This window comes from Nyctibius grandis, chromosome 3, assembly GCF_013368605.1.
Source record: "Nyctibius grandis isolate bNycGra1 chromosome 3, bNycGra1.pri, whole genome shotgun sequence".
Classification (NCBI taxonomy): Eukaryota; Metazoa; Chordata; class Aves; order Nyctibiiformes; family Nyctibiidae; genus Nyctibius; species Nyctibius grandis.
Genome location: NC_090660.1, coordinates 92,325,677 through 92,447,572, shown reverse-complemented (window position 1 = coordinate 92,447,572; position 121,896 = coordinate 92,325,677). Strand labels below are relative to the sequence as shown.

Genomic DNA, 121,896 nt, shown 5'->3' with positions numbered 1-121,896 from the left:
GTTAGACTGACAGCACTGTCAACTATCTGGCCTCTGGCCTTCTGGTGGAACATAGACTAGCAGGTCATGATCTCCAAAAATATAGCTATTAATAATCACTTAAGGGAGACTATGAAGGTGTTTAATAAGTGCACTCCCTCTCCTATCCAATACAAAGATAATATGTAGTCTTTGTACCTCAAATATTTCTAAGTTTTGTGTGCCCGGTTTGTCCACAGTTGCAATCTACCACAGAAGGTTGCTTCAGGTGATGATAGTTTTTAATTCTGCATAGTTTACACTTAAGTGGATGTGCACAAGTAATTTAAATACATTGAAAGTTAACTCCCTACTGCCTTGTCAGTTGGAATTCTTTATTCTCTTTCAATAAGCAATTCTTTATTCTCACTGAATCCGTGTTCGAAAGCTTTTGAAAAGTGACCTTTGGGCAATACGTATTGCAGTAGTGTCATAAGGCAAGCCAGCTGGCCTGCAGGAACCCGAGGCAGCAGGAGAGCATGGAAGAGGGAGGTTACCGGCAGAGAAACAAGGTGCTCTCGTGGCCACCTTTGTGAACTCTTGGGGACTCTGTTACGTCAAATTGTCTGTCAGGTTTCTCTTCCTTAATATAATGCTCAATGACCTTCCTGAATCTTTGTTGCAAACACAAGTAATTTGGAAGCCAGGCACTGGCACCAGAAAGACACCAGCACAGGGGAGGGACACAGTGCCTGGGAGCAGGAGGACTATCTCTGCAGGGCAGCAGTACTGTTAAAAACCACCAGTTAAAAAATCTTGTGGAACTACAGGGTTCAGCTTTTTATTTTGAAACAAGGAACATGTTTTCGAACCAATTTATAGTGCAAATCACGTAGTCAAAAGCAAAATGATGGACTCTGACAGAATATACAATAACTTTTTATTATATTTTTGTCTATCTCATCCCTCTTCTCTCTGCCTCAGCCAGCAGAGAGAGCCCAGGGACAGAGTGGACTTTAGGTTTTGATATTGAAGGTTGTACGGCGTAAGGAGTGCAGGGCCACCAGACAGCAACCACGAAGCAACGCTCCGATATTGTAGATGGGATCTGTTCCTCCTCTCTGGGCACTGAAAGCCCACATGATAGTTGGCACAACAGGGGCTGCTACAGCCAGAACATCTGTGAGGACGACTGCTGCCTCCAGAATCTCCTCTTTAGTCCTGTCTGAGAGAAAGTATTGACATGCCGAAAGGTGTCGTCATCATCATGAGATTCTATAAAATCAAGTTCTTCCATGAAACGGTTTTCATTAACCCTGTGCTCCACCTTCCTGCATGGAGAACTCCATAGGAGACAAAAGGATGGCAGAGTTTGGATCACTTGGAGTTAAATCCACCATGATGTCAGAATCACTGAAGCTCCCAACAGAAAATTCACTCATTTCCTTCAGTGAAGAAGGTGGGGCTTAGAGGAGAGGCATCTTGAGCCTCTGAAGATGTTTTGCATGAGCTGTTCCACATCTAGGCTAGATGGCACCACGTCAGTCTGGACGGCCTGTTCCATCATCATGTTGCTGCTTTCCTCCTCCTTCTGGGAAGAAAGTTAGTTCTTCATCCAGAACATTTTCAAGCATCTCTCTATTCACAGTCGAGCTGGAGGGAGCTGGATCACCCAGCTCAGAGGTTGTGGTGGTCAAACTCTCTTCATCTGAATCAGTCCTGTTATCTGTGCCCTCATTAAGAAGCAGCCCACTGCCTGCCATCTCCTCCAGAGCTTGGTCTTCTGTGATAAGGCTGTCTGGCATCGGGGCATGCACCGCCAGTGGCTTCCCCCTGAGCCATACGTGCACTCCAGGCACTGCTCACCCCTCACCGAGCTGTTCTGAGCCATCTCCATGCTCTGCAGCAAAGATTCCAGTTTCTTGTTTTGAATGTGTATGTCTACGAAGTATTTCTGCGTTTTTTTGTCTTCTGAGCCAAGCTGTTTTTCATGGTTTCAATAACCTGCTTGAGTTGTTTATTTCGCTTCTTGCTTCCTTTAAGGCCAGCTCTGCCTCCACACGATTACATTCTTCTTCAATCCAGTCTTCCTTCATCCGTCTCAGCTGAGCTTTGAGCTCTTCTATTTCTGTTTCCCTGTAGCAAAATAAAGAAGTTGTAACACTTCTGCTAACTGGTCAGTTAAAGAATAAATGTGAGACTCCACCGCATTGGGATGGCCGTGCTGCAGAGATGCTCCGAGAAGGAAGCAATTTCCTCCAGGCACCGTTTGCTGCCGCCTCAGAGAGAGCTGGCAGAGATGTAAGCTGGCTGCCCAGACACGCCAGCTGATTGCTAACTGGAGTCACCGACCTCGCCAACACAGCCAGCAGCCTCGTGGGCTACGCCACGATCCCAGACATTTTGAGGCGCAAGTGCTGACCTCTAGGTTAGGTCCAACCAGCACAGCGCTTAACATCTCATCTGCTGCCTCGCCCTGGAGGAAATGAGAAACAGCTGCCTGGGTGCATCCCATGCTGCCAGCAGCTCGTCACCTACAGCCAGAGCCAACACTGGCCTCACACAGCAGGATGGCTTGGGGCTGCAGGCACCTGGCTCACTTTGCCCAGCGTGGAGCCAGAGGCTGCCGCCTTGACTTGCAAACAAGTGGGGAGAGGGGGCCCCTGCGTGCGGCCCAGCCCTCGCTGGTGCAGAGGTCGGGCTATCCCAGCTGCTTTAGTAAAAGAGACGACATCTGTTGCTGTGTAATACACATGGTCACTTCTTTGCTCAGCACCCATACAAAGGGCTATTGTGAAAAATTCAATATCTTAGTGACAAAACACAAGCTGGCACACTGGTTTGTGTAAGAGCTTTTCTTTCATTAGGGGAGACGGGACATTTGGAGTCATGTTTCACTGAGTGAGGTAGAACAGGAGACTGAGGTAATACATGCTGGCAAGGTCTCAATGCTAAATGAGACTGGTAAAAAATTATCCTTTAAAAATATTCTACTGGGAAAGTTCAAAAAAGGGAAAAAAGACAGCCATACTCATACCTAACCTGCATGGTAGGTATTCACTGAGCGTGCTGTGAAAGCTGAAATACCTGAAAACAACCTAATCAGACTGATCATATTTCAAATTTCTTAATGAACGATTTATGTGGTCAAGAAATGAGTAAAAATGTTCAGGACTCTGTAGGGATCGGCTCCATGTTGCGCCTCCCCCCCACCCCCTCTTCCTTTCTTAGGTACTGTCTCAGAAATGGTCTTGTCCCACGTCCTCAGACACCATCTCCTGGGGGGCAAGGACGACGTTATCTCCGACTAAGCGTGAGTGACGTTCCCGCCGTGCAGCCCTCCACCCCCTCCTGAAGGAGCTGTCTGAGTCCCGGCGACAGCACGGTACTAGGACCCCAGGGACCTGCTCAGGGCACCAGCAGCAGCCAGGTGACAGGTCAGCGCCACAGTGTGGGAACCGGACCTGTCCTGTGAGCGGTGTAAACTGTGGGGGGTCCAACTGCCGACCACCAACAGAGGACCCAGGGGACGCTGCGGGATCCAGGGGCATGACGATCCTTTCTCTCTCAACTGATCTCCTTTTCCTCTCTTCCTTTTTACTTCTCTCTTTCTCTCTCCTCCTCGTTACCGCACTTGTTGGAGTTAATAAAACACAGGTTAACTTTGTCGATACCGTGCCTCGGTTGTGCTTTATCCATACTCAAGGATCACGAATCTATGTATTGATCAGGTTTTTCGGGCATTATTTACAGGTGGGTCCCTCTCGGGACCGACTGCATTGAAGTTATTTACAGGTGGGTCCTGGCAGGGACCAACTGAATTTAAGTTTTAGATTTACTAATAAGGCGGGTCCCACGCGGGGCTTGCTGTTAAGGGCCATGGGCCGGGCAATTGCCGACAGACTTAAATCCGGAACCTGACAGACTCCCACCCCTAAATGCTCCTGCAAAAATCTTTCTAACTGTGATTGCTGAAGTGAAATATACCTTTCTTTAAGTTTGCTCTCAGATTCGTTCAGCTTTGTTTCCAAATGCTGTATTGTAACTCTTTCCCGCCGCAGAGGAGTCGAATACTGCTCCGGATTTTGTGGCTTAACGCTGTGATTGTCACTACAGGAATTGTATCTCCCTGACCGCCTGAGAAGAAAAAAAACAAACCATCACATGACATCACTCCAACAGTTCTTCAGTCCTGGCAAAAACATCCTATTGACTGGTACAAAGCTGAGTCTACACTTGACTCATTTGGGGCTCCTCAGCGTCCGCACAAGTGACTCCCTCTGGCAAATCAAAGTACTTGAGGAAAAGGACGATTTGTGGCTATAGTACTTGGTTTCAGTGCCATTACATCAAAAGAGACATTTAACTTTATAATGCCTAGCCACCCCCTCACCCAAAATGGGTGGTGTGCCCAAGAGCAGGCAGCCGGGCCACCGTCGAGGGCACCCAGCTGCAGACACGGCCAGGTGAGGTAGCGTACGGACTGAGTTCAGCTCCACACACGAGTTACGACGCTGAGCACCTGAAACCTCAATTCAGCCTATCTAGCTTTAGGTGTGCGTCTGACACGCTTGGCTGCTGAGTTGCCTGACACACAGAGAGAGAGGGAAAGAGCAGCAGCGTGGCGGCAATTTCTTCTCTGCAATATGTGTCACATGCTCTGGCAGATCTCTTCTTTTCTGTACAGGAAACTGCACAGGGAGGTGCCTCAGGCTGGGCAGGGTGAATTTTCACCTGAGTGTATAAGAATGTTCTCTATACTACCCCACCCAACCCTCTCCAATGCTAAACGACCCTTATACAAAAGAAGCAGTAAATCCAGATGAGAACTGATGGCATGAAACCACATGAATGTTTTCTATACTACCCCACCAACATGAGGAGTCACACCTATGCCGAGGAGCAAGGTGACCTGCTCGGCAGCCCAGACAGCTGATCCCACGTTATAGCGCAGAGAAGGTAACTCCATGCGATGAACACCAGGATGCCGAAAAAAAGACTTGCCTCATCACTGGGCTGCTGTTGCTTTCCTTGTATGAGTCTGAGCTGCTGCTGCTGGCTGAAGAAGCCCTGTAACTCTGACAGACCTTAGCAAGTCTGAGCTGGGCTTTGCTCAGTGTTGAGAAAGGGTCCTTTTCACGGGCAGCAGGTGGGCTGGCTCCGGACTTGTAGGATATGCATCCATTATTCCGACCATAAGGGCCTCGACTGGAGGGGAAGCAACATGGTTAAAGCATATTGGATTATCCTCATCATGCAACCCACTTTGTGTCTTGTTTCACACACAAAGTTGTCTAAACACTAAACCAGATGATAGATAACTGTGAGTGTCAGGGAAGAAAGAAGGTCCTGAAGTCATCAGGCACCGCGTGTTCTTTCACTGACTGCGGGGCTCTCAGTCCGAACTATGTGATCTAGGGAAACCTCAGCCATTTTCACATTTCTCTGTGGGTAGCACAGTTCCCAGTGACTCCATCAGATCATCCACGTTCCCTGAACCTCTGATTCCATCAGCTCATCCACGTTCCCTGGACCTCTGCCTCCATTGAGTAATGAGAGGACTGCAATCTGGACTAGTGCCAGAAGAACCACACTACAGCTTTTCCTGGCCAGGCCTGCGGAGAGATGCCCAACCCTGGAGGTTAGCTGTAAGACTGATTTCATGCACCTCAGCAAGCAGCCCGAGGGATCACGGCGTGCAGTGAAAACAGATTTTGCCTGAGCCACTGTTCTTTTCTGCCTTTGGCATACTGGGTGCTTCAGCTGTCACTGCCAGCTATTCATTTGCTTAGATACAGTCTGAACCCCACCGCAGGCAGGCTGAAACGGTATTAAAACAGACAAAGGGAAGCACAGCCTTTTCCTTCTTCCTTACAGTTTCCCTCATACATATCTACCTTTCTTTTCCCACTCTTTAGTCAATAATCTGACTGTCAACTGTGTGTGCTTGAAAGCAATTCGTATCTGCACTGCCCAACAGCTGCCAAAGGGCTGGGGCGCTCTGAGGACAGCTTCTCGAGGGGCGTTACTCGCTCGCTCACTTGGTTTGCCTTCCTGCACTACTACGCTGCTACCTTCATCCTCCCATGGAAGTTGTTCTTTTGAAGTGTAATGAAAGGGCAGGTTTCAAAAAATATGGAAAAAGGCAAATCCAGGCAGCAAAAGAGAAGGCTTGAACACAAAAGTTTAAATACCACAGAATTATGAAGCAAAATCTCTTCTTGAAATTGTCCGACTTGGGAGATTTTATAATTATTTCACAATGAAGTGCAGGACTGTAGTCTGTGTCAACACTGAAATGTTTCATAGCGAGTTAAGTCAAACAGTTAAAAAAGAACATATCGCAAAGGAGACACCTCTTTGCACTAGCAACACTCGCACTGCTCAGGAAATGTTGCTTTGCTTACTTGCAAGAAAAAGAAGGTATTTTGCTGCTTCCAGCAGCAGACATACGGACTGCAGGCGCTGAAATACCGCCCATGCTGCTTGAAGGGCTAAAATCGGCTTCACTCCCTGGAAAGGAAAAGGGAAGAGTGAAAACATGGTGGAAATGATAACTCAAAGAGTGTTTTCAAAATCACAATGAAGCACAAGCATCCTTCCTTGGTCTGTCCTGTGTGATTTTTAGAAGTTGCATGAATTTTCAAACATCCCTGAGGACAAGCGCTGGATTTGTTCCAGATTTTCAACATTTCTTCAGAACTGGCACTTCAACAAGAGTTGAAGCCACCTACTTGGGAAATGCCTCCCGTCGGTCTCAGTAAGAAAAGCTTCTCAGCTGTGTGAAACTCTTGTTTCTGGGCAGGCTAGAAGCAGGTTGGTGTTAAAAGCACTGAACGGCTCAGTGCTCGGCTCCTGTCTAAAGACTGGGGTGGGTGGTTCACGCTACATCAAATACATCAGGGTCCACAGAAAAGTGGCCCATGGAAAGCCCTCTTCTGCTGTCTGCTTCACTGGGGATTCGCAGGGCCAGATTTAGTTTTGCACTGGGCAGAGGCTGCACAGCATCTGCCCGTCACACCACCTGGGATACACATCGCATCTGGCAGTAAGAACCGGATTAGGAGACAGGGTTGCTGTCCTCTCAGCTTATCATGCTTCTCTCCACCTCCTCTGTAAATCCACCCCATTTGGGATGCCTGTCAGTACCCTGTGCTACACGGGTGAGATCCAAACAGGTCTGAGTTTCCCACAGCTCCCACCTCTCTGGGGAGACTCTACCCAACCCCTTGCACCCAACAGACTTGAGAAAACAAAGCTCTGCAATCTAAAGTTTTGGTCAAAGTTGGGCAACCTCCATCTAGTTGCTCTTCTGGCTGCTGGGCTTTATTTTATGAGTTTGCTTGTGGTTTCTTTATTGGAACAGGGACTGGACGTGCATTTCTCCTTTCTCTTAGGCTCTTCCTGAGCTCAGAATCGTAACTTCAAGTGAGAACCAAAACAGAGTGAAGGCGTCTAAAACACAGCTTCACCAGGGTTTAGATATCCAGCTACATAAAAGCAAGTAAAATATCACTGCTTAAACAGCCCAAGTGTTCAAAATGCCACCGCTATCTGCAAAGACCTGCTTAGCTGTTTAAGATCGAGCTTCCACTTCTGAGCCCAGTAACCACCAGCTTTCCCAATGTCTTTTCACCACAGTGAAATCAAATAAGTGAGATTTGCACGACTGAAATACAGACATCCCCTTAGCTTTCCATGCCTACGTATAAATACAGACATACAAACAGACAGGAATAGACAGACATATCCACTCAATACTGCTCAGAAAGTAGTTAAAGTAATCCCTCTTGAGGGAAGCAAAAACTTTCAGGTAGTAATACGGTCACCGAAAAACAAAGTTCAGAGAACGCTGAAACTGTTTATGATTTGAAGTCAAACATGGCCAGAAAAGGGAAAACCAGAATTTTCTACTTTCTGTTTGAAATGATGCTTTGATTTTGACAACTGACAAATTTACTTCTTCTTTTAAAAAGGGGGTAAACACATCAACAAATCTCCCCAAACATTCTATATATTTTAGATTGAATACTGCCTTTGTTCAGTCTGAAACAAAGGTTTTCTTTAATATTTCGATTTGACAGCAAACCCCCAAATCAGCTATTTGCATAGCTCCGCTTTGAACCCAGTAAGATGTCAGACAAAAAAGAAATAGGGGATGTAAAGGAAAATAGCAAAGGAAATAATCTATCAATTCTTGAGTAAACATTGCTCAGAAAACAGTTTAAATCCCAGGATTCTCATTCAAAAGGCATTAATAACCTGGAGGAAGTCCAAAAAAGGTCAACAATAATGATAACAGGATTACAGGGCACTGTTTCTGAAGGCAGATTAAGGGAATGCTGTTTGTGTAGGCTAAGATAAAAATGAGTACTGCAACACTGTTTATCATGAGCAGGAGGAGTACAGCTGGAAAACTGAAAAGAAAACCATGTAACAGCAACACAGGATTCTGGCTGTGATGCGTGTTATTTCATGAAAAATGACGTGAAATAAAAACTGATGGTTGGTGGGAGTTGTGCGTAGTAAAATGTAGCTGGAGTAGGTTCAGAATACGTTAACCGGGGAATCAGAAAGTTCTTTCAAACATTGGCATAAATAATACAGACTGTAATTTAAAAGCAGAGCACAAAAAAAAAATCTCCTAAGGGAAGATTCATAATGTCCTCTTTCGTATGCACAGTATTTCCTTCTGTGGAGGTGAAGCCGGCTGGAAACCACAGAAAACAGCCAGAAGGAGCAGAAAATTTGCTGCAGTAAATACACAAATTGCAAAGCATGCTCTAGTTTGACCTCACACACATTTTAAAAAAATACTTAAGAGTGTGCAGTGTGCATAGCATTGGTTTCTCTTTTTTGGCTCATATTCCACCCTGGATTAGCAGAGGACAGAAAAAAAACCTGCTGGAATATACAAAAAAGGATTTTTTTGACTGAAGATCACAGCTACTGCCATCTTCCATCCCTGCCTCAACTCTGACCTCTACGCCTCCGTGCCCGCCTTACGCCAGGCACCGTACTTGGTTTCAATAAGGGCTAAGAGCAGAGTTGGCAGAGACCTGCTGAGGAACACAGGAGACAGGGGTGGGATTCATCTGACTAAACATGGATTGTCTCTAATGTAGACAGTGAGTTCAATGTACTATTTATCTTATCCTGTAGTAAATGCTTAGATATTTGGTCAGAAAGACCGCACACTAGACTCACTGATTTTATTTATTATATCTCCTTTAAAACAAAGGAGGACCTTAGTGCGCTTGTGAAAAAAATATGAATATGAAAATGAATACGATTCTGTGATTCTGAACAGCATCTGTTAATGAAAGTTCTTCTCACACAGATCACAGAATCACAGAACGGTTAGGGCTGGAAGGGACCTCTGGAGATCATCTAGTCCAACCCCCTGCCAAAGCAGGTTCCCCTAGAGCACGTTGCACAGAGTCGCATCCAGGAAGGTTTTGAATATCTCCAGAGAAGGAGACTCCACAACCTCCCTGGGCAGCCTGTTCCAGTGCTCTGACACCCTCAAGTAAAGATGTTTTTCCTCATATTTAGATGGAACTTCCCACGGTTCAGTTTGTGCCCATTGCCGCTTGTCCCGCCGCTGGGCACCACTGAGAAGAGACTGGCTCCATCGTCTTGACACCCGCCCCTTAGGTATTTGCAAGCTTTGATAAGATCCCCTCTCAGTCTTCTCTTCTCCAGGCTAAATTATTAGCAAAAATCTGTTGGAACCCACAAACTAATTGTTATGAAATTCTACACAGAATCCACACACACTATCCTTCTGGTGAGAATACTAGACTTGTTTTCACTTTTCCTGAATGCCAACCGCATAGAACACATCAGGAAAAGAAACTTTAAACTACACACTTACTTATGTTAAGGAAGAAGCCGAAATAAAGGAAAATATTATATGTGTCTGAAAATAGTCTGACACAATAAATTACGAACCATGGTATGTCCCTATCATCTAGCTTGTTAGTTCATCATTTGATGAATTAAAAGGATTGTTACACCTGTAAGCATACGCAAGGAATATACTCAGAAATATCCATTTCAAGAAAATAAGAGGTGTTGACTCCTATAACAGGACCTTTATATGCATTATTTGGTTGGTTGGTTGGTTGGTTTGTTCATTTTTCATGTTTGTTTTTAAGATCTACCTGGAAAACAGCTGCTCGTAAACTATCTGCTTTGTCAGATTCTGTACTGTTCTTCTGCACGCGTTTATCCTGCAACACCTTTCATGTTCCCAGATATTGAGATGAAACAGGTGTAGCTGATGGAACAGCTTTTGCGTTTTTCTTTAAGTGCACAGAAGACAGAGACCTGTCAGATAAAGAAGCTTTCCGGTTTTGTAAAACTCTCTCCTTTGTTTCACGTAGTTTCTTGACAGTCCTTTGTGCAGGCAGAGACGATTACAACTACATTACAGATACAGAACTGAGGCCAGATAAATTACAGGCCGCCTCTGCTCTATCCAGCTTGGCTCAAGACCGTGAATTCACAGCTCCCTCACCTCCCAAACAGCTCCCGTAACCCCCAGAAGAAGGGAAATGGCAGATTCACGGTTAAAGCTGTTCCACCTCCTGTGAGCAATGGGACCAGTCACCGTACCAGAAAAGGACAGCCAGTCCCCATCCACAGCCCACAGCTCCTGAAGGCCATCTAAGGTGACGCGTAGATTCAAATCTCACCTCTTCCGGGTCTCAAATGCCAAGGGATTTATGCAGACAGAGGAGCTCCAACAGGTCCTACTGGCTGTGCTAGGTCCGTTGACCCAACTGAGAGGGACCGTTCCAAAACTGCCATTGTGACCCAAACAATCCGGAGAGGGGCGGGGCTGGGCTCTGCAAATGAGGGACCCCCTGTCCTGGTCTGGACTAGGACAGAACCAGTTTTTCCTTTCAGTTACGTTTCTTCTAAGTAAGTAACTGCACTTTCTGAAGTTGACTACATGTTTTTCAGACAGTGTCCACTTCTAGAATTGATAACGCTTGATGTGTACAGCTGTTACTATGGTAACGGCAGGACTGGTATGCAGAAAGGCTCTTGCTTATACCTATTCCTAGAGAAACCAAGGTCACTGCTAAATCTCTCATGTTGCACAAGTGAAAGGGTGTAAAAGTGACGCACCTGTGGGCGAGTTTTCATTAACTCTGTGCTCCACCTTCCTGCATGGAGACTCCATAGGAGACAAAAGGATGGCAGAGTTTGGATCACTTGGAGTTAAATCCACCATGATGTCAGAATCACTGAAGCTCCCAACAGAAAACTCATTCATTTCCTTCAGTGAAGAAGGTGGGCTTAGAGGAGAGGCATCTTGAGCTCTGAAGATATTTTGCATGAGCTGTTCCACGTCTAGGCTAGATGACACCACGTCAGTCTGGATGGCCTGTTCCACCATCATGTTGCTGCTTTCCTCCTCCTCCTGGGAAGAAGTTAGTTCTTCATCCAGAACATTTTCAAGCATCTCTCTATTCACAGTCGAGCTGGAGGGAGCTGGATCACCCAGCTCAGAGGTTGTGGTGGTCAAACTCTCTTCATCTGAATCAGTCCTGTTATCTGTGTCCTCATTAAGAAGCAGCCCACTGCCTGCCATCTCCTCCAGAGCTTGGTCTTCTGTGATGAGGCTGTCTGGCATCGGGGCATGCACCGCCAGTGGCTTCCCCTATGAGCCATACGTGCACTCCAGGCACTGCTCACCCCTCACCGAGCTGTTCTGAGCCATCTCCATGCTCTGCAGCAAAGATTCCAGTTTCTTGTTTTGAATGTGTATGTCTACGAAGTATTTCTGCGTTTTTTTGTCTTTCTGAGCCAAGCTGTTTTTCATGGTTTCAATAACCTGCTTGAGTTGTTTAATTTCGCTTCTTGCTTCCTTTAAGGCCAGCTCTGCCTCCACACGATTACATTCTTCTTCAATCCAGTCTTCCTTCATCCGTCTCAGCTGAGCTTTGAGCTCTTCTATTTCTGTTTCCCTGTAGCAAAATAAAGAAGTTGTAACACTTCTGCTAACTGGTCAGTTAAAGAATAAATGTGAGACTCCACCGCATTGGGATGGCTGTGCTGCAGAGATGCTCCAAGAAGGAAGCAATTTCCTCCAGGCACCATTTGCTGCCGCCTCAGAGAGAGCTGGCAGAGATGTAAGCTGGCTGCCCAGACACGCCAGCTGATTGCTAACTGGAGTCACCAACCTCGCCACACAGCCAGCAGCCTCGTGGGCTACGCCACGATCCCAGACATTTTGAGGCGCAAGTGCTGACCTCTAGGTTAGGTCCAACCAGCACAGCGCTTAACATCTCATCTGCTGCCTCGCCCTGGAGGAAATGAGAAACAGCTGCCTGGGTGCATCCCCCATGCTGCCAGCAGCTCATCACCTACAGCCAGAGCCAACACTGGCCTCACACAGCAGGATGGCTTGGGGCTGCAGGCACCTGGCTCGCTTTGCCCAGCGTGGAGCCAGAGGCTGCCGCCTTGACTTGCAAACAAGTGGGGAGAGGGGGCCCCTACGTGCGGTCCAGCCCTCGCTGGTGCAGAGGTCGGGCTATCCCGGCTGCTTTAGTAAAAGAGACGACATTTGTTGCTGTGTAATACACATGGTCACTTCTTTGCTCAGCACCCATACAAAGGGCTATTGCGAAAAATTCAATATCTTAGCGACAAAAACACAAGCGGGCACACTGGTTTGTGTAAGAGCTTTTCTTTCATTAGGGGAGACAGGACATTTGGAGTCATGTTTCACTGAGTGAGGCAGAACAGGAGACTGAGGTAATCCATGCTGGCAAGGTCTCAATGCTAAATGGGACTGGTAAAAAACTATCCTTTAAAAATATTCTACTGGGAAAGTTCAAAAAAGGGAAGAAAGACAGCCATACTCATACCTAACCTGCATGGTAGGTATTCACTGAGCGTGCTGTGAAAGCTGAAATACCTGAAAACAACCTAATCAGACTGATCATATTTCAAATTTCTTAATGAACGATTTATGTGGTCAAGAAATGAGTAAAAACGTTCAGGACTCTGCAGAGATCGGCTCCGCAGTCGCCTCGCCCCCCCGCCTTTTCCTTTCTTAGGTACTGTCTCAGAAATGGTCTTGTCCCACGTCCTCAGACACCATCTCCTGGGGGGCAAGGACGACGTTATCTCCGACTAGGCGTGAGTGACGTTCCCGCCCTGCAGCCCTCCACCCCCTCCTGAGGTAGCCGTCTGAATCCCGGTGACAGCACGGTACTAGGACCCCAAGGACCTGCTCAGGGCACCAGCAGCAGCCAGGTGACAGGTCAGTGCCACAGCGTGGGAACCGGACCTGTCCTGTGAGCGGTGTAAACTGTGACTGGTGACACCACGCCAGCCTGGCTGCTCTGTAAAAGGCGCCGTCTTGCTACACCATGCGCACGCGCCCACCCCCAACTGCCGACCACCAACAGAGGACCCAGGGGACGCCGCGGGATCCAGGGGCATGACGATCCTTTCTCTCTCAACTGATCTCCTTTTCCTCTCTTCCTTTTTACTTCTCTCTCTCTCTCTCCTCCTTGTTACCACACTTGATGGAATTAATAAAACACAGGTTAACTTTGTCGATACCGTGCCTCGGTTGTGCTTTATCCGTACTCAAGGATCACGAATCTATGTTTTGATCAGGTTTTTCGGGCGTTATTTACAGGCGGGTCCCTCTCGGGACCAAGTGCATTGAAGCTATTTACAAGTGGGTCCTGGCAGGGACCGACTGCATTTAAGATTTAGATTTACTAATAAGGCGGATCCCACGTGGGGCATACTGCATTGATCAGGCGGGTCCCACTTGGACCGACTGCATTTGATTTAGTTCGGGGTTGCTGTTAATGGCCATGGGCCGGGCAATCGCCGACAGACTTAAATCCGGAACCTGACAGACTCCCACCCCTAAATGCTCCTGAAAAAATCTTTCTAACTGTGATTGCTGAAGTGAAATATACCTTTCTTTAAGTTTGCTCTCAGATTCCTTCAGCTTTGTTTCCAAATGCCGTACTTTAACTCTTTCCCGCCGCAGAGGAGTCGAATACTGCTCCGGATTTTGTGGCTTAACGCTGTGATTGTCACTACAGGAATTGTATCTCCCTGACTGCCTGAGAAGAAAAAAAACAAACCATCACATGACATCACTCCAACAGTTCTTCAGTCCTGGCAAAAACATCCTATTGACTGGTACAAAGCTGAGTCTACACTTGACTCATTTGGGGCTCCTCAGCGTCCGCACAAGTGACTCCCTCTGGCAAATCAAAGTACTTGAGGAAAAGGACGATTTGTGGCTATAGTACTTGGTTTCAGTGCCATTACATCAAAAGAGACATTTAACTTTATAATGCCTAGCCACCCCCTCACCCAAAATGGGTGGTGTGCCCAAGAGCAGGCAGCCGGGCCACCGTCGAGGGCACCCAGCTGCAGACACGGCCAGGTGAGGTAGCGTACGGACTGAGTTCAGCTCCACACACGAGTTACGACGCTGAGCACCTGAAACCTCAATTCAGCCTATCTAGCTTTAGGTGTGCGTCTGACACGCTTGGCTGCTGAGTTGCCTGACACACAGAGAGAGAGGGAAAGAGCAGCAGCGTGGCGGCAATTTCTTCTCTGCAATATGTGTCACATGCTCTGGCAGATCTCTTCTTTTCTGTACAGGAAACTGCACAGGGAGGTGCCTCAGGCTGGGCAGGGTGAATTTTCACCTGAGTGTATAAGAATGTTCTCTATACTACCCCACCCAACCCTCTCCAATGCTAAACGACCCTTATACAAAAGAAGCAGTAAATCCAGATGAGAACTGATGGCATGAAACCACATGAAGGAGCCTGCCTTGGAGTGAAAACCAACTACAAAGGCCTTTGACTAAATGTAACCTTGACTTTTACAGTGCCGAAACAATAAAGCTTTTACATGGCATGGAGCACCCTGTTGACAGGCAAGCCACCAACATGAGGAGTCACACCTGTGCTGAGGAGCAAGGTGACCTGCTCGGCAGCCCAGACAGCTGATCCCACGTTATAGCGCAGAGAAGGTAACTCCATGCGATGAACACCAGGAGGCCAAAAGAAAGACTTGCCTCATCACCGGGCTGCCGTCGCTTTCCTTGTATGAGTCTGAGCTGCTGCTGCTGGCTGAAGAAGCCCTGTAACTCTGACGGACGTTAGCAGGACTCAGCTGATTTTTGCTCGGTGTTGAGAAAGGGTCCTTTTCACGGGCAGCAGGTGGGCTGGCTCCGGACTTGTAGGATATGCATCCATTATTCCGACCGTAAGGGCCACGACTGGAGGGGAAGCAACACGGTTAAAGCATATTGGATTATCCTCATCATGCAACCCACTTTGTGTCTTTTTTCACACACAAAGTTGTCTAAACACTAAACCAGATGATAGATAACTGTGAGTGTCCGGGAAGAAAGAAGGTCCTGAAGTCATCAGGCACCGCATGTTCTTTCACTGACTGCGGGGCTCTCAGTCCGAACTATGTGATCTAGGGAAACCTCAGCCATTTTCACATTTCTCTGTGGGTAGCACAGTTCCCAGTGACTCCATCAGATCATCCACGTTCCCTGAACCTCTGATTCCATCAGCTCATCCACGTTCCCTGGACCTCTGCCTCCATTGAGTAATGAGAGGACCGCAATCTGGACTAGTGCCAGAAGAACCACACTACAGCTTTTCCTGGCCAGGCCTGCAGAGAGATGCCCAACCCTGGAGGTTAGCTGTAAGACTGATTTCATGCACCTCAGCAAGCAGCCCGAGGGATCACGGCGTGCAGTGAAAACAGATTTTGCCTGAGCCACTGTTCTTTTCTGCCTTTGGCATACTGGGTGCTTCAGCTGTCACTGCCAGCTATTCATTTGCTTAGATACAGTCTGAACCCCACCGCGGGCAGGCTGAAACGGTATTAAAACAGACAAAGGGAAGCACAGCCTTTTCCTTCTTCCTTACAGTTTCCCTCATACATATCTACCTTTCTTTTCCCACTCTTTAGTCAATAATCTGACTGTCAACTGTGTGTGCTTGAAAGCAATTCGTATCTGCACTGCCCAACAGCTGCCAAAGGGCTGGGGCGCTCTGAGGACAGCTTCTCGAGGGGCGTTACTCGCTCGCTCACTTGGTTTGCCTTCCTGCACTACTACGCTGCTACCTTCATCCTCCCATGGAAGTTGTTCTTTTGAAGTGTAATGAAAGGGCAGGTTTCAAAAAATATGGAAAAAGGCAAATCCAGGCAGCAAAAGAGAAGGCTTGAACACAAAAGTTTAAATACCACAGAATTATGAAGCAAAATCTCTTCTTGAAATTGTCCGACTTGGGAGATTTTATAATTATTTTACAATGAAGTGCAGGACTGTCGTCTGTGTCAACACTGAAATGTTTCATAGCGAGTTAAGTCAAACAGTTAAAAAAGAACATATCGCAAAGGAGACACCTCTTTGCACTAGCAACACTCGCACTGCTCAGGAAATGTTGCTTTGCTTACTTGCAAGAAAAAGAAGGTATTTTGCTGCTTCCAGCAGCAGACATACGGACTGCAGGCGCTGAAATACCGCCCATGCTGCTTGAAGGGCTAAAATCGGCTTCACTCCCTGGAAAGGAAAAGGGAAGAGTGAAAACATGGTGGAAATGATAACTCAAAGAGTGTTTTCAAAATCACAATGAAGCACAAGCATCCTTCCTTGGTCTGTCCTGTGTGATTTTTAGAAGTTGCATGAATTTTCAAACATCCCTGAGGACAAGCGCTGGATTTGTTCCAGATTTTCAACATTTCTTCAGAACTGGCACTTCAACAAGAGTTGAAGCCACCTACTTGGGAAATGCCTCCCGTCGGTCTCAGTAAGAAAAGCTGCTCAGCTGTGTGAAACTCTTGTTTCTGGGCAGGCTAGAAGCAGGTCGGTGTTAAAAGCACTGAACGGCTCAGTGCTCGGCTCCTGTCTAAAGACTGGGGTGGGTGGTTCACGCTACATCAAATACATCAGGGTCCACAGAAAAGTGGCCCATGGAAAGCCCTCTTCTGCTGTCTGCTTCACTGGGGATTCGCAGGGCCAGATTTAGTTTTGCACTGGGCAGAGGCTGCACAGCATCTGCCCGTCACACCACCTGGGATACACATCGCATCCGGCAGTAAGAACCGGATTAGGAGACAGGGTTGCTGTCCTCTCAGCTTATCATGCTTCTCTCCACCTCCTCCGTAAATCCACCCCATTTGGGATGCCTGTCAGTACCCTGTGCTACACGGGTGAGATCCAAACAGGTCTGAATTTCCCACAGCTCCCACCTCTCTGGGGAGACTCTACCCAACCCCTTGCACCCAACAGACCTGAGAAAACAAAGCTCTGCAATCTAAAGTGTTGGTCAAAGTTGGGCAACCTCCATCTAGTTGCTCTTCTGGCTGCTGGGTTTTATTTTATGAGTTTGCTTGTGGTTTCTTTATTGGAACAGGGACTGGACGTGCATTTCTCCTTTCTCCTAGGCTCTTCCTGAGCTCAGAATCGTAACTTCAAGTGAGAACCAAAACAGAGTGAAGGCGTCTAAAACACAGCTTCACCAGGGTTTAGATATCCAGCTACATAAAAGCAAGTAAAATATCACTGCTTAAACAGCCCAAGTGTTCAAAATGCCACTGCTATCTGCAAAGACCTGCTTAGCTGTTTAAGATCGAGCTTCCACTTCTGAGCCCAGTAACCACCAGCTTTCCCAACGTATTTTCACCACAGTGAAATCAAATAAGTGAGATTTGCACGACTGAAATACAGACATCCCCTTAGCTTTCCATGCCTACGTATAAATACAGATATACAAACAGACAGGAATAGACAGACATATCCACTCAATACTGCTCAGAAAGTAGTTAAAGTAATCCCTCTTGAGGGAAACAAAAACTTTCAAGTAGTAATATGGTCACCGAAAAACAAAGTTCAGAGAACGCTGAAACTGTTTATGATTTGAAGTCAAACATGGCCAGAAAAGGGAAAACCAGAATTTTCTACTTTCTGTTTGAAATGATGCTTTGATTTTGACAACTGACAAATTTACTTCTTCTTTTAAAAAGGGGTAAAAACATCAACAAATCTCCCCAAACATTCTAAATATTTTAGATTGAATACTGCCTTTGTTCAGTCTGAAACAAAGGTTTTCTTTAATATTTCGATTTGACAGCAAACCCCCAAATCAGCTATTTGCATAGCTCCGCTTTGAACCCAGTAAGATGTCAGACAAAAAAGAAATAAGGGATGTAAAGGAAAATAGCAAAGGAAATAATCTATCAATTCTTGAGTAAACATTGCTCAGAAAACAGTTTAAATCCCAGGATTCTCATTCAAAAGGCATTAATAACCTGGAGGAAGTCCAAAAAAGGTCAACAATAATGATAACAAGATTACAGGGCACTGTTTCTGAAGGCAGATTAAGGGAATGCAGTTTGTGTAGGCTAAGATAAAAATGAGTACTGGCAACACTGTTTATCATGAGCAGGAGGAGTACAGCTGGAAAACTGAAAAGAAAACCATGTAACAGCAACACAGGATTCTGGCTGTGATGCGTGTTATTTCATGAAAAATGACGTGAAATAAAAACTGATGGTTGGTGGGAGTTGTGCGTAGTAAAATGTAGCTGGAGTAGGTTCAGAATACTTTAACCGGGGAATCAGAAAGCTCTTTTAAACATTGGCATAAATAATACAGACTGTAATTTAAAAGCAGACTGTAATTCAAAAGATTTATCTTATCCTGTAGTAAATGCTTAGATATTTGGTCAGAAAGACCGCACACTAGACTCACTGATTTTATTTATTATATCTCCTTTAAAACAAAGGAGGACCTTAGTGCGCTTGTGAAAAAAATATGAATATGAAAATGAATACGATTCTGTGATTCTGAACAGCATCTGTTAATGAAAGTTCTTCTCACACAGATCACAGAATCACAGAACGGTTAGGGCTGGAAGGGACCTCTGGAGATCATCTAGTCCAACCCCCTGCCAAAGCAGGTTCCCCTAGAGCACGTTGCACAGAGTCGCATCCAGGAAGGTTTTGAATATCTCCAGAGAAGGAGACTCCACAACCTCCCTGGGCAGCCTGTTCCAGTGCTCTGACACCCTCAAGTAAAGATGTTTTTCCTCATATTTAGATGGAACTTCCCACGGTTCAGTTTGTGCCTATTGCCGCTTGTCCCGCCGCTGGGCACCACTGAGAAGAGACTGGCTCCATCGTCTTGACACCCGCCCCTTAGGTATTTGCAAGCTTTGATAAGATCCCCTCTCAGTCTTCTCTTCTCCAGGCTAAATTATTAGCAAAAATCTGTTGGAACCCACAAACTAATTGTTATGAAATTCTACACAGAATCCACACACACTATCCTTCTGGTGAGAATACTAGACTTGTTTTCACTTTTCCTGAATGCCAACCGCATAGAACACATCAGGAAAAGAAACTTTAAACTACACACTTACTTATGTTAAGGAAGAAGTCGAAAAAAATGAAAATATTATATGTGTCTGAAAATAGTCTGACACAATAAATTACGAACCATGGTATGTCCCTCTCATCTAGCTTGTTAGTTCGTCATTTGATGAATTAAAAGGATTATTACACCTGTAAGCATACGCAAGGAATATACTCAGAAATATCCATTTCAAGAAAATAAGAGGTGTTGACTCCTATAACAGGACCTTTATATGCATTTTTTGGTTGATTGGTTTGTTCATTTTTTATTTGTTTGTTTTTAAGATCTACCTGGAAAACAGCTGCTCGTAAACTATCTGCTTTGTCAAATTCTGTACTGTTCTCTACTAAGCCCCAAGACCTGGAAGTTCCCGGCAACGAATCAGGAGAGGAGGGGGCGTAGCACCACCCCCCGTGATCAGGTGATAAAGAGCCTCCTGGAGGACAGGGACCGGTCCCTGCCCAGAGGAGAGAGGGGGAGTCAGCAGTGACTGTGTGTGTCCCAGGGCGGGGGAGGCCACAGCCGTTGGCAGCTCGTTGGGGAGAGCGCTGACTCTCTCCCAGTGCACAAGGAGAGGAAGGCGCCAAGGAGCTGTGAATCTTCTGCTGTCAGTCGGTAGCAGCGGTGGCAGCGATAGCGACTGAGGTGAGTGTGGGCGAGGGTGAGACCGGGCTGTACCAGGCGGGTTCCATACTCAGGGCCACCCAAGCAGCAGCCCCTGAGTCCCGTCCCAGGAGAGGAGGGGGCGTAGCCGGAGGCACCGTGGGAGATTTGAAGAGCCCCTGGGGAGCGCGAGCGACCCAGAGCTCTCAGACAGGGGCGTGGCAGTCTGAGTAGCAGTTCGCGCAGGCAGGGCGAGCAGGGTAGGCGGGCAGGAAGGTATGGTTTCCACTCGGAGGGGCCCTAAGTCCCTTGCGGGTGCCAGAAAAGACATGGCAACCCAAACGGACCTGCCGCGGAAGCATGCGGAGGTGCAGGTGCCAGGCTGCAGGGAGTGCCAGAGCCTGGCCCTGGCACTCGAGGGTAACGGAGACCTCACCTGTGTGAGGTGCGAACAGGTCGACGACCTGATCTCCTTAGTGGCCCAACTCAAGGAGGAGGTGGAAAGGTTAAGGAGTACAAGAGCATCCCAGGAAGAGGATGGCGGGCAGTGCTGTTCCCTGCCTGTCCTGGGGAAAACGGATGGGCCTAATGCTCCCCAGGTAGTGGAGGATCCTCTTCCTCCTCCACAAGGAGCAGGAGAAGACCTAGGGGATGGGGGAGAATGGAGGCAGGTCCCTGCTCAGGGTGGCAGGCGAATCCCATCCCGACCTTCCTTCCCTCCCCACGTCCCCCTGCAGAATAGGTATGAGGTGCTGGAGCCTGAGCATCTTCCTGAGTGTCAGGAAGACACAAATCTAGGTGAAAGACCCTGTACGGGGCTACGTAAACAGAAGCAACCGAGTAAGAGGGTTGCAACCAGCTCCAAAAAGGAGAAAAGAAAAGTAATTGTTATAGGTGACTCCCTGCTAAGGGGAACGGAGGGCCCCATATGCAGGCCAGACCCGACTCACAGGGAAGTCTGCTGCCTCCCTGGGGCTCGGGTAAGGGATGTTGCCAGGAAGATTCCTCAACTGGTGAGGCCCTCTGACTACTACCCACTATTAGTATTCCAGGTGGGTAGGGATGAGATTGAAGAGAGAAGTCCCAGGGCAATCAAAAGGGACTTCAGGGCCCTGGGGCGTTTGGTAAAGAGGGTAGGTGCGCAGGTGATATTCTCTTCAATTCCTTCGGTGTTTGGTGAAAATAGGGAAAAGACTATGAAAGTACAACAGATTAATATGAGGCTAAGAGACTGGTGCTGTAGGTGGGTTTTTGGGTTTGTTGACCACGGGGCGGCTTTCATGGCACCGGGCCTGCTTATGCCTGATGGGGAACAGCTGAATCAGAAGGGGAAAAGGGTTATGGCCCAGAAGTTGGCAGGGCTGATCAAGAGGTCTTTAAACTAGGTTCGATGGGGGAGGGGGATAAGACCAGGGCAGCCACAAATGAACCTAGGGGTGACAGGCCTGCATCAGGGGCAAGACCGCTAGCCCAGCTGAAGTGTGTTTACACCAATGCACGCAGTATGGGCAACAAACAGGAAGAGCTAGAAGCTACTGTACAGCAGGAAGGTTATGATGTGGTTGCCATCACAGAAACGTGGTGGGATGACTCTCATGACTGGAGTGCAGCTATGGATGGCTATAGGCTCTTTAAGAGGGACAGGTGAAGCAGGAGAGGCGGTGGGGTAGCGCTGTATGTTAGGGAGTGCTTGGGCTGTGTTGAAATTGAGGAAGATGGTGAGGATGACAAGGTTGAATGTTTATGGGTGAAGATCAGGGGGAAGGTCGGCAGGGCGGACATTACGGTGGGAGTCTGTTATAGACCACCCAACCAGGATGAGCAGGCGGACGAGGCGTTTTACAAGCGGCTGTCAGAAGCCACCCGGTCGCTGGCCCTTGTACTCATGGGTGACTTCAACTTGCCGGATGTCTGCTGGAAATACAACATGGCAGAGAGGAAGCAATCTAGGAGATTCCTCGAATGTGTGGAGGACAACTTCCTCATGCAAGTGGTAAATGAGCCCACTAGAGGAGGGGCCCTGCTTGACCTGTTGTTTGTGAACAGAGAAGGACTAGTGGGAGATGTGAGGGTCGGTGGCTGCCTCGGGAGTAGCGACCACGAAATGTTAGAGTTTTCAATAGTGGGGGAAGTAAAGAGTGGCAAGAGTAGAACTTCTGCCTTAGATTTCCGGCGGGCTGACTTTAGCCTGTTTAAGAGGCTGGTGGACCGAGTCACTTGGGAGTCAGTCCTGAAGGGCAAAGGAGTCCAGGAAGGCTGGATATGCTTCAAAAGGGAATTGCTAAATATTCAGGAGCAGGCTGTCCCAGCCTGTAGGAAGACAAGCCATTGGGAAAAAGACCGGCCTGGTTAAACAGAGAACTTAGGCTAGGACTTAAGGAAAAAAAGAGAACCTACTTGCTCTGGAAGAAGGGTCGGGTAACTTGGGAGGTCTATAGGGACGTGGCCAGGTCGTGTAGGGAGAAGATTAGAAGGGCCAAAGCTCAATTAGAGCTTGATTTGGCTGCTACAGTCAAAGATAACAAAAAAAGCTTTTACAAATACATCAACAGCAAAAGGAGGGTCAAGGAGAGCCTCCACCACTTGCTGAATGAGGAGGGTAGTGTAGTGTCAGGGGATGAGGAAAAGGCAGAGGTGCTCAATGCCTTCTTTGCCTCGGTCTTTAATGTCAAGACCGGTTGTCCTCAGGAGACTCGGCCCCCAGAGCCTGAAGGTAGGGACGGGGGGCTGTGTGAACCTCCCGTAATCCAGGAGGAGACGGTTAGTGACCTGCTGTGCCAGTTGGACACCCACAAGGCTATGGGCCCGGATGGGATTCACGCCAGAGTAATGAAGGAACTGGCAAACGAACTTGCCAAACCACTCTCGATTATCTACCGGCAGCCCTGGTTAACTGGAGAAGTTCCAGCTGACTGGAAATTAGCAAACGTAACGCCCATCTACAAGAAGGGTCGGAAGTACGATCCAGGAAACTATAGGCCTGTCAGCCTGACCTCGGTGCCAGGAAAGGTGATGAAACAGATCATCCTGAGTGCCATTACACGGCACATGCAGGACAATCGGGGCATCGGGGCCAGCCAACATGGATTCATGAAAGGCAGGTCCTGCTCGACCAACCTGGTCTCCTTCTATGACCAAGTGACCCGCTTAGTAGATGAGGGCAGGGCTGTGGATGTAGTCTGTCTAGACTTCAGTAAGGCATTCGATACTGTCTCCCACAGCATCCTCCTGGACAAACTGTCTGCCCGGGGCTTGGATGGGTGGACTCTTCAATGGGTTAAAAAGTGGCTGGATGGCTGAGCCCAGAGAGTGGTGGTGAATGGGGCAAAGTCCAGCTGGCGGCTGGTCACTAGCGGTGTTCCCCAGGGCTCAGTTCTGGGGCCGGTGCTGTTCAATATCTTTATAGATGATCTAGACGTACGGATTGAGTTTACCCTCAGAAAATTTGCAGATGACACCAAGCTGTGTGGGAGTGTCGATCTGCTGGAGGGTAGGAAGGCCCTTCAGAGGGATCTGGACAGGTTAGATAGATGGGCCGAGACCAACGGCATGAGGTTCAACAAGGACAAGTGCCGGGTCTTACACTTGGGCCACAACAACCCCATGCAGCGCTACAGGCTGGGGGAAGAGTGGTTAGAAAGCGGCCCGGTGGAAAGAGACCTGGGGGTGCTGATCGACAGCCGGCTAAACATGAGCCAGCAGTGTGCCCAGGTGGCCAAGAAGGCCAATGGCATCCTGGCCTCTATTAGGAATAGTGTAGCCAGCCGGTCTAGGGAAGTGATCGTCCCTCTGTACTCGGCACTGGTGAGGCCGCATCTTGAGTACTGTGTTCAGTTCTGGGCCCCGCACTTCAAGAAAGATGTTGAGGTGTTGGAGCGAGTCCAGAGGAGAGCGACCAAGCTGGTGAAGGGTCTGGAGGGTCTGACCTACGAGGAACGGCTGAGGGAGCTGGGGCTGTTTAGCCTGGAGAAGAGAAGGCTCCGAGGTGACCTTATTGCAGTCTACAACTACCTGAAGGGAGATTGTAGTGAAGTGGGAGTTGGCCTCTTCTCCCGGGCAACTAGCAATAGGACAAGAGGACACAGCCTCACGCTTTGCCAGGGCAGGTTCACGTTGGACATTAGGAAGAATTTCTTTACAGAAAGGGTTATTAGACATTGGAATGGGCTGCCCAGGGAGGTGGTGGAGTCACCATCTCTGGATGTGTTTAAGAAAGACTGGCCATGGCACTTAGTGCCATGGTCTAGTTGACAGGGTGTTGTAGGGGCAATGGTTGGACTCGATGATCCCAGAGGTCTCTTCCAACCTGATTGATTCTGTGATTCTGTGATTGATTCTGTGATTCTGTTGATCCTGCAACACCTTTCATGTTCCCAGATATTGAGATGAAACAGGTGTAGCTGATGGAACAGCTTTTGCGTTTTTCTTTAAGTGCACAGAAGACAGAGACCTGTCAGATAAAGAAGCTTTCCGGTTTTGTAAAACTCTCTCCTTTGTTTCACGTAGTTTCTTGACAGAGTCTTTTGTGCAGGCAGAGACGATTACAGCTACATTACAGATACAGAACTGAGGCCAGATAAATTACAGGCTGCCTCTGCTCTATCCAGCTTGGCTCAAGACCGTGAATTCACAGCTCCCTCACCTCCCAAACAGCTCCCGTAACCCCCAGAAGAAGGGAAATGGCAGATTCCCCAGTTAAAGCTGTTCCACCTCCTGTGAGCAACGGGACCAGTCACCGTACCAGAAAAGGACAGCCAGTCCCCATCCACAGCCCACAGCTCCTGAAGGCCATCTAAGGTGACACGTAGATTCAAATCTCACCTCTTCCGGGTCTCAAATGCCAAGGGATTTATGCAGACAGAGGAGCTCCAACAGGTCCTACTGGCTGTGCCAAGTCCGTTGACCCAACTGAGAGGGACCGTTCCAAAACTGCCATTGTCACCCAAACAATCCGGAGAGGGGCGGGGCTGGGCTCTGCAAATGAGGGACCCCCTGTCCTGGTCTGGACTAGGACAGAACCAGTTTTTCCTTTCAGTTACGTTTCTTCTAAGTAAGTAACTGCACTTTCTGAAGTTGACTACATGTTTTTCAGACAGTGTCCACTTCTAGAATTGATAACGCTTGATGTGTACAGCTGTTACTATGGTAACGGCAGGACTGGTATGCAGAAAGGCTCTTGCTTATACCTATTCCTAGAGAAACCAAGGTCACTGCTAAATCTCTCATGTTGCACAAGTGAAAGGGTGTAAAAGTGACGCACCTGTGGGCGAGTTTTCATTAACTCTGTGCTCCACCTTCCTGCATGGAGACTCCATAGGAGACAAAAGGATGGCAGAGTTTGGATCACTTGGAGTTAAATCCACCATGATGTCAGAATCACTGAAGCTCCCAACAGAAAACTCATTCATTTCCTTCAGTGAAGAAGGTGGGCTTAGAGGAGAGGCATCTTGAGCTCTGAAGATGTTTTGCATGAGCTGTTCCACATCTAGGCTAGATGGCACCACGTCAATCTGGATGGCCTGTTCCACCATCATGTTGCTGCTTTCCTCCTCCTCCTGGGAAGAAGTTAGTTCTTCATCCAGAACATTTTCAAGCATCTCTCTATTCACAGTCGAGCTGGAGGGAGCTGGATCACCCAGCTCAGAGGTTGTGGTGGTCAAACTCTCTTCATCTGAATCAGTCCTGTTATCTGTGTCCTCATTAAGAAGCAGCCCACTGCCTGCCATCTCCTCCAGAGCTTGGTCTTCTGTGATGAGGCTGTCTGGCATTGGGGCATGCACCGCCAGTGGCTTCCCCTCTGAGCCATACGTGCACTCCAGGCACTGCTCACCCCTCACCGAGCTGTTCTGAGCCATCTCCATGCTCTGCAGCAAAGATTCCAGTTTCTTGTTTTGAATGTTTATGTCTACGAAGTATTTCTGCATTTTTTTGTCTTTCTGAGCCAAGCTGTTTTTCATGGTTTCAATAACCTGCTTGAGTTGTTTAATTTCGCTTCTTGCTTCCTTTAAGGCCAGCTCTGCCTCCACACGATTACATTCTTCTTCAATCCAGTCTTCCTTCATCCGTCTCAGCTGAGCTTTGAGCTCTTCTATTTCTGTTTCCCTGTAGCAAAATAAAGAAGTTGTAACACTTCTGCTAACTGGTCAGTTAAAGAATAAATGTGAGACTCCACCGCATTGGGATGGCTGTGCTGCAGAGATGCTCTGAGAAGGAAGCAATTTCCTCCAGGCACCATTTGCTGCTGCCTCAGAGAGAGCTGGCAGAGATGTAAGCTGGCTGCCCAGGCACGCCAGCTGATTGCTAACTGGAGTCACCGACCTCGCCACACAGCCAGCAGCCTCGTGGGCTACGCCACGATCCCAGACATTTTGAGGTGCAAGTGCTGACCTCTAGGTTAGGTCCAACCAGCACAGCGCTTAACATCTCATCTGCTGCCTCGCCCTGGAGGAAATGAGAAACAGCTGCCTGGGTGCATCCCCCACGCTGCCAGCAGCTCGTCACCTACAGCCAGAGCCAACACTGGCCTCACACAGCAGGATGGCTTGGGGCTGCAGGCACATGGCTCGCTTTGCCCAGCGTGGAGCCAGAGGCTGCTGCCTTGACTTGCAAACAAGTGGGGAGAGGGGGCCCCTACGTGCGGTCCAGCCCTCACTGGTGCAGAGGTCGGGCTATCCCGGCTGCTTTAGTAAAAGAGACGACATCTGTTGCTGTGTAATACACATGGTCACTTCTTTGCTCAGCACCCATACAAAGGGCTATTGCGAAAAATTCAATATCTTAGCGACAAAAACACAAGCGGGCACACTGGTTTGTGTAAGAGCTTTTCTTTCATTAGGGGAGACAGGACATTTGGAGTCATGTTTCACTGAGTGAGGCAGAACAGGAGACTGAGGTAATCCATGCTGGCAAGGTCTCAATGCTAAATGGGACTGGTAAAAAATTATCCTTTAAAAATATTCTACTGGGAAAGTTCAAAAAAGGGAAGAAAGACAGCCATACTCATACCTAACCTGCATGGTAGGTATTCACTGAGCGTGCTGTGAAAGCTGAAATACCTGAAAACAACCTAATCAGACTGATCATATTTCAAATTTCTTAATGAACGATTTATGTGGTCAAGAAATGAGTAAAAACGTTCAGGACTCTGCAGAGATCGGCTCCGCGGTCGCCTCGCCCCCCTGCCTTTTCCTTTCTTAGGTACTGTCTCAGAAATGGTCTTGTCCTGCGTCCTCAGACACCATCTCCTGGGGGGCAAGGACGACGTTATCTCCGACTAGGCGTGAGTGACGTTCCCGCCCTGCAGCCCTCCACCCCCTCCTGAGGTAGCCGTCTGAATCCCGGTGACAGCACGGTACTAGGACCCCAAGGACCTGCTCAGGGCACCAGCAGCAGCCAGGTGACAGGTCAGCGCCACAGCGTGGGAACCGGACCTGTCCTGTGAGCGGTGTAAACTGTGACTGGTGACACCACGCCAGCCTGGCTGCTCTGTAAAAGGCGCCGTATTTCTACGCCATGCGCACGCGCCCACCCCCAACTGCCGACCACCAACAGAGGACCCAGGGGACGCCGCGGGATCCAGGGGCATGACGATCCTTTCTCTCTCAACTGATCTCCTTTTCCTCTCTTCCTTTTTACTTCTCTCTCTCTCTCTCCTCCTTGTTACCACACTTGATGGAATTAATAAAACACAGGTTAACTTTGTCGATACCGTGCCTCGGTTGTGCTTTATCCGTACTCAAGGATCACGAATCTATGTTTTGATCAGGTTTTTTGGGCGTTATTTACAGGCGGGTCCCTCTCGGGACCAAGTGCATTGAAGCTATTTACAAGTGGGTCCTGGCAGGGACCGACTGCATTTAAGATTTAGATTTACTAATAAGGCGGATCCCACGTGGGGCCGACTGCATTGATCAGGCGGGTCCCACTTGGACCGACTGCATTTGATTTAGTTCGGGGTTGCTGTTAATGGCCATGGGCCGGGCAATCGCCGACAGACTTAAATCCGGAACCTGACAGACTCCCACCCCTAAATGCTCCTGAAAAAATCTTTCTAACTGTGATTGCTGAAGTGAAATATACCTTTCTTTAAGTTTGCTCTCAGATTCCTTCAGCTTTGTTTCCAAATGCCGTACTTTAACTCTTTCCCGCCGCAGAGGAGTCGAATACTGCTCCGGATTTTGTGGCTTAACGCTGTGATTGTCACTACAGGAATTGTATCTCCCTGACTGCCTGAGAAGAAAAAAAACAAACCATCACATGACATCACTCCAACAGTTCTTCAGTCCTGGCAAAAACATCCTATTGACTGGTACAAAGCTGAGTCTACACTTGACTCATTTGGGGCTCCTCAGCGTCCGCACAAGTGACTCCCTCTGGCAAATCAAAGTACTTGAGGAAAAGGACGATTTGTGGCTATAGTACTTGGTTTCAGTGCCATTACATCAAAAGAGACATTTAACTTTATAATGCTTAGCCACCCCCTCACCCAAAATGGGTGGTGTGCCCAAGAGCAGGCAGCCGGGCCACCGTCGAGGGCACCCAGCTGCAGACACGGCCAGGTGAGGTAGCGTACGGACTGAGTTCAGCTCCACACGCGAGTTACGACGCTGAGAACCCTGAAACCTCAATTCAGCCTATCTAGCTTTAGGTGTGCGTCTGACACGCTTGGCTGCTGAGTTGCCTGACACACAGAGAGAGAGGGAAAGAGCAGCAGCGTGGCGGCAATTTCTTCTCTGCAATATGTGTCACATGCTCTGGCAGATCTCTTCTTTTCTGTACAGGAAACTGCACAGGGAGGTGCCTCAGGCTGGGCAGGGTGAATTTTCACCTGAGTGTATAAGAATGTTCTCTATACTACCCCACCCAACCCTCTCCAATGCTAAACGACCCTTATACAAAAGAAGCAGTAAATCCAGATGAGAACTGATGGCATGAAACCACATGAAGGAGCCTGCCTTGGAGTGAAAACCAACTACAAAGGCCTTTGACTAAATGTAACCTTGACTTTTACAGTGCTGAAACAATAAAGCTTTTACATGGCATGGAGCACCCTGTTGACAGGCAAGCCACCAACGTGAGGAGTCACACCTATGCTGAGGAGCAAGGTGACCTGCTCGGCAGCCCGGGCAGCTGATCCCACGTTATAGCGCAGAGAAGGTAACTCCATGCGATGAACACCAGGAGGCCAAAAGAAAGACTTGCCTCATCACCGGGCTGCCGTCGCTTTCCTTGTATGAGTCTGAGCTGCTGCTGCTGGCTGAAGAAGCCCTGTAACTCTGACAGACGTTAGCAGGACTCAGCTGATTTTTGCTCGGTGTTGAGAAAGGGTCCTTTTCACGGGCAGCAGGTGGGCTGGCTCCGGACTTGTAGGATACGCATCCATTATTCCGACCGTAAGGGCCACGACTGGAGGGGAAGCAACACGGTTAAAGCATATTGGATTATCCTCATCATGCAACCCACTTTGTGTCTTTTTTCACACACAAAGTTGTCTAAACACTAAACCAGATGATAGATAACTGTGAGTGTCCGGGAAGAAAGAAGGTCCTGAAGTCATCAGCACCGCATGTTCTTTCACTGACTGCGGGGCTCTCAGTCCGAACTATGTGATCTAGGGAAACCTCAGCCATTTTCACATTTCTCTGTGGGTAGCACAGTTCCCAGTGACTCCATCAGATCATCCACGTTCCCTGAACCTCTGATTCCATCAGCTCATCCACGTTCCCTGGACCTCTGCCTCCATTGAGTAATGAGAGGACCGCAATCTGGACTAGTGCCAGAAGAACCACACTACAGCTTTTCCTGGCCAGGCCTGCAGAGAGATGCCCAACCCTGGAGGTTAGCTGTAAGACTGATTTCATGCACCTCAGCAAGCAGCCCGAGGGATCACGGCGTGCAGTGAAAACAGATTTTGCCTGAGCCACTGTTCTTTCTGCCTTTGGCATACTGGGTGCTTCAGCTGTCACTGCCAGCTATTCATTTGCTTAGATACAGTCTGAACCCCACCGCGGGCAGGCTGAAACGGTATTAAAACAGACAAAGGGAAGCACAGCCTTTTCCTTCTTCCTTACAGTTTCCCTCATACATATCTACCTTTCTTTTCCCACTCTTTAGTCAATAATCTGACTGTCAACTGTGTGTGCTTGAAAGCAATTCGTATCTGCACTGCCCAACAGCTGCCAAAGGGCTGGGGCGCTCTGAGGACAGCTTCTCGAGGGGCGTTACTCGCTCGCTCACTTGGTTTGCCTTCCTGCACTACTACGCTGCTACCTTCATCCTCCCATGGAAGTTGTTCTTTTGAAGCGTAATGAAAGGGCAGGTTTCAAAAAATATGGAAAAAGGCAAATCCAGGCAGCAAAAGAGAAGGCTTGAACACAAAAGTTTAAATACCACAGAATTATGAAGCAAAATCTCTTCTTGAAATTGTCCGACTTGGGAGATTTTATAATTATTTTACAATGAAGTGCAGGACTGTGGTCTGTGTCAACACTGAAATGTTTCATAGCGAGTTAAGTCAAACAGTTAAAAAAGAACATATCGCAAAGGAGACACCTCTTTGCACTAGCAACACTCGCACTGCTCAGGAAAAGTTGCTTTGCTTACTTGCAAGAAAAAGAAGGTATTTTGCTGCTTCCAGCAGCAGACATACGGACTGCAGGCGCTGAAATACCGCCCATGCTGCTTGAAGGGCTAAAATCGGCTTCACTCCCTGGAAAGGAAAAGGGAAGAGTGAAAACATGGTGGAAATGATAACTCAAAGAGTGTTTTCAAAATCACAATGAAGCACAAGCATCCTTCCTTGGTCTGTCCTGTGTGATTTTTAGAAGTTGCATGAATTTTCAAACATCCCTGAGGACAAGCGCTGGATTTGTTCCAGATTTTCAACATTTCTTCAGAACTGGCACTTCAACAAGAGTTGAAGCCACCTACTTGGGAAATGCCTCCCGTCGGTCTCAGTAAGAAAAGCTTCTCAGCTGTGTGAAACTCTTGTTTCTGGGCAGGCTAGAAGCAGGTCGGTGTTAAAAGCACTGAACGGCTCAGTGCTCGGCTCCTGTCTAAAGACTGGGGTGGGTGGTTCACGCTACATCAAATACATCAGGGTCCACAGAAAAGTGGCCCATGGAAAGCCCTCTTCTGCTGTCTGCTTTACTGGGGATTCGCAGGGCCAGATTTAGTTTTGCACTGGGCAGAGGCTGCACAGCATCTGCCCGTCACACCACCTGGGATACACATCGCATCTGGCAGTAAGAACCGGATTAGGAGACAGGGTTGCTGTCCTCTCAGCTTATCATGCTTCTCTCCACCTCCTCTGTAAATCCACCCCATTTGGGATGCCTGTCAGTACCCTGTGCTACACGGGTGAGATCCAAACAGGTCTGAGTTTCCCACAGCTCCCACCTCTCTGGGGAGACTCTACCCAACCCCTTGCACCCAACAGACCTGAGAAAACAAAGCTCTGCAATCTAAAGTTTTGGTCAAAGTTGGGCAACCTCCATCTAGTTGCTCTTCTGGCTGCTGGGCTTTATTTTATGAGTTTGCTTGTGGTTTCTTTATTGGAACAGGGACTGGACGTGCATTTCTCCTTTCTCCTAGGCTCTTCCTGAGCTCAGAATCGTAACTTCAAGTGAGAACCAAAACAGAGTGAAGGCGTCTAAAACACAGCTTCACCAGGGTTTAGATATCCAGCTACATAAAAGCAAGTAAAATATCACTGCTTAAACAGCCCAAGTGTTCAAAATGCCACCGCTATCTGCAAAGACCTGCTTAGCTGTTTAAGATCGAGCTTCCACTTCTGAGCCCAGTAACCACCAGCTTTCCCAATGTCTTTTCACCACAGTGAAATCAAATAAGTGAGATTTGCACGACTGAAATACAGACATCCCCTTAGCTTTCCATGCCTACGTATAAATACAGATATACAAACAGACAGGAATAGACAGACATATCCACTCAATACTGCTCAGAAAGTAGTTAAAGTAATCCCTCTTGAGGGAAGCAAAAACTTTCAGGTAGTAATACGGTCACCGAAAAACAAAGTTCAGAGAACGCTGAAACTGTTTATGATTTGAAGTCAAACATGGCCAGAAAAGGGAAAACCAGAATTTTCTACTTCCTGTTTGAAATGATGCTTTGATTTTGACAACTGACAAATTTACTTCTTCTTTTAAAAAGGGGGTAAAAACATCAACAAATCTCCCCAAACATTCTAAATATTTTAGATTGAATACTGCCTTTGTTCAGTCTGAAACAAAGGTTTTCTTTAATATTTCGATTTGACAGCAAACCCCCAAATCAGCTATTTGCATAGCTCCGCTTTGAACCCAGTAAGATGTCAGACAAAAAAGAAATAGGGGATGTAAAGGAAAATAGCAAAGGAAATAATCTATCAATTCTTGAGTAAACATTGCTCAGAAAACAGTTTAAATCCCAGGATTCTCATTCAAAAGGCATTAATAACCTGGAGGAAGTCCAAAAAAGGTCAACAATAATGATAACAAGATTACAGGGCACTGTTTCTGAAGGCAGATTAAGGGAATGTAGTTTGTGTAGGCTAAGATAAAAATGAGTACTGGCAACACTGTTTATCATGAGCAGGAGAAGTACAGCTGGAAAACTGAAAAGAAAACCATGTAACAGCAACACAGGATTCTGGCTGTGATGCGTGTTATTTCATGAAAAATGACGTGAAATAAAAACTGATGGTTGGTGGGAGTTGTGCGTAGTAAAATGTAGCTGGAGTAGGTTCAGAATACTTTAACCGGGGAATCAGAAAGCTCTTTTAAACATTGGCATAAATAATACAGACTGTAATTTAAAAGCAGAGCACAAAAAAAAAATCTCCTAAGGGAAGATTCATAATGTCCTCTTTCGTATGCACAGTATTTCCTTCTGTGGAGGTGAAGCCGGCTGGAAACCACAGAAAACAGCCAGAAGGAGCAGAAAATTTGCTGCAGTAAATACACAAATTGCAAAGCATGCTCTAGTTTGACCTCACACACATTTTAAAAAAATACTTAAGAGTGTGCAGTGTGCATAGCATTGGTTTCTCTTTTTTGGCTCATATTCCACCCTGGATTAGCAGAGGACAGAAAAAAAACCTGCTGGAATATACAAAAAAGGATTTTTTTGACTGAAGATCACAGCTACTGCCATCTTCCATCCCTGCCTCAACTCTGACCTCTATGCCCCAGTGCCCGCCTTACGCCAGGCACCGTACTTGGCTTCAATAAGGGCTAAGAGCAGAGTTGGCAGAGACCTGCTGAGGAACACAGGAGACAGGGGTGGGATTCATCTGACTAAACATGGATTGTCTCTAATGTAGACAGTGAGTTCAAGGTACTATTTATCTTATCCTGTAGTAAATGCTTAGATATTTGGTCAGAAAGACCGCACACTAGACTCACTGATTTTATTTATTATATCTCCTTTAAAACAAAGGAGGACCTTAGTGCGCTTGTGAAAAAAAATATGAATATGAAAATGAATACGATTCTGTGATTCTGAACAGCATCTGTTAATGAAAGTTCTTCTCACACAGATCACAGAATCACAGAACGGTTAGGGCTGGAAGGGACCTCTGGAGATCATCTAGTCCAACCCCTGCCAAAGCAGGTTCCCCTAGAGCACGTTGCACAGAGTCGCATCCAGGAAGGTTTTTGAATATCTCCAGAGAAGGAGACTCCACAACCTCCCTGGGCAGCCTGTTCCAGTGCTCTGTCACCCTCAAGTAAAGATGTTTTTCCTCATATTTAGATGGAACTTCCCATGGTTCAGTTTGTGCCCATTGCTGCTTGTCCCGCCGCTGGGCACCACTGAGAAGAGACTGGCTCCATCGTCTTGACACCCGCCCCTTAGGTATTTGCAAGCTTTGATAAGATCCCCTCTCAGTCTTCTCTTCTCCAGGCTAAATTATTAGCAAAAATCTGTTGGAACCCACAAACTAATTGTTATGAAATTCTACACAGAATCCACACACACTATCCTTCTGGTGAGAATACTAGACTTGTTTTCACTTTTCCTGAATGCCAACCGCATAGAACACATCAGGAAAAGAAACTTTAAACTACACACTTACTTATGTTAAGGAAGAAGTAGAAATAAAGAAAAGTATATATGTGTCTCAAAATAGTCTGACACAATAAATTACGAACCATGGTATGTCCCTCTCATCTAGCTTGTTAGTTCATCATTTGATGAATTAAAAGGATTGTTACACCTGTAAGCATACGCAAGGAATATACTCAGAAATATCCATTTCAAGAAAATAAGAGGTGTTGACTCCTATAACAGGACCTTTATATGCATTTTTTGGTTGGTTGGTTGGTTGGTTTGTTCATTTTTTATTTGTTTGTTTTTAAGATCTACCTGGAAAACAGCTGCTCGTAAACTATCTGCTTTGTCAAATTCTGTACTGTTCTTCTGCATGCGTTTATCCTGCAACACCTTTCATGTTCCCAGATATTGAGATGAAACAGGTGTAGCTGATGGAACAGCTTTTGCGTTTTTCTTTAAGTGCACAGAAGACAGAGACCTGTCAGATAAAGAAGCTTTCCGGTTTTGTAAAACTCTCTCCTTTGTTTCACGTAGTTTCTTGACAGAGTCCTTTGTGCAGGCAGAGACGATTACAACTACATTACAGATACAGAACTGAGGCCAGATAAATTACAGGCCGCCTCTGCTCTATCCAGCTTGGCTCAAGACCGTGAATTCACAGCTCCCTCACCTCCCAAACAGCTCCCGTAACCCCCAGAAGAAGGGAAATGGCAGATTCCCCGGTTAAAGCTGTTCCACCTCCTGTGAGCAACGGGACCAGTCACCGTACCAGAAAAGGACAGCCAGTCCCCATCCACAGCCCACAGCTCCTGAAGGCCATCTAAGGTGACGCGTAGATTCAAATCTCACCTCTTCTGGGTCTCAAATGCCAAGGGATTTATGCAGACAGAGGAGCTCCAACAGGTCCTACTCGCTGTGCTAGGTCTGTTGACCCAGTTCCAAAACTGCCATTGTCACCCAAACAATCCGGAGAGGGGTGGGGCTGGGCTCTGCAAATGAGGGACCCCCTGTCCTGGTCTGGACTAGGACAGAACCAGTTTTTCCTTTCAGTTACGTTTCTTCTAAGTAAGTAACTGCACTTTCTGAAGTTGACTACATGTTTTTCAGACAGTGTCCACTTCTAGAATTGATAACGCTTGATGTGTACAGCTGTTACTATGGTAACGGCAGGACTGGTATGCAGAAAGGCTCTTGCTTATACCTATTCCTAGAGAAACCAAGGTCACTGCTAAATCTCTCATGTTGCACAAGTGAAAGGGTGTAAAAGTGACGCACCTGTGGGCGAGTTTTCATTAACTCTGTGCTCCACCTTCCTGCATGGAGACTCCATAGGAGACAAAAGGATGGCAGAGTTTGGATCACTTGGAGTTAAATCCACCATGATGTCAGAATCACTGAAGCTCCCAACAGAAAATTCACTCATTTCCTTCAGTGAAGAAGGTGGGCTTAGAGGAGAGGCATCTTGAGCTCTGAAGATGTTTTGCATGAGCTGTTCCACATCTAGGCTAGATGGCACCACGTCAATCTGGATGGCCTGTTCCACCATCATGTTGCTGCTTTCCTCCTCCTCCTGGGAAGAAGTTAGTTCTTCATCCAGAACATTTTCAAGCATCTCTCTATTCACAGTCCGAGCTGGAGGGAGCTGGATCACCCAGCTCAGAGGTTGTGGTGGTCAAACTCTCTTCATCTGAATCAGTCCTGTTATCTGTGTCCTCATTAAGAAGCAGCCCACTGCCTGCCATCTCCTCCAGAGCTTGGTCTTCTGTGATGAGGCTGTCTGGCATTGGGGCATGCACCGCCAGTGGCTTCCCCTCTGAGCCATACGTGCACTCCAGGCACTGCTCTCCCCTCACCGAGCTGTTCTGAGCCATCTCCATGCTCTGCAGCAAAGATTCCAGTTTCTTGTTTTGAATGTTTATGTCTACGAAGTATTTCTGCGTTTTTTTGTCTTTCTGAGCCAAGCTGTTTTTCATGGTTTCAATAACCTGCTTGAGTTGTTTAATTTCGCTTCTTGCTTCCTTTAAGGCCAGCTCTGCCTCCACACGATTACATTCTTCTTCAATCCAGTCTTCCTTCATCCGTCTCAGCTGAGCTTTGAGCTCTTCTATTTCTGTTTCCCTGTAGCAAAATAAAGAAGTTGGAACACTTCTGCTAACTGGTCAGTTAAAGAATAAATGTGAGACTCCACCGCATTGGGATGGCCGTGCTGCAGAGATGCTCCGAGAAGGAAGCAATTTCCTCCAGGCACCATTTGCTGCTGCCTCAGAGAGAGCTGGCAGAGATGTAAGCTGGCTGCCCAGGCACGCCAGCTGATTGCTAACTGGAGTCACCGACCTCGCCACACAGCCAGCAGCCTCGTGGGCTACGCCACGATCCCAGACATTTTGAGGCGCAAGTGCTGACCTCTAGGTTAGGTCCAACCAGCACAGCGCTTAACATCTCATCTGCTGCCTCGCCCTGGAGGAAATGAGAAACAGCTGCCTGGGTGCATCCCCCACGCTGCCAGCAGCTCATCACCTACAGCCAGAGCCAACACTGGCCTCACACAGAAGGATGGCTTGGGGCTGCAGGCACATGGCTCGCTTTGCCCAGCGTGGAGCCAGAGGCTGCTGCCTTGACTTGCAAACAAGTGGGGAGAGGGGGCCCCTGCGTGCGGCCCAGCCCTCGCTGGTGCAGAGGTCGGGCTATCCCGGCTGCTTTAGTAAAAGAGACGACATTTGTTGCTGTGTAATACACATGGTCACTTCTTTGCTCAGCACCCATACAAAGGGCTATTGCGAAAAATTCAATATCTTAGCGACAAAAACACAAGCGGGCACACTGGTTTGTGTAAGAGCTTTTCTTTCATTAGGGGAGACAGGACATTTGGAGTCATGTTTCACTGAGTGAGGCAGAACAGGAGACTGAGGTAATACATGCTGGCAAGGTCTCAATGCTAAATGAGACTGGTAAAAAATTATCCTTTAAAAATATTCTACTGGGAAAGTTCAAAAAAGGGAAGAAAAACAGCCATACTCATACCTAACCTGCATGGTAGGTATTCACTGAGCGTGCTGTGAAAGCTGAAATACCTGAAAACAACCTAATCAGACTGATCATATTTCAAATTTCTTAATGAACGATTTATGTGGTCAAGAAATGAGTAAAAACTTCCAGGACTCTGCAGGGATCGGCTCCGCGGTCGCCTCGCCCCCCCGCCTTTTCCTTTCTTAGGTACTGTCTCAGAAATGGTCTTGTCCTGCGTCCTCAGACACCATCTCCTGGGGGGCAAGGACGACGTTATCTCCGACTAGGCGTGAGTGACGTTCCTGCCGTGCAGCCCTCCACCTCCTCCTGAGGGAGCCGTCTGAGTCCCGGTGACAGCACGGTACTAGGACCCCAGGGACCTGCTCAGGGCACCAGCAGCAGCCAGGTGACAGGTCAGCGCCACAGCGCGGGAACCGGACCTGTCCTGTGAGCGGTGTAAACTGTGACTGGTGACACCACGCCAGCCTGGCTGCTCTGTAAAAGGCGCCGTATTTCTACGCCATGCGCACGCGCCCACCCCCAACTGCCGACCACCAACAGAGGACCCAGGGGACGCCGCGGGATCCAGGGGCATGACGATCCTTTCTCTCTCAACTGATCTCCTTTTCCTCTCTTCCTTTTTACTTCTCTCTCTCTCTCTCCTCCTTGTTACCACACTTGATGGAATTAATAAAACACAGGTTAACTTTGTCGATACCGTGCCTCGGTTGTGCTTTATCCATTCTCAAGGATCACGAATCTATGTTTTGATCAGGTTTTTTTGGGTGTTATTTACAGGCGGGTCCCTCTCGGGACCGACTGCATTGAAGTTATTTACAGGTGGGTCCTGGCAGGGACCGACTGCATCTAAGTTTTAGATTTACTAATAAGGCGGATCCCACGTGGGGCCGACTGCATTGATCAGGCGGGTCCCACTTGGACCGACTGCATTTGATTTAGTTCGGGGTTGCTGTTAATGGCCATGGGCCGGACAATCGCCGACAAACTTAAATCTGGAACCTGACAGACTCCCACCCCTAAATGCTCCTGAAAAAATCTTTCTAACTGTGATTGCTGAAGTGAAATATACCTTTCTTTAAGTTTGCTCTCAGATTCCTTCAGCTTTGTTTCCAAATGCTGTACTGTAACTCTTTCCCGCCGCAGAGGAGTCGAATACTGCTCCGGATTTTGTGGCTTAACGCTGTGATTGTCACTACAGGAATTGTATCTCCCTGACTGCCTGAGAAGAAAAAAAACAAACCATCACGCAACATCACTCCAACAGTTCTTCAGTCCTGGCAAAAACATCCTATTGACTGGTAAAAAGCTGAGTCTACACTTGACTCATTTGGGGCTCCTCAGCGTCCGCACAAGTGACTCCCTCTGGCAAATCAAAGTACTTGAGGAAAAGTACTACCCCATACAACCCTCTCCACAGCTAAACGACCCTTATACAAAAGAAGCAGTAAATCCACATGAGAACTGATGGCATGAAACCACGTGAAGGAGCCTGCCTTGGAGTGAAAACCAACTACAAAGGCCTTGGACTAAATGTAACCTTGACTTTTACAGTGCTGAAACAATAAAGCTTTTACATGGCATGGAGCACCCTGTTGACAGGCAAGCCACCAACATGAGGAGTCACACCTATGCCGAGGAGCAAGGTGACCTGCTCGGCAGCCCAGGCAGCTGATCCCACGTTATAGCGCAGAGAAGGTAACTCCATGCGATGAACACCAGGATGCCGAAAAAAAGACTTGCCTCATCCCCGGGCTGCTGTCGCTTTCCTTGTATGAGTCTGAGCTGCTGCTGCTGGCTGAAGAAGCCCTGTAACTCTGACGGACGTTAGCAGGACTCAGCTGATTTTTGCTCGGTGTTGAGAAAGGGTCCTTTTCACAGGCAGCAGGTGGGCTGGCTCCGGACTTGTAGGATACGCATCCATTATTCCGACCGTAAGGGCCACGACTGGAGGGGAAGCAACACGGTTAAAGCATATTGGATTATCCTCATCATGCAACCCACTTTGTGTCTTGTTTCACACACAAAGTTGTCTAAACACTAAACCAGATGATAGATAACTGTGAGTGTCCGGGAAGAAAGAAGGTCCTGAAGTCATCAGCACCGCATGTTCTTTCACTGACTGCGGGGCTCTCAGTCCGAACTATGTGATCTAGGGAAACCTCAGCCATTTTCACATTTCTCTGTGGGTAGCACAGTTCCCAGTGACTCCATCAGCTCATCCACGTTCCCTGGACCTCTGCCTCCATTGAGTAATGAGAGGACCGCAATCTGGACTAGTGCCAGAAGAACCACACTACAGCTTTTCCTGGCCAGGCCTGCAGAGAGATGCCCAACCCTGGAGGTTAGCTGTAAGACTGATTTCATGCACCTCAGCAAGCAGCCCGAGGGATCACGGCGTGCAGTGAAAACAGATTTTGCCTGAGCCACTGTTTCTTTTCTGCCTTTGGCATACTGGGTGCTTCAGCTGTCACTGCCAGCTATTCATTTGCTTAGATACAGTCTGAACCCCACCGCGGGCAGGCTGAAACGGTATTAAAACAGACAAAGGGAAGCACAGCCTTTTCCTTCTTCCTTACAGTTTCCCTCATACATATCTACCTTTCTTTTCCCACTCTTTAGTCAATAATCTGACTGTCAACTGTGTGTGCTTGAAAGCAATTCGTATCTGCACTGCCCAACAGCTGCCAAAGGGCTGGGGCGCTCTGAGGACAGCTTCTCGAGGGGCGTTACTCGCTCGCTCACTTGGTTTGCCTTCCTGCACTACTACGCTGCTACCTTCATCCTCCCATGGAAGTTGTTCTTTTGAAGTGTAATGAAAGGGCAGGTTTCAAAAAATATGGAAAAAGGCAAATCCAGGCAGCAAAAGAGAAGGCTTGAACACAAAAGTTTAAATACCACAGAATTATGAAGCAAAATCTCTTCTTGAAATTGTCCGACTTGGGAGATTTTATAATTATTTTACAATGAAGTGCAGGACTGTGGTCTGTGTCAACACTGAAATGTTTCATAGCGAGTTAAGTCAAACAGTTAAAAAAGAACATATCGCAAAGGAGACACCTCTTTGCACTAGCAACACTCGCACTGCTCAGGAAAAGTTGCTTTGCTTACTTGCAAGAAAAAGAAGGTATTTTGCTGCTTCCAGCAGCAGACATACGGACTGCAGGCGCTGAAATACCGCCCGTGCTGCTTGAAGGGCTAAAATCGGCTTCACTCCCTGGAAAGGAAAAGGGAAGAGTGAAAACATGGTGGAAATGATAAACTCAAAGAGTGTTTTCAAAATCACAATGAAGCACAAGCATCCTTCCTTGGTCTGTCCTGTGTGATTTTTAGAAGTTGCATGAATTTTCAAAACATCCCTGAGGACAAGCGCTGGATTTGTTCCAGATTTTCAACATTCTTCAGAACTGGCACTTCAACAAGAGTTGAAGCCACCTACTTGGGAAATGCCTCCCGTCGGTCTCAGTAAGAAAAGCTTCTCAGCTGTGTGAAACTCTTGTTTCTGGGCAGGCTAGAAGCAGGTTGGTGTTAAAAGCACTGAACGGCTCAGTGCTCGGCTCCTGTCTAAAGACTGGGGTGGGTGGTTCACGCTACATCAAATACATCAGGGTCCACAGAAAAGTGGCCCATGGAAAGCCCTCTTCTGCTGTCTGCTTTACTGGGATTCGCAGGGCCAGATTAGTTTTGCACTGGGCAGAGGCTGCACAGCATCTGCCCGTCACACCACCTGGGATACACATCGCATCTGCAGTAAGAACCGGATAGGAGACAGGGTTGCTGTCCTCTCAGCTTATCATGCTTCTCTCCACCTCCTCTGTAAATCCACCCCATTTGGATGCCTGTCAGTACCCTGTGCTACACGGGTGAGATCCAAACAGGTCTGAGTTTCCCACAGCTCCCACCTCTCTGGGGAGACTCTACCCAACCCCTTGCACCCAACAGACCTGAGAAAACAAAGCTCTGCAATCTAAAGTGTTGGTCAAAGTTGGGCAACCTCCATCTAGTTGCTCTTCTGGCTGCTGGGCTTTATTTTATGAGTTTGCTTGTGGTTTCTTTATTGGAACAGGGACTGGACGTGCATCTCTCCTTTCTCCTAGGCTCTTCCTGAGCTACGAATCGTAACTTCAAGTGAGAACCAAAACAGAGTGAAGGCGTCTAAAACACAGCTTCACCAGGGTTTAGATATCCAGCTACATAAAAGCAAGTAAAATATCACTGCTTAAACAGCCCAAGTGTTCAAAATGCCACCGCTATCTGCAAAGACCTGCTTAGCTGTTTAAGATCGAGCTTCCACTTCTGAGCCCAGTAACCACCAGCTTTCCCAATGTCTTTTCACCACAGTGAAATCAAATAAGTGAGATTTGCACGACTGAAATACAGACATCCCCTTAGCTTTCCATGCCTACGTATAAATACAGATATACAAACAGACAGGAATAGACAGACATATCCACTCAATACTGCTCAGAAAGTAGTTAAAGTAATCCCTCTTGAGGGAAACAAAAACTTTCAGGTAGTAATACGGTCACCGAAAAACAAAGTTCAGAGAACGCTGAAACTGTTTATGATTTGAAGTCAAACATGGCCAGAAAAGGGAAAACCAGAATTTTCTACTTTCTGTTTGAAATGATGCTTTGATTTTGACAACTGACAAATTTACTTCTTCTTTTAAAAAGGGGGTAAAAACATCAACAAATCTCCCCAAACATTCTAAATATTTTAGATTGAATACTGCCTTTGTTCAGTCTGAAACAAAGGTTTTCTTTAATATTTCGATTTGACAGCAAACCCCCAAATCAGCTATTTGCATAGCTCCGCTTTGAACGCAGTAAGATGTCAGACAAAAAAGGAAATAGGGGATGTAAAGGAAATAGCAAAGGAAATAATCTATCAATTCTTGAGTAAACATTGCTCAGAAAACAGTTTTAAATCCCAGGATTCTCATTCAAAAGGCATTAATAACCTGGAGGAAGTCCAAAAAAGGTCAACAATAATGATAACAAGATTACAGGGCACTGTTTCTGAAGGCAGATTAAGGGAATGCTGTTTGTGTAGGCTAAGATAAAAATGAGTACTGGCAACACTGTTTATCATGAGCAGGAGGAGTACAGCTGGAAAACTGAAAAGAAAACCATGTAACAGCAACACAGGATTCTGGCTGTGATGCGTGTTATTTCATGAAAATGACGTGAAATAAAACTGATGGTTGGTGGGAGTTGTGCGTAGTAAAATGTAGCTGAGTAGGTTCAGAATACTTTAACCGGGGAATCAGAAAGCTCTTTTAAACATTGGCATAAATAATACAGACTGTAATTTAAAAGCAGAGCACAAAAAAAAAATCTCCTAAGGGAAGATTCATAATGTCCTCTTTCGTATGCACAGTATTTCCTTCTGTGGAGGTGAAGCCGGCTGGAACCACAGAAAACAGCCAGAAGGAGCAGAAAATTTGCTGCAGTAAATACACAAATTGCAAAGCATGCTCTAGTTTGACCTCACACACATTTTAAAAAAATACTTAAGAGTGTGCAGTGGTGCATAGCATTGGTTTCTCTTTTTTGGCTCATATTCCACCCTGGATTAGCAGAGGACAGAAAAAAAACCTGCTGGAATATACAAAAAAGGATTTTTTTGACTGAAGATCACAGCTACTGCCATCTTCCATCCCTGCCTCAACTCTGACCTCTATGCCCCAGTGCCCGCCTTACGCCAGGCACCGTACTTGGCTTCAAAAAGGGCTAAGAGCAGAGTTGGCAGAGACCTGCTGAGGAACACAGGAGACAGGGGTGGGATTCATCTGACTAAACATGGATTGTCTCTAATGTAGACAGTGAGTTCAAGGTACTATTTATCTTATCCTGTAGTAAATGCTTAGATATTTGGTCAGAAAGACCGCACACTAGACTCACTGATTTTATTTATTATATCTCCTTTAAAACAAAGGAGGACCTTAGTGCGCTTGTGAAAAAAATATGAATATGAAAATGAATACGATTCTGTGATTCTGAACAGCATCTGTTAATGAAAGTTCTTCTCACACAGATCACAGAATCACAGAACGGTTAGGGCTGGAAGGGACCTCTGGAGATCATCTAGTCCAACCCCCTGCCAAAGCAGGTTCCCCTAGAGCACGTTGCACAGAGTCGCATCCAGGAAGGTTTTGAATATCTCCAGAGAAGGAGACTCCACAACATCCCTGGGCAGCCTGTTCCAGTGCTCTGTCACCCTCAAGTAAAGATGTTTTTCCTCATATTTAGATGGAACTTCCCACGGTTCAGTTTGTGCCTATTGCCGCTTGTCCCGCCGCTGGGCACCACTGAGAAGAGACTGGCTCCATCCTCTTGACACCCGCCCCTTAGGTATTTGCAAGCTTTGATAAGATCCCCTCCCAGTCTTCTCTTCTCCAGGCTAAATTATTAGCAAAAATCTGTTGGAACCCACAAACTAATTGTTATGAAATTCTACACAGAATCCACACACACTATCCTTCTGGTGAGAATCACAGAATCAACCAGGTTGGAAGAGACCTCAGGGATCATCGAGTCCAACCGCTGCCCCTACAACACCCTGTCAACTAGACCATGGCACTAAGTGCCATGTCCAGTCTTTTCTTAAACACATCCAGAGATGGTGACTCCACCACCTCCCTGGGCAGACCATTCCAATGTCTAATAACCCCTTCTGTAAAGAAATTCTTCCTGATGTCCAACCTGAACCTCCCCTGGCGAAGCTTGAGGCTGTGCCCTCTTGTCCTATCGCTACTTGCCCAGGAGAAGAGGCCGACTCCCACTTCACTACAACCTCCCTTCAGGTAGTTGTAGACTGCAATAAGGTCACCTCGGAGCCTCCTCTTCTCCAGGCTAAACAACCCCAGCTCCCTCAGCCGTTCCTCGTAGGACAGACCCTCCAGACCCTTCACCAGCTTGGTCGCTCTCCTCTGGACTCGCTCCAACACCTCAACATCTTTCTTGAAGTGCGGGGCCCAGAACTGGACACAGTACTCAAGATGCGGCCTCACCAGTGCTGAGTGCAGAGGGACGATCACTTCCCTAGACCGGCTGGCTACACTATTCCTAATAGAGGCCAGGATGCCATTGGCCTTCTTGGCCACCTGGGCACACTGCTGGCTCATGTTTAGCCGGCTGTCGATCAGCACCCCCAGGTCTCTTTCCACCGGGCCGCTTTCTAACCACTCTTCCCCCAGCCTGCAGAGCTGCATGGGGTTGTTGTGGCCCAAGTATAAGACCCGGCACTTGTTCTGTTGACCTCATGCCGTTGGTCTCGGCCCATCTATCTAAACCTGTCCAAATCCCTCTGAAGGGCCTTCCTACCCCTCAGCAGATTGACACTCCCACCCAGCTTGGTGTCATCAGCAAATTTGCTGAGGGTGCACTCAATCCCTACGTCTAGGATCATCTATAAAGATATTGAAGAGCACCGGCCCAGAACTGAGCCCTGGGGAACACAGCTAGTGACCGGGCCGCCAGCTGGACTTTGCCCATCACCACCACTCTCTGGGCTCTGCCATCCAGCCAGTTTTAATCCATTGAAGACTCCCACCCATCTAAGCCCAGGTAGAGAGTTTGTCCAGGAGGATGCTGTGGGAGACAGTGTCGAATGCCTACTGAAGTCTAGATAGACTACATCCACAGCCCTGCCCTCATCTACTAAGCGGGTCACTTGGTCATAGAAGAGACAAGGTTGGTCGAGCAGGACCTGCCTTTCATGAATCCATGTCTGGCTGGGCCCCGATGCCCCGATTGTCCTGCATGTGCCGTGTAATGGCACTCAGGATGATCTGTTCCATCACCTTGCCTGGCAACCGAGGTCAGGCTGACAGGCCTATAGTTCCCTGGATCGTCCCTTCCGACCCTTCTTGTAGATGGGCGTTGACTTTGACTTAATTGCCAGTCGCTGGAACTTCTCCAGTTAACCAGGACTGCCGGTAGATAATAGAGAGTGGTTTGGCAAGTTCATTTGCCAGTTCCTTCATTACTCTAGGGTGAATCCCATCCGGGCCCATAGCCTTGTGGGTGTCCAATTGGCACATAGGAGCAGGTCACTAACCGTCTCCTCCTGGATTACGGAGGTTCACACGCCCCCCGTCCCTAACCTTTCAGGCTCTGGGGGCCGCAGTCTTCCTGAGGAACACCGGGTCTTGACATTAAAGACCGAGGCAAAGAAGGTATTGAGCACCTCTGCCTTTTCCTCATCCCCTGACACTACACTACCCTCCTCATTCAGCAAGTGGTGGAGGCTCTCCTTGACCCTCCTTTTGCTGTTGATGTATTTGTAAAAGCTTTTTTTGTTGTCTTTGACTGTAGCAGCCAAATCAAGCTCTAATTGAGCTTTGGCCCTTCTAATCTTCTCCCTACACGACCTGGCCATGTCCCTATAGACCTCCCAAGTTACCCGACCCTTCTTCCAGTGCAAGTAGGCTCTTTTTTTCCTTAAGTTCTAGTCTAAGTTCCCTGTTTAACCAGGCCGGTCTTTTTCCCTGACGGCTTGCCTTCCTATAGACTGGGACAGCCAGTCTAGAATACTAGACTTGTTTTCACTTTTCCTGAATGCCAACCGCATAGAACACATCAGGAAAAGAAACTTTAAACTACACACTTACTTATGTTAAGGAAGAAGTAGAAATAAAGGAAAGTATATATGTGTCTCAAAATAGTCTGACACAATAAATTACGAATCATGGTATGTCCCTCTCATCTAGCTTGTTAGTTCATCATTTGATGAATTAAAAGGATTGTTACACCTGTAAGCATACGCAAGGAATATACTCAGAAATATCCATTTCAAGAAAATAAGAGGTGTTGACTCCTATAACAGGACCTTTATATGCATTTTTTGGTTGGTTGGTTGGTTGGTTTGTTCATTTTTTATTTGTTTGTTTTTAAGATCTACCTGGAAAACAGCTGCTCGTAAACTATCTGCTTTGTCAAATTCTGTACTGTTCTTCTGCACGCGTTTATCCTGCAACACCTTTCATGTTCCCAGATATTGAGATGAAACAGGTGTAGCTGATGGAACAGCTTTTGCGTTTTTCTTTAAGTGCACAGAAGACAGAGACCTGTCAGATAAAGAAGCTTTCCGGTTTTGTAAAACTCTCTCCTTTGTTTCACGTAGTTTCTTGACAGAGTCTTTTGTGCAGGCAGAGACGATTACAGCTACATTACAGATACAGAACTGAGGCCAGATAAATTACAGGCTGCCTCTGCTCTATCCAGCTTGGCTCAAGACCGTGAATTCACAGCTCCCTCACCTCCCAAACAGCTCCCGTAACCCCCAGAAGAAGGGAAATGGCAGATTCCCCGGTTAAAGCTGTTCCACCTCCTGTGAGCAACGGGACCAGTCACCGTTCCAGAAAAGGACAGCCAGTCCCCATCCACAGCCCACAGCTCCTGAAGGCCATCTAAGGTGACGCGTAGATTCAAATCTCACCTCTTCCGGGTCTCAAATGCCAAGGGATTTATGCAGACAGAGGAGCTCCAACAGGTCCTACTAGCTGTGCTAGGTCCGTTGACCCAACTGAGAGGGACCGTTCCAAAACTGCCATTGTGACCCAAACAATCCGGAGAGGGGCGGGGCTGGGCTCTGCAAATGAGGGACCCCCTGTCCTGGTCTGGACTAGGACAGAACCAGTTTTTCCTTTCAGTTACGTTTCTTCTAAGTAAGTAACTGCACTTTCTGAAGTTGACTACATGTTTTTCAGACAGTGTCCACTTCTAGAATTGATAACGCTTGATGTGTACAGCTGTTACTATCGTAACGGCAGGACTGGTATGCAGAAAGTCTCTTGCTTATACCTATTCCTAGAGAAACCAAGGTCACTGCTAAATCTCTCATGTTGCACAAGTGAAAGGGGGTAAAGATATCGCACCTGCGGGGAGGAGCAGACAGGACAGGTGACCCAAAATTGACCAGTGAAGCATTCCCTCCCATGCATGTGTCGGGTTCTGGATTAAGGTCTGTCTTAAAAGTAAATCTAGAAATAAAATGCAGACAGCCCGCGACAGCCCTCCTAATTAGTAAAAAAGGAGTAAATCTAGAAATAAAATGCAGACAGCCCATGTGGGCCCGCCTAATTAGTAACTCCAGTGCAGCCCACGTGTGGTGTGCCTGGTTCAATGCAGACAGCCCACGTGGGGCCCGCCAAATTATAAATCAGCCGGTATGCTTAACCTGCCTGCAGGTAAAGCACCCCCCAAAATCCTGACCCGAAATAAAATAGATTCGTGTTCCCTGAGTTCGGACAAAGCACAACCGAGGAATGGTATCAATAAACTTAACTCTGACTTTATTAAGTCCAACAATGAGGCAACTCAGTGAGCAAGGAAGAGAGAGAGAGAGAGAGAGAAGTAAAGGAAAGAGAGGAAAAGAGAACAGTTGAGAGGGAAAGGATAGTCACCACCCTGAGATCCAGCGGCGTCCCGCGGAATCCTTTGTTCCTTCTCGGAAGATGGCGGTGGGGGCCCACGTGGTCAGGCATTCCAGCCTCTTTTATAGAGTTTTTTCGGCAGAGTCATGTGACATGGAGCCGCCAGTCAACAGTTCGCACCAATCACAGGTCCGAGGGCGGGACATGTCCGGTTCCTGTGCCGTAGGATTGGCCCATTGTCAGGGTGTCGCCGGAGAGACACATCCGGAGGCGGGTGGAGGGCGGAGACCTCTAGTCGGCACCTACCATATTGCGTCATAAAACGTCACCAAGGTCAGGTCGGTGCCTACCTTATTGCGTCATAAAACGTTGCCAAGGTCAGGCAGTCCGGTCCTCCACAAGATGGCGTCTGAGCACATGGCATAGGACGATTTCTGAGACAATGCTGAAACGAAAAAAAAAAAGGGGGACACGGAACAGATCCCCACAGCACATCATTCTCAGTTTAAAGCTGAGGGATCACGAGGGTCAGGTCGCAACGCAGAGGCCGTATTGCACTTTCCCTAACCCTTACCGCATTCCCTTACACGTGTTTTTAGTACAATGAAAAGAAGTACTCAAAGTTTCTGAAGCAGCGACTTGTCTTACACAAATTAGCTACTACTAATAATCTGGTGTGCGCATATGCCAGCTTATTTCTGGAGTGTAAAACTCGTGTCGTGGGTATTACCACGATGGTTAACGGTATATTGTCTGCCAATTGTGAGGCAGTTCACATTCTGGAATACTTAGTAAGAGAGATTTCTTAACATGGAGATAGCAGTGGGGTTTTCCCCCAAAGTCCGTTGTTCAAAGTGTCATCTTATTTGGTTGAAGCTCTTCTAAGTATTTCAGCCGGGCATCTTTACTATTGAAAGGCTTTAGCTCAAGTGGTTAATTTTCATAGAACTCCTCCCTGCCCCCCCTAAAGAGTGTCAAACTTTACTTGTTTTGGAAGGGTTGTGTATGTGTCCAAATATTTCATGTAAATAGAAGGAACATGATCAGAACTGTAACTGTACTACATACTGCTTGGCCAGCTGTGAATGGCCACCTCAGTACAACTGATCATCATGTAAGCTGTATCCCAGCTGTGTGATCTGGAGTCTCTTCTTAATGCTAGAAGACTGCACCTTGGTCTACAACATGATCTGAAGGTTTCAGACTGCTAAATGGGGAGCAAAGTCCACCGAACCCTCCAGAGGGTTCACGCTGGCTTTACTCCAGCAGTGCTTATTGAGAATGAAATGAGTGTTCAGAAAAAGTAAGGACGTCCCTTAGTCCCTTAGCTAGCTGTGTCTGGCTATGTGTTGGTGCTCAGTCAGTATTCAGAAGTGTCTTAGACTGGAATCATTTTTGTATAGTAATAGAGTGCTGATCAATCATGCAAAACTGGGCTGTGGCCTGCTGAATAGCAAGGAAGACTCTATCCTGTGGCCTCCTCTCTGGTGACTTAATGCATATGTGTAACAGTTGAAACAAGCATTTATAGGAAGCCAGATGCTTCCTGGAATCAAAGCATGCTGAAAGACAGTGCTCAGGAGTAGACTTCTAGTGCCTGAGAAGTTCCTCTAGTCTGTTTTTTCCCCACTCCCCAGCGGGTTCTGGACTGGGATGCACTGAAATTTTGCAGTCAGTGATGAATCAGTGTAGTGGATGATAAACTGGATTTTCAGTTAATTGAAGTTAGTTGGACCTTGGTTTCTTCTGTGAATTGTAGATACTGATCTGCACCTTTAGACTTTCTAATACCAATGAAGTCTTTTTCGCAGTGGGAATAGCTAAGCTAAACGCTGGTGCATTTTTGATTGTGTTGAAGTAAAAGACCAATGGTATGAGATCATTCTTACTACAGTTATTCAGTATGTATACAGTAAATAAAAACATGCTGGAATAAGAATGCCTGCAAACAGTGTTCTGCTTATAATTAGTGTTCTGCTGACCAATGAGAGAGGTTTAGGGTTTTTCTGGACATAATTTGTGTTAGGAATGCCAAGCAAGGTTGAGTTGAGGAATGGATACTTTCCTGGCTTAAGCATCTTACATCATTCCATCCAAACTCTGCTGAACTCCTTGCTTTGGAACCCAGAAAAAGTAAGTCAGATATGGCTGCAGTTTGTCATAGGCTCTTCCTTTATTGACAAATGAAACCCTCCTGGGACTGAAAGGTAGTTACTTTATGTTGAAGACATGCAGGAAGTTTGGAAGCAATGTTTTGAATAATGACCAAGTAAAAGAGCAGTGGAAGGGTAATCGCTTTGTGGAAAGCTACTTGTTTATATTTTTTGGTGACTTCAGTTCCTCTCTCTGAGGTGACGTTGTCATGGTTTAAAGCTGGGCTGGTTATTAAACCGGTGGCAGACGCTCTCTGTTAACCCTCCCCCCACCTCCAGAAGGGAAAGGGAAAGGGAAAAGGGAGAGAGACTTACGGGTTGGAAAGTTAAACCAGTTTTAATAAACTATAATAATGAAAAAGAGTATAATAATAATATTGGAATAACCAAATATATGCAAATACATACAAAACGAAGATCGAGCTCCCCCGATGTTGTCCACGTCACCAGCAGCCCTGCAGGGCAGGCCCCGGGAAGGCCCAGGCTGGGCCCAGCGACGGACGCGAACCGGATTCAGGGATGCAGGGATCGGGATCGGGGGCAGCAGGAACGCAGAGTCCTCTTTGGACACCGGCCATAGCAGAAGGGTGAGAAGGGAGAAGAACGGACCGAAGGCTCAAGCAGACTGAAGGCTCAAGCAGGCCCAGGCAGCAGAAGCAGGCCGAGACCCTCGTGATCCCCCCGCTTTATACTGAGACTGACGTGTATGGGATGGAATACCTTCGCTGGTCAATTTTGGGTCACCTGCCCTGTCCGTTCCTCCCTGCAGGTGCGACCCCCCTTCGGCTCTTCGCTCGTAAGCAGTGAGGAATTTAGCAGTGACCTTGGTTTCTCTAAGAATAAGTACAGCAACAGCCTTTCTGCATAACATTCCTACCGGTGCCTCAGCGATAACTACAAACTTCGAGCGTTATCAACCCTAGAAGCAGACACTGTCTGCAAAACACGCAGTTAGTTTCAGAAAGTGCAGTTACTTAGAAGAGACTTAGCTGAAAGTAAAAATCACTGAAAGGAAAATTGGCCCGGTTTAGGCCAAACCAGGACAGATGTGAAGGTCTCTTCTCTTTTGGGCACAGCTGAAGTCCAATAAAATGACTCAGCCAGTGCAGGGCATGGAAACCACTTCTCTGTGCAGAGGAGTTCTGTGTCGTGTAGTTTATAGCGGGGAGAAGAAACATGAACTGCTGTGACTTTCCTCGCTTCAGAATTGCAAATATATAGCAGCATTGCTTAACACCTCTTGTGGCTTTTTGGAACTCTGCTGTCTCTGCATGCTGGCTGGTGTACATAGAGCTTCTTCCCTTCTGCGTCAGTTCAGAGGTGTGGGAATAGAAGAAAAATCTGCTGCTGTCAAGTGGTAAATATTATTCCTCTGCATATGTTAGACTGACAGCACTGTCAACTATCTGGCCTCCTGGTGGAATATAGACTAGCAGGACATGATCTCCAAAAAATATAGCCATTAATAATCACTTAAGGGAGACTATGAAGGCGTTTAATAAGTGCACTCCCTCTCCTATCCAATACAAAGATAATATGTAGTCTTTGTACCTCAAATATTTCTAAGTTTTGTGTGCCCGGTTTGTCCACAGTTGCAATCTACCACAGAAGGTTGCTTCAGGTGATGATAGTTTTTAATTCTGTATATTTTACACTTAAGTGGATGTGCACAAGTAATTTAAATACATTGAAAGTTAACTCCCTACTGCCTTGTCAGTTGGAATTCTTTATTCTCTTTCAATAAGCAATTCTTTATTCTCACTGAATCCGTGTTCGAAAGCTTTTGAAAGTGACCTTTGGGCAATACGTATTGCAGTAGTGTCATAAGGCAAGCCAGCTGGCCTGCAGGAACCCGAGGCAGCAGGAGAGCATGGAAGAGGAGGTTACCGGCAGAGAAACAAGGTGCTCTCGTGGCCACCTTTGTGAACTCCTGGGGACTCTGTTACGTCAAATTGTCTGTCAGGTTTCTCTTCCTTAATATAATGCTCAATGAACCTTCCTGAATCTTTGTTGCAAACACAAGTAATTTGGAAGCCAGGCATTACAGGGATGTCATAGGTCTCCAAGTCTCCTTTGTAAGCATCAGTGTGCATCACCTTTGTGAGTGTTGCAAACGCTCCCACATGCTGGCCAATTATTCCTCCTTCCTTGTGGCTTACTAATAACTCCCTTCTTCCCAAAAGCTGCAGAGCAATGCATGGCACTGTCAGGCTTCACTAGATGTCTTCTGCTTTGGGTTGCACAGGAAAATACTATTCTTGCTTTGCTGGAGAGGTTTAAATGGCCAGAGGTGGTGTTGAAAGGTTGGTGGAGCGAGGCAAACCCCGCTGTGTCATCTGTTGGGTTGTGCTGCCCTCCTGTGATCTATGCACAGATCGCAAGTTTTGGACATGGAGAATTTGTGGTTTGACGGTCACAGTGGCATGTCAGTGTGCACACCCAGACTGCACGACTCTTGCCTGCGTTAAACAAGGCCCTCTGGACTTCTGTTAAATGCCAGGAAGAGTGAGTGTCTTCTGGGAGTGCAGAAATGAGAAGTGACAAGCTTCCAGACGATTGCATTGGGTTCAAGATTAGGTCACTTGCATCTGTTAATGCAGCATGGGTGCGGCAGAGCGGGTGGTGTGCATGTCCGCAGAGCGACTGGAGCCTTTTTCTCTGGCTGAGAGCTTGTGTTTGGAGCTCTAATTAGGTTTTCTCAGACTAACTCTGTTTTCTGGGTCCTGATGGTTCCGTATGCCCTGATACAGTGCCTCCTCCTGCTCTGCCTGTACCTGGTAGCTCAGCTGAGATGGGGTTATTTTTTACAGCTTTGCTGCAATAAAACACTCGCACATGTTTAACATTTCTAACATGCTTTACTGAACTTGTGGTTATAAAGGTAATTTACAATAAAGCAATTAAATAAACAATAAGTTAAAACACAATACATTTATACATACTATTTCAAAGGGCTCGAATGACTCTCAGATTTCAATACATTAAAACTGTAAAACAACATTAATATTCAAAGTGTATCCATGCCTATACTTATCATTGTAACACGTTTCAAGACTCCCAACAATGTACATTTTTCGTTACAGTCCCCGTATATGCACAAGACCGGAGAAATGCTCAAGCAATTGGATGATCGAGAATAGCACTACTCGAGACAGGCACGAACGATGTGCTGGAAGCTGCCTGGGGAATATGGGTTTTACCTCTGAATTGAATCGACACTTTGGACGGCAAATGGAAAGCGCTAGCATGCTTTCTGGTGTACATGTGGGAACGAGTCTCCATGTCACTTACTTAACACTATAGTTTAACAAATGTTTGAGGTTTAGTGCTGCCTACAGAAATACCCCAGCTTTCTCTGGCCATTTGTTCCCATGCACATCTCGCGCTGCCCCTGGGCCAGTGCAAAGTGCTTGTACATTTCCTAAGTGAACCAGACAGGGAAAGCAACAGAGCTTAACGCTAACTCAGCACACAAACACGACAGAGTGCTAGCTGTAATTCTCCTGGATTTTCCTGGTCATGCTCATTGTGCAGATGCGCTGGCACCAGAAAGACACCAGCACAGGGGAGGGACACAGTGCCTGGGAGCAGGAGGACTATCTCTGCAGGCAGCAGTACTGTTAAAAACACCAGTTAAAAACATCTTGTGGAAATACAGGGTTCAGCTATTTTATTTTGAAACAAGGAACATGTTTTCGAACCAATTTATAGTGCAAATCACGTAGTCAAAAGCAAAATGATGGACTCTGACAGAATATACAATAACTTTTTATGATCTATCTCATCCCTCTTTCTCTCTGCCTCAGCCAGCAGAGAGAGCCCAGGGACAGAGTGGACTTTAGGTTTTGATATTGAAGGTTGTACGGCGTAAGGAGTGCAGGGCCACCAGACAGCAACCACGAAGCAACGCTCCGATATTGTAGATGGGATCTGTTCCTCCTCTCTGGGTACTGAAAGCCCACATGATAGTTGGTACAACAGGGGCTGCTACAGCCAGAACATCTGTGAGGAGACTGCTGCTCCAGAATCTCCTCTTTAGTCCTGTCTGAGAGAAAGTATTGACATGCCGAAAGGTGTCGTCATCATCATGAGATTCTATAAAATCAAGTTCTTCCATGAAACGGTTTTCATTAACCCTGTGCTCCACCTTCCTGCATGGAGACTCCATAGGAGACAAAAGGATGGCAGAGTTTGGATCACTTGGAGTTAAATCCACCATGATGCCAGAATCACTGAAGCTCCCAACAGAAAATTCACTCATTTCCTTCAGTGAAGAAGGTGGGCTTAGAGGAGAGGCATCTTGAGCTCTGAAGATGTTTTGAATGAGCTGTTCCACATCTAGGCTAGATGGCACCACGTCAGTCTGGATGGCCTGTTCCACCATCATGTTGCTGCTTTCCTCCTCCTCCTGGGAAGAAGTTAGTTCTTCATCCAGAACATTTTCAAGCATCTCTTTACTCACAGGAGGGGGAGCTGGACCACTCAACTCAGAGGTTGTGGTGGTCAAACTCTCATGTGAACCAGTCCTGTTATCTGTGTCCTCATTAAGAAGCAGCCCACTACCTGCCATCTCCTCCAGAGCTTGGTCTTCTGTGATAAGGCTGTCTGGCATCGGGGCATGCACCGCCAGTGGCTTTCCCCCTGAGCCATACGTGCACTCCAGGCACTGTTCACCCCTCACCGAGCTGTTCTGAGCCATCTCCATGCTCTGCAGCAAAGATTCCAGTTTCTTGTTTTGAACGTTTATGTCTACGAAGTATTTCTGTATTTTTTTGTCTTTCTGAGCCAAGCTGTTTTTCATGGTTTCAATAACCTGCTTGAGTTGTTTAATTTCGCTTCTTGCTTCCTTTAAGGCCAGCTCTGCCTCCACACGATTACATTCTTCTTCAATCCAGTCTTCCCTCATACGTCTCAGCTGAGCTTTGAGCTCTTCTATTTCTGTTTCCCTGTAGTAAAATAAAGAAGTTGGAACACTTCTGCTAACTGGTCAGTTAAAGAATAAACGTGAGACTCCACCGCATTGGGATGGCTGTGCTGCAGAGATGCTCCGAGAAAGAAGCAATTTCCTCCAGGCACCATTTGCTGCCGCCTCAGAGAGAGCTGGCAGAGATGTAAGCTGGCTGCCCAGGCACGCCAGCTGATTGTTAACTGGAGTCACCGACCTCGCCACACAGCCAGCAGCCTCGTGGGCTACGCCATGATCCCGGACATTTTGAGGCGCAAGTGCTGACCTCTAGGTTAGGTCCAACCAGCACAGCGCTTAACATCTCATCTGCTGCCTCGCCCTGGAGGAAATGAGAAACAGCTGCCTGGGTGCATCCCCCACGCTGCCAGCAGCTCGTCACCTACAGCCAGAGCCAACACTGGCCTCACACAGAAGGATGGCTTGGGGCTGCAGGCACCTGGCTCGCTTTGCCCAGCGTGGAGCCAGAGGCTGCTGCCTTGACTTGCAAACAAGTGGGGAGAGGGGGCCCCTACGTGCGGTCCAGCCCTCGCTGGTGCAGAGGTCGGGCTATCCCGGCTGCTTTAGTAAAAGAGACGACATCTGTTGCTGTGTAATACACATGGTCACTTCTTTGCTCAGCACCCATACAAAGGGCTATTGTGAAAAATTCAATATCTTAGCGACAAAAACACAAGCGGGCACACTGGTTTGTGTAAGAGCTTTTCTTTCATTAGGGGAGACGGGACATTTGGAGTCATGTTTCACTGAGTGAGGTAGAACAGGAGACTGAGGTAATACATGCTGGCAAGGTCTCAATGCTAAATGAGACTGGTAAAAAATTATCCTTTAAAAATATTCTACTGGGAAAGTTCAAAAAAGGGAAGAAAGACAGCCATACTCATACCTAACCTGCATGGTAGGTATTCACTGAGCGTGCTGTGAAAGCTGAAATACCTGAAAACAACCTAATCAGACTGATCATATTTCAAATTTCTTAATGAACGATTTATATGGTCAAGAAATGAGTAAAAACGTTCAAGACTCCCACCCCTAAATGCTCCTGAAAAAATCTTTCTAACTGTGATTGCTGAAGTGAAATATACCTTTCTTTAAGTTTACTCTCAGATTCCTTCAGCTTTGTTTTCAAATGCCGTACTGTAACTTCTTTCTGCTGCAGAGGAGTCAAATACTGCTCCGGATTTTGTGGCTTAACGCTGTGATTGTCACTACAGGAATTGTATCTCCCTGACCGCCTGAGAAGAAAAAAACCAAACCATCACATGACATCACTCCAACAGTTCTTCAGTCCTGGCAAAAACATCCTATTGACTGGTAAAAAGCTGAGTCTACACTTGACTCATTTGGGGCTCCTCAGCGTCCGCACAAGTGACTCCCTCTGGCAAATCAAAGTACTTGAGGAAAAGGACGATTTGTGGCTATAGTACTTGGTTTCAGTGCCATTACATCAAAAGAGACATTTAACTTTATAATGCCTAGCCACCCCCTCACCCAAAATGGGTGGTGTGCCCAAGAGCAGGCAGCCGGGCCACCGTCGAGGGCACCCAGCTGCAGACACGGCCAGGTGAGGTAGCGTACGGACTGAGTTCAGCTCCACACGCGAGTTACGACGCTGAGAACCCTGAAACCTCAATTCAGCCTATCTAGCTTTGGGTGTGCGTCTGACACGCTTGGCTGCTGGGTTGCCTGACACACAGAGAGAGAGGGAAAGAGCAGCAGCGTGGCGGCAATTTCTTCTCTGCAATATGTGTCACATGCTCTGGCAGATCTCTTCTTTTCTGTACAGGAAACTGCACAGGGAGGTGCCTCAGGCTGGGCAGGGTGAATTTTCACCTGAGTGTATAAGAATGTTCTCTATACTACCCCACCCAACCCTCTCCAATGCTAAACGACCCTTATACAAAAGAAGCAGTAAATCCAGATGAGAACTGATGGCATGAAACCACATGAAGGAGCCTGCCTTGGAGTGAAAACCAACTACAAAGGCCTTTGACTAAATGTAACCTTGACTTTTACAGTGCTGAAACAATAAAGCTTTTACATGGCATGGAGCACCCTGTTGACAGGCAAGCCACCAACATGAGGAGTCACACCTATGCCGAGGAGCAAGGTGACCTGCTCGGCAGCCCAGGCAGCTGATCCCACGTTATAGCACAGAGAAGGTAACTCCATGCGATGAACACCAGGATGCCGAAAAAAAGACTTGCCTCATCACCGGGCTGCTGTCGCTTCCCTTGTATGAGCCTGAGTTGCTGCTGCTGGCTGAAGAAGCCCTGTAACTCTGACAGACGTTAGCAGGACTCAGCTGGGTTTTGCTCGGTGTTGAGAAAGGGTCCTTTTCACGGGCAGCAGGTGGGCTGGCTCCGGACTTGTAGGATACGCATCCATTATTCCGACCGTAAGGGCCACGACTGGAGGGGAAGCAACACGGTTAAAGCATATTGGATTATCCTCATCATGCAACCCACTTTGTGTCTTGTTTTATACACAAAGTTGTCTAAACACTAAACCAGATGATAGATAACTGTGAGTGTCAGGGAAGAAAGAAGGTCCTGAAGTCATCAGGCACCGCGTGTTCTTTCACTGACTGCGGGGCTCTCAGTCCGAACTATGTGATCTAGGGAAACCTCAGCCATTTTCACATTTCTCTGTGGGTAGCACAGTTCCCAGTGACTCCATCAGATCATCCACGTTCCCTGAACCTCTGATTCCATCAGCTCATCCACGTTCCCTGGACCTCTGCCTCCATTGAGTAATGAGAGGACCGCAATCTGGACTAGTGCCAGAAGAACCACACTACAGCTTTTCCTGGCCAGGCCTGCAGAGAGATGCCCAACCCTGGAGGTTAGCTGTAAGACTGATTTCATGCACCTCAGCAAGCAGCCCGAGGGATCACGGCGTGCAGTGAAAACAGATTTTGTCTGAGCCACTGTTCTTTTCTGCCTTTGGCATACTGGGTGCTTCAGCTGTCACTGCCAGCTATTCATTTGCTTAGATACAGTCTGAACCCCACCGCGGGCAGGCTGAAACGGTATTAAAACAGACAAAGGGAAGCACAGCCTTTTCCTTCTTCCTTACAGTTTCCCTCATACATATCTACCTTTCTTTTCCCACTCTTTAGTCAATAATCTGACTGTCAACTGTGTGTGCTTGAAAGCAATTCGTATCTGCACTGCCCAACAGCTGCCAAAGGGCTGGGGCGCTCTGAGGACAGCTTCTCGAGGGGCGTTACTCGCTCGCTCACTTGGTTTGCCTTCCTGCACTACTACGCTGCTACCTTCATCCTCCCATGGAAGTTGTTCTTTTGAAGTGTAATGAAAGGGCAGGTTTCAAAAAATATGGAAAAAGGCAAATCCAGGCAGCAAAAGAGAAGACTTGAACATAAAAATTTAAATACCACAGAATTATGAAGCAAAATCTCTTCTTGAAATTTTCTGACTTGGTTTCCTCCCTTCTCTGAAAATGGAACAGTTTATAAGGAACAGATGGTTGAGTGGCTGCTGCAAACCTTCATCACACTGCTGCGGTTTGGGTGATTTTATAATTATTTTACAATGAAGTGCAGGACTGCGGTCTGTGACAACACTAAAATGTTTCATAGCGAGTTAAGTCAAACAGTTAAAAAAGAACATATTGCAAAGGAGACACCTCCTTCCACTCTCTACAGTACAGCATCAACTCCGGTGTGAGGCAGAACGTGCACAGACTGTGCGTAACACAGCAATGGATTTGAAGGTGCACTATTACACAGGACTTCTGTCTAATTAAGTAGGTCAGTATGCTCTAATTTAAAGTTATATTTAAATACACAATAATATATGAAATGATACATGTTACTGAAAGTAAGGTGATTTTAGGGCTTAATATTATACTTAGTACTGTTTTTTCCCATTGCCAGTACCTTCCTAGAGAGCATTTAAGTAATGCCTATTTTTCTAGCAGTCTCACGATACAGATAGGAAACTGCTCATCAAGCATCATCATTCTGCTGATCGCTGTACACTGGGGCACACTGTGACCTTGGAGACGCCTGTGTGACTCCAGCATACGGGTATCCTGCTGCCAGTCCCAGCCTGCCTGCCATCTCTTCCACAAAAGGAGGAAACCAGTCCTGTCAATTTGAACTCTTTCCTCCTACTCCAAACAACGTAACCAGCAGGGATTGCGTGGGCAGAGCATGACGTGTGTGGCTCCATTCCAACGCCCCCGTATTCGCAAGCTGTCTGGATTTGCACTTCACACATGACAGGGAGAAAACTTACAGAAATCTTTTATGAAAGGTTCACTTAGATAGATGACTATGATAATTTTTTTTATTTCCATATAGTTTTAGTCATATAAAGGTTGGGCAAGGGTGTTTTAAGAAAAAAGTGTCAAAGGCAATATTGTCTACTTCTTCCTACAGAAAAAAAAAGGTCATGATCTGGAAAGGTACGTGCCGAGCTGATGATCTGTTACAGAGAGAAAACAAAGCTGTTAAGACCAAAAGGTTATGGTTAACGGGTTAGAAGTACTGCTTTTAACTAACATACACCCAGTTGTTTCCTCCTCCACTCCAGCTGATGCCTTTTCTGCCTTACCTGGCTGCATCTCCCATATTTGTTATGAATAAACAACAAAAAAATACCATTGAGCTGATCTGGCATATTAACGACTTTTGTGCTCCAAATACAGCATCATTTTTTTTCTTTCTCATATCACAGTTCTCATCTGTGTAAACGCTGCCCGAGAGCACAGTGTTACACAAACTGTTCTAAAACTCACAATACTGGTACTGTATGTACTAGCTGCAAGGCCTTACACAGTAGTCTATCTTTGCACTAGCAACACTTGCACTGCTCAGGAAAAGTTGCTTTGCTTACTTGCGAGAAAAAGAAGTTCTTTTGCTTCCAGCAGCAGACATATGGACTTCAGGCGCTGAAATACTGCCCGTGCTGCTTGAAGAGCTAAAATCGGCTTCACTCCCTGGAAAGGAAAAGGGAAGAGTGAAAACATGGTGGAAATTATAAGTCAAAGACTGTTTTCGAAATAACAATGGATCACAAGCATCCTTCCTTTGTCTGTCCTGTGTGATTTTTAGAAGTTGCATGAATTTTCACACATCCCTGAGGACGAGAACTGGATTTGTTCCAGATTTTCAACATTTCTTCAGAACTGGCACTTTCAAGGAGAAAAAAAAAAAATTGGACACAAAACCCTCATGCTACAGAAGCCATTTTAGGACTCGGCCAGGAACGTTTGTTGTGACAACCTGTTTGCTTTCTCACAGTCATCAATACATGAAGGAGGCAGCTCACGTGGCTCCTTCAGGAGCACAGTGATTAGGAGCGCACAACTGTAGTTGGAGATTTCTTTTGCTTTAAACCATACAAAAGCACTACTTGCTGGAAGGAAAGCTGCTTCTATTTTGGTTTCTGAGATGATGTACATGTGTCCCTGCCCGTGGCAGGGGGGTTGGAACTAGATGATTTTTAAGGTCCCTTCCAACCTAAACCATTCTATGATTCTATGACATATGTATAAATGTGTATAGGCTAACAGGGTATATGCATATATATACACGTATACACATGTATGCAGGTTTTCATGTGGCACAGAAGCATAGGAAGGCAGTAATAGCCTTAAAATAATCCAATAATCACATGTGGCTCCCAAGTGCTTCTCAAGTGCTAAGCCATCTATCTGATTACTGACCTTCTATGGATCACAGCTTTTATTTCCCAAGCTCTGTCATATACAAGGAAAACTGCTCTCATTTTGCTAAGGTCAGTAGTAGGTAGATATACTAAGAATGTCTTATCATCTGAAGAAAAAATCACTCTAAAGTTAGGATTTTTTTCAGTCTGTCACTTAAATGGCAAATGTCCAAAGCCATATCCAGGTCTCATGCTGCACAGCCACAATAATGGATGGTGACTTTATCTGAGGGGATGGAAATAGCTTTCCAACCTCCTTTAAGCAGCTTGTCAGGGCAATATCTCTCACCTGAGAATTTGTGGGTGCTGTCCCATGCACAAACACCCCTGGTCAGTGGCTGCCGACATACCACAAATCCCATTTTTGCTATCTTTTCCACGAGGGGGAGATGCAGCTGCAGCTACCTTCATCACCACTCCGGCAGATAAACCTTCGAGTGCACAATCTCTCTTAAATCCTTTGCAGATCTGATGGTGATGGGCACATCTTGCACCACTGAATACCCGGGACTGGGAAAAGGCCTTGTCAGAGCCTGTCTTCACAGCCTTAAAGAGGATGAGACATCCAGCAACCATCCTTACCATCCAGCAACTCTTAGCAACCAGCATTAGGATCAGATGTGTTCAAATTTAACCCAATACTTTCCCATCCTCAGCAGCTCTGACACCAGCCCCCATTTCTCTGTGCATCTGGTTCAGCCCAGACCAGAATATTCCTCAGCACAATTTCAAAGTGCTCAAACGCAAAGCTTAGCTCTTCAAAAGGGTATCCCAGGGACCCAGCTTTACCAACTCCATACCCAGCATAACACCCCTAATAAGCAGACCCCAGTCACCACGGCTATAACCAGATCAGAACCATGTGCAGGTTTGCAAGTGGAGGGAGGGAAAGCAGCAAAGCCGCTTTGTTTCACAGAGTTATTTATATCACGTCTACAGATGCAGATGTCAGTGACCCTCTCCCTAGGGAAGCAAAATGACCGTGGGACATGATGTCTGAAGCTGCAACAGAGTTTTCCTGATAAACAAAACATTCCCATCTACAAGACTAAAGTACACTCCGAATACTGTCTCCGTACCACACTACTCCCAAATCTATTTTTCCAAACAAGAGTCAAACAGCTAAACACTCTGCATGGATGTCATACCTCTGGTGTTCGGGCCCCCAAAACATTTGTGCCCCTGCGAGATGCCAGCATCTTTCCATAGCCAAGTCCTGGCTGCAGCACAGAGAGCAAGAGCCCTAGCCGAGGCTCATCTCTGGTTAAGTAGATCACATCATAATCAGATCTCGCTATCGAAAGCATTTCAAGGAAGCAAGGCTTTAATAATTGCCTCTCCCTGACCCGCCTGGCTTGGAGCGCAGCACTGGTAAGGGCTGCTGAGCTAGGCACTGGCAATGGCAGTCAGCAGAGCCTGCAGATGCAACCACCTCAAAGGCTGAGCTTTCCGAAAGTCTCAGCTGCATCCGAGACCAGGCACTGCGTCTGCGAAGAAAGAATTAACCTTTCTGGCTCCAACTCTGATAACAGCCACACACAAGCTTAACACTGAGTACAGGAGACTACTTATGTTTAAAATTAGGCATGCGGCTATTTATAGGATCTTTGAGAACATTTTATAAATTAAAGGGGGTCACTGCTAGTAATGGTTCCAAGTGTGTTAGTGATGTTCAAGGCAGCTTTGTGTGTAGCAAAGCTTGACAGCAATATTACTAGGAGACTTTAAAAAATATTTTCTCCCGTTTGGTAGACATCTCTAAGCAAAATAAAACAGCATCTATCCATTGTTGAGAGGGCACGGAGTAAATGCACGCAGACCAATATGATCGTTAAGCAGATCTCGTTTATTCGCATATCTGAGGGTACATTTATACTATTCTGTTTTTGTACACGCTGTGTGTACATGTCATTTCTATTATGATTGGTTAGTATGCTTTGTTCACAAGCCTCTATATTAGTTCTGATTGGCTTATGCTAAAAAGTTATATCTTGCAGGTGCAGCATTCTTTCTTATTTTTCAACTTCTCCCATATCTTGTTGGTCTCATAGCCAAGGCCCTTGTTCTGTATTATGATTGGCTAGTTCATCACCACCCCATTACCACCCCCTGGACATGCCTGGACATAGCTTGTTCAGTACTTGACTGTTGTCCCGTGGGAACCCCACAAATCCCCCTTTTTGTTTTTGAACGAGCTATGTCCTGTCTTGTCCTTTTTGTCTTTGTTTCTTACTCAAACCCGGTTCCCTGTGTCTCGCAAAGCCCGGTCAGAGAATCCCAGCCTTGGTTACCCATAAATCCTGCTCTCTGTTGTTGTGTCAAAAAGGCTGTATTGACCATTCGTTGCACAGTTTTCTGCAAACATGCAAACAAACAGGGTAACACAAGTAGGATAATGCCTATTATAAACATTCCCATAAGTAAACTCTATCTACAAAACATGCAGTTTGCTTCAGAACATACTGTTATTCTCTATTATTCTAGCTGAAAGGAAAATTACTGACAGGAAAGCTGATTCTGTATAAAGGTAACACAGAGCAGGCCTTTTAGAGCCTGATCTGAGGCCTACTCTTGCTAAACCATTGCTAAACCATCCGGTATCAATTTCCCCCTTTGGAAGTAGTTAGATTTATTATCTCACTACTTCCATATACTCTTCTCAACGATTGTCGTAACACAACCCACGAAGATCCCTATGACAACTATAATCACAACTACATAAACTATTCCCTCTAACAATGCGGCTAACTATCCTTTTAGAGACAATCCACCTAATTCTTGCAGGATTTTGTTGAGCCAATTATTTTCTGCTGCATCCCTGATTGCCCTGCTGTCTTCTGCTACTCTCTGTCGAACTGCCTCCCAATGTATTACAATTGGGGGTTGCTCCTTATCTCCTGCTAAAGTTAAATGGTTAAGTACATAAACAGCTTTTGCAAGTCTCTCAGAAGGTTCAGCCACCTCTCCCCCTTTTTGTTTTTGCAGAAGCTGTTTCAATGTACTATGAGCACGTTCCACAATTGCCTGACCTGTAGGCGAATGCGGAATCCCAGTGATATGTGTAATACCCCATAGTTGACAAAATTGACGAAAAATCTGTGAACAATATGCTGGTCCATTATCAGTCTTAAGTTGTTGTGGAACCCCAAGACTTGCAAAGCAAGCAAGTAAATGTCATTTGACATGACGACCTGTTTCCCCAGTTTGTGTTGTTGTCCATATTACATGTGAAAACATCAACAGATACATGAACATATTTGAGTCTTCCAAATTCTGTAATGTGAGTAACGTCCATTTGCCACAGTTGCAACGCACTCAGTCCTCAAGGATTTACCCCTATTCCAATTCCCATGCCAATTTTCTGACAACTAGGACAAGCACTGACCAATTCGCATGCTTGTGCCATGGTGAGGTGAAATTGTTTCGCTAGCATTTTTGCTGATTGATGAAAGAATTGATGGGATAGGCGTGCTTGTTCAAATAAATTTGGTGATATTTGCATATAGGACACAAGTGTGTCTGCTTTATTATTGCCAATGCTCAAACCTTGATCAAATTGATGACTACGAATGTGAGTGACAAAATAAGGTACCTCTCTGAGGTTTATTGCCTGATGCAACTGTAGCAAAATGGTGTAAAGTTGCATATTCTTCACTGGTCGTATAAAAGCTCTTTCAATTCGATTTACAATGCCTGTTGTATAAAGAGAGTCTGTTACAATATTTACAGGTAAGTCCTTCCATTTTATAAAGACCTGGTATATTGCAAAAAGTTCAAGTGTCTGCAATGAGTCCTCAGTTTGTCCTGAGAATTTGCAATGTTTCCATTGTCCATCCTCTTGTCAGGTAATAACTGCTGAATGTGATCGCTTTCCTGCATCAGTAAAAACAGTTAGTCCAGTCACATGTATCTCTGATCTGATAGGTTTTTCTTCCCAATCCTATTTGCAAATAAACTGTAGCTTTTTATCTTTTGGTAAATGTGTTAACAATTGTCCAGTAAAGTCCTGTAAGGCCATTTGAAAAAGAGTTGACTGATTTGTTAACCACTGTAGATATTCCTTCTTGATAGGTAAATAGATAGTATCTGAGTCTAGTCCGGTAATGTCTGTAATTCTTTTACGCACTTTGACAAGCAATTGTGCTATTGCTTCCACTCTGGAAACCAAAGAGTCCACTCGAGCATTGCCTTCTGCAATAAACCCAGGCAAATTAGTATGATTTCTTACATATAAAACATAAAACAATGCAGTTCGGATTTGAATTTCTTGTCACAAAGCTCGCAGCAATTCAAAAACACACTGATTACATGTATTGTCTATAACAGATCTATCCAATTGTTTTACAATGCCAGCTACATATGCTGAATCAGTAACCAAATTAAAGGGAATGGGAAAATTTTGAAATACTTCTAATACAGCTTGTAATTCTATCACCTGAGGTGAACCCTTTTGTTGTACTACCATAGATTCCCACTTGCCGTCAGAATACCAGACAAGGCCCGCCTTGCCTGTGTTTTAGATCCATCCGTAAAAATGGTAATTCCATCCACGGGAGTGTTTGTACGCAACACTCTCGTGGCAATTGGAAGTTCCGCACTCAATTTTATAACAGGATGGGAGGGCAAGTGGTAAACAACCTGTCCCGAGAAATTCTCCATAGCTGTTTGCAAAGCAAAGCTATTAGCCATACACCACTCAAAATATTGAGCTGCAATAGGAACGGTTAGTGATGCAGGATCTCTGGCCACAAGCTCCTGACATCGCATCCGACCTTTGATGAATAATCTGTGCCAATAGCTCTGCAATCAGGGGAACAGTTTTCTTTGTTCTTAAAGGTAGAAACAACCATTCCAATACATGTAACGAATTTGATCATTCTGAATTCCATTGACCAATTATTGCATACGGAATTTGCCTATCAAACAAAGTGATAATTTGTATTTCCTGATTCAAATCAATACGATGTACAAATTTGGAATGTAGCCTGCTTTCTATTTCTGTAATCAGTTGCTGTACCTCTGAAGTAGTCTGTTGTGGTGCTGTTAAATTTGTGTCCCCTGCTAACAATTGAAATAGAGACTGCAATTGTGACGACGTAAGCCCCAAGTACGGCCGCAGCCATAACTTGAGCCTTATGTTCCACACTTGCACTCGTTCCATAACCGCCGTTTGCCACAGATCCAAGGCTTGGCAGCCGCGCAGGTTAACCCCATGTGGAAACATCAGTCCTGCGCTCCCTGTGGTTTGGGCTGCGAGTTGACTGCTTAGGCCTGGAACTGGTTGGGAAGATTCATTTGTGTCAGCACACAGTTCCTCCCCTCGTTTTTTCTCCAGTTTCCCTGCATTCTGCAGCTGGTTGTTATCAGCTGACCTTGAGCATTATACTGAGACCTGCACAGCTTCACAAAATGCCCTAGCTTCCCACAGCAATGACACATCAAAACAGAGTTATCTCTCCCACTCAGCTTCAACTTCTTAAGGCAGTTTTTTCTTAAAGTGACCTTCTTGCTCACATGTATAACAACGATGAACTACCTTAACTGCTGCCGCAAAAATTTTTGCTAAATGCTCCATCTGAAATGTGGTGGTTCCTACTTTCCCACAAGCATCCATTAGCTCGGTTAAGGTGGGGCCACGATTCGCCATCCCTGCAATAACTTTCCTGCAGTCCTCATCTGTGTTGTCCCTCGCTAACTGTAATAACAATGCTTCTTTTACAATTTTCCAATCTAACAGTTGCCAAATATTTCTTCCCTCAGGACCCGCACCCACAATCACCGGATATGCTTGTGGAATTATAACCCCTTCTAATAACGCATCTTGAATGATCCCTTTCCATTTCACTCCTCTCCCCTCTTCCCCTGTATACGCGGGCGGACGCTGACCCTCTCCCTCACCTCCCACATTACCAGATGCACGCAGACCTTCCCCCCCGCCCTGATCTAAAGGTGGAGTAGGGAATTGCAAAGGAGGTTGAGGTGGCCCTTATACTTGTCCCGAACACAGACGGGGGTTTGGGGGAGACATAGTTACGTGTCCCGAGGCGTTGGCTGAACGGTGTTGCTGTAATTCCGTCTTTAATCCTTCCAGTCGTCTACCAAGCTCTGTCATGTCAAGTTCGTGTCCATTTCGTGATGGTAACGGTCCTTTAAATCCTTGTGACTCTGGTACTGCTGACTCTGTAAATGGAGACTTTAACTGTGGTCCTTTAGCGCCGGAATGTAAACTTTGTTCAACAGACTCAGGAAACGCCGAATCCGGTAAAGGTGGATACGAAGCAGGTTTACCCTCCTTCTTGTTCTCCTGCTCAGCCTCATCCGTAGAGAGATCAATGAGCGGAGGAGGGGGTTTAGGAGGGGGTTTCGGCCTAGTCTCCTGTTCAGCGTCTGAATCAATTAGTCCAAATCGAGTTCGTGTTTTAGGGCGCACTACCAGTTCTGATGGATCTGTATCTATGTTACTCACTCCCCGCTCCTCAGCTTTTTTCGGAGCCGCCCGTACCGACGGCGATAAAGGAGCTGTCACTGGTACAGCCACTGGGGCCGTGGGAGGTGTTGGTCCCGCAAACAGTGAAGGGGTAGTAGGCGCTTGCAGTCCTAAAGCCATAAAAGCTGTATGTGTGACTTCTCTCTCTGCTTTTATTCCTTTTAACGCTTCGCTAACCAGCCTCCATGTAGTAGACAATTTATAGGCTTCCTTATCACCACTTGACACCGCATCCCAGAGAGAGTCACCAATCTTCTTCCATAAAGGCACTTCAAAGACATCATTAAAGGTTGTAAAATGTCCTTTATCTTTTTCCCAAGACAGTAACTGCTTTAACGCAGTTTCATCATATTTAATTCCTCTCACAGAGAGTATATGTTGGAGGAGTTTCACCACTGCCACTTCTGTCTTGGTCAGGGTAGACCCCATTCCTCCCCCAGCTGCCTGGGAAGCCCTACCCAGGTTTTCCTTTGCTAGCAAAACTCAGGCTTACCGCATCCATTCCTGCCGGTGCAAAAATCCAGTGCCGGGGCAGCACTCTACAGCTGGCTTCCTCTCACCCTTTCCTTTCATGCCGTTGTCCGCTGCTTCTCCGCAGTCTCCAGCCGAAGGCCCCTGGTCCTGGGGAAAGTCCCTGTTCGGGCGCCACTTGTTGAAAGGGCACGGAGTAAATGCACGCAGACCAATATGATCGTTAAGCAGATCTCGTTTATTCGCATATCTGAGGGTACATTTATACTATTCTGTTTTTGTACATGCTGTGTGTACATGTCATTTCTATTATGATTGGTTAGTATGCTTTGTTCACAAGCCTCTATATTAGTTCTGATTGGCTTATGCTAAAAAGTTATATCTTGCAGGTGCAGCATTCTTTCTTATTTTTCAACTTCTCCCATATCTTGTTGGTCTCATAGCCAAGGCCCTTGTTCTGTATTATGATTGGCTAGTTCATCACCACCCCATTACCACCCCCTGGACATGCCTGGACATAGCTTGTTCAGTACTTGACTGTTGTCCTGTGGGAACCCCACAATCCATAAAATATAAATTGCAACATATTCTCCTGGGTAAGTGCGACTTCTGTCTTACAAATGTCTTAACAAAGAGGTGAAACTCTTTGTCAAGCAGCAATGCAGGCAGGAGCCGAACACGAACTCTCATCTCTCCTAACCCAGTCTCCAGGCTGGCAGCTCCCCAATGATGCCTCTTTGCGAGCAGCGGAGGAACAACACGCAGACAACTCATTATGAGTGATAAAGCATGCGTCACTTTATTAGCCCAGACAGCATCTATTTATACAGTGGATTTTAATTATGCCTACTAGTCAACTATTGATTGGCTGAAGCTCTACAAGTTACTTTTGCATATCCCTCCTACTTGCGGTTAGCCAGCTGTGCTTCTTTCTCATTCTCACGGCTCTCACTCCCCCTTTAGTTAGTTGTTTACAATCCCTGTCAAGGTCTCAGTATCCTTGCCGTTCTGCTATCATCAGCATGAACTGCAGTTTTGGCCAGGGCCTGAGGCCTAGTCTTGCTCGCCTCAGAATCTGCTCTGCTCATACAGTTGTTCCAATGAGCCATGACCTTTGTCATGCAGCCAATCCCCAACAATTCCCCCTTTTTCTTTTTGTATGAGCAGAGCTAGGTTCATCATTCGATCGAGATCCTTGCGAAGACATGAGAACAGGCATGAAATTAACATGATAACTATACGCATCAGTAAAAACAGTTAGTCCAGTCACAGGTATCTCTGATCTGATAGGTTGTTCTTCCCAATCCTGTTTGCAAATAAACTGTAGCTTTTATCTTTTGATAAATGTGTTAACAATTGTCCAGTAAAGTCCTGTAAGGCCATTTGAAAAAGAGTTGACTGATTTGTTAACCACTGTAGATATTCCTTCTTGATAGGTAAATAGATAGTATCTGAGTCTAGTCCGGTAATGTCTGTAATTCTTTTACGCACTTTGACAAGCAATTGTGCTATTGCTTCCACACTGGAAATCAAAGAGTTCACTCGAGCATTGCCTTCTGCAATAAACCCAGGCAAATTAGTATGATTTCTTATATGTAAAACATAAAACAATGCAGTTCGGATTTGAATTTCTTGCCACAGAGCTCGCAGCAATTCAAAAACACACTGATTACATATATGATCTATAACAGATCTATCCAATTGCTTTATAATGCCAGCTACATATGCTGAATCAGTAATCAAATTAAAGGGAATGGGAAAATTCTGAAATATTTTTAATACAGCTTGTAATTCTACCACCTGAGGTGAACCCTTTTGTTGTACTACCATAGATTCCCACTTGCCATCAGAATACTAGACAAGGCCTGTCTTGCCTGTGTTCCCAGATCCATCCGTAAAAATGGTAATTCCATCCACAGGAGTGTCTGCGCACCATACTCCTGTGGCAATTGGAAGTTCCGCACTCAATTTTATAACAGGATCGAGGGCAAGTGGTAAACAACCTGTCCCGAGAAATTCTCCATAGCTGTTTGCAAAGCAAAGCTATTAGCCACACACCACTCAAAATATTGAGCTGCAATAGGAACGGTTAGTAATGCAGGGATCTCTGGCCACAAGCTCCCGACATCGCATCCGTCCTTTGATGAATAATCTGTGCCAATAGCTCTGTAACGAAACTGATCATTCTGAATTCCATTGACCAATTATTGCATATGGAATTTGCCTATCAAACAAGGTGATAATTTGTATTTCCTGATTCAAATCAATATGATGTATAAATTTGGAACGTAGCCTGCTTTCTATTTCTGTAATCAGTTGCTGTACCTCTGAAGTAGTGTGTCGTGGCGCTGTTAAAGTTGTGTCCCCTGCTAACAATTGGAATAGAGATTGCAATTGTGACGACGTAAGCCCCAAGTACGGCCGCAGCCATAACTTGAGCCTTATGTTTCACAGTACCCACTTTTACACATGCCTTTATCATAACATTCAAATCTGTTTTTCCAGGTAAAGCTTCAACGATCTTTTGACAATCAGCATTAGCATTATCCCTGTTTGCACAGGTCCAAGGCTTGGCAGCTGCACAGGTTAACCCCGTGTGGAAACACCAGTCCTGCGCTCCCTGCGGTTTGGGCTGCGAGTTAACTGCATAGGCCTGGAACTGGTTGGGAAGATTCATTTGTGTCAGCATACAGTTCCCCCCCCGTGTTCTTTCTCCAGTTTCCCTGTATTCTGCAGCTGGTTGTTATCAGCTGACCTTGAGCATTATACTGAGACCTGCACAGCTTCACAAAATGCCCTAGCTTCCCACAGCAATGACACATCAAAACAGAGTTATCTCTCCCACTCAGCTTCAACTTCTTAAGGCAGTTTTTCTTAAAGTGACCTTCCTGTTCACATGTATAACAACGATGAACTACCTTAATTGCTGCCGCAAAAGTTTTTGCTAAATACTCCATCTGAAATGTGGTGGTTCCTACTTTCTCACAAGCATCCATTAGCTCAGTTAAGGTGGCATTACGATTTGCCATCCCTGCAACAACTTTTCTGCAGTCCTCATCTGTGTTGTCCCTCGCTAACTGTAATAACAATGCTTCTTTTACAATTTTCCAATCTAACAGTTGCCAAATATTTCTTCCCTCAGGACCCGCACCCACAATCACCGGATATGCTTGTGGAATTATAACTCCTTCTAATAACGCATCTCGAATGATCCCTTTCCATTTCACTCCTCCCTCACCTCCCCCCCCTTCCCCTGTATACGCGGGCGGACGCTGACCCTCTCCCTCACCTCCCACATTACCAGATGGATGCAAACCTCCCCGCCCCCCGCCCTGATCTAAAGGTGGAGTAGGGAGTTGTAAAGGAGGTTGAGGTGGCCCTAATACTTTTCCCGAACACAGAGCGGGGTTTTTGGGGGAGACATAGTCACGTGTCCCGAGGCGTTGGCTGAACGATGCTGCTGCAATTCCATCTTTAATTCTTCCAGTCGTCTACCAAGCTCTGTCATGTCAAGTTCGTGTCCATTTCGTGATGGTAACAGTCCTTTAAATCCTTGTGACTCTGGTACTGCTGACTCTGTAAATGGAGACTTTAACAGTGGTCCTTTAGCGCCGGAATGTAAACTTTGTTCAACAGACTCAGCAAACAGCGAATCCGGTAAAGGTGTATACGAAGCAGGTTTACCCTCCTTCTTGTTCTCCTGCTCAGCCTCATCCGTAGAGAGATCAATGAGAGGAGGGGGTTTCGGAGGGGTTTTCGGCCAAATCTCCTGTTCAGCGTCTGAATCAATTAGTCCAAATCGAGTTCGTGTTTTAGGGCGCACTATCAGTCCTGATGGATCTGTATCTATTTTACTCGCTCCCCGCTCCTCAGCTTTTTTCGGAGCCATCCGTACTGACGGCGATAAAGGAGCTGCCACCGGTACAGTCACCGGGGCCGTGGGAGGTTTTGGTCCCACAAGACATCACCGAATTTTCGCCATTCCTCTACTTCAAACAAGGAGTCGGGTTGTTGGAAACAGTCTTTAACTTTCCCATAGGCAACTATTCCTGACAAGTGTTTGATACAATCTACTCCCCGCTTTTCTAAAAAGCGCTGCAATAATTCTTGGGCTACCTCGAAATCCATATTGCCGGCGATCTCTCCGTGCTCCTTGGTTAAGGCACTCGTGCTCCTTGGTTAAGGCACTCCATTGTAGGACAAATTGTTGATGCAGCCTTCCCAGCAGCCCTCACAGACGGCGAACCCCTTTTGGACGGTTCAGGCTCTGCTGGTCGACACGCTGCGCCAGTCAGCGTTGGGTCGATCTTGGACCCCCGGTCGCTGCTACCGGTGCTTCTCTGTGTCCGCTACTCCTGCTCATTTCCTTCATGTCCCCGTTCGGGCGCCATTTGCGAGCAGCGGAGGAACAACACGCAGACAACTCATTATGAGTGATAAAGCATGCGTCACTTTATTAGCCCAGACAGCATCTATTTATACAGTGGATTTTAATTATGCCTACTAGTCAACTATTGATTGGCTGAAGCTCTACAAGTTACTTTTGCATATCCCTCCTACTTGCGGTTAGCCAGCTGTGCTTCTTTCTCATTCTCACGGCTCTCACTCCCCCTTTAGTTAGTTGTTTACAATCCCTGTCAAGGTCTCAGTATCCTTGCCGTTCTGCTATCATCAGCATGAACTGCAGTTTTGGCCAGGGCCTGAGGCCTAGTCTTGCTCGCCTCAGAATCTGCTCTGCTCATACAGTTGTTCCAATGAGCCATGACCTTTGTCATGCAGCCAATCCCCAACACCTCTTGACTATTTTTGTCGCTATGACAATGTGATTGCAAAAGCTCATGCATGTCTGCCCCAGAACAGCCCACCAATTCAGCGTGAACCATGGAAGAGGTGGACATTTCTCAAAAACATATACTTTTGTCGTAACTGGCCATAACACTTGTTTAGCTCTGATCTGAGACTTTCCTGTTAAGAAAGTCTTACCCATGCTTTCCTGCAAAAGATGCTACACACTGAGCCGCCGGCTTCAGCGGTATCTCACTTGAAATTCATTCACACGTATTCTTCCATGCTGCAGCCACTTAGTGTCACAGTAGCAACAGCCTGCCGGCAGGTGAACTGACTTGGGAATATGCTCTGATGGAAACGCTCATGCCGCATGTATGGCATCCGATGCTGGGAAGCCCATCACTCCAGCATCCCCCCGCCTCGCAGTGGGCTCCGAAAAGCAGCACACCCACTCCACAGGAGCAGAGCTGTGCACTGCTCCGTGCAATGGGAAGAGCAACACAAGGATGGCCAACAAAGTACTTGTAACATTTTCCAGGATTGCTCCTTGCCTGGAACGGGTATCTGAGAAGCCGGAGTGAAATCGTGCAGCGTCTAGTGCTGTCCCTGCACTTTGCTGCTCGATGGGCAATGGCACCGAGTTAAGAGCATGCTGCAGACAGCATCTCACTTTGTGCTGCCTTTTAGCCTCCTTGCTGCCCTGACTGCACCGCAACAGCTACCCAGCTCCAGCTGACACGGAGGGGAGGAGAAGGGAGCCTGCAACCCCACGCCTGTGTGCTGCACGGCTGGTGATGAGGAGAGCAGGCAGCATCAGAGGCACAGCCCAGGCAGAGGCAGAGGGCGGCGATGGTCCCACAGATGCATATGCTCATCTGCGCCGTGGGTTGGGGACCACAGCTCAGGGGGCTAACGCCGTCCTGCTGCAGCACTGCCATCGACTGGGAAACCTCCCACTAATGACTCAAGGGCAAACTTCCCATCCTGTATGTGATGAAAGTACAAACTTCGGGGAGGGATTGAGGAGAGGGAGAAAGAGCTGCCTGTGCAAGGGCAGGAATGCCTCCAGCGGGTACTGGCGTGTGCTCATCCCACGTGTGCGGTGCAGCCCTCACACCCACATTTTGGGTATAGAAAAGTCTCACCTTGAACTCTGCTCTCTTCACTGCCTCAGCCATACTGCAAGGACAATGACACAGGACAGTGACCATCACACATTGCACTCACAACTTTTACAGGTAAAGCAGATTAGGTATATTGGGCCTACCGCGACAGTATGCAAGCACAGAAATACCACGTCAAGTATGTATATGTGTATATAGAGACAGTATATACATTTCTTACATAGAGTCACACAATAACCCCACATGCATGCCTGGAGAATGGCATCCCAGCCTGCTACTTGTAGCTGTTACAGATGGTTGGATACCTTGTTGTATGGGTCTTCTGGCCTCAATATAAAAATTTTGCTTGCACTGTAGCATTTAATCTTTTTCCTTCTATAAGAATAAAGCTGACTTCCCTGTGTGCATTTTATTGTCAATTTGCTATCTAAATAGTAAGATTAAAATATGGAAAAAAGGAAAAAGTTCAGGTAATATCTGTGACAGGAACAGTGACAGCTGAGCAGCAGAACCGGATTCCCAAAACTCAGGATGCATATGAGCTTATTAAAATGTAGTCTTTTTGTGTAAGTCTTTCCTATTTTCAACTTCACCACTGTTTCATAGCTGCCAAAGTATATAAACCACCTATCTTCTGACTCCATAAACATAACCTCTTTATATACATGTCACTCCTGATGCTAGGTTTTGCATATAGTCACCCAGTGAAACAGGGCTATAAATAAAACAGTGCTGACAGAGACAGCTTGTCCTCGAAATGTGAAGCACTTAAATTTGCTGAGCTTCATTGCCTTCAAAAGCATCCTATTATACAGCAAAGAGACCAAATTACGCACACACGTTCGTGAGGCCCATGCAGCAACTAGAGGAGTAAGTGACATGCTGTCTCTGTAGATAGTTTTATTTAGAGACCCCAGGGGAAGAGACAGGGCCTGGATGCATAAAAAACTCCAGCAAAGCCATTAGAAGCTGCTGGAAAAGCAGAAAGAATTCAGTTGCAATGCCCGCTATTGAAAGGACCTGTATTTTTAAGATATTTGGTTTCATTTATTTTGAAAGCTTTAACTCACAGCTGCATCTGTAGTTCCAATCTTTAACAGCATAAGCAGTATATTTCCAGGAAACACTAATGCTGTTTCTTTTCTATTTAATAAGGGGTTGTTCCTGCAAGATTTTTTTGTACATCACAAACAATCTAGGAAAGAAAACTACACTGCTCACATGCACTGACAAATTTAAGAAAAAGAAGATGCAAAGAAGAGATGAAGTCTTGCTTTAGCCTTTCAGGCTTTTCTTCAGGTAACACCCTTAAAAATGACCCATTTCAAGGGCAAAGTGTCCTAGTGGGAAGTGTACTCGATCCACCGTGTCAAGCCCATAGCCAACAGTGGGTTTTGGTGCCAGTCCCTGGATTTGACATATTACTTATTTGACTTGCTATTACTATACGCGAGACTCGACTCTTGGACTCACTATTATACTTCTCACCAAACAATAACTGTGTAAAAGCAGACATAATCCTGGGAGCAAGGAACAGGACACAGGACTCCCCTCCACGTGGACTGCTCTAGTCTTTGGGTGACACAAGCAGCTCCGACATGCCCTACCTCTGTCCATGTCTCATATGCTCCACTACCATGAGGTCTAGAGTCAGTGGAGGAAGCTGATGACGACCAGTAGGTCACAGTGGTTCGGGAACTCTTATGAGAGGTGTGGATTTGAACTCCTTTGGTCTAAGGAGGGCACTGAACTCTGATCTTTTCCTCAAGCCCTAACTGCTCAGCTGTGACACACAACAGGGTGGTAGCACTAGCACTGGGCGTATTTCAAAGGAAGGAAGTGTGCTGGTTGCCTGCACTCCCAGACATGGTCTAGCTCCACTACGGAGGTTCAGAGTGAATCCGAGGCACACACATGGGCACACTCAAGACTACAAGTAGGTGACCAAGTCTGGGAGACGGGCACTCCCCTCTGGCATCTCCTGCGGACTGGTGGAGGTGTGTTCGTGTCTGGCATGCTCTCTGCTCTGAATCTTGGATTTTAATATCTAACCATCCTCTCTGATGTTATACGCAGTTCAGTCATCGAGCTCAGATTTGTGAGTTGTGCTCCCAAAATGATGGCGACAAGCTGGGAACAGCAATGCCTGGCATGGTCAATCCCAAGGGTACCAACAGGCATCCCTCCCCTATTCCACTGGCCAGTGAAGACATCACTCCCCACTCTTCAGTGGACGTCCACCAGACTGCTTGCCAGTGCTCCCTCATCAGACAGACCTGCTAATCACGTTTCAGCTGACTGCATCTCCAGTAACAGCTGGTAACTTGAGCAGCTGGCAAAGATGCAGTCAGAGGGGATGTGGAGCAAAACTTTCAGTGTGACTCTCCATAAATTGTTCAAACCTGCTGGGTGAGGAGATTTCCAGCTCAGAACCAGACAGAAGACTTTGGGGAAGAACTGCAACACAGACCCTGCTTCCCCGCATTTGGATCTGAACTTGATTTTACAAATGATCCCCTCAACTCAGACTGCTGGCTGTGTGATCTAAACTAATTACTTCTCTTGATTTTTGCTCGTCTTGCTTGCTTGCTCGTCTTGCTTGCTTACTCGTCTTCGTTTGGAAGAAGGGTTGTTATCAAATAATTAAAATTTACCTCATTAAGCAGTTTTCTGATCTCATCTAAATACTATAGTTTTGGTAGTAATCTGAGCTACATCAATGCAAATAATAAGCAGTGCAGATCTCAAAATGAATGCAGAATGTGACTTGTGTATGCTGTGAAACCACAATCAATCAAGCTCTTCTCTAAAAACACAGTCACTACAAACTAATTACTGATATTGGCTGAGAGCCATCATGTATATTCTGCATATCACTATGATCTGGGCTTGTGTTTTTCTTAATTGTTTTTAATTCATGGATTTGTAGAGCAGCCACAAGCGGATGTTGGAACAGACAAAGCGTATTACAAGTTGGCTTTTTTATCTGCTTTATATATCTTAAGGAGATTCTTCATATAGAAATCAGTCTGACCTAATTATTTTTTGTGTTTCTATACACAGTTTCAGCTGTTCTAACAACACCTTAAAAATAGCTCCCATAAATTTTCTCTTCTCAGCCTGAAATGACCTTTGTCAGGGGGAACATATGTTCACAGAGCAGAAGGGAACAGTCTGGGGAACTTATCTTCCTGTTCAAACAAAAGGCCTCTTTGGATCAGAGATAGAAGGATGATGCTTTGCTACACCAACCTCAACAGAAACATTGAGACTGGAGGTTCACAAAATACACTGAGAGTTGTATAATGTGATACTCAACTTGCATTTGACAGTTTTATAACATGTATGTGTAAATCCACGTACGGACAAGCATCTTTTATAAGCAAGCATGCAGTGTCACCTCAGGAGATTTTTTTTATGTACCTGGCGGTGCTATTTGGTCTGTTTGAAGGGAAACGGATAGGCTAGTCAGAAGTATTTTTAGGAGCTGGAAAAGGTCATCTTTGGCAGGGATGACTTAGCAGTACGGAGAAAGGGAGCGAACTCCATCACAGACTGGGAAAACATCCCAGCCCTCCCGTCATGTTGGTGGCAGCAGTTTAACAAAGAGCTTTCAAAGGCCCCTTCAACACATCTCCTAAATCTGGTTCCCATGCGCAAGGAGGAGAGAGGCTGGCTAGGGCACAGCAATTAACTGCACAGGCACATGTTTACAGCATATATGTAAATGCATGAAATCACATGCTAAACCTGATTCAGCTGAAAGCTTTTGCACAGTCACCCTTAATATAAGACATATGGTTTTCATTATAATGTGCATAAAACATTTTAAATCAGTTTGACATGTTTTCAAAAGGCAACAGAAAAACACTGGAAGGAGAAACATATCTGGGAGGTAACTAACTAAGCAACCCTGCAGTCCCACAATGAAAAGCAAAATTTGTCATGAACTAATTAAATATTTACTGTAACGCACACCTTGAAATCATTACAATAAATTAACAGAGTTCAAGTGTCATCTATTGAAAAGAACACTAAAACCCTACCCACTATATTGATTGGTTGCCTAAACTATATCTTTTACAGTAATAAAGCCAAGGTAGGTCTGAGGGCAATGCATTTCCAGTTATGACTGCTGTCATTTGCTGATTTTTTCACCCAATGGCACCCTTATCGTTAAGAAGCACGAATGACAGACATGAGGCCTGTGCTTTTTCAGCTTATTAATCCTTGTCGGTTTGTGGTCACACTGTATTCTGCCAACTCTAGCACGCAGCTGCAGCCTGCCCAGAGTTCGAAAACCAACAGTTTCCTATTCCTTACAGAATTTCAGAAGGGAGGAATAGAGACCTCAGCGTGGAAGTAAGACAAAGCTCGTAAAACTAATAAAATATGAAAAAAGCCCTGCAAAATTTTCATTTCCTTCAAATACATTTTATGTAATGTAATATACAAGATATGCTATTATAAAGTAGGTTTACCATTTTTTTATGTCACATCAAAGGTGACACATTTCAAGCTCCTTGGGGAAGCAATGTCCACGTTGCAGTGGAGGGTGGCTGGATTTATGAAAGGATGCCATGTCCCCAGCTCCTAGGGTGGAATTTTGGAACTGCCACTCTCCCTATCTGCCACCTACTCAGGAAATACCTCCCGTCGGTCTCAGTAAGAAAAGCTTCTCAGCTGTGTGAAACTCTTGTTTCTGGGCAGGCTAGAAGCAGGTCGGTGTTAAAAGCACTGAACGGCTCAGTGCTCGGCTCCTGTCTAAAGACTGGGGTGGGTGGTTCACGCTACATCAAACACATCAGGGTCCACAGAAAAGTGGCCCATGGAAAGCCCTCTTCTGCTGTCTGCTTTACTGGGGATTCGCAGGGCCAGATTTAGTTTTGCACTGGGCAGAGGCTGCACAGCATCTGCCCGTCACACCACCTGGGATACACATCGCATCTGGCAGTAAGAACCGGATTAGGAGACAGGGTTGCTGTCCTCTCAGCTTATCATGCTTCTCTCCACCTCCTCTGTAAATCCACCCCATTTGGGATGCCTGTCAGTACCCCGTGCTACACGGGTGAGATCCAAACAGGTCTGAGTTTCCCACAGCTCCTACCTCCCTGGGGAGACTCTACCCAACCCCTTGCACCCAACAGACCTGAGAAAACAAAGCTCTGCAATCTAAAGTGTTGGTCAAAGTTGGGCAACCTCCATCTAGTTGCTCTTCTGGCTGCTGGGCTTTATTTTATGAGTTTGCTTGTGGTTTCTTTACTGGAACAGGGACTGGACGTGCATCTCTCCTTTCTCCTAGGCTCTTCCTGAGCTCAGAATCGTAACTTCAAGTGAGAACCAAAACAGAGTGAAGGCGTCTAAAACACAGCTTCACCAGGGTTTAGATATCCAGCTACATAAAAGCAAGTAAAATATCACTGCTTAAACAGCCCAAGTGTTCAAAATGCCACCGCTATCTGCAAAGACCTGCTTAGCTGTTTAAGATCGAGCTTCCACTTCTGAGCCCAGTAACCACCAGCTTTCCCAATGTCTTTTCACCACAGTGAAATCAAATAAGTGAGATTTGCACGACTGAAATACAGACATCCCCTTAGCTTTCCATGCCTACGTATAAATACAGACATACAAACAGACAGGAATAGACAGACATATCCACTCAATACTGCTCAGAAAGTAGTTAAAGTAATCCCTCCTGAGGGAAGCAAAAACTTTCAGGTAGTAATACGGTCACCGAAAAACAAAGTTCAGAGAACGCTGAAACTGTTTATGATTTGAAGTCAAACATGGCCAGAAAAGGGAAAACCAGAATTTTCTACTTTCTGTTTGAAATGATGCTTTGATTTTGACAACTGACAAATTTACTTCTTCTTTTAAAAAGGGGGTAAAAACATCAACAAATCTCCCCAAACATTCTAAATATTTTAGATTGAATACTGCCTTTGTTCAGTCTGAAACAAAGGTTTTCTTTAATATTTCGATTTGACAGCAAACCCCCAAATCAGCTATTTGCATAGCTCCGCTTTGAACGCAGTAAGATGTCAGACAAAAAAGAAATAGGGGATGTAAAGGAAAATAGCAAAGGAAATAATCTATCAATTCTTGAGTAAACATTGCTCAGAAAACAGTTTAAATCCCAGGATTCTCATTCAAAAGGCATTAATAACCTGGAGGAAGTCCAAAAAAGGTCAACAATAATGATAACAAGATTACAGGGCACTGTTTCTGAAGGCAGATTAAGGGAATGCTGTTTGTGTAGGCTAAGATAAAAATGAGTACTGGCAACACTGTTTATCATGAGCAGGAGGAGTACAGCTGGAAAACTGAAAAGAAAACCATGTAACAGCAACACAGGATTCTGGCTGTGATGCGTGTTATTTCATGAAAAATGACGTGAAATAAAAACTGATGGTTGGTGGGAGTTGTGCGTAGTAAAATGTAGCTGGAGTAGGTTCAGAATACTTTAACCGGGGAATCAGAAAGTTCTTTCAAACATTGGCATAAATAATACAGACTGTAATTTAAAAGCAGAGCACAAAAAAAAAATCTCCTAAGGGAAGATTCATAATGTCCTCTTTCGTATGCACAGTATTTCCTTCTGTGGAGGTGAAGCCGGCTGGAAACCACAGAAAACAGCCAGAAGGAGCAGAAAATTTGCTGCAGTAAATACACAAATTGCAAAGCATGCTCTAGTTTGACCTCACACACATTTTAAAAAAATACTTAAGAATGTACAGTGTGCATAGCATTGGTTTCTCTTTTTTGGCTCATATTCCACCCTGGATTAGCAGAGGACAGAAAAAAAACCTGCTTGAATATACAAAAAGGATTTTTTTTGACTAAAGATCACAGCTACTGCCATCTTCCATCCCTGCCTCAACTCTGACCTCTATGCCCCAGTGCCCGCCTTACGCCAGGCACTCAGTCATCTTTTCCAGATGAAGGAGCACGTCCCCAGTATTGCCAGGAGACCCGTGTCTCTATCTAAAGGCATTTGGAGCTAAAAGATTAATTGGCTGGCACAGATCTCACCCTGTCCAGCAGCCTTGCTGCTCCCTGCAGAAGTCCCATAGCCGCATCCCCTACTCACTCTGATTTGCAGTTTGAGCCATGGCTCTCTCATGGACCAAGCACAAGGATAAGCTTGAGGCTGCAGGCATCCTCAGGTGAGAATCTCCCTTTAACAGTGGGTGTCCCACTTTCTGTGCATCTGGAGCGATATTGGAACAATTAACGGGCCAGAGAGAGAGAGAGTAAGGAGTTATGGTGTGCCTGCTGGGAACTCGGCTTCAAACCCCCAATAAAACAGTTACTAAGTTACAGAAAGTGGAACAGCTTCCCTGGGAGCAGACTCCCCGCATCCCCTCAGCCTTCCCAGCAGTCCTGTATTGCGGTGCTCTTCTTTGTGCCCAAGTCCATCCTCCAAAAAAGGTGCAAACAGACCTAAATATAAGTTTCATTTCCCTTTACAGAACTAAGTAACAGGGATCTCCTTTATTTATTTTTTTCTTTGTGAGGAAGGAGGTCAGTACCTAACTGCAGAAGATTTGTGCCCAAGACCCTGCGCTGCAGGTGGCTGTGCCACCAGCCCACAGCTGGGCAGGTTATTATCCAGGACAGGTGGGACTCAGGCTTTCACCTTTTACTTGCCAATTCCTCCTTTGCAACTCGCTGGCTTCTTTTTTGGATGCTTCATTTTTGCTGACATCGTAGTGCTTGCTGCAGCGTGAGAGTCTTCTGTATAAAAAGAGATATATGTTTTGAGAGGGCACAGCCCAACCACTAATTGCCTATGTTTCTACTAAGCAAGATCTAAAATAATTTTTTAGAAGGGAGTGGATCACAAAATTTGTGACACAGAATTAAAAGATTGTTTTTCTAGGCCACTTTAATTTAACAGGAACTTGTAGATTTGGGTTCAAAAATATTAAACACTTTAAAGCTGAAACACTCTTTGTAGCTGCTACTTTGCTTATTCTCATTTGAAATACTTGGCTATTTGACCATGTTTTCCACATCAATTCAAGCAAATTTTTTTAAATTCGAAGTTTAAAAACTAAAAAAATAGCATTATGCTAATAATTTTTACCTAACTTTCTAAGCATCTTTTGCTCAAAATATTTGTATTTTGTTTATATTCCAATATTATCTGTCGGAACTTACAGAGCACTTTTTTCACTTCAGTGTGATTTAGTTAGCTTATGTCCTAAACACACCTCATTCCTGCGAATTCACAGTGTGAAATGAGATACAGAATGTCCCTTTGCAATGCTAGGCACCTTGGGCAGCGGTCCTCAGAAACAGGACAAACAGAGAGTGCCTAAGCTTCTCAGGGATGAACAGAGGAGGAAAAGGCATCTAATTAGACCTACTTGAAGAACCATGCATGATCTTCAAACACACGCTTTCTTCTGCAACTGAATGTCTATGATTGACTTTCTTCTCTGTTAGGAAAAAAAAGAAATAAAAGAGACAGAGACTGTACTTGGCTTCAATAAGGACTAAGAGCAGAGTTGGCAGAGACCCAATGAGGAACACAGGAGACAGGGGTGGGATTCATCTGACTAAACATGGATGTCTCTAATGTAGACAGTGAGTTCAAGGTACTATTTATCTTATCCTATAGTAAATGCTTAGATATTTGGTCAGAAAGACCGCACACTAGACTCACTGATTTTATTTATTATATCTCCTTTAAAACAAAGGAGGACCTTAGTGTGCTTGTGCAGGCAGAGACGATTACAACTACATTACAGATACAGAACTGAGGCCAGATAAATTACAGGCCGCCTCTGCTCTATCCAGCTTGGCTCAAGACCGTGAATTCACAGCTCCCTCACCTCCCAAACAGCTCCCGTAACCCCCAGAAGAAGGGAAATGGCAGATTCCCCAGTTAAAGCTGTTCCACCTCCTGTGAGCAATGGGACCAGTCACCGTACCAGAAAAGGACAGCCAGTCCCCATCCACAGCCCACAGCTCCTGAAGGCCATCTAAGGTGACGCGTAGATTCAAATCTCACCTCTTCCGGGTCTCAAATGCCAAGGGATTTATGCAGACAGAGGAGCTCCAACAGGTCCTACTGGCTGTGCTAGGTCCGTTGACCCAACTGAGAGGGACCGTTCCAAAACTGCCATTGTCACCCAAACAATCCGGAGAGGGGCGGGGCTGGGCTCTGCAAATGAGGGACCCCCTGTCCTGGTCTGGACTAGGACAGAACCAGTTTTTCCTTTCAGTTACGTTTCTTCTAAGTAAGTAACTGCACTTTCTGAAGTTGACTACATGTTTTTCAGACAGCGTCCGCTTCTAGAATTGATAACGCTTGATGTGTACAGCTGTTACTATTGTAACGGCAGGACTGGTATGCAGAAAGGCTCTTGCTTATACCTATTCCTAGAGAAACCAAGGTCACTGCTAAATCTCTCATGTTGCACAAGTGAAAGGGTGTAAAAGTGTCGCACCTGCGGGGAGGAGCGGACAGGACAGGTGACCCAAAATTGACCAGTGAAGCATTCCCTCCCATGCACGTCATTCTCAGTTTAAAGCTGAGGGATCACAAGGGTCCCGCTCTCCTCTATGGCTGGCATCCGAGGAGGACTCTGCCCATTCTCCTGCCTCTGATCCCAACTGGTGCATTCCTGAATTCAGTTCCCGTCTGCTGCTGAGTTGAGTTCAGGACTTCCCAGAGCTTGCCCTGCAGCGCCAGTGGTAATATGAACCTCTCTGTGATCATCATCAGGGGGAGCTCAACATTGGTTTTGTACGTAGCTCAGTATCTCCATTAATATTATTATTTCCACTGATAGTGTTAGACTCTTTTTTTCATTGTTATTGTTTTATTAAAGCTGTTTTAATTTTCCAACTTGTAAATCTCTGTCTCCTTTCTCTTTTCCTTTTCCCTTCTGGGGAAGGAAAGGGTTAATGAAGAGCACCTGTAGTCCGTTTAATAACCAGCCCAGCCTTAAATGGTGACACCCCCCAACAGCCGCCTTCCACCCCACCACCATCCACCAGACCTCACAGTGTCGGTCGCCTTCCCGACCTCACAGCACTGATCGCTACAACACACCAAACCATTGCAGGGTGATGCCCCTCCACGCTCCACTCTAGGATGGAAGCTTTGAGGATAGCATGGGCTTGAACACAGACATGGCACCCTCGCTCCTGGAGGGTGAGACGTGCACTTTCACCTCCCTGCGAAGCACACCCCGGTTCTCCGGTACAACGGGGTAGCAACAGGTCCTTAATAACTCCCTGCGCTGGCAGGTCAAGTAAGCAAATCTACACAGCTCCATAGCTACAGACATGAAATTAAAGCAGATCCCACCAGTAAAATATGCAGGAGGGCTCAGTGCATACAGAATTATTATCTGGAAACACTGTTATTTAAAAAAATCAGCAGTAGTTATTTTGTATGGGCCCAAAATGGAAGGCGAAGAGAAGGAAGAAAAGCAAAAGTAAATGAGAAAAAGGAATAGGGTCAAAAACTGCCACAACTGTATTTGTTAGACTCTGTGTTAGAAAAAATCTTAGAAACTTTATTGTCCCAAATACAATTATGAAGTGCACATACAAGATAGGGAGAAGAGTGAGATTAAACAGTAGAGGAAATAAATGTTGCGTACTGTTGGATTTGAGTGTCAGGATGGTTACGTTGGCTGCTATCAGGTGTGGGACAGAAGTGAAGCATTCAAAGCATATGCTTACATCTGAGAAAGATGACACATGCTCAACTGCTTCCTCCCTTTTTATTGCCAAGTGATGTTTTAAAAAGCAGATGGAAAGCCTTCCAGAAGCACAAGTAATTGACCACTGTGTATCTGCTCTTTGTCAAATATCGAGCTACTTTAAAATCTAATGCTCAAGTTAAAGTCACCCTCATCTGGTTTAAGCTACTCAAGGAATCTTGGCTTTTGCTCTTCCTCTTTTCACTTGCAAGCTCCTCTGCACCCCTCAGAGAATTTATGCTTTACACTTATCAATAAACATGGCCACATCAAGAGATTGCTTATTATTAATTCAAATATTTTAAGGAGGTAGAAAAGAAACAAATATATGGAGAACTTACAGTCACAGGCAAGATGCTCCATCATTTGTTATCAACTCACTTCACACAGTCCATCTTCAGAACATTTTTTTTTGTTCTATGTCCAATTATTTAAAGTACATTGAATCAGGTGTAACTCATTTCCTCATTTCAGTATTCTCATTCACGTGACACCAGCCACATACTTAACTATCTGAACATTCCCAGGAATGGAAGCATGAATCTTCCCATCTTCACTGCACAAGTAAGATTATGACTGATTGCAGGATTGGAGCATGGTGTGCTCTGATTAAATCCTTCATTTGTAACCGGGTTAAATGTTCTTTGACATACCCTTGTTCTTAATTACCCCGCCCCCAGAAAAGGTGCAGTCTTGGAATGTGGGTTATAAAGTACTGCTAAATAAATCACAGCAGAGAGACACATTACACTGAGCTCATGAGTCTTCTCATCACTCTCACCTTCGCGTGATTCTGCTTTTAAAAGGAAGCACGCCAATTTATTTTAGGGATCAGTCAAGGCATATTGCTGCCTCCAAATACAGGTTTTCTGTTGTCTGTTTTTTTTAACAAACAAACAGTATGACTTTGCGTTAGAATACACAGTACATCAGCAGCATTTTAAAAAGTATTTCAACATCAGAGGTAGAAGTACCAACTAGCGGTTGTAAAGAACAATGAATCTCTTTGCATGCCATAGGTACTGTTCAAGTTAGCACATTCTGTAACTTGTTTTTTGTATTCTGTACCGTTGTTCCTGAACAATGGGGACAACAGTTCTATTATTTTTCCCACTGCTTGCAGAAATTTGGTACAGAGAATGAACAAAAGCCATGCAAATACAAGATACAATGTTGGATAAATGCACCAGTAAAATATGGCTTTCTAATATTTTATCAGCCTTCCCAAGACAAAACAAAGTCCTATCATTGCATCCTTCTGCAATCAGAATGACAAAGCTCTTGAGAGTAAAGTACATTTCCAGAATTACCTCTAAGACATTCCTCTCACAGAACTTACATACCAACTCATCTGTTTTCCAAGTGAAGCACATACATACATACATATCAGAGTCAGACACTATTATCCCCACACTGTCATACTGAAAAGGGGGAGAGAGCTGACAAAAGAGCTGTGAAATCACACAGCCAGATGTCAGTAATATAACCTAAATCAAAGCTTTTATGTTTTGTTTTTAAAATAACCAAAGTGGCTGCCTTTAGAATACAGACACACATGGAAGTAGAGTAGCAATATGGATAAACTTATCTGCTAATTTTACACTAATGGATTAACTAGCCACTACTCTTTGCTTGCACAGGGTGCCCCCAAGAACAAGTTCCTGGACATCTAGTATCCTGGGAATCTAATCCCCATACACCAGACAATACAACAAAATCAGCAGGAAGAGCATTACGTTTTAACAGCCAGACATTTTTAACAGCTAGATACAATTTGCAGCTAACACTTGCATTTTCTCTCTGATCTGTTTGGCTTATTTAGCTCTAACTGTAATATTCCCAATTGCCCAGGGTCATTTCCCTTGCCTCCTTTTTGTTCACTATCATCAGCTCCAATGCTGATTTAGAAAGCACCTGCACCTACTGAGGACTCACAACCAGTTTAAGGACGATAGAGTCTGCCCCATTTGTCTCTCCTAAAACTCCAAATAGTCCTAAAGCCATCAAAGATTAATCTGTTCAGACTAGGACTTCCTACCCCAAGGCTCATTCACACATGACTTGACAAATTCACCAGAAGAAGCAGAAAAGATCATACTGGCAACATATGCTGAGTACAACATTACTCACTATGGCTCAAAGTTAAATGACATTTCTAATTGAATAGTGATTGCTAAAAGTTACTTTTTTTATACGTTCATTTCTATGAACTCATTATAAGTGAAATGGTAGTACACGGACATGAAAGATAGGGCAGGAAAAGCACAAATTGTGCCTTACAACTACTAAACTACAGATCTGGGTGATGCACTATTTAAAGGAAAAAAACTCCAACAACACAGAATCACAGAATCGCTGGGGGTGGAAGGGACCTCTTGAGACCAAGTAGTTCAATTCCCTGCTCAAGCAAGTCGAGCTGAAGCAGGCTGCCCAGGACCATGTCCAGCTGAGTTCTGAATATCTCCATGGATGGAGATGCCACAACTTTTCCGGGCAACCTGTGCCAGTGTCTGACCACTGTCACAGTAAAAGAAGTGTGTGCTCAGATGTAATTACATGTTTTTCAATTTATGCTCATTGCCAACTGTCCAACAAACGTAGGTGCTCTATGTGGTGAAAACCTCCCAGATTTTCCCATTAATTTGAACAGAACGAAGTTTTAATACCTGAATTCTCAGTGACCACCCTTTTTGAAATATAATCCATAAAGTCAACCACACTGTAATCCAAAATGTTACCATTTTAGCCAGACTCAGTTACAGATGGCCAGATGTTGTATCAGCAATGAAAAAGAATAACATTTTTGCATATTCTGCTGCTGCCTGGAATGGTTATTACTGAACTGAGCTGTGAATGACAGACAGCCAGTCTTTACAAGGTTTGGGAGCTGACCCTAACTGTGGCTCACCTTGGTCTCCTTTCATGCAGTGATGCTTACACCTCTACTCTGCAGGCTCCTGAAGGTGCAAACGGGACAAGTCTGGGACAGTCTTAATGTTTTATCTCAAGTCTTAACAATTTCACGTGAAAATTTAGCAATTCCATGGGCTCTAAGAGACAGCCATAACAGTAACGTCAGCTTATTCAGTACACTGTCCCAAGTGTGCCCATGACACCAAAAGCAAGAAAGTAAAGACCAGAACTTTTGCCAGAAATGCTGAACACAGTCAGCTGATCAGGCGCTCCTCTCAAATTATGATGCTCACAGACATTTAAATACAAGCACATCTCTGTGTTACTTTAAACACACGAGCCTTTTAAAAGTCATTGACACAACTCTTGCCCAAGATTTCCTTCTTTATCCACATGTCTTTGGAAGTTTATCAGTACTTTGCAGCTTGCAGATCCAGATTTTGAAACCTTGCACTAGGCATTCTAATGGAAGTAAAGAAACGAGACGAGAAAGACTATCAAAGAAAGCAAAACGGTTACCACTATTCTCAACAAGATGTGGACATGAGCTGCAGGAATTCAGGATGGACCTTTGCAGGAGGAGTACACCAAGAATGTGAGCATGTAGAAGTGTTTATGCTCTTTTTATTCAATTATAGAAACTGTAGGATTCGTACAGCATCTTGATACGAAACTAAGACTTGTGTTAATTAAGCTTTTTGTGCCTTTTTTCAAGGGCATTTTCTGCAACACATTTTCTATTACTTTTAATATTGCATAAATGACTCACATCCAAAAGAAGGAACAACTTCTAAAACCCTGAAATTAAAAGGCTTGTAACTTTCTCCTGGAGTGGATGTCTTCCTTAATGTTCCTGTCCTCTCCATCCTTTCCTGGGAAAGCGGGCACAGATTTTAAGCCAAATTCACCTGTAACACTGCTGTGATTTGGATTTAATTCCCAATAAAAACCATTACCAACTATCCCAAATGAATAATTTCTTCATGATTATAAATCTTTCAGAGGTTTATCAAGATTCAGTGATAATGCATTCCAGGATTAAGTATGGTTTGCTATGCAAACAACATAAATTATGAATGATATCCAAACCCAGTTTGTTAATACTTCAAGTGGTGAAGATGACTTAGATCCATATAAGAATGCCTGAGGCTGTGAAGAGGAAAAAAAGCTATGTGGTATTATGTGTTTTGAAGTATAGAAAAGAAAGATGAAGTGATGTTGCTAGAGTAGCGGAAAAGCATTGGAGCTTGGGAACAGCCTAAGAATGTCCCAGGGTTCATTTTCAGTGCTATCCTACTCTGACATTTCCTGAATTATCTAAATATTTGTGTGAGTGTTACTTCTGAGATTCAGCATGTTCCAAGAAAACAATCCTGGAAACAGATAAATTTTCAGCAAAATGACAGGCATTTTGAAGGTGCACGCTGATTGATGTACTTGCCTACAAAAATGCAGCGCAGGACACAGTCTGTAAAAGATAGTGATAGGCTGGATTTTTGCCTCTCATGTCTGGCTCCTGCTATGTAGTCATTATCGCAAGACATTTCAGATAAATATGAGGTAGAGATTATCTCCATAAATCAGTAAGGGCTTTTGGTAGACAGAAAAATATTATGCACAACTCCTTTCGTGCTGCAGTTGAGGCATACAGCTGTATGCAGAACTAGGTTACGTGCGACGAGGACACATTGCTGTTATTCTCCTCCCACGTCCCACTTGCCTTCTACTGCTCCCCTGTTACTCCCTGCATGTTTTGCTACATGACGATGCCTCCTCTTTGCACAAGGGCTACATCTTACTGACTGAGTCACCAGTGCAAGTAGGTCACGGGGAAAAGACTGGATCCACCTGAAGCCAAGAGATAGCAATGGGAGAGAATTACATTAACCCCTCTCCATTTCAGGAATGTCCCGCACCTGTGTCAGCTCTCACACTGACTACAATGTGCTTTTTGACAACTTTCCACTAAAAAGTGTGAGATATTTGGCAGGAGTAACTTAGAAGTACTCTGTAAATCAGGACCAGTTCCTCCTCTGAGAGTTTTGATGGATCTCAGGAGCAATATGCTTGAAGTCTAGACACAAGTTTTCCAACCTTAGAGATCAATGAATGCAGAGGTACTGACAGCTACAGAATGGCCCACTTATAAGAACACCTAAATACCTAAACTAAGTCCATTCAAAGATTTGAAATAATGCCATCAACTAAAATGAAGATGACTTCTGACTATTACTGTAAAAGGCTAATAACTTGATATTATAGGTCAATTTAAGTGCAGTAATCAAAAACAATGAAGTAATTTATTGAAATAAGTGCATAACTTTTCCATCTGTATAGGACTCTTCAGTAGAAAAAAAATCTTTCAAAATTCTTTATCCACATTTTGCTAAGCTACATCCGTATTCACATACAAAATGGTTGTGGTAGCCATGGCTGCAGATTTGACTGCCATATACCATATTCACTGCATTCTGCTTGCCTTAGATTCCTTGCTTTTAATGGAACAGAAAACAAACCTCAAAAAAATATTATTTATCATCCATTAGGCAGAATAATGGGAGACTGCGAATGCTCAAGTAACACAGTGCTATGAAATGAGCTGAAGAACTTGCAGAGATAGTGCTAAGTCAGATTTAATCAGCCCTTTCAATGATTAAGCCAGTGAAGAGTTTTCGCAACAGATTCTCTACTGTTTCTGGATTAAACATGGTGCTGGTAAATCTGAGCTGGCTCCTCATGAAAGTATCTAAATTCCTTCCAGAAGTAAAATGACTCTGGAAACAGTATAGCCGGGAGGTACCTGAGCTCATAAACCATGTCAGTTCTGCAGCTGGCTATGTATAGGGTCAAAACCCTCTCTGGCTCCATGATTAATTGAATAACAGCACAAATATCCCGACCATTTGTAATCAAGAGCTGCCTGTACATGAATCACAAAAATATTTTATATCTACTCATTAAGATTACAGTAGCCAATACATACCAGAATATTTAGTCTTGGATGTGTGACAAGCAGGTGCTGATGTAGTTGGTGGTCTGAGGTAGCCTGTTAGCCTGAGGCAATGGGAGACATGCTCTTGACTCAGCCAGTGTAGTATGGATCTACATCTGCCCAACTCCCACACGTAGCTTGCCCGTTATCTTGCCTTGGTTTGACATGTTGTATACCCAGAGCTATCACAGCCTGGCAGCATAAACTTTAGGCAGGATTGAACAATAAACCTAACAACATCAGAAGACTATAATTCTTTGCTTTGATAGTAAGAGTCATTTATCTTTGGCCAGTGAAATATGTGCTCAATTACACTGAAATAGGATAAAATCCATTTCAGTTGTTATTCAACATCACCATCAAGCCTCATAAAATAAAGTGAAGATGTCAATTAATTATATTTCCATGAAAAAGCTAATACTGATAATGTTTTCAAATCTTGCAGGTGGCTCCATGGAAAGAACCCAACTATTTTTTTTTTATCTACTGTCAGCATTAGTGGTATCACAGGCAGCACAAGACAATGTATGTAGACACCTGTAGATGTAGTAGTCAATTAGAAAGTGTAATTAAAGAAATGAAAGGAACTATACCATACTCACCGGGCTTTACAAGGCTTGTCTTTGTCTCCTTCTTATATCGAGCCAGCTGCGGGTTCCCTTCGCTCATTGTCCCTGGACTGAATTTCTTCCTGGAGAAGTCTTCATCGCTACCAGTGCAAAAACTGATTGGACCGTTCCCAGCATCAGAAGGAGTCTTAACTGGAGATACTGACTGGCTACTAGGACAGCCAGTGTCATCTGAAAAGAGAAAACATCAAAATTTTTCACTAATAAGAACATGAACATTAGCAATATTTAAAAAAAAAAAGTGTTTGCACTACAACTGTTTACAGTTACCTGATATACACAACCTTGGCTCTGAAACCTGGTGAGAAGCTATTAATTTTCCCCATTTTGTGAAGAAGTCCTGAATACCTTAAGGCAGACCAGAAGGGCAAGTGTTTGTTTCACTAAATCTGACGAAATACAAAGGCAGGGGCTACATAATGAAAACTCAGATCTAAGATAAATTCTTTTGACTTAGCTAGGTTAGGGAATATTACGGCATGAATATGACACAATGGCACATAAGACACAAGAATGGCTTGTGTAGTGCACACTGGATGAAAAGCAAGCATGGGCCACATGCTCTCCTTCAAGATATGTTCCCATCTGAACAGCAAGAGAACGACCTACAGCCCATATGCACAAACTCAGGATTTTCATTTAACTGGAATTAATAAAGGTTCCTCAAAATTGTATTTCCTTTTAAAGCAACCATGATCACAGAGCTCTTCCATTCTTGACAAGCGGCTCTGAGGTACCTGGCTGTGAAGAGGGTGCATTATACACAGACTGCTTTTGTTTAAAGCCAAGTTCCTCTGAGGGCACACCAGCGCTACATGGCATCAGCACCCACCTCAGGAAGAGACTCTCATTCCTCACCTCCAGCAATACAAACACTCCAGCTCTTAAAAATGAAATGCAAAGTAATAAGTCTGAGTCCAAGTGAAATCCACATATCAAACACCATCTAATCACATCTCCTGTAACCTTGAGTAATCGCAGCTCCCCTAAAAGTCATGGTGGTTTTAGAGATGCACAACAAAAGCAAACAGGCTACTCTGACACTGGAAAGCCTTGAATATTTACTCTTCCGGAGAAATGTAATTGTTTGTTCTTTCCCAGGACAAAATGAAAGCTGCCATCTCCATTATGCAATTGCACTCCACTCTCGGTGCATTATCTTTACCTAACATGAAACTCAAAGAAGTGCCTGCAACTGAGCCAAATAATCTGCATGACCATATTACACTTACCGCTTCCGCCCTGTTCATAACTTAGGTCAAGCCTGATCTTGCAAGGAGCTTTGCATGGGCAGATTGTTTAAAAAGTCAGTACATGACTGTGCATTTATGAGGCAAAAGAGGCACCCTAGAACTATCTAATGCCCTCCCTGCCTGCCTCCCCTCTGCAAGGAGGAGCAGCTTGTGCTATTGTTAACTATTGCTCCCTCAGTACAGGAAAACAACCTCATCCTTTCATGTGAACCAGTTTTCCTTCGTGCCTGGCCAGTTACCCTACCCTCACCTATTTGTTCCAGTGTTCTGCTTCCCATTTCCCCGTGTCCTGCCTCCAGTGCTGAGCAAGGTACCTATAGGTGCTGACCACCCAATGCATGCTATATGCATTAGCATGTAACAACAGCCAGCAGCCTGAGGTGCTGCTGCCCAGGCCTCTGCTAACTGCCAGACATGATGCCAAGCCACGGGGACAGCCCAGTCTACTGCCAGAATTACCTCCCAAGGCACAAAGGGCAGTAATGGTGCAAAGTACCTAATCCAGCTTAATCATATCTCATTCCTTCAAATCAGCTCAATTAAGCCTACAGGCATCTCCTTTTGCCATCCTGCTGCTGCCCTCTGCAACTCAGAATTAGTTCCAATAAAACACTAGGAAGGAGAAAACCGCTAATGAGGTTTTCAGCCCATGCCCATATTTATCCTGACTAAAGCAGGATTGTTGCCCACATGATTTTAGTTTACTTTTTATCCTTTCCATCCCCATCAACATCACAATATAACTCAACAGAGAGGAGAGAGAAGGCGACAATTTCCTCCCAGATGAGCGCCCATTTCCTTCTCCCAAGCGTCCAGAGTCTCTTCTGCAGGTGGAATGAATGCTGCCTACAAGGCAGTGGATCAGCATGGCTGAGTGAGCTTCTGAATTGCATTTAAGCAGCTCCTTTACTTATGCCCAAGGCATCTTCTCTTTAGAAGCACACAAACATTTATAATCAAATATATTCAGAAAAAAAGTGCAGGTTCATGCAGGTTATTTTTTCTTATGACCTTTCCATTTAGATATTTCTCTATGTGCCACTATTTTCAAAACTTCGCATTTAAAAAAAAAAACCAAAGACAAACTACTTCCTTCATCTCTCCACCAACAGAATCACTGCAGTAGCTGGACAGGTTCTGCAGACCTCACAGATGTGTTTTGTATGGGAGACTTAATGTATAAATAACAGAATCAGAGAATAACAGAATCAACTAGGTTGGAAGAGACCGCTGGGATCATCGAGTCCAACCACTGACCTAACACCACTGTGTCAACTAGACCATGGCACTAAGTGCCACATCCAGTCTTTTCTTACACACCTCCAGGTATGATGACTCCACCACCTCCCTGGATAGCCCATTTCAATGCTTAATAACCTTTCCTGTGAAGAAATTTTTGCTAATGTCTAACCTGAACCTCCCCTGGCGCAGCTTGAGGCTATGCCTTCTAGTCTTGTTGCTAGTTGCCTGGGAGAAGAGGCCAACCCCCACCCTGCTACAACCTCCTTTCAGGTAGTTGCAGAGAGCGATAAGGTCTCCCCTCAGCCTCCTCTTCTCCAGGCTAAACAACCCCAGCTCCCTCAGCCATTCCTTGTAGGTCATACTCTCCAGACCCTTCACCAGCTTGGTCGCCCTCCTCTGGACTCGCTCCAACACCTCAATGTCTTTCCTGAAGTGAGGGGCCCAGAACTGGACACAGTACTTGAGGTGTGGCCTCATCAGTGCCGAGTTCAGGGGAACAATTACTTCCCTAGTCCTGCTGGCCACACTATTCCTGATACAAACCAGGATGCCATTGGCCTTCTTGGGCACCTGGGTACACTGCTGGCTCATGTTCAGCCACCTGTCCACGAACACCCCCAGGTCCTTTTCTACCAGGCCGCTTTCCAACCACTCTTCCGCCAGCCTGTAGTGCTGTATGTGGTTGTTGTGGCCAAAGTGCAGGACCCACCACTTGGCCTTGTTGAACTTCATGCCATTGGTCTCGGTCCATCTATCTAACCTGTCCAGATCCCTCTACAGAGCCTTCTTACCCTGAGGCAGATTGACACTCCCACCCAACCTAGCGTCGTCTGCGAATTTACTGACGGTGCGCTCAATACCCTCATCCAGACCATAAATAAATATATTCAACAGCACTGGGACCAGTACTGAGCCCTGGGGGACACCACTAGTGACTGGACGCCAACTGGATGTGGTATCGTTCACCACCACTCTCTGGGCCTGGCCATCCAGCCAGTTCTTAACCCAGCGAAGAGTGCACCTGTCCAAGCCATGGGCTGCCAGCTTCTCCAGAAGAACACCACGGGAGACAGTATCAAAGGCTTTGCTGAAGTCCAGGTATACTACATCCACAGCCTTCACTTCACCCACTAGGCGGGTCACCTGGTCATAAAAAGAGATCAGGTTGGTCAGGCAGGACCTGCCTTTCCTAAACCCATGCTGACTAGGCCTGATACATTAACAGCAAAAGGAGGGTCAAGGAGAGCCTCCACCACTTGCTGAATGAGGAGGGTAGTGTAGTGTCAGGGGATGAGGAAAAGGCAGAGGTGCTCAATGCCTTCTTTGCCTCGGTCTTTAATGTCAAGACCGGTTGTCCGCAGGAGACTCAGCCCCCAGACCCTGAAGTTAGGGACAGGGAGCTGTGTGAACCTCCCGTAATCCAGGAGGAGACAGTTAGTGACCTGCTGTGCCAGTTGGACACCCACAAGGCTATGGGCCCGGATGGGATTCACCCCAGAGTAATGAAGGAACTGGCAAATGAACTTGCCAAACCACTCTCTATTATCTACCGGCAGTCCTCGTTAACTGGAGAAGTTCCAGCTGACTGGAAAGTAGAAAATGTAACGCCCATCTACAAGAAGGGTCGGAAGGATGATCCAGGGAACTATAGGCCTGTCAGCCTGACCTCGGTGCCAGGCAAGGTGATGGAACAGATCATCCTGAGTGCCATTACACGGCACATGCAGGACAATCGGGGCATCGGGGCCAGCCAGCATGGATTCATGAAAGGCAGGTCCTGCTCGACCAACCTGGTCTCCTTCTATGACCAAGTGACCCGCTTAGTAGATGAGGGCAGGGCTGTGGATGTAGTCTGTCTAGACTTCAGTAAGGCATTCGACACTGTCTCCCACAGCATCCTCCTGGACAAACTGTCTGCCCGGGGCTTGGATGGGTGGAGTCTTCAATGGATTAAAAACTGGCTGGATGGCCGAGCCCAGAAAGTGGTGGTGAATGGGGCAAAGTTCAAGTGGCGGCCGGTCACTAGCGGTGTTCCCCAGGGCTCAGTTCTGGGGCCGGTGCTCTTCAATATCTTTATAGATGATCTAGACGTAGGGATTGAGTGCACCCTCAGAAAATTTGCAGATGACACCAAGCTGTGTGGGAGTGTCGATCTGCTGGAGGGTAGGAAGGCCCTACAGAGGGATTTGGACAGGTTAGATAGATGGGCCGAGACCAACGGCATGAGGTTCAACAAGAACAAGTGCCGGGTCTTACACTTGGGCCACAACAACCCCATGCAGCGCTACAGGCTGGGGGAAGAGTGGTTAGAAAGTGGCCTGGCGGAAAGAGACCTGGGGGTGCTGATCGACAACCAGCTAAACATGAGCCAGCAGTGTGCCCAGGTGGCCAAGAAGGCCAATGGCATCCTGGCCTCTATTAGGAATAGTGTAGCCAGCCGGTCTAGGAAAGTGATCGTCCCTCTGTACTCGGCACTGGTGAGGCCGCACCTTGAATACTGTGTTCAGTTCTGGGCCCTGCACTTCAAGAAAGATGTTGAGGTGTGGGAGCGAGTCCAGAGGAGGATGACCAAGCTGGTGAAGGGTCTGGAGGGTCTGACCTATGAGGAATGGCTGAGGGAGCTGGGGTTGTTTAGCCTGGAGAAGAGGAGGCTCAGAGGTGACCTTATTGCAGTCTACAACTACCTGAAGGGAGGCTGTAGTGAAGTGGGAGTTGGCCTCTTCTCCCAGGCAACTAGCGATAGGACAAGAGGACACAGCCTCAAGCTTCGCCAGGGGAGGTTCAGGTTGGACATTAGGAAGGATTTATTTTCAGAAAGGGTTATTAGACATTGGAATGGGCTGCCCAGGGAGGTGGTGGAGTCACCATCTCTGGATGTGTTTAAGAAAAGACTGGACATGGCACTTAGTGCCATGGTCTAGTTGACAAGGTGGTGTCAGGGCAATGGTTGGACTCGATGATCCCAGAGGTCTCTTCCAACCTAGTTGATTCTGTGATTCTGTGATCCCCTGGTTGTCCTCTATGTGCTGTGTAATCGAACTCAATATGATCTGTTCCATGACCTTGCCGGGTACTGAGGTCAGGCTGACAGGCCTGTAGTTCCCGGGATCCTCCTTCCCGCCCTTCTTATGGATGGGCGTCACATTGGCCAGCCTCCAGTCATCTGGGACCTCCCCAGTTAGCCAGGACTGATAATAAATAATTAGCCAGGACTGATAATAAATAACTCTCAAAGCTAGCATAGAATCACAAAATATCTTGAGTTGGAAGGGACCCGTAGGGAGCATTGAGTCCAACCCCCTGCTCCTTGCAGGACTACCTAAAACTAAACCATATGACTAAGAGCATCATCCAGACACTCCTTGAGCTCTGACAGGCTTGATGCTGTGACCACTTCTCTAGGGAGCCTGTTCCAGTGACCAACCATCCTCTCTGTGAAGAAATCTATAGGGGTGCTTCCTGGAAGAACGTCAGAGGCTGATAAAGCCTTTAAATAATAATGAAAGAACTAAACTACAGTGTTAAGAAGAAAGAACTAAACTACAGTATTAAGAATTAGGGCATTAAAAAAAACAAGTATGCAAAACTAACTGCGATAAGGAAATAGGGCAGCTAAAGAAAGCATGTAAAAATAGCATATAAAAATAAATATTTTAATTACCACTCCCCCCAACATTGCCTCTGATATCACACTGGTGACACTGTATGATCAGATTACGTCCTATCTATATATCCTCATTTTACCCTTAAGGACTTCAGCTTTCGTTGCAGTGAGGTATTTATTAAAGGAACTAATGAGCCTGGCACAAAGAACAACAGCCTATCTCTACTCATAACCCTTGTGACCTTTAGACACCCTAATAACCAGGTGAGCATTCCCACTCCAGCTGAAGTAAATGCATGATTTTATTGTGCTCCCTCTCCTCTGATCGTTTGTTATTTTTTATATAATGTATAACTTCTACTCCTTCTACCTAGTATTTGCCAGAAATGTGAATAAAATTATAGTTTCCAAATCTAAGGGAAATTGCAGAGAAACATTTCCCTGTGTCAGCTTTTTGCGATGCCTTTTGAAGAATCAAAACGTTTACTATCACAGAAGGGAACAGCTGCATACGAAACGCCGGTGCTCACCACAAAAGGCAAGCAAAGCTCTGCTGCACCCCAGGGAGACGCACCTCCCAGCCAACCTGCAGCTCAGCATTCTGGCACAAGGAGAAGCCCTGGTGAACACTGAGGTGCTATCTAGCTGCTCGGTGCGAGCCAAATTGCCTGCACTTATCTTCATCATTCCTTGCTACTGAACCCTTAAAGGGCTATTTAATTGTGTTTAATATTGCAGGTGAAATCCCTGCAGAAGAGCAGCAGACGCTCCCATGGACCCTGACCATGCATCAAGCTGATGCCCCCTCCGTCCCGCAGACAGCCTGACCAACCATCCTGCTCACCGCTGCAGCGAACACCTCTGCTCCTCCTCCGCAAGAGGAAGGATGCAACCACGGCCAAGGTAAGAAATCTATCTCCAAAGTAGGCAATGGGGTAACAGGAGCAGACAAGCACACGATGAGATTCACTTTATGCTGAAGACATGATGTGAATGTCGTTTTCAGCAAGGTCGGTTAAGGATTCAGTCCTATAACTCGGCAAGAGTTTTGCCCCAGTAAGGATTTCAGGCCCTGACATCTCAGGAATACAGACAGACCTGATTTACCTTCTCAGGCACGTGAGCATCAGGAAGACACAAGAGAGAAAGTTGGCAAATACTGCTGTGCAAGTCCATACTTCTGATCTTGCCTGTATTATTTCCTTGCACAAGAGGGAAAACCACATAAATGTGTAACACACGACTTTCAGTGCTTTCTTAGCAATGCTCATGGTGTCTTTTTTCACAGTGGCCTCCTAAGAGCATTCTGGGAGTAGACTTTCTCTTTGAACATCAGCTGGATTTCATCACTGAAACTCTACGTCCAACCTCTCTCCCAGATCAGACACGCTTGCCAAGTTTCAAAGGCAAGCACAGGATAGTGTCTCCTCAAACAAACAATCAGGGAAGTTGCTCAGGGCACTCAGACATTTGGATGCACTAACATTCAAATAGTAAAGTCAAAGTAAAAACAACAGTGTTAAAGATAATAGTACTCTTAACAACTGATCAAAATACTGTTCTGATTTTAAGGCCATATGTTGTGACTTGATAATTTTCTCTGATTTTCTGGGCACAGAGACTTTTAAAGTTTCACTGGAATATGTCTTAGAGCCTTCTTTAGAAAAATACTGCCTTTTCCTGAAGGTTTCAAGAAATAATGAATTTACAACCTCCTTATACAATCCATCCAAATAATTAATGATGCTCTTACTCAGTAACGATTTACTTTTACCCTTGCTCCTAGCTGCCAGATCTAGTTACGCGCTTTTATGAGTCAGAACTGTCCATCCCCTACCTGATCCCTTGTCAACTGCCCCACTTTCATCTTCTCTTAAGGTTCCCCTTTCATTCATCCCAGGATCTGTTAGTCCAGGTAGCCACGGCTCCTCCAGGATGGCACACTGTGAGCTGGCTATTGATGGTGAACCACCAAGGGTATTTCAGAACTTCTCAGGATCATCTCCCAATCTGCTTCTTTGTTCCACATTTTTTGACCCCCTGTGTGTTGCTTTAGTCTTCATTTCGTGACTGGTCTTGTAGCACGGGGGTGTTTTATGCATTAATGAAAGTTGCAGACAGAGACCAAAGGGAATGTATCACCCAGCTTCCATCTGCCAAGGCTCCTTCTGTTTTAAATGGAGAGAAAGAGGGTCCTCTGGAGGATGAGTCAGAACTACAGCCCAAGTCAGGCTTCTCCAGTCATCCCACTACTCTGAGTCACTCTCTGGAGGATCTCATCTCATCTCATCTCATCTCATCTCATCTCATCTCATCTCATCTCATCTCATCTCATCTCATCTCTTTCCATTGACTAGCACAACCACCATTCTGACTTGGGCAGCTGAACCAGGGAGGTATAAGGGCTCACCGCCAGTCAGAAAACATTGCTACCAGCAAATTCACAATATCATTCTGGAACAACTGGGCAACACAAAGGACCACAGTAAAAGCAGCAGGATGAAACACAATAGTATAAAATGAGTAGTATGCATAGAAAGACAGAGGTGGAGCATATTCACATGCACACCATCAGGCTCTCAAGAGGTAGCAGTCTAACTTCTACCTCATCATGACACTCGCTGGCCCTCTGAAGGAACCCTCACCCACCCAGCAACGATTAGGAAGCACAGCTTAAGGTACAAAGTGTGAATATTCTCCTGAGCTCCTATTTGTGCTAAAACATTTCATTTTTACTGCAGCCATTCCAGAAGGTGATTTTATGTATTCTAGAAGATTAGTCATTTGTTACAAACAATTTGTCACCTGCAAACCTGCAAAATCACACAGACTGTTGAAAAAAATACTTAATAACTTCACTAAAAGTAGAGTTCTAAAAATGCTACTACTTTTGGTCCTTCTGATCAATCCTAAACTCATTTTACAGCTATTTTTAAGATTTGTGGGGTTGGTATTTAATAAAATTCATCAGCATATCATGTGCTTGTGAGGCAAGTATGTTACCAGAAGTCAAGCACACTAAAGCAGAGCAGAAGAGCAACCAAAACTATAGCCCTGGCAGGAAAAGAGAGGAGGTTTATTTGACAAGGCCTACTTATATGAAATCCTGCTAAGCAAATTAATTCCACATTTAATCTCTATGTCTCTGCAGACAGAACTTGAATTAACTATGCTCCATTTTGCCTGTGACCAAAGGCAGGCTAAGCAGCTCCACCACTCCCTGAGGTCACCTAGAGAGGCTGTGCAAACTCTTGCCCTTGAAGGTTTTCTAGACTTGGATAGACAAAGCCATGGCTGATGTGATACAGTGCTGGAAGCAGTCCTGCTTAAAAAAACAGGCTAGACGAAATGATCTTCAGAGGTCTCGTACAACCTACACACTTAGGATCATACTTTTGCTTTACACCTTTTAGATATTCCACAGCTGGAAACCTCCCTGTTTTCCCAGTCCATCTTTCAAGCTGGAACTATTGATTTTAATGTTCTAGTCATAAAATCTAATCCAGAAGTGAAGTAAGTAAAATCAAGACTAAACATCTTCAACTCCTTTTGACTGTTGCTGAGGTTCCTATCATTAATATACAGGCAACTTTTACACCTGCTCCTCAACAGCCCCTTTGACCTTGCTTCCATCACACCCAGATGCTGATCACTAATGGTCACTACTGAAAATTTAGTATGGAAGCTGTTCACTGAATTTGGCAAGAGGTCCTCTCTGCTCACCCACAGCATGGCATAAACAGTGACACGCTCAGACTATGTAGAAGAGGGGAGGGGAAGGTGAAAAAAGGTGGACTGACCCACTCCTAGAGCTTGGACATCTTTTACCATGTAGTATTTCCCATAAACATGTCCTTAAAGGTATCTGCTTTTGACATCTGACTGTACAATAGCTAAGTTACACTGAAGCAGCAAATTTTAATTGACTTTGGCAGCAAATGATGCCTCTACTAATCTTCCTTCTATTTGAACATTTCACTAATAAGCAGGACTGATGTGAGTTCTGTGAAACCATCTGAAAAAAGGACTATATAATTGTGGCTTACTGGCTTTGTCATTACATTTATATCACCACTAATGGTATCAGTATTACAGAACTAAAGCATCAAAGCTTACTAGTAAAAATACCAATAAAAATAGTACTGTTACTAGGAGAGCACTGTGGTCAGGAATAGCACATCTTCCAGAGTTTTGATATCACATCACAGATAACATTTGGAGAAGGGGTTTAAGACGATAAAGGACTGAAAATCCATTTGAAAATTTTAAAGAAAAGTTTTAACTAAAGGTGAGGAGAGGAAAGAGTCTGAAAAAGAGATGAAGAAAAGTCTTGGCTGTTTGGTAGGTTTTTTAAGCACTTAGTAGATCTCACTAACCTTTCCTGAGGCCAATAGCTGGAAGTAGAACCACTGCTGCTACCTCTGGTGGGAGAGACTTGACTACATCCAGCATAAGAAATATTATCCATTTAATATTAACATTATGTGAAATATATGTGTATATATAGATGTATTTCTGTGCGTATGTTTTTATGTGCCTAATTCCATTATGCAGCAAAGGAAGAAATCATATTCTATCCAGTTTTAAGGGTACCATTTTTGGAAATAAAAATATTCAATAGACCACATCACAGAAATTTTTACCTGTTCCTGAAATGGTACACGTTATACTCCTTTGTTCTCACGTAGCTCTGCGTCCATGGCTGACAGAACATGACTGTGACCCTCACAGCTTCAACATCACCTCATAAGGTTGCACTGTTCCCCTTCTAATGAAGCTTGGAAACCACATATATTCTATCCCTTGTTGCTTTATGCACTTTTCTTTTTAATTGCCACCTAACCCAGACTGGCACTTAGCATCACCACAGAACTCACTCACTGTATTTGGTGATACACATACGTCAAAACACTGTTCCAAAATTTCAGACGTGTATTAACCCTATAAATGTAGGGTTAAAACATGTCATATGGAATTTCTTTTAAAGTATCAAGATTCTCTTTTAATACAAAAGAAACCAAAGACTTATGATTAAAGGTTCATTTCTGCTACAAGTTGTGATGTCCTTCAATATGCATGGCATCACTTAACTAAAGAGAAAATTGCATGAAAAGCACTTTAAAACAAAAGTATTAGATTACACGTTGCTGGCGAAGAAAACACATGATATGGCTTAGAATTCAGTCCATAGTACACAGCAAGCTGCAACAAACAGGGTAGCAAAAAGGGTGAGGTACTGACTGTTCTCAGGACAGCATTCAAAATGTGCCAGAGAGAACGGGAACTTTTCTACTGACCTCAGGAGGCTCTGGGTCAGGCTTTAAAGGTTCACAGTGCTGACAGATACATAAAAAGGTGACAACAAACATTCAGAAGGTCAAATATTTTGGCTTCCAGATGTTGTTGTGCAGCACAGGAACAAAAGGATTGTTACTTAGTAAGAAGAAATAAATAGTCAAGCTGAAAGGAAAGCAGGCAAAGGCCAAAAACTGAGGAATGGGCAGGCTTTGCTCTTTAGTACCTAGGCACTTTCCTCATTTCCATGTTTGGAACAGATCTCTGCGCTGCAGAAACAGAGCTGGTGGTTAGCAATATGAAGCAATAATAAATTATTGCACATAAGCTAGCCCAGCAGGAAATTCTCCAGGGAAGCAGCAGTGAGAAAAGGAAGCATGTCCCCAGTGTCGCCCTTACGCAAAGGCCATACGTGCATTTTTGAAAGCAGATTTTGTTTCAACGCTTTTGTAAATTATGATCACGGTGATTATGGAACTACCTCACAGAGTGCTGCAAACAAATGCCCTGGAGAAGACCTCCACTTCAGAAGTTTTGGGAAAATGGCAAAAAGGACTGTGGAAAAGCGTAGCATAAAGGACTGCAGGACAGAGAAGCTAACTAAAAAAACAACAAATAAACAAGTAAGGAACTATTTAAACAAAATATTTCTTCCTATAACAAGAAACAAGAAGAATGGGAGAGCTCACTGTTTCTGTAATAATACGTACATATATACATACATACAAACACACAAATAAACGAGGTAAATATTTTCAGTAATTTGTACTAATTCTCTGGCCTCCATCTGTTGATTTGTTAAAATACTGCAAATTTGTTTTCCTCTATCTTTTTCTATTCAGAAATATATATCTAAGTACACACACTCTAATAATGTAGCCTCCAAGGCCAGCTGCTTTACAATACAACCTACTTCAACGCTCTAGCAAAGAAATTATTTACCGGAGTGTGAGAAGGTACAGCTTTTCATCCAGTAACACCCGTACAACCCTTTTCTTCTTGTCTGCGGCTAGCAATATGGGTTGCGCATTCACATGGTCTTTAATGAGCCCACATAAATCCTACAAGATTTTTTCGACCTATGCGCTGCGAACTCAGCCCCAGCATCCATCAACAGCTGGGCCAACTGGCAAATAATCTGCGTGTTCAAGGGCACCGTGCACAGGACCACGTGAGAAGGGAATGGTAACAGTGAGATTCCTGTTGCAGCACTTACACCCCGGGGCTTACAGTGCAGCCACGGTACTAGAGCACACTTATTGTGCCACGCATATAAAGAACAAGATCTTTTAAAAAATCTTTACACCAGAAAAGAACAAGTTATGAAATACGCACTGAACCCAGACCTTGAAATTTGAAAGAAAAAGCAAAAACGAGCTTCAATTCCATTTACAGAGACGCCAGTGTTTTCACGGTCCATAGTACTATACAGTCTAGTTAAAAAGGCAATTTGCAGGTAAGCCCAAGAAAAGAGGAATCATTTGCTACAGGAATAAAACAGATCCTCTGGCTCATAAAGTCTTTTGCTGAACTGATTATTAAACGCAGAAATGCTTTCTGCAAAGCTGCATCTCCGTTAACAAAGCGCCGCTGCGTTAACTGCAGAAATCCAGGCGGCTGGCTCCCGAAGAAAGGCTGAAGGAACGCTTGGGCGTTGTTATACAGGCAGCACGTAACCAGTCGCCTTTGTAAGAAGAAATTCAAAAGCTGAGCTATTCAGAGGCAGAAAAACAAAAAAAAGTATATCCCAAACTAAATTCCTTTCAAAATGAAGAGCTAAACAGGCTGTTACTGAGCTTAGCACATCCAGGCTGCCTTCGATCCAATATGTAACTGGCTTGGTACCAAAAGGATGTGTCCGCAAAAACCAAGGATAACGCCCTGCCCTAAGAATCTCATTTCTTACAAGGCAAACACTGTAACTGGAACCACCAAAGGCAGCCCAGCAGCCGCTCAGCCATGGACCTGCGCGCGGACAATTTGCTTGCAACGTTTAAAACCGCTTTCTCCTCCTGACTGAGCAGGTGAGCGCGCGCAGCCACTGCAAAGCCAGCGCGACTTATGAGGAAAACACGCACGACACGGGCACCTGCTGGGTCGCAGCTGAGCCAGATGAAGCTGCTGGGAGAGTGTTTTTTCATCGTCTGACATCATACGAGAGCTGTGGCCGACATCCAAGCCGAAGGAGGGCAGCGGCTGGAGGAAGAGGAGTGCTCCTGTATCAAATGGCAAACAGGACCCCAGATGCGCAAGGATTTTAAGGAAGGATTGCGCAGAGTGGATGCTGATACAAAGGCTCAGCTTGGCTACACAACATCCAGAGAGCATCTGTGTTCACTTGGCAGAAACAAAGAACATTAGAAATACATTTTGTCAGGAATATCACAGACAAAATGGATTAACAGTCTCACTGCGTTTCATACGGACTTACAAAGCAACACTGACATAAACTCAATTGCAAACAACTGACCAACACGATCAAGTGAGTCTCTGATCCAGTCACACAAGACAAAGAGGGAGATGATCACACAAATTTAAAACTCATCTCAGCCAGAACTAACAACTTCTTCAAAAGAAACTAAGTGTTAAACCAGAGTGTCTCGTCTGTTGCTGAGTGGTATTTTTTGCTGTTGCCACCATGCTTGCAGCACCACCACAGCACCCAAAGGTTCCCCCTACCTAAACCAACAGTAACGATACCTAGAAGACCCTGCTGCTCTCATTTAAAGAGAAAGAATTCCAGCCCTTCATTTATGCTTTGGGACTAATGTAAGCACCCAGGGAAAATGGATAACCTCAGAAGCACTTGGGAATCAAACAGGAAATACATATTTAAATGGATGAGGAGAAAAAAAAGTCATTTCTACAGGAGGAAAAAGAAATCTATTGATCGTAACCACTTGTGTCAATAATAAAGGAAGAAAGTTAGAGAGCAGCTTGTCCAGAGAAGGGTAAAGAGGAAAGGAATTATTTCAGAGGCCAAGTCACATTATCTGCTGCTTACCAAGAACCTTTCGGAGCTTGATGTTCCAAAGAAGTTATAAAAAAGTACATTTATCCAAATGCTCATGCACTTTTTCATACTGCCATCACACTATTGTTCATCACATTATTCATCTGCTCACCTATTCCAAATTTATTACTTGCTAATTTTAAATATGCTTTCTGTGCATATCACTTCTCAGTGAAGATGGTAGGAGCCTAGCAAGGCACCAGGAGAGGCAGGTTAGAGTCTGCGGCCCCTCCACTCACTCCTCCACGCAGCTCTTCGCCATCCCCTCCCCAGAAACAGGAATCAGCAGCCATCTGCTGCTGCTGGGGAATTTCAGTCTCAATTAGATGTACTATGATAAAGAACTGTAAGTGGAAGACAGAGAAGAGATGTCAGAGAACGAGGAAATCAAGTCAGTGACTGTTGTCATACCTGCATCACAGTGAAAAATCCATCGGACCTGTCAACAACAAAACCACGCACTGGGATGGAGGACAGAGGACAGTGCCTTGGCTGATCCTTGGCTGCATAACACAGCAGACAAATGGGGTAGTGCATAGCCGTATGGGTGCTGCAGGCAGCCTGAGAAGCACGAAGCTCTCAGCATAGGGAAAAAAAAAATCAAACTAAATCAACGCAGCATTCATGGAAGAATAAAAGATGAATAAAGGAAACAAAAATATGAGCAGTTGTGCTTATGAGGCAGGTTAAGAGACTAGCATCGCACTCGTGAATACCTCTGTGAAAGACGCCTGAAAACTGTCAAGCCATGAGATCAGACACACGCAGAGTAAATTCAAAGCTCTGCTGGGACTCAAGACAGCCCCTATAGTGCAGTGGGACAGCAAGGGTATTACTTTGGCAGCACTGTGTAGATTAGATCTGAAGAACCCGATACAAAACCAAAAGATATCATAAAAAAGAATGTCAGTAACCAGGATGAAAGACTTGTCAACACACAGGGGAAAAAAAATCAGAATAAAAAGCAGCCATTTGGGAGAGATCATAAAAATAACGTTATTTCTAAAAAGCTTCAAAAGATTTTACTTGTTTGTAACAGGCAAACTCAAGCAGGTAAGGAGGAGGGATGCAAAAGGCAAGGGAAAAAGACTTCAGCATTCTTACAATACTATGTTGTTTGTTTAACGCTCTGCATTGTTCATTAAACAATAACCAAATAGATCACTCCACTGAGCCTGAATTGCAAAATCTATCCCAGCTAAGAAGGAAATGGTAGACTCAATCACAGATATTGTGTTTCTCATCTAGGAAAATTGTCTGTTCTTGTACACAGTGTTCAATACACTGCTTTTTGTTAAAGGAATTAAAAAAAAAATCTGATCCTCTGTAGTGAAGACAAAGATAAATATGAGTGTTTCTGGCTGTTCTCAGGAAAACCTTTGGTAGTTGAAATACTTCATGAATAAACAAAAAGGAAGTTCAGAAACTTGCTCTGATATTAACCATTACAAAAATATTTGTTATAATTCAGATTTTTTAGTTAGACAGAGAATGTTATGCTCTCCAAAATACCAACTATTAAAACCAAAACTTTAGTCATCAAAATATCTTTAAAATTACTACATGCATAATAGAGCCCAGGGTGTTCATGATGTGACCCCCTCAGTGCTGTTATCCACATGCATAATGTCACACACGATGAAGAGTTTCACTGAATTAAAAGATTACTCACCACTAGTAGATATCTGAGTCATTCACTGCTAGTTGAGGGACTTAAATTGTGCTAAACTCTACACAGGACAAATATTTAATGTAAAAAATCTGGTTTCAAGTTGTCCCTGACGTAAAGGGATATACTCATTTTGAAGAGCAAATGACACTTTCGTGGTATACAGCTGGAAAGTAGTAATTTACTTCTGGTATATCACCCAGCCATTGCCCTCTCTATAGAGAAGACATCGTGCCTAGTTCACACCTGGCAACATGCTTGTCCAACGAAGCCTGAATTCTCAAATAAACAAAATTCAATTCAATATGACAGTGAAAACTTCAGCTACATATTTTGTTCCGATTTATGCGCATAGATCATCAGCACAAAACAAAAAGGAATTGCAATATTTGACTCACCTCTGACACCCTTAATAGCACCTCCCCTGTTTTACAGACTCTTTGGTTTAGGGGCTTTTCATAATGCCTCAAACCCACGCTGCAGTTTTTAAGGCAAATCTTTCTCTTTAAAGCAACTATTCTGCCGCAGTAAAACCGCCAACTTTTTAGCGGCGGCTAGCAGAACTCGAAATGGAAACATCTGGTGTCGCTTATGGATGCGGATTAAAAGAACAGATACTGGATTTCCCTGGAAAAATCAATGGCCGCCCTTCTTCATCTGCAAAGTGGGATGCTCCTCAGGGCTCCATACTAGCCTGACACAGGGATGCTGCGTCTGGGGGCGACAGCGAAGCCTGTCGGTGTGGTGGGGCCCACCGTGACCCCCAGGCTGAGCACTGAGGGCGGGGGTGGGGGGTGTGTGTGGTGTGTTTGTTTGCGGTACCTGAGCAGAAGCTGTTGCTGCTGACAGTCCTGCCGGATCTCCCGGAGGAACTAAGCGGGTTGAATTCACGACTCTCTTCTTCCGAAAAGGGCGATTCGGAAGCCGGGGATACCTTCTGCTGCGGCCGGAGGACCAAGCGGGGGATGCGGCTGCGGGATACCTCCTTCTCCAGCTGCGTCTTCTGCTCCTGCTCGGGAGGGGACACCCCAGTGTCAGGGCCACCTCGGATGCGCCTTCCTCCTTCCACCATCCTGGCAGGGGCAGGCAAACCCCGGCACCCCCCCCCCCCCCCCCCCCCCCCGCGCCTTTCCTGCAGCGGGGGCTGGGGCCGGGGTTTGCCCGTCCCTGCCCCTCCTCGGTCCCCGCAGCCGCCCGGCCCCCGCCACCATCCCTGCCGACCCCTCCACCCCCAGCTCCTCACCTTGCTGCTCTCCCGCAGTGGCCCCATCGCTCCTCAATCACCGCGCAGCCGGGGACAGGCACCTGGCATGGGCGAGAGGGATGCAGTTAAGCCGGGCTTGCTTGCTTTTTGCTAGCTTGCCTGCCTGCTTGCTTGCTTGCTTTCTAGCTTGCTCGCTTGCTGCTGCTGCTGCCGCAGCGGCGCTGGGGGTGGCGAGGCCCGGCCCGGCCCCGCCGCCGCTCCCCGCCCCGACACGTGGTGCCGCCGCCGGCCGCTCCCGGGGCCGCCGCTGCCGCCCGCCCCAAGGGCGCCGAGCAGGTGAGGGGACAGGGAAGGGGGACGCACACGCCACAGACTTCCCCCTGCCCGGTTCGGCATCCCCGGGCTGCAGCCTCATCGCCTCGGCACCTCTGTCAGCGGGGTGCCTCGGGGAGGCCGCTCCCTGCCCGCACCCTGCCTGCCCCCTGTCGCAAAAGGCTGCAGGGAGGGTAAGCGTGTTAAAATGAGGGCAGGCTGAGCGCAGGCCGTGTGTGCGGATTCATGGATTTCACGCTGAGGCACCAGAGCAGAGACGTAACAGAGGGCAGACGTTACCGGTACAAATATCACGGATGTATAGCTATATAAATAGCAAAATGTGTCAGATGTTTTCCGCTCCCTGTTATTCAATGATAGCTTCTTGTGGAACACTTAGAGACCTAAGAACTTACTTGATTCTCAGACAATACATTGTATAGTATATTTAATTATTGTGTGGTCTTTCTTACCTTTCATCACGATAATTGACGTTGACCCTATTGATTAATGCACATGTGTTAATCTCGTTCTTCTGCTCCCCAGAAGAGGTCTAGTTGAAAGACATGCATGTATTAGCAGGATGGGTATCTGGGCTGTGTACAATGGGTGAAAAGGACTTCTTTTCCACAAAAAAAGGGTGATGAAATTCTTGATATGGAGTTCGTTTGAGGTTCCACATAAATGTCTGCTTATATGATTTAATAAGCTTGAAGAAACTGTACGTTCAGCAATAGTATTTTTGGGCAAAGATTTCCTTTGCATCTGTGCATCCTACAAAGGGCCTCAGTTCCTGTTGGGAATTTCTGTTTGCTGTTGGAGGGTAAATATTAAACAGTCTCTCAAAAATAGTTAAGAGCAAATGTGTCTTTCATGTGCAGTGCAGAGAACATACCATCAGTAATAGGAAAGGTGATGCATTCATCTAATCCTCGAAGAGGAAAGAGGACACTGGTGAGTACTGACACACTGATTGTTGCGTATACAAAGAGTTATAATTACTAATTTATTAACCTGGCATCAGGATTAGATCCATTACTTATTTAGAACTCCAAGCTGTGCTCTGCCAAAAGATGATACCATCCTCCCTTGGCAGTGTCAAGACATCTATAATTCAAAGAAGTGAGATAGTTACAGCTGCAAAAAATGCTTAAAATTCCTGTATTAAAAATGCTACGTGCTTATAAGATATGTTCTAAGCACTGAAATATACCTTCCTGAGGCACAAAAGAGCAGGAAGAATCCTGGACCCTTCCCTACTGCTCCAAGGCTGTTTCCATGGAAAATGGAAAATTGCAAATCACATATTTTAATCACACAATTTGCTCTTCCATTCAGTAGAAACCAGGGCACCTGAGACCGTGGGCTTCTCCTGTGAGCCGCACGTGGCACATGTGTGGTGGAAATTTCCCATATACATTTACAAAGCTGTTGTACTGGTAGAAAGAGTAGAAGAAGCTGTGCAGCAGCACTGCCATTGCCATAGTAACTCAGCTCGAGAGTTGATGACGATGATTCAGTTGTCAGAGCCTGCTTTATCTTTTTCCATTTCAAGCTCAAATTTTTGCCTTACTAAGAAACAAGATATGAATAGTGAAGTCTTCAGGCTGCCTCAGGATTCATAATGGGATATGATTCCCTTTGATCTCCTCTCCTTTTTGCATAGAGATTTATAGCCTTATCACAAATCATAAACCAATCATTAACTTTCAAGCAAACATAATTTTTCCCTTACAGTCCATGTATATCCAATAAATATTGAGCAATTAAGTCACATTTCAGCTTATTAAAATATTTTTAGTGTGGACTTGTTAATCATCAGTACTGGGAAGAATACATACTTGACATGATCCTGTGATATCACTCTTATTATCCTCTTGATGTGTTTTACAAACCAGCAATATTGCTCTATTAACTATAAAACTGAAGTTCATAACCGGTATGTAACTCTGACCAAATCCATATTTGTCGTGGAAAGGAAAATCATTATACATTCATAAGGGCCTCAGAAAACCTACAGAACACAGTACCTTCTTAGGCTTTTCCTTGCTGTGCTCCCTCCCAAAAAACAGCAGCCCTGCGGGAAGCTGCAGCGGGGCAGATTCAGCAGAAGCGCCTGGGCTCCAGGAGCTGCCGGGGGAAGCCAGGCGCTGAGCCAGGCCCTTGGGTTAGACCTTACGCTTTCCTGAAAGGGGAGCAAGGTATGTGAAGCAGTTTTTATTCCAGGCTTTGCTACTAAGATCTTCACTCAGATGGAGTGCTCTTCCAGAAGAAGTTGCAAGGGAGAGACGATGCAGTGTATTATAGCAGACCACAGAGTACCTTTCACTGTCACCTCTGCTCCTGTTCTGCTGCTGCCTCTGAACCTTCTCAGTGGGAGGGAGAAAGGGGTTCTAATTCGGCAGAGTTAGCTGTGTCCTTCAGCACAGACACGAGGAACTCGGTGCGTTGCTGCTTCCACATCTGAACCGCTAAAGAGAAAAGCTTCACCCGACATTTTGCAAAGCTTTCTGTGAAATTTGTAAGTTTATTTGTTCCATCTGATGGTACATTGTTTCTAGACATCTGCAAATGCTGTTTTCCAGTTTGCTTTCTTGCAGCATAGTATTTTTGCTTATGACCTGTCAGAATAACAGCAGTAGAGAAGGCCAGTAAAGGTCTCAGCATCCTATGCCTCTGTTCAGAACTGGGCACTTCAGAAGAACAGGCAAAAAAAAAAAAAAGGAGAGAATCACTTAGAGCTCAGCAGTACATACAAGGGTACCTTTGCACCCTTCAGCACAAGAGGTTTATTCATGCTGCAAGCAGAGACCAAGTCTCAACTGAGACCTTCTCTGCAGTACAGCCTTGTGTACTGCCTTTCTGATCCCCTGAATTTTCCTTCTTTTCTGTGCAGTAGTTCAGCTTCAGCGAGAAGGCTTCCACTCCTAACTCACTTTACTTTTGACCAGTCCCTCACAGAGTGGAAGAAAGCAGGGAAGTCAGAGGCTGTAGTCTCCCCAGGTGATAAAAGGAGTGGAACCTTTTTGTTTTATTTTTTTTTTTTTGCATAATGATTGAAAGGCTCAACAACGATTCCTGCCTGATGTGAATTCTCACTAAACAGTCACCTCCTGCGCCATTGCGGTTTTTATGCTCTCATCATTTGGTAGTGTTGTGTATACTTGCAAAATGTGACTTTGTGGGGAAGTGGCATGCTTCTGCACTCAGTTTATCGCCTGGAGGATGCTGGTCCACCACCAGGCTGGCTTGTTGCTTTGACCAGGATAGTTTCAAGTTTTTGTATCACTGAAAGCACTTGTGGACATTTGGGATGAAAACCAAAGAGGCATTTTGTGACCTTATGATCATTAGGGTTAGGTGGCTTTCTTGCAAAGTTATTTTGAATTGGAGAGTTTTGGTGCCTAAATCTGTCCAAACTCAATTTCAGGTGGCTGAATTTTTCTTTCAGGTTTGGTGCTGGGCTTTCACAGGTCAATGAAGTGCAGACAATACCTTATGCTGCTTCAGGACCATAGGTCTGGTTTTGGTTTTGAATCACATCTCCCTCTGAGGTCAAAGGAAATGCTGAATGGGGCAGAGGGCAGAGCTGGGCCCTCTAATCCCGATGCTACATGATTTCATTAATACATTTCATTAATACAGGCAGGTAGCTGATAATGCTTCTGTTCGTGACCTGAAGAGCATCTGTACTTTGCCAGCTGAGGCCTATGATGCTTTGACATTTTCTCACCCAGAACATGAGAATGATGCTGAAATTAGGTTTTGAGAGTTTGGAAATGGGTAAATGTTGGGAAGATTGTGAAAGCACATGAAGCTGGGGAAATGAAAGAAACACTAGAGATTGTGAATATTAAAAGTAACTGACTTGGAGATCTTCAAACATCTCCTTTCTAACCAAGTGATTAATATGTAGGTTAACAAGGAGAGAGAAAAGCATTGCCAAGTATACAAGATTGTTCATTTGCAATCATGTGTGTCAGTGTATTAGTAGAGATAGGACAGATATAGAAATGGTGGAGAAATTAGGATTTGGAGAATTAGAAGATTACAAATAAATCTACATTTAAAATGTCAGACTCAAAATGCTTTTGCATAAAGTTTATTGTTGAAAAATCAGTATAAAACACAATCAGATAAATGCAAAAATGGAGGAAAGGAAAAGACGAAACAAATATTCATTGAATGTCATATATATGGATTTAATATTTATGAATGCTACGTGTATGTTTTTTATTCTATGGGTGGTGAAAAATGGACACTTCTTCTGCTTTAAAACTAGGTGTGCAATAGAACTAAAATCCAAGTGCAACGTCCTGCACGTGGGTTGTGGCAATCCCCTGTATCTATACAGGCTGGGGGATGAATGGATTGAGAGCAACTCTGAGGAGAAGGACTTGGGCATACCGGTGGATGAAAAGCTGGACTTGAACTGGTGATGCATGCTTGCAGCCCAGAAAGCCAACCATATCCTGGGCTGCATCAAAAGCAGCGTGGCGAGCAGGTTGAGGGAGGTGATTCTGCCCCTCTGCTCTGCTCTCATGAGACCCCACCTGGAGTACTGCATCCAGCTCTGGGGTCCCCAACATAAGAAGGACATGGAGCTGTTGGAACGAGTCCAGAGGAGGGCCACAAAGATGATCAGAGGGCTGGAGCCCCTCTCCTGTGAGGAAAGGCTGAGAGAGTTGGGGCTGTTCAGCCTGGAGAAGAGAAGGCTCTGGGGAGACCTTCTAGCAGCCTTTCAATATATAAAGGGGGCTTATAAGAAAGATGGAGAGAGACATTTTGCCAAGGCCTGTTGTGACAGGGCAAGGGGCAACTGTTTTAAACTGAAAGAGGGTAGGTTTAGATTGGACATAAGGAAGATTTTTTTTACTACGAGGGTGGTGAGACACTGGAACAGGCTGCCCAGAGGAGCCATGAATGTCCCATCCCTGTCAGTGTTCAAGGTCAGGCTGGATGGAGCTTTGAGCAACCTGGTCTAGTGAAAGATGTCCCTGCTCATGTCAGGGGGGTTGGACTAGATGATATTTAAGGTCCCTTCCACGCCAAACCGTTCTATCAATCATTCTATGATCTCCTTTCTGACTGGCCTTAGTTCAAGTGAGTTCAAATTCTCCAAGCAGAATAACACTGTCTAGTTTTTTTATCAAATATGTGGATCCTGTTTTTTTGTATAACATATCAGCAGATCTCATTCAAACATTTCCCAAATGCTAAAAAGAACAACAGCTGGGGCTAACCATTTTCATAGCGATAGTTTACATTAGAGGTCTTCAGAAAATTACCTGAAAAATTCTCTCATCATCTTTAAGAAATAATGGAAAATGAGAGAAAGATGAGAAGACTATAAATATCATTATAATATATAGAAAAGAGCAAAAGGGAAGCATTGCTTCATGTCGGTCTTGGGCAAAATAGGAGAATAATTAATTTGGGACTCTGGCAACACAAATCAGAGGTTAAAAATATAACTAATAGCTATCAGGATATCTTTATAGGAAGCACGTCTTGTAAAAAAGACTCATTATATAGAGTGAATAGTAATATTTTAAAAAAATAGAGCCAAATTCAAATAAAAACATCTGGGATAATAAAGGTCTGCCAACAGGATGGGAAGCTGTTTTGGAAAGCTGTTATGAGAAAAATACTTTGGAGCCATAATAGTGAATGTCTCAATGTGAGTTCTTAAGACCACGGCTGTGGTTAAGAGAACTAATGCCAAAGAAGTGGAATATTTAGCTGAAATAGGAGAGTGATCTTGCCTGTGTACACAGTGTAAGACATCTGCTGGAACACTGTGTTCAGTTCTAGTGGGGAAGAGTTCGAGGGAGATGTTATTTTCTGCAAGACACTTATTTATTCTGACTTCTGGTAAGAACTGTGTGATCTGTTTGTACTAGGCAGATCTCTGTCAGTACTACTCAGTGAAACGCAAGCCCGAAAGCAACCTAAATCACTGCACGCCCTCAGATGTTACTAGCAGCCTATATACATACAAAGGACTTGGGTTGACTTGTCTGACTTCAGGCGTCTGAAGTTACTGCGTGAAATTATGAGATATATAGGGGCAGAGTCACGGCAAGCAGGCACATCCATGCCTGTGCCCACACTGGAGATGGAGGTGTGAGGAAGGACCTGTGCCCAGTGGCTGCCTGGATTTAAGCTTTCCTCCCCGGGGTGTCTGAGAGCTCTGCCAAAACTCATGACTCAGCTCTGCATCCAGTTTGGGAAATACGGGAAATTCGGGTTAAAGTGCAGTTTGGATCTGCTTTTAAAATACATTGTAAACACATTAATAAATCTACCTAGAAACAATTACTGGACTGTCTTACCATAACAGGCACTCCCATCAACAGCTATGGTTTTGTAAATGTGCAGTCTAAGTGGTGCAGAAATATCCTACGTGTTTCAGACTACAGCTGTGCCTGAGCTCTGATAGAACAAAATCTGGTGTTGCTATATAGGTCCAATTTATCTAATTCATAAAATGGTTGCATATAGCGGAACACGTACTTTGGTAATGTCTGTGAAGATATTGCTTGATCCAGTGTCAACGTTCAGGAGCACCCTTGTTACGACTCCTGAAATGCAACCATCTGAGCTGAGTAACTGCAGCTTACTCCACCATATGGCTTTTTTATATAATGTAAACTCCATACAGATCGGCAGCAGAGCTTGGGATGAGGCTGTGGCGAGGTCCTGAAAAAGGTGATGGTGTGCAGCTATTTCTGCTAGGTGAGCCCTGGTATAACCAATAACTACAATTGTTTTAGGGTTTGATGTGATATTGCTGAAACATGAATTCTTAAGGAAGACATTGTTCTGAGATGGCCACATACATAACGACTCCTACCTAGTTTTGAAAGCTTTTTTTTGCTTTGGAGCAAGTGTTCTCCCCTTCTGTCTTGGCTCAGTGGATAACAGCCAACCATCATTTAAACTGGAGGATACAGGTACGGTGGATCTGGCAGAGACATTTTTCTTATTAAGTCAGAATGAGTGAGAAGGTAAGTAGCAGTGGTATTCAGTGGTTAATTATTTCTGAATGCTGCATCTCCTGGGGTTATCAAGAAAGTCAGTTAAGTATCTTGCCTTATTTTCCTCGATACCTTATATATGTGTTTACATAGCATATAAGGATACAAAAAGCATTTGATTGGGAATCTGGATTGAAGTGCCACTTGGAGAGGCAGAGTTGATGATTTTAGTTCTATCTGGAGACAAGTGTGTCTTGATGAATGTAGCACTCATGAAAGGAGTTTTATGACCCCAAAATGGGTGTCTGAGTAGTGTCTGACCATTTATCTTGCACACCTGATTGTGTTTCTCCATTCTGATTCGTAAAAGTTTTATTTCTGAGCTGCTTTTATTCTGTTCTTACCCTGAGGGTAGAAAGGACTCTGATTTCAAATGCTCTTCAGTGTGGGAAAGACAAAGGATGCAGTGATACCTGTATATCAGAAAGTTTCCCAGCAATTGAAGCACACTCTTGCAGAGGTCTTTAGGTGAGCTTGAAATTGGTTGATGACATTTAATATGGTTAAAAGGATAAGCTCTCACTGACCTGTAATCTAACATGGTTCTTATGAGCTCTCCCCTTTGAATCAAAGTAATGTGTTGCCAATTACCACATGCTTCTGGCAAAATGTAATGATCGATGCTAGGACAAGTTTCATTAATTTATGAGAACACTCGCACAGGAGTGGAAGGCAAAATGGGAGACCGTCATGGTGGAGAAGGAAATGAGTTCTAGAACATCCCCACAGGCTCTATTGTATGAGCCTGAAAGTGCTGCACATGCTGTAGCCAAGTGAGACGTGATAGAGGAGGTGATGATCAGTGCTAAGTCCCTGAGGGGGCAGACAGGAAGGTAATGGGGAAAGGGATATCTAGGGTGCAGGTGTGATCCAGGGCACTGCTGGTCAAAACAATATGATTTCCCATGCTCACTGGGTGAAACATGAATCCATCTGAACTGCCACTGAAATAAGAAAAACAGCATAAGCGATGTACAATTGCCAACGTCAGTATCTGTTCAACTTAAGGGAAGAGCAGAAACTGTATTAACAGAGCATTATAATTTGAGCTTAGGATAACTGAACTGAATTTTAACCATATTTCACAAGTAACAGTAATGAACAATGGTCAAAACAGAGGCTTTTTACCTCGATAGTGCCCTTTAAATGACAAAGAATTTGAACAGGACTTCCTCCCAAAAGTACACCTTAAAAAGTGATACTCTTACAAAGTCTTTTATCCTAATTACCATATTAAATACTGTATTAGTCCTTCTGGGTTTGCTTTAATAATAATAAAATTTTATATATGTATAGGTTTTTTCCATACTGAGGTCCTTTGTCAAACAAGTAGGAATTTATATATGGATATTCATGTATAAATTAGTTCATAGAAACATGAACAGCACCAAAGAGGAACCAGAAACATGTTTTTTTATTTATTCAACTAATGATATAGTGTTTATATTTTGGTTTTATCCTTCTGAGTCCGGTCTTCTATAAACTTCACTGTATCAATATATAGAAGCCAAGGATCATATCACAGTTATTGTCATCCTTGTGCCCTTTCTCCTTTCTGCTTTTATTGATGTTCTTGGCTAGACACTTACCCAGCAGCGCCCTCCACACAGGCGCTCTCCAGGGAGGTTTAGAGCCTGAAGTATGAACAAGGACAAGGCCTTTTCATCTATTTTTTCAGTATCTGTTGCAATGTGGTCTTGAATAGGGCCTTGAAATGCTTCTCCAGTATAAACAATAGATCATAATATTAATAGGAGTAAATGATAAAGCTCAATGCCTTCAACACCAGAAAGATTGTCAGGATGCCAACTGGACTATAATTTCTTTAAGTAATCAAACAGATTGTGTAGACCTTGATGGCTTTTAAATCACCAGCATAAGGATTTTGGAGAAACGTGTTTGAGGTTCATGTGTGTAGTTCCTGACAGGTATGTTTCTGCTTGATAACATCCCCCATGTGAATGAGTTTTGTTGTTACCATCCTCTCATCATCTTTCAATAAGATAATTGTGCTATCTGGGGCAAGTAAAAGGCAAATGTCACTTTTTTTGTCTAGGCATCTACTTTTAGACAATGGTAGTATCATATTTTCCATAACTGTCAGTAAATAACAGTGACACTTTTTTGACACAAAGGCTTATGAAGTTTCTGAGAACACTGAGTATGCAAAGGGCAGAAATACAGTGCTCCGCTTCCAGGAAAAGATGTGTGTTTGTAGAGCTGCTGGCAAACCTTACTGTTGCTTAGAAATGTCAAGAAAGAAAATGAGATCTTTAATCCTCATTTTGCATTTGATTTGATAATTTTATTTACACTATAAGTTTGTAATTTTATTTGATTTTTCTCCAAAAGCAGACAAGATAAGCAAAAAACCGTTTTCTACTGATCCTGAATTGTCAACTATGTCAAATAAATTATTGATTTATAGTCTGTTTTTTTAGCTGAAAGAAACGGGTCCAGTTTGAGCCATGAATTTACATTATGGGTAACAGTGAAAGACCACATCATCTCCCCTTACCTTTTTGTTCAGCCTCAGCTGCGTTTCGCAGACATCGCCCTTCTCTCTGCACGAGGCCCTTCGGCTGTAGCCCGGTACGATGGCAAAGCTCCTGCTGAGGTATGTGTTGGCTCACGCCATGTTGTTCCAAGCTTGCTGGCGGCACCCAGCCAGCAATCCCCAGCAGCACATGTCTGACGCCCAGTCCCTTGACTCAGTTTAACTGCTAATTGCACCAAATGCCTCCTAGAATTTGAGTGTGGGGGGAGCAGGGATGTGGCAGGGCAGGGTCCCCTTGCATTTCCCCCTAACCAACCCGTATTAAATAGGTAGTGGGAACTGGGAACTGGCCCCCGTTAGCTTTCACTCGCAAAAAGGTAAGCTGTGTTGTAAGGCTGTAACACAGGGGCAGGGCAGGGATCTGTGTAAGTGCAGGGGACAGGGAGGCTACCGGGACTGATCTTGTGTCCTGTTCCCCATGGGAGCTGCCGTGGGGACAGTGCCGCCTGGCACAGCTGCAGCACAAAGCAGGTGCGGGGTGAGCTTTGGGGAAGATTAAAGGATCAGGCCCAGATATTTCTGAAATATGATTCAGTCCTATGGTCCTCATATATCCATAATTACCAGCATAGCTGAAAGGTTACGTCCTGCCCTGCAGTTCCTACCTGAGCTAAAGGCTAAGCTTTGAAAATCACCTGCTGGGAAATTTTTCTGGATACTAAGAGTCACTTAAACGAATACAATGATTGTGCACCCACTGGTGATATGAATTTCAGAAGATTCAAAATCCTCATAGGTAAAAACATCTGTTATTAAAAATTGATTATTTTACACATTTGTTTTCCTGATTTCCCTGTATTTTGTCATATTCATCTAGACGTCAAATGATCAGTGGGCCTTCTAACTGGTTTGGGGGATGATCAATGCAGTTCAACATCTTAGTTTCAAAAGTGATAATTTTTCCTTTGTAAAAGTGTATTGAATGCATTTAAGTATAGTAACTGGTAGATTCTCTTTATTATTCCATGCACTTCTTTAACTTTTTGTCATTTTCCTGAGTATATTTAATATAGATATTTTATAATTTAGTATGAAAGACTATCATTATTGTTTACTGTGGGCTTGAATTGACTTTATAGCAGTCAAGAGCACCCACTCAACCCATTCAAAGGTCTTGAATCTTCATGCAATGCAAATTTAACCCACATCAGCACATGGTTCCACAAATGCGTAAGCCTGACACAAGAAGGATTGCCATTCAGTTCATCAGCAGTTATGCACTGGCAGCTCTGCAGGATCTGGCCTCAATCCAGTATTAAAATTATATCACTGCTGGAAGATAATGCAAAAATAAAATCTGCATAAACAATACTCAAGTAACACCCAGTGTTATTTTTTATGGTATCAGTAGAGTTAAAAGAAACATGCTTCTAGCCTAGACTCAAGAGAAAACTTGTGACAAAATGAAATATAGCCTGTTGAAACCTACTGTAAGCAAATACCAGAAGCTGTGCCAAACAATTATATTAGTTTCACTGTAAAAGTAACACCAAATAGAAAGAAAGGGCTTGCATATTCCTGTCACCATTGTTTTTAAATGGTACATCCATGAATAAGGCTAGCAATCATCTGCTAAAAAGACATTAACCATAATCTGTTTATACAAATATCCAATACAGACAGAAGTTTTAGGGACTTTTTTTTTTATAAGGCAAAATGGATCTGAATATCAGATATGCTTCCTAATCCTATTTAGAAATATTTAGAAACCCTGTTGTTATTTCAGAATTTAATTTTCATTAGAGTTTAAACACTGGTTGGCTCTGCTGATCCTATATGCATACAGACTCTTTTTCTACTTTTCATTTAGAAAAGCTATGGTGTAATGCATCTGCTATTTGCAACAAAGCAGCAAAAATGGGATTAATGTTTAGATCATGCCTAGTACATTATAACATTTATAACTCTATAAATGGATTTCTGTGGACACCGCTGAAGTGGTGAGGTTATACATACTTAAAAGATCAGGCGAGGGGTACATGTGTCAAAACCAACAACTTCTGATGTATTCTTGCCAGAAGATACTAAGTTTTGTACACTTGTCTAAGAAAAAATAGGCTGTCAACTGGTCTGGGATCACATACTCCTGGCTCAGGGCCCCTGATGCAATTTCTCATCAGATACTCCAGTGCTTTTTCAAACACTGTCTCTGTAACCTGACCTCAACCTACAGAAAAACGCCCTTCTCCACTACAGCAGATGAAACTGGATGTGACTGGAGAATACAGAGCTTGATAACGAGGGGGGACTTTATAGTTTGTCAGAACATGCTGCCAACAGTTTTGATTTCAGAGCTGAGTTCAACTTCTTTAAGGAACTCTTTGTTTTTGCCAACTGGGAATCTTCACAAACACTCAGTTTAGCAATGCTTCAACAGGAATACAAATATCTCAAGGGTTCAATAGTTTTCAAAAGTCTGTGTATTGGTTTATTTGTAGTCCCAAATATCATATTGGAATGCATTGTACCTCACTAAACGAGTTTTTCACAGTCTATCATCAGTTAAAAATATCCACATGTCACTAACCCCACACAGTCTGATCCCACCAAAAGTTCCTGAATTTGGGTAATTTTTTGCATGACCTGGCAAATCATTCAATACTTTTTCAGTGTTCCCTTATTCATCTTCTCCCAAGTACTCTAGAATTTCTCACTGTTTTGGCATAGAGTAAATCATGAGTACGTGTCTGAAAAACATAAGGTGAAGTTCCAGCTTTGAAAGTGAATCAAGTGTTGACATTGTTAGTAAAAACTGCAATGCAGATTTCAAGCTTGTAGTCCTGCCTTATCAATAATATTTTATTGTTTTCTCACTGATCCTATTTTCAAGCGGTAAGAGAGAACTGAAAAGAGCTTTCCTTGCTCTGTTTCTTTTTTTGCTTCATTTACTTTCAATAGTTAGTCTAAACTATTGTTTCTTCCATGACCTCAGCTAACTTTTAAAATCACACTAGCTTTTACGGGTGCTTTGGCATGAACCATAAAATGATCTAAGCATTTTAATTACTTCATGGATATGTACATTTTTAACAGTGCTTTTATCTGCCAGCTCCCTGTGACTTACAAGGCAATGTATTGAAATTGTTAATGACATACAATTCTTGAAGAGGACAGATATTTCTTTCTTGCTTTGCAGATTAGAACTGGTGCCATCTCCCATAAATGTACAGGTTTGTAATTAAAAGGCACAACAAATTATAAGAAGTCATTGAGAAGCATGTTTCATGCTGCAGCAGTTTTTAGATTTAGGAATATTAAAATATGAGCCAACAGTAAGAACCAAAAATACAGAAACTGTTGCATGAAAATGACTGTTACTAGTTCTATAGCTTGACTGATGATACTAGTAACTCCTCATTTCTTATTCTGGTTATATGTACTTGTCGAAATTCATGCCATGCCAGGCTTCCCTTTTGGTTTTGTGAGGTATTTGCATTTTTTCTATCATGTGAACAATATCACGCAGTTTGGTAAAAGTTTCATCTCCTGTCTGCTTCGATGTGTAAGAAACATTAGTTCAGAAGTCTGAAGTTTGTTTTAACCCAAGATAAGAACATTTAGGGATTTTAGAAGCATTTGTATAGCAATGTGTCACAAATGCTGCTCATACTCCCTGGCTTTTTCGCAGTTCTTAGATGATGTGATGCCTTTTCTAACTTTTCTTAATGATCACTTATTTCTGCTTTTATTGAAGCCCTTGTAAGCTTTCTCCAGCTCCATGTCAGAAGCCATTATTCAGTCCCCAATAGGACTAGAAAAAAATGTGAACAATATGAAATCATACTTGGAATTTTTCCCATTTAGAAAATGCTTTTAGATTAAAAAGTCTGACCTCATTTGATATTTAAAATAATGGCAATATTAAATAAATCTGAATCCACTTTGTTCTATAGAACGAAGAAATTAAATGGTACCTTATTCTGTAATCAGGAAGTTTGCATCGGAGTTGCTTTAATGTTTCTGCTAACAGGCCTTTTTTATCATCCTCCTGCAGGTTCTAGATCTTGGCAGATACATGTCTTTGTAGTAATTATAAATGAATTTGAAATGTTCTAAGTGGTACAGATGGCATCTTATCCTGTTGCTTCTAATAGGGATGTTGGAGAAGCATGAGAGAAGCCATGATTCTGCAGGCAGAGGTGTGCATGTGCATGTGCATTGCCAGGGCTGGGTAAAGGCACAGGCATGAGCTTATCTGGAGACGCTCAGTCTTTCTGTCACTGCACTTAATAAGTCAGGTTCCTTCCTAATGTCAGCATGTGCATTTTGGTTTTCTCCTTTGTTGAGTATATCAAATAATATATATTG

At 45.0% G+C, this 121,896-nt stretch overlaps 2 protein-coding genes across 3 annotated transcripts; both read right to left on the bottom strand.

Moving 5' to 3' along the window:
- Positions 1-974: 974 nt before the first annotated feature.
- LOC137661602 (serine-rich adhesin for platelets-like) lies at positions 975-51,705 on the bottom strand. Its single transcript, XM_068397208.1, is given in 28 exon segments — positions 975-1,157; positions 1,160-1,300; positions 1,302-1,421; positions 1,423-1,446; positions 1,448-1,555; positions 1,557-1,792; positions 1,795-1,929; positions 1,932-1,979; positions 1,982-2,094; positions 3,946-4,095; positions 4,963-5,166; positions 6,366-6,471; positions 11,098-11,939; positions 13,917-14,062; positions 15,034-15,241; positions 16,441-16,546; positions 25,263-26,104; positions 28,082-28,227; positions 29,200-29,407; positions 30,605-30,710; positions 35,330-35,681; positions 35,683-36,172; positions 38,151-38,296; positions 38,818-39,025; positions 40,190-40,295; positions 47,640-47,761; positions 47,810-47,904; positions 51,559-51,705. Coding segments are annotated over 28 exon segments (5,838 nt in total).
- Positions 51,706-53,139: 1,434 nt separating this feature from the next.
- LOC137661219 (syntabulin-like) lies at positions 53,140-107,837 on the bottom strand. Of its 2 annotated transcripts, XM_068396647.1 has the most exons (8): positions 107,719-107,837; positions 107,298-107,484; positions 90,373-90,570; positions 80,232-80,351; positions 59,438-59,540; positions 56,783-56,986; positions 55,661-55,810; positions 53,140-54,558 (listed from the first exon to the last, which is right to left on the bottom strand). In XM_068396647.1, the coding sequence occupies exons 1-8, from the start codon at positions 107,743-107,745 to the stop codon at positions 53,451-53,453; spliced, it is 2,097 nt and encodes a 698-aa protein (XP_068252748.1). In that variant the 5' UTR covers positions 107,746-107,837; the 3' UTR covers positions 53,140-53,450. The 2 variants fall into 2 exon arrangements, with proteins under 2 accessions (XP_068252748.1, XP_068252749.1); XM_068396648.1 differs by lacking the exon at positions 80,232-80,351.
- Between the last annotated feature and the right edge of the window lie 14,059 nt (positions 107,838-121,896).

Excerpts from the sequence above, each read along its gene's own strand:
- LOC137661219 (XM_068396647.1), bottom strand. The coding sequence starts at position 107,745 with ATGGGGCCACTGCGGGAGAGCAGCAAG. Across the intron at positions 107,485-107,718 it reads CACTGCGGGAGAGCAGCAAG|GAGCAGAAGACGCAGCTGGA; the intron begins GTGAGGAGCTGG and ends CCTCCCGAGCAG. Across the intron at positions 56,987-59,437 it reads AGAACTTCTTTTTCTCGCAA|TCGTGGCCCTTACGGTCGGA; the intron begins GTAAGCAAAGCA and ends CTTCCCCTCCAG.